The 144,179-nt window shown below is 39.8% G+C and overlaps 3 protein-coding genes and 2 non-coding genes across 5 annotated transcripts in view; 1 reads left to right on the plus strand and 4 right to left on the minus strand.

Moving 5' to 3' along the window:
* VWA2 (von Willebrand factor A domain containing 2) overlaps window positions 1-1,003 on the minus strand; it is a 57,432-nt gene extending 56,429 nt beyond the window's left edge. The window contains 1 exon segment of the mRNA XM_033842344.2: window positions 781-1,003. Coding sequence (XP_033698235.1) covers window positions 781-1,003 — 223 coding nt within the window.
* A 6,696-nt stretch (window positions 1,004-7,699) lies between these two features.
* Window positions 7,700-54,185, minus strand: TDRD1 (tudor domain containing 1). The gene is made up of 28 exons (XM_073793740.1): window positions 54,166-54,185; window positions 53,512-53,779; window positions 45,666-45,996; window positions 43,456-43,514; window positions 38,907-39,051; window positions 36,138-36,243; window positions 35,579-35,642; window positions 34,305-34,409; window positions 33,898-34,080; window positions 33,242-33,385; window positions 32,516-32,684; window positions 30,680-30,766; window positions 29,738-29,905; window positions 29,511-29,618; window positions 28,490-28,660; window positions 25,156-25,398; window positions 24,660-24,797; window positions 21,811-21,921; window positions 20,898-21,068; window positions 18,037-18,312; window positions 17,213-17,332; window positions 17,115-17,117; window positions 15,590-15,703; window positions 12,941-13,108; window positions 11,511-11,738; window positions 10,822-10,868; window positions 10,650-10,742; window positions 7,700-8,237 (listed from the first exon to the last, which is right to left on the minus strand). Exons 1-27 carry the CDS (start codon window positions 54,183-54,185, stop codon window positions 10,650-10,652), a joined length of 3,840 nt encoding a protein of 1,279 aa, XP_073649841.1. The 3' UTR covers window positions 7,700-8,237.
* Window positions 54,186-58,661: 4,476 nt separating this feature from the next.
* On the plus strand, window positions 58,662-107,225 carry CCDC186 (coiled-coil domain containing 186). The gene is made up of 16 exons (XM_019940039.2): window positions 58,662-58,865; window positions 67,753-68,448; window positions 72,859-72,985; window positions 79,595-79,723; window positions 85,036-85,248; window positions 86,154-86,273; window positions 89,828-89,932; window positions 90,399-90,497; window positions 90,664-90,750; window positions 92,321-92,463; window positions 95,609-95,864; window positions 96,516-96,705; window positions 97,897-97,977; window positions 100,417-100,627; window positions 101,877-102,096; window positions 102,782-107,225. The coding sequence occupies exons 2-16, from the start codon at window positions 67,787-67,789 to the stop codon at window positions 102,863-102,865; spliced, it is 2,727 nt and encodes a 908-aa protein (XP_019795598.1). The 5' UTR covers window positions 58,662-58,865; window positions 67,753-67,786; the 3' UTR covers window positions 102,866-107,225.
* A 5,608-nt stretch (window positions 107,226-112,833) lies between these two features.
* On the minus strand, window positions 112,834-112,938 carry LOC117308570 (U6 spliceosomal RNA). Its single transcript, XR_004522668.1, has one exon. It is a non-coding gene; the product is annotated as a U6 spliceosomal RNA (small nuclear RNA).
* A 3,870-nt stretch (window positions 112,939-116,808) lies between these two features.
* On the minus strand, window positions 116,809-116,881 carry TRNAW-CCA (transfer RNA tryptophan (anticodon CCA)). Its single transcript has one exon. It is a non-coding gene; the product is annotated as a tRNA-Trp (tRNA).
* Window positions 116,882-144,179: the final 27,298 nt, after the last annotated feature.

The following is a 144,179-nucleotide window of genomic DNA, read 5'->3' on the forward strand; positions in this document are numbered from 1 at the left end:
TTTCTGACTCTTCTCTCAATAACTGCACAGTTCTTAATATAATGTCACACTGGAAGCAGAACAGACCTTCAATTTTTAGACCTCAATTTATAAAACACTCAGAGGTTCTCGGGGTTTTGTTTTTAAATTAATGGACCACATAATTTGAAAATTGTACAGGTTCTAATCATTCAGTTCCAAGACACCAAACACACTGCATAGCGTCACCATGGAAAGGTCCCTCTCAGCGGGAAAGCCACTGATTCCACAATGAAAGGGCAGCAAGGTGCCCTCCTCCCTTCCCTTCCGCCTGGGTGTCCATCCTGTTTTTAAACCCATGCCCCCTGGCGAGTTTCTAAGGTGCAATTCTGAGACCCTCCCCTTTCCCATCCCAGAAGGTGGCCAAGAGCCGGACCTGAATTGGAGAAGTGCAGGAAGCAAGGCTGGTCCAGCTGGCCAGAGTGGGGTTGGGCCGGGGAGGGGGTCCCAGCAGGTGAAATCACCATGGAGGATAAATCCCTTGGACTTCCCACAGGCCAAGGGCGAGTCTCTCAGGGCAGCGGGCCCCTCTCAGGCTCTGCTTGCAGAGACCTCGCTGGGGCCACTGGGCTGCTTGATAAAACCAAGCGGGCACCTGCACCTGTTCTGTAAAATGGAGCGCGGGGGAGGCTTGGGCTTGTCCCCAAAGCCTTTATTCGAAAGGCGAGCCACGTCAGGGGGCTCCACGACCGCGCCAAGCCTGTCGGGTGTATTATAAGGTTCCCTCCTCCACCCACATTCACCGAGCCCCCATCCCCTTACCTGCGGTCCGCGCCCCTCCGCTCGGTGCTCCGCTGCCGGGGACCCATGAGAGGGGCCGTTCCCGGGCCCGCCGCGCGCTGCCTCCCAAGAACCCCGCCGGCTCGCCCGGGGCCGACAGCGGGGAGCCCGGAGGAGGCGCGCGCCAGGTGCGCTTTGCCCGGAACGCCGACTTCCCGGAGAGACGACCGGGCCCCACGACCGCACTCAGGTGGAGCGCAGACATTGCCGAACAAAACCCGCCGTCCCGACGCCGCGTTCGCGCGGGGCCAGTGGTCTCGGCACGCCGGGCTTGTTCGCCCGGGGGCCGGGCTTCTCCTCTCCTGCGAGCGCGAGGAAGGAAGCGGCGCCTCTCCGACGCAGCTAACCACGCCCCGGAACGCAGGCTCCTGCGGCGTGGAGACCACTCGGGGTGGGCTCTCGGCGAATCACGCTCGGGCCAGGGGCCGCTGCAGGCCCGGGGAGGGGCGCCCGGGTGGGAGTCATGTGGGACACCTGTGTTCCTCACGGAACAGAGGCGGCGAGCGCGGCGAGGAGCGCGCGGCGGGACACGCTCGGGCCAGGGGCCGCTGCAGGCCCGGGGAGGGGCGCCCGGGTGGGAGCCACGTGGGACACCTGTGCTCCTCACGGAGGAGAGGCGCGGCGTGCGGTGCCGGCTGAGCCCGCTCTCCCAAGGGCGGTGCATTGCGCTTATGGGAACACGGTCCGCAGCGCCTCTCGCGTTTTTAAACAACGCGTTGGCCAAGGCTGGCAAATAAAGGTACTTACTTCTGCTCTGGTCTCCCAGCCTCGGAGCGGTGCAGCAGGGTGTCATCTCCCTTCGACTCTGCAGAATTTATTGCTTCGACCCTCACGAAAATGTTGACTTTGGCATCGTTTCTATTTGTAATGGCAATTGCCCTTTGTTTACCTGTCTGTCCTGTTCTTGCAGTTGGGCGGTAGTAAGCGGGCCTTTTGGCCAGTATCCTCGTTTAAGTCTAGTAGGTGCCTTGATTTTTTAAAAAAATCAACCACCACAAAGCGAAAATAGCTCAATGCCTGGCACAATGCCTTGTGCGTAGTAAGCACTCAAAAAAAAGCTATTATTGCATAATCTGTAGTTTTCATACATCAAAAAAAGTGTCATTGCATAACGTGTGCTCATTACCAAAAAAAAATGGATAAGCAAAGCACACCTACCCCACCACCCAGAGATAGGCACTGTTAACATTATGGTGTTCCTTCTTCCAGCATCATTCTACTCACATTAAATTTTATTGTTAGCTCATTCCATGCATAGTGTATCATAACCAGCTTTTTTATGTCCCTTTTTGAACATCTTTCTGTGGCTTTTCTTCACTTCCACTGCATTTTATTTTTCAAGTCAGTCACAAAATAGTCCAATTTCGAGGAAAGGGGAAAAGATTCTGAGGGGGGGAGTAACAAGATTCTGTAAGGTATGGTACCAGAACTTCTGCAGTGACTATTTTTGGAAACACACTATGCCACAATTCTAGCAGTTTTTGGTAGATTCCTTACTATTGTCTAGATAAACATTCATGTTATCTGCAAGTGGAGATATTTTTTCATTAAAAAACTCTATTAAAAAAATTTTTTAACATCTTTATTGGAGTATAATTGCTTTACAATGGTGTGTTAGTTTCTGCTTCTTTCTGTGGCTTTTAGCCACTTTTAATGTTCTAGTGTACTTAACCAGTCCACTCTTTTAATTTTAATCATTAGATATTTGTGCTTTTGCCCAGTTACTCCCTTGGAGTGAACTGCAAGATGGTAAAGTTCTAGGCTATAGGCTATATATACAATTTAAGGCTTTTGATGTGTATTATTATCAAGTTGCCCTCCAGGAAGACTGACCTGTTTCCTTTCTTCCAAGCCCCTCCCCCATTTTTCTTATAAATGGCAATCTGATAGACTAATAACAATTCTGTTTTTACATCTTTCCTTTTCAAAAAATTCTAAAAATGTCACATTTCCCTCTGTGGTTCTCAGTTGGTTTCCAATCCCCCCAATATTGACCACTTCCAGTGAAAGTGGCCCATGGTAATGTCGATTGTTGCAAACTTCACTGAAGAGGGGAAAAAAAGAGGCCTCATTTTTTCACCTCGTTTCATTCCTCCCAATAATATTTACTGAGCACCCAAATGTAAAAACAGTCAACCAGAGCAGCATAAGTAATGCCTGAGCACCTGTGCAGGGGAACTTGTCTGCGGGTCTAAATGCTCAGTGGGGGAGGCATGGTCTCTGCCCCTAGATGGGCACTGTCCCATAGAAAGGCAGTGCACACCACACAGGTGATTTCAAATGGTCTAGTAGCCATATTAAAGTGAAAAAGAGCAGGTGAACTTAATTTACTAACCCAGTCGATCCCAAATACTATCTCAACATGTAATCAGAGTGAGATATTTTAAGCTAAGTCTTTGAAATTCAGTTGTATTTACACTTACAGCACATCTGCTTTTGGACTAGCTGTATTTTAAGTGTTCAATAGCCGCAAGTGTCGAGTTGCCCATGCCGCTCTAGATAGAGCCGGGGTTTGAGAAGAGCAGACCAAGTCCTGGTCAAAGTGGGAACTTCACAGGTGGCAACCCTCTCCCCAACCTGTTCTGATTGGTTGTTGACAGTGAACCAGCACACCTTTGCCTAAGCAGGTTTACCTGAGAGAAGCTACATTTCAATTCTGGATGCTCCTGACAGTTTTACTTCTGTAGTTGGGGGCATTTCACATTTTCATTCCATGATTAAGAAGTAAAAAGGCTGAAACTATAAATACTGGTGGAGATATTGAAATGGAGTAGGACCCTATATGGTCCTTGCCCCCCCCCACCCCCATGTCCTCAGCCTGCCTTCTGTCTGTGAAAAAACCTTAGCCAAAGAATAAGTTTAATCAGAGAAGTGAGAAAATGCATAAACAGGAAGACAGTCCAACAAAATAATAATAGTTTAGTCATTACGCAAATCAAGGACCTCTAGATCCTTTTTCAAGGGCTATACATAATACTCTGAGCCACATCCTGCGAGCTGTCTTATACTGAAACCCCCGCCAGGTGGAAGAAGTGAACTAATGATGACAAGGCTGTAGTCACGACATAAGCTGCCACAATTCCGAGGGCTGGCCTCAAAGAAATGGGAACAAACCAACCCTGGAACTAAAGATTAACTGTACTTAAAAACAATCAAGATGAAGCTGATCAGACCACCGCATAACCAAATTCAAGATGACAGAGCTGACTGTGCTGTTTCTGCATGTAGCCCCCTCCCTCCGCCTATAAAAGCTCTTGCCCTCTGTCAGCTCTGGAGGGTTGGCCTTTGGACAGGTGTCCGCCCTCCCCCCAGGTTGCCAGCCTCCAAAATAAAGCAAACTTTCCTTTCCACCAACCTTGCTTCTTTATTGGCTTTAGAGTGGCAAGTAGATGGACCCCTTCTTTTGGTAACAGCATCAGTTGCTCCAAACTCCCTCACATCAAAAGTTAATCACCTGTGGCTTTCTTCCATGTATGCGTGGGCGGGGAAAGCAGGTGGCCCAGGCTATGCCGTGTGCTGAGTGGTTGACTAGCAGCGGTAGAGGATTTTAATACAGGGAGAAGCTGGGCAACTACTTTTGTCATCCATGGCAACCCCTCCCTTGTGAGATTTGTGGAAATTTTAAAAATAGGCACTATGAAGGACCTTCATCCCAAAGGGCTTGTGAGCCCCTTGCTTCCAAGGACTTGCCATATTCATCTTTGTGGCCCCAATGCCCTGTAACTCTACATAGTAAGTGCCCTTTTAAAATGAGTTAATTCATGAATTGCCCTATACAGCATGTCTCAGTTGTAAACACACAAGATATAAAGACAACTTTGAATTCCACGAAGAGATAAAGGGGGACCTTGGCTCCCAGCAATGTGCAGAGGCAGACACCCAGCGTAGTGGAATGACCACCGCTTTGGAGATGAGGTGGTTTGGGGTTCCCCACCCAGCTCTCTTCCCTACTGGCTTTCTGACAAGAGATAAGATGCTTAATATCTGACTGTTCAGTTTGCTGGACTATAAAAGTGGATGGGTACAGTGGTTCCCAAACCTATGGAAGCCCAATTCAAATTCTTTGCATCCACTCCCCCACATGATGAAGCAAGGTGAAGCACATATTAAAAAACCCAGAGAAGGATTCATAATAGAGCCACAAAAGTTGTAGATTTCCCAGAACCCTCCGTTGAAAAATGAAAGAACAGGAAACAACGCATGTTTAACGGCGAAGAAACCACCCCAGAGGAAACAAAGGGCCTGGCTCTCAAGTACTCCACAGGCAACAAATTAAGCCAGAGCAAAAACTGTGGCGCTAACAGCAGCAAGAGAGAATAAAGGCGTGGCAGGGGGACATAAGGAACAGAAATACCGCCATCTTGAAGCTAATGACCCTTAGGTTTGGGGCAGGCACCAATCGTTCTAAGGGTTAAAGCATCTCAACTCCTTAAAACAGTGAGAAAAATTATGTACAAGGTTTTACTGGATTTGCTTTTAGGAAACGTGATGCTTTCTGGCTACATGAGTAAGCGTGGAATGTCGGCAAAGGCAAAGGCTTGGGTAACATTCAGTCATTCAATCAACATCCAAAACCACATATGCACTCGACTTCAAACTGTCAATAGTTCCAAATTTTGTGTCTTTAGTTTTCACATATACGTGCATGCCTTAATGTAAGTATTCACTGAGTGCATTTTGAGAGGAATCTGGGCACACCCTTGGAGGCAGCAGACTAGGCTCTGCCTGATGTACGATCAACCTCACAGTCAGTCTCATTTCCTGGAAGGCTCACGTAACAGCAGGTGGGCACCTGATCTTCAAAAGGTTATCACAAGTCTTTAAATACGGCATCACCTCAGGGTCTCAAGGAAAGCATAGGAAAATGGCTGAGGCTGGGCAGCTAAAGCCTTAAGTGAAACCAATGTTAGGTTATCTGAAAGCTACTGCCAAGATTTGAGAACCTTCCTAGGGAAGTTAGACCACAGTGCCTGAACGGTAACTTGAACAATGTTCAGGCATAGAGGAAGTGTTAGCAGTTCCCTGGGTGAGCCTTCCACAACTCCTGCCCCATACAAATAGGCAGAAGTCTTAGCGTATCTGAACCTCTCTTTAATTTCAGCAAACAAAACCATCCTACGACTCCTAACTGCACGTTTGGAACCACAGGTTGCCCTCTAATTCATCTGGAAAAACAGAGCAAACAAAAAGCACCCTTGCGATTCTTCTGTTTAACAAGTAAAGCACTCCTTGGGTGCAAGTCTGGCTACAGAAACACCCACAGCGGTGAGGAGCCCAGGTGTCACTCTTTGGCTAATCCCAGAAGAGCTCGATTGGCCCAATCCAGGCAGCAGTCATGTTGGTGATGAGCCCACTAGTTACTCTACTGGTTTACTGCTCTGGTCTGGCAGACTCAGAGTGGTGGGCATCACAATGACTTTATTCCTCACCTAGAATTCGGCAGTTTAAGGCCCTGCTGAGAAGGATCCTCAGGTTTTCTGGAGCAAGAGAGCTCGAATTCAGATTATCACTCACCCTTGTTCACAATTTTGAAACTTTTTCATTTCTAGCGGCCCTAGCAAACAACATTCTACCAAAAGAAAAAGGCACATCAAATATGTCCTCTTCCCACACTGCCCCCCACCACCCCTGTTCATTGCTTAACCCATGGTTAAGAATCCCTTGCACGATGGATCTGATTTGTCTCAATATTTGCATGCCCTATGCCAAGGAATATAACTGTTTGATTATATGGTCTCAGGTGTTAAGTACTTATCTATGACTGAACTAAGTATTTTGAGGGAACCCCAAGACTGGGATTGGCAGGTGTTGACGGACCACACGTGGCCCTACTGAACAAAAAATACGTCACTTACCTCAGTGTCAGGAACACAGCTGGAGCTCAGTAAATATGTGAATTAATGTGAAAGATCAAAAATAAGATCTGGTGGTCCAGTACGAGAATATGAGAATATGCTGCATTAATCCAGAAGATATTTAACCCATCTCTCTACTTGTGAGACTAGCACTATAGATTACGTTAGTTTCTCTTTGGGAACAAGGCAAATAGCTCAACCACCAACTATTATTAAACTCCATTTAATTTAAACGGTTTCTATTCAAACTTCCAGTATGTACCATACGATAAAACCTTGGAATCCGATGAACTTAGATTTTTTTTAATGTGTTCCATGACTTGCTTCCCTAATTTTCCTTAATAAAAAGGACAATTCTGCGATTCCAGTTTTCATTTGCATTTTCATTGTGATTGGAATTGAACAGAGTATGAACAAACTAAACGTCCAGTGCTCCTAGTATGTGCCAACAAGAAAAGGAAATTAGCAAAATGCTGCTGGCAATAAGGACACAAGGGAAATCTGGCTGTGAAGGAAAAGGACTTTACTGGGCAGCTTAAATTTTTATCTAATAGAAGCACATCAATGTTTGAACAACTTTTAACATGAGGAAAAACTCCACTTAATCTAAGCTGACACACATTACCAGTAAAAGCAAAAAAAAAAAAAAAAAAAGTCGAGTTTCTTCTTTGAGTTGGTGACAACATCTTCTTAGGCTGTCACAGTCTGATACTTAAATCATGGAAAAATTCCCAAATAGAAACTTACAGGCTGGCAGGAAAGTCAGCTGGCCCATAATTCTGTATATGTGAGTTTACAGTTTAAGATGACTGTATGTGCTTCCAGAAAAATATATACTCTAACTTAGCTTTTTAACTTAAATTGTTAACTATATTTGTGCTTCAGAAAATGTAAATTCTATCTACATTAACAATCTAAGTGGCTACAGATTGGAAAGGTACCTGTGGATGGCAGGAACAGAGAGAAGAATCTGTGCCTTCCGCCCACCCAGTGGGTGAGAGCCCAAGGGCAGACTGTGCCCAAGGGCAGAGGAAACGCCATCCGAATCAACATGGAGAGAAAGAAGCTGATGACCTCAGAGAGAACAAGATAAGAAGGGCAGAGACCCAAGCAACAACAAACCAAAGAACATTTATTACGTGGAAGAGGCAGACTGCGACAGGGAGAGCAGGGCATATTTTACTATGAAATATATCAAACATACAGAAAAATCCAAAAAATAAAACTCATGTGTCTATCAACTAAATTGATCCAATACTAACCCAGAGCCATATTTTCTTCAGTACCTTTAAGTAATAAAAAGTTACATGTACACTAGACAGCCCCTATGTATCCCTTCCCATATTCCCACGCACTTGGTATGACTCTTTTATGCAAGACTTATTTGGGGGGGAAGAACATCGAGGGAAAAAAATAAAACTACCCCGCCTAGACAGAAGAGTGGTAAGCAAACAAAAATTAAGGCATAAAATGTCATTAAAGAAAAAGTTTCCAAGAAACAAAAACACAAGATGCTGTACTTTCTCTCCTCAGTCAAGCCTTCACTGTTTCCTTTCTCCTAAGTGTTGATCTCTGAGAGTGTTTCTGCAAGAGAAAAATCAGTTATCATTACGCCTTATATAGAAACTCAATTACCATGGTTCTTAGTTTCTATCTTAAGTAAAAGTAAACCAAATATTCATTTTTAACTGAAATTACTTTAAGTCAAATCTGCCAATTAAAAAAAATTCACCACCACAGTAACAGTGCTTTATGTCCAATACAGCTGTCTGTACTCCCCTTCACAGATATAAAATATAGCTGTTTGCTCTCCCTCCAAATATAAAAAATATTTTATTAACTTGTATGCTGAAATACTTACCACTTTTGAGTAACAGATTACAGGGAGTTTTATGTTCTCATCACCACATCACTCCTAGTTTAGCAATTTTACAATAAAATTACGAACAAATTTCTCCAGAGATGATGAAACACTGAAACTTTAAGCACATTTTATCCTTCTCTAAGAAGAGTAATTTAAACAATTATCCAGGGCCTCCCTGGTGGCGCAGTGGTTGACAGTCCGCCTGCCGATGCAGGGGACAGGGGTTCGTGCCCCGGTCCAGAAAGATCCCATATGCCGCGGAGCGGGTGGGCCCGTGAGCCATGGCCGCTGAGCCTGCGCGTCGGGAGCCTGTGCTCCACAATGGGAGAGGAGGCCACAACAGTGAGAGGCCCGCGTACCAGAAAAAAACAAAACAAAACCAACTATATTTTCACCACAATGAAGGAAGTATGCTTAAGGAACCATGTATGTAATTTTTTCTAGTAATATAACCCCTTAGTTTCTTGCCATCCAGAACTGATCTAATCTAAAATGATATTGTAGCACAGCTACAGGTAAGCAGCAAACGGTGGTACGGAGAACTCAGCTTGCATCATAAGACCTACTTTCCAGTCTGTGTGTGTGGTTTTTTGGGCAGCCACTTAACCTCCTTGAGCCTTCACCTCCTCATCTATAAAATGAGGCCTACCTTCTTTTAATCTTCTGAGCACTGTGAAGATTAAATACATGACTATTACGCCATTGTAAAGCAATTATACTCCAATAAAGATGTAAAAAAAAAATGTGACTATTAGATAATGCACTACTCAAATATAAGGTATTCAAAGGTAGACAACCTATATTTATTTCTGCAGTAGGGGTAAAGCCAGTTCAACCACTATGCTTTAAATCAAGTGTTTTGTTTTTTTTTAAGTAATATCTTCAATCTATTTAGAAACAATAGAAAATACAGGTTTCATCTGAAGTTGTGTACCCAAACACACTCAATATTCTTACGGGAAAAAAAAAAAGCTTATTGCACAGATATAAAGATTAAAGCACATACAGTTAATCAACTTGATTAGAAATATGATGATTTGGTATCATTAAATTTTAAACTCAAGTATGGTACACATAACAGCAGTCAGTATTAAAACTTAATATATTAGAAAGGACTGAAAGTTGTAACTGCAAGTCAGCATTTATTAAAAATAACCCAAAACTTGTGAAGTAAAATAAATCATCTCAAAATAAATCATGAGAATCAAAACTCTTGATCTTGCATGAATGATATTTAGCTTAGAACTTAGCCATACTTTCTTAGAAACAGAAACAAAACAACTGTCCATTATCATGTAGAGAATAGGTCTGACCCCAGTAGGTACCTCCTTGAGAGCTGCTACACCCACTGAGCCCCAGAGGGCAGGAGGACCTCGGGAGCTACTTGCAAATGGTCAGATATGAACTGCAGGTTAGCCAGCAAGAGTGCACATACTGAGTAAGTCAAAGATCCTTTGCTTTTAGCTAGAATTCTATCAATTCAAAGTGGTGAGAAGGACAACTTCATTTTGATGAGAAGTTCTAACTGGCTACTGATCACAAAACAATTTCCGAGGGCCACCTTAGAACAAAGGATCCCAGGCAATATAGAAAAGCAGGGGAACCACTATTCAAAATCCACCAATGTAGTCTTGAACCACTAGAGTCACCGCAGCCAAAAAAGGAAGAGTATGTTTTGTTTTGAAATGAAATATACTATCAGTACAGCCCATTTTCTGTTCCTGGCCTCTTAGAACCTCCTCACAAAAAGTGCTAAATGTTTTTATAGAAGTACTACAAGGGAGAGTTAATTTCACTCTAGACACAAAGAAGTTCAGGCTAAGCTTGACCTCATGACAATTTTTACAAGTCCCTGCAAATATCATCAAGAGCTGTCTCTATGTCAAACACAGTAAAGGACGCTGCAATCCGGACAGCCTTGGACTCAGTCCCACTAGCAGTGTCAAAGGGAGCTTACCAAACAAAACCTACAAAGACAGCAGAAACACTACAGCCAGACCTCAGATCATTACACCGCAGAATAAAGTACAGCCTCAAAACGGGTGTCAACCCCATTAGCTCTGTCATGACAACATGACTGGAGATGTCCTGCTGGGGGTTACACAAGTGCAAAAACATCAAATTTAACTTACTTAACTTTTTAACAATTTTTTCATTTCAGTAAATTTGTTTTGATTGGTTGGACTGTTTAAGAGGAAGAGAAGAATCTGTTCATGTTTTTCAACCTGAGGGTGAGAAGAAATGGTGTTATTTCATTCCTAAAAATGGTGGGAGTATAATTTCACTTAAGGAAATTTTACCCACTTGTTTCTGTAGCTCTGTGCAGCAGCAATTCATCCTGTTCACCTTTTCTAAAAGCAAATGCAAAAAGCCATTAGACAACTAGCACTATAAATAACAGAAATAATATAACAAAACAAAACCTGCAGTCCGAACATATACAGATCTGCCCCTCAGGGCAGATCCTTTCCAACTACAAAGGACTTGATCAATTAATTTTTCATTTGGGCTTTATGTTATCTACTCCTGTCCTGGGTTTTACCAAATGAGTGCCCTTACCTCCGAGGTTTCAGGTCTTTTGCCTGTCATACACGGGATATCTCTTTTCGGTTGAGGGCAGGCCTGCCAAAGCATCATCTTATGCAATAACTAGTAAGATCCATTCTCAAATATGTGAGTTCTTCTCACTTTGATCAGGATCAAAAGGAAGTTGGAAGCTACTCTGAATGCTTGACATTTCTAAAGCTCTCAGCATCAATTCTATCAACAGTGTTGCTGAGCCTGATCTAAGGAAAATCTGGACTGGGAGGCCTGCTTCCTTCCAGGTGGCTCCTCTAAGGTGGCAACATGAGTCAGCACCCTGCCGCTGGATTTGTAAAGGATGACGACAGAGGGAACGTGGCCACGGAGAATAAGGAAGGATCAGGTCAACTAAATTGATCACATCTGTTCTTGGCTACACTTACACCTGCTATTAAACTTGAAAAGAATACCTTTATTTAAAGCACTTTGCTTTTCAGATGTGATGTTTTTCGCCAGACCATACATCACCAGCTTATCAGCTATATTGATAGTACCATTCTCAGAACACTTCTCAACTGACACTGTGTGGACATTCTTGATAAATCCTTTTACAGAAAGCATTACATTCTGATTCAACATTAAATTTTTCAGTAGCTCTATTATTAATTGAGAACAGCTTCCATTCAATTCCATTGGTCCTGGAAAAAAATTGAATATTAGAGTTAATCGTCAAGTTCCTGAAAAATGATATTTAGATAAATTATCTAAGGATAATAAGCAAAAGGCTCACTGATTTTAGCTAGGTTTAGGTATGCTTTGATGTACTACTGCTGTTGCATTCAAAAAAATCAAACTTAATAAATATTCCTCAATCCCTACTATGTCAAGCACTAATTTAGGTCTAGAAGCCACAAAACAGACAAATGTCTGCCTTTGTGGACTTACATTCTAATGGTAGAAGCAAACAATAATAAAGATAATTTTCCAACTCTCTGAGTCAAAACCAAAGCAGACTGTGAGGAAATCAGTGTGTTATTATCTGCTGGGACCTCTGGGTAAAGAAACCAGGAGTAAGAATAAAACGCTACTTTAGCATTTTAGTTCCGTTTATTCAAATTCCAACTGAAGGGCTGAATAAATACGCAGATATGGTATGAATAGGAAGGTAGCCCCAAACGGTGCCATTTGAATGTCTCTAGCCTCTGTGACGAAGCAGAAAGACCCCCGCACAAGACGTCAGATGACTGACCCCAGTTCACCCTGGCCCTGCCACTTAACTAGCTTTGCAACCTGAGGCAAACCAGAATCTCTGAGCCTTGACTCTCTGAAACTAATCTGTAAAACAAAGATGGAACAAATGAACATAATTTTTGTGAGAATGAAATAATAATAAAAGGTATGAGATTTTTTGGTAAACTCTGCTCGATATTTAGAAATCTGGGCTGTTGCTTAAAATACGCTTTTTTAAAAATTTTTAATTTTATTTTTGGCTGCGTTGGGTCTTCATTGCTGCATGCGGGCTTTCTCTAGTTGCGGTGAGCGGGGGCTACTCTTCGTTGCGGTGTACGGGCTTCTCATTGCGGTGGCTTCTCTTGCTGTGGAGGAGGGGCTCTAGGCGTTGAGGGCTTCAGTAGTTGTGGCACGTGGGTTCAGTAGTTGTGGCTCGCAGGCTCTAGAGCGCAGGCTCCGTAGTTGTGGCGCACGGGCTTAGCTGCTCCGCGGCACGTGGGATCTTCCCGGACCAGGGCTCGAACCCGTGTCCCCTGCATTGGCAGGCGGATTCTTAACCACCACGCCACCAGGGAAGTCCTAAAATACTCATTTGTTTCAGACTCCGTGCTATAAAAGGAAGAAAAACATCCCACAGACACCCAAATTGGAAAGTGACTTAATTGTGTACCTTCAAGGGAACATTTAATAATTTGGAAAGGAAGCTCCAGGTGGCTGGCAGAGATTGGCTGCACTCTGCAAAGAGGCAGAGTTTCAATGTTTCCATAGTCTGCATAGAGCACTTTCACATCAGCAGCTGATGTCCCCAGAACAACGGCACGGTACCAGAAATCATCACCTGAAAATACAGAGGAATCTCAGGTGAGAAGTTACATTCAATGATGCCCTCCTCCTTTAAGATGGTTATTCACAGTTACATTTACCTCACTTAGAAATTCACACCAAGATTTCTGACTTCACGCCAAGGAGTTTAGATTAAATAGGAGCATCACATATACTCCTTGCAGATTCTACTCAAAAGACAGTTATAGAACTAAATAGAAAAAGGCCTAAAACCACAAGGATAGAGAACAAGAGGGAAGACAATGTAATAGTGGAAGGTGGAAAGCAAATATGTGAGTGGAAATGATTTAGCAGAGCTCAACTAAAGCTGGGTGTAAAGAAGCCAAGAAACATCTCAGTTTGCATCTCAAATCCCCAAGCAATCAAGGCTCAATAATTGATGCTACTCATTCAAAAGTTGGAGCAAAGGTGGAGATGAAATGGGGATTGGATAACAGAAGCAGAGTTGCTTCCCCAAGGCACGTGAATAAACTTTAGTTTATAAACACATTTACACATAATATCTATTTTTAAAGTTGCTAAAGAGAATGCTCAGTTTTATGTTTACGTGTTTTAATAACGCTTAGAAAATTCCCCCTTTTCAGGTAACTGCTCCTACCCATGGGCAGAAGACGACTGTCCTCCCCAGAGAGGACGAACCAGAAAGACTACGGACTGGGGAACGTGAGGCAGAGCAGAGGAGGGAGTTTACAAGAACCCTGCCAGGCAAGCTATGCACTCCAGGGAGGAGACGACCGTCTCAAGCAAAAGCATTTCAAGACACAGGCATCAGGAGTTCCCAGTGAAACGGCAGAGCCAGGTCATCCTACAGGAAAGTCCACTAAGCAGACAAGCTCTGCCTGTGCACAAAGGAACCTCCAATTAGCTTCTCAGTGCTTCACCTTACATAAATGAACAGCAAAAGATGACCAGATAGTAGAAGAAAGTCTCTGACATGAAAGAGAAGACTGAAACAAACAGGAACTCAAGGAAACAGAGACCCAAAGACGGAGAAGACCATGAAAATTAAAAAATGATATTAACATCCTCGGAGAAATGACCTTCCATCCTTGAAGCAAGTACAAGACAGTTATTAAGAAACAAAAAAAGCTTGAGAAACAAAAAAAGCTACTGAAACCAAAAATGTGATATTAAAAATGAAATACGGAAGGCTGGAAGAGAAAACTGAGGAAATCTCTTGGGAAAAAAAAAAAGAAAAAAAAACAGCAAACGAAATTCAGCAGTAGAGTTTAAGTCCAACATGAGAATACTTGGAGTTCATAAAGGAGCAGAAAATAAAAGAAAGGAATAAAAAAATTCAGGAAAAATTTTCAAAACTGAAGCTCATGAATTTCTAAAGGGCCCACTCACTGGGTGCTCAGTACAAAGGTGAAAAGAAAACCAGTGCTGAGTCACATCATAAAATTCAGGGGCTTCCCTGGTGGTGCAGTGGTTGAGAGTCCGCCTGACGATGCAGGGGACATGGGTTCGTGTCCCGGTCTGGGAGGATCCCACATGCCGCAGAGAGGCTGGGCCCGTGAGCCATGGCCGCTGAGCCTGCGCGTCCGGAGCCTGTGCCCCGCAGCAGGAGAGGCCACAACAGTGAGAGCCCACGTACCGCAAAAAAAAAGAAAAATTCAAAACTTGAGATGAAAAGATTACCAAAAGTTCCAGAAAGGAGGAAAAAAATACGTACAAAGTTTGGAGAACCTGAATGACATCTACCTCTCCACCAGCAACATCCACGATGCCTTCAAAGTTTTAAGAGAAAGATGATTTCCAACCTAGAATTTTATCTACAGGTAAGCTATCAAGTAACTATTAGGGTAGAATAAAGACTTTTTCAAACATGAAAGATAACAAAATTTATCTTACATGTACCTTTTCTCAGCTTCTAGAGGATGAGATAGATATACCAAAATATTAAATCAAAAGTAAAGGATCCAGAAAACAAGTTGAGATGAGGGAGGGAGAAATCTAGCCAACAAGGTGGGGTGGGAGAGAAATCCAAGAAACATAGGGGGTTCGTGCTGAAACAATCTCCAGTATGATGGTGAAAGGAAAATTTCAGGATGACAGCTCAGGTCTGGAGGACAAGCAGTCTGGATAGGAGTGTGTCAGAAGGCTGGAGCTGCCTACAATATGATAAAAGTTGATAAAGTACAGGCAGTATTCATGGAGAGAATTTATACCAATGCAGAGAACTGGAGATCATTAGTGAAAGTATATAGGACACTAGTAACAAAAAAGGCTGCAAAAGAAAAATGTAATTATAGTAACTACGTGGGTAGGCTGTGAATACTGTTTATGCAAAACTAATAACGTAATACAGAATACTTATCTAAACAAAAATTATGACACATTTCTACTGGGAAGAAAGAGAGGGAAATTGTAGATCTAGTTGTCATACAAAAGAAGAGGGAAACGAAATACATTTTTAAACTGTAAATCTAAATTTTAAAGTGAACTCTGTTTGGGGAATAGAAAAGAATCTTACCTGTGTATCTGGCACAGCACGCATCTCCAAGTTTTGGTCTATAGGCCGATCGACTTTTCTGAGCACTGCAGTATTCTAACAATTCGGCTGTCAATACACACAGTTTTTCCTGATCTAAAATATATATAGAAAATGTTTTGTGAAGAAATTTTCAATGCTACTATTTATAATAAAGTATTTATATAAAAAGGAAAGTCAAATCTAACCACTCAAAAAAGAACCCATATATATTAAAATATACATTTATATTTTTAAAATAGATAAAGCCAAAAAAAGATTAAACCACTACTGGTTACCTTGTGGGGAAGGGATGCAAGACTGGGAGGGGGCAAGAAGGAAGCCACTGGGGGGCTAATTTCTTGATCAGGGTGGCTATTCTAGTGTGTTCATTCTACAAAAACTTGTTCTATTAAGCTGCAGTTTTACGACTGTTCAGTATACTTTTCAGTAAGTGTGTTATAGTTAATTAAATGAAGCAAAGTACTTCCAATTCATCATACCATATGTTATTGTCAGGATGCAATAATCCTAAGACGCTGCTCTCCACTATACAGTTTAAAGTTGATTATTCCTAATACTGGAGGATAAATTTAAGAGCAGTTATTGTTATCACCACAATTCTTGGTTTGACCATTTGAAAAAACTTTTTTTTTCATTTTTTTCAGCTTTCAAATACCTGCAAATTATTTTGAATAGCAAACTTGCACTAACTCAGCCTCTGATACTGCAAGAATAAAGTTAAATACGCTGGGGCTTCCCTGGTGGCACAGTGGTTAAGAATCCGCCTGCTAATGCAGGGGACATGGGTTCGAGCCCTGGTCCAGGAAGATCCCACATGCCACAGAGCAACAAAGCCCATGCACCACAACTAGAGCCTGCGCTCTAGAGCCCGCGAGCCACAACTACTGAAGCCCGCGGGCCTAGAGCCCATGCTCCGCAACAAGAGAAGCCACCGCAATGAGAAGCCCGCGCACCTGAACGAAAAGTAGCCCTCGCTCACCGCAACTAGAGAAAGCCCGCACGCAGCAACGAAGACCCAATGCAGCCAAAAATAAGTAAATAAAATAATTTAAAAAAAAAAACTAAAATACACTGAAGAGATGCCTTAATTGTAATCTTTCACGAAATAAAAAAGGAAAGTCAATAGTTACATGCTACTTTTCTTCATGATTAGGGCCAGTGTAAAAGATTTCTCCAAGTTTCTAAGATACAGTAACATTGTGATTATAGACTGATTAGGAAGTACTTTTCCAACGTATCTAAACTGTTTTGGTTCAAATTCTCGTAATGCTTGTAGAAGGTTAGCTTAGTAATAAGTACAATTCAATACAGACAGTACCTATTTTTAAACAAGAAATTATACAGTAATTAAGGATGCTGCTTTGTTATAAAAAGCTGTAGATGATCAAGACCAGGTGGAGTAGGTGCTGAATGCACGGCATGTTCACATTCATGTTTTTATAATTAAATTTTCCTGAAGTGTTATTATGATCAATTAAAACATGAGTGAAACAGAAATCATCACCTTCTTCTCCCCATCACTTCCTAAGGAATTCAGGTAAGTTCATTCTACAGTTTAAAAGACCAGCATAAATGTGTCTCAAACTCTGTTTGGTTTCTTACCTGGCATTTCATTTGGTAGAGCATAAAACAAGTTTGGGTTTACGATTTCTAATACGCTTGCCTGTACAGTTTTATTAACTGGCAATTCTATTGTCCTCCACTGCTCAGCTGAAGAGGTGGCTGAAAACATACGAAATACAGGTCTCTCATGAAAAAGATAACATTTAGTATTCTACTGAATACCAACATTCCCAAATTCCCAAAACGAAAATCTGTGTTTACATAAAACAATCTGTTTAATTTGAGGGATTTTGGTGTGCATTACAAAAAAGTTCAATCTATAATAAGAATCCTTAAACTATTATGCTCCTATAGTATATTTCCATTTCTGTAGTATATTTAATTCTTAAAATTTACTCAAACTTTAAAGGATACATAGCTGTATGATACACGTCTGCCTGACAAGTAATTACATTAAAAATGAGTACAGGGCTTCCCTGGTGGCGCAGTGGTTGAGAGTCCGCCTGCCGATGCGGGGGACACGGGTCCGTGCCCCGGTCCGGGAAGATCCCACATGCCGCAGAGCGGCTGGGCCCATGAGCCATGGCCGCTGAGCCTGCGTGTCCGGAGCCTGTGCTCCACCACAGGAGAGGCCACAACAGTCAGAGGCCCGCGTACCGCAAAAAAAAAAAAAAAAAAAAAGAGTACAGTGTTTAATAAAAAAGCCATGTTTCAATAAATATTGAACTAACTTTACTTATTACTAATCTATTTCCACAAAGCCTATTTCTACAGGAAAATCATGTCACTTGGAATAGAAAAATTTTCACAGCCTATAAAAGCAAAGGATAACATAAATTTAAATAGCAGTTTAAAAATGTTACCTTGAAGCCATGGGGCATCAATTTGAAGACCATGTTTATTAACAGGACTGTTTTTCACTAAGTCTTTACATGGTGAACTAGCTTTTAAAACCAGATGTTCTTCAATCAGAACATCAGTAATTATCCTGGGATAAGAAGTGGAAAGATCGGTGAGTTCAACTCCCACTCCATTTTCAGTGATTTCAACCACTCGGGCTTGGAGTTTTATCCCTGTGACACACGTCTGAAATCTTGCTATGGCTTCTCTGGTCCAGTGTTTGTTTCTAGGCTGTATATCTAACAAATAAAACAGCATTAAGAAGAATTCTGCCCTTAATATGTTTTCTTTGTATTTAATTTTTGATAGTTTGATTAATATGTGCCTTGGCATGTTTCTCCTTGGATTTATCCTGTATGGGACTCTCTGTGCTTCCTGGACTTGATTAACTATTTCCTTTCCCACATTAGGGAAGCTTTCAACCATAATTCAAAAAGAGTCATGTACCAAAATGTTCATTGCAGCTCTATTTACAATAGCCAGGACATGGAAGCAACCTAAGTGTCCATCATCGGATGAATGGATAAAGAAGATGTGGCACATATATACAATGGAATACTATTCAGCCATAAAAAGAAACGAAATTGAGCTATTTGTAATGAGGTGGATAGACCTAGAGTCTGTCATACACAGTGAAGTAAGTCAGAAAGAGAAAAACAAATACTGTATGCTAACACATATATATGGAATCTAAGAAAAAAAAAAAAAAAAGGTCATGAAGAACCTAAGGGTAAGATGGGAATAAAGACACAGACCTACTAGAAAATGGACTTGAGGATACGGGGAGGGGGAAGGGTAAGCTGTGACAAAGCGAGAGAGTGGCATGGACATATATACACTACCAAACATAAAATAGCTAGCTAGTGGGAAGCAGCCACATAGCACAGGGAGATCAGCTCGGTGGTTTGTGACCACCTAGATGGGTGGGATAGGGAGGGTGGGAGGGAGGGAGACGCAAGAGGGAAGAGATATGGGAACATATGTATATGTATAACTGATTCACTTTGTTATAAAGCAGAAACTAACAGACCATTGTAAAGCAATTATACTCCAATAAAGATGTGGAGCATAAAAAATAATAAAAATAAATAAAGATGTGGAGTATAAAAATAAAAAAAGTAAGAATTCTGTGCCCCAAAGCTGCACTTTTTGCCTCAATAATACCCAGGACTGGACCCTTCCCAAGTTTACCATTCAGGTCAGTGATTTTGAATATCTTTTCTCAATAATCAATTATATATCTACATCCTCAGTGCCTGAGTTGCAGATAATGCATCTACAAATATACTACTGTTTTAGGAGGCTCAGGATCCGTCTTTACTTTCCTCACTAACTTATCTTCACCTGGCATTTTTCCCAATAGGCAAAAATAGAATTATTATTTCTTTTAGAAGCCACTATGGTTACATACACAATGATGAGTTATCAACTATTCTAGTAAAAGATGTTAAACCTACACTTGTACCTTTGTGAAGAGTCTTCCAATGATAATTTCAAAGTATCATATTTAATTATTTAACCAAAAATTATCTTTCTGGGATAACTTTGGCTTATACCCTTATTTTCATAACAGTGGTTCTCAAATGTGAGTGTGCATATGTATTATGTACAGGGCTTGTGAAAACAGATTTTGGGGCCCCACCCTAGAGTTTCCAATTTAGTAGTAGGTCTTGGATGGGGACTAAGAATCTACATTTTTAACAAGTTCTCACGTTGATACTACTGGCTGTGGGGTGGAGGGGTCATATTTTAAGAAACACTGACATAAAACATGGTGATTAAAAACAATAATCCAGAACATAGTTAGTGTAAAATAAGTAGAAATTAAACAGGCAAAAGGAAACATAAAAAGCATCTAATGCTTCTAGACATGACCACTATTAACATTTTGGTATCCAACCTTTCATAATCTTTATGTGCATATGGAAATACACACATGCACATACATACTCATAATGCTTTTATAAAGAAATTTTTATAATAATAAAAATAGTTGTAATGTTAGCCACTATTCAGTGCTTTATGCCTTGTATCTCTTTTATCCTTAATGCCTTTTTGAGGAAGTACCGTTATTTTCCAGATGAGGAAAAGGAAGCATAGAGTTTAAACAGTTTACCTAAGGTTTCACAGCTAGTAGGCAGCAGAGCTGCTTCTAATCTGTCCTCTTAATCACAATGCCATCCTGCCATCTCTTTCATAACTTGCTTCCTTCACTTAAATCATGAACTAGTCTTCACATCAACACATACTTAACATTTTAATGACTGTGTAATAAGAACGAACACTTAATAGAACTCTGAGTGCCAGACAGACCCTGATCTAAACATTAATTTAATCATCTTCACAACAAACCTATGAAATAGGTACTACCACTACCCATTATGTGGATCCTCATTTAACCAAGCCTCTACTATTGGCTATTTAGGTTGTTTTGCTATTATTAACAGCAGTGTAATGAATTTCCATGTAGGTGAACTTTGTGAAATAACATGATTATTTCTTTAGGATGAATTATTAGAAGTAAACTTGCTAACACAAAAGGTAAGAATATTTGAGGCTCTTAAGGAATCCTGCAAAATGTCTCCAAAAGAAAGCATCAGTTTTCACTCCTATCATAAGTATAGAAAAGCAGCTGCTTCCTTACTTTGACATCAACACTGAACATTTTGGCCAGTATCTTTAAATATATGTTTCTAAATTTTATAATATGAAACAGAAAATAACTTACACAAAATATTAAAATTATAAATATATTAATACTGAGAAATTTATGTACTCTAAGTATTAGAAGACAGTTGAGAAAATTTCTTACTCTGCACCATACCTACTAGCCAGCACTGTATCCCCTGAAATGGAAGTTTTAAAAATTTGGATGGGATCATTTGGAGTTCATCTGCAGTAACTTCTTCAATGTTTCCATAATCCACAAACTGTACTTTAACATTTCCATTTGATAAGATTTCCTTGACTAAAGCACGATACCAATTACCATCACCTAGATTTAACACAGAATTTGTAACATGGAATATTTCCCTTCTATTAAGGTTTGAAATTTTTATCTTGAAAAAGACCATTCTTTGTCTAAAGTAGCTAATATATTTCTCTTCCCAGACAACACCTTTAGTTTTTAATTCAGAAATCCCTAGAAGGAGGATTCTCAAAATTCATTCTTAGAATATCACCGAAGTCTTTATAGCATCACACTTTTACATCAACTATAAAGATTTCATTCATAACCTAACCAATATGCAGAATATTAAGTGAAGTAAAGACTTAATAAACTTGATATTTGTCAAACTGGAAGACTTATAATAGTCTCACCACTAATGAGATTGTTTCACTTGTTACTTGGTAAATAATAGAAAAAATAAACAGAAAAACATGCAATGAAATTAAGGTGTTTCATCAAACATATTTTCAAAATAAACATGCACAGGGTGACCAGAAGAAACAATGAATCTGCAGTGAACAGGTTTCCCACTCTCTAGCTTTTAATATTATCAGAAATTCTGGAAAGAAAAGCATTTGACAAAGTTAGGTAAGAATGTATCATTTGGAGGCTCCTTGTTACAAAGAGAGAAGAACAAAAAAACCCACAGTATTTTAAGCATTCACTTAATTTTGATTATGAAAAATATCTGCTTAAACATCAGGAAGAAAATACACTAAAAATGAGGTTTGAAAGTCAAGAAATAAAAGATTCTAATATAGTCAATATTGTGCCAACTGCAACTTACCTACAAAAAAAGCACAACAAGGTTGCCCTACTTCTGCCTTAAAATTTTTAGGCAACTTCTGCTGGCAATATTCTGCTACCAATTTGTTCAAGTCACTGAGTTTCTTTAGAGCTGAAAACACAATACACATAGTGTTTAATATTTTAAAAACATGCAGAGTAACAGATTTTCATTTAAAGTTGGAAAGTGTTTTGATCATAAAAACCCAGGCATATCCCCAAGCAACTATAAAGTACACCAAATACCTCTCCCTTCTCCTTATTAAGAAATTGGGCAAATAAGTCATTATTTAGTTAATACTCTCAGTAAACCCCATGCCAACAATTTACTGGGCACAGAGCCATGACGATGGCATTGTTGTCAGTATGCTAGAGCATGAGCTTTGCATGTGGACCAGGAAACAGTGCACAAGCCTGCACAAAAAGGAAGTTACATATAAGCTGTCCTGAAGGAGTATATGTAATTACTAAATGGTTGGCACAGACAGTGTCTGCTAAGGACTTTCAGAGAGGTGAGCTCTGTGCACTAAAGGCTTCATAGAGAAATCTGAAGTATGACTTGTTTGCTAGAAAAGGAGAGGGTAATTCCAGAAAAAGAAACGGCTCTGAGGCAAAGTACCAAATTAAGCAGCCAAAAAAACACTTGCTGGGAGCAGTCTGGCAGAGAAGAGGAATGGAAAGGTGAATCACTGAAGAAGAACACCAGAGATGTGCTTGGAAATATACAGACCGTGGAGAGCTTTAAAATGCCAAGTAAAGGGATCTGAACACTATAGAAGTAAAAGAAAAATATCTTTTAAATATGTGGCAAAGACCCATCCACAGAAATGGAAATTAAGTTGTATCGAGTTAGAATTGTCACCGTTCAGGTTAGTCAAAATAAGAAAGTTTAAGGACACACTGCAGGAAATGGTGTGGGAGAGGGCACTTTCATACACTGATGGTGGACATCAGCCTGGATGGCCTCTTGAGGGCACTCTCTCAAGAGCACAAGCGCACATATCTTTTGACTTAATAACTATTGTACAATTTTAGGAATTTGTCTCAAGGATATAGTCTCAGAATAAAATCACAGATTACAAGAATTGTTTTTAGTGATAAATGCTTGTACACAGGAATCCTTTAGCTGTAGCTGCACCTAGGTTAACTAAATTAGGGTAAACCCACCCAGAGGAATACCATGTAACCATGAAAAGGAATGAGGACGTACAGTGATGTGGTACCCTGGAACAGAAAAAGGCCATTACCAGAAATGGAAAAGACACCTAGCGAAACCCAGATAAAGTCTGGAGGTTAGTTCACAGACATTTACCAATGTGGGTCTCTTAAGTTGTAACAAATGTTAACATCTTACGTAATTGTGGTACTATAGAGAAAACTAGGGGTATACAGGAACTCTCTGTACTACCTTGGCAACTTTTCTGTAAATCTAAAATTATTCCAAAGTTAAAAGTATATTTTAAAAAGAACGGAGGAAACACTATGTGAACTGATATCCAAGACAGAGTGGGAGAAAAAGGCAAAGTGCAAATATTATTTATTTTACCATTTATGCCTACATAAAAAGGAATATATATATTCATACAAGCATATGTATAGAGCAACTTTGGAAAAATATTGAGAACATTGAGAAAAGGAACTGGAAGGATATTTAGAAATCTGAGAAGAGGAACTGGGAAACTTAACTTTTCACTATATTCTCTTTTGTAACTTTAAAATTTGTACCATATGCTTGTACAATCACTTATGAAAATAAGTGGCAAATATTTTAAAATAGTAGCCTATCTACCAGATGATTCTGTATGAAGGGATGACAAACCTCACAAGTTGGGAGCCAGTCAGGAACTTAGTTATCTAGGGTAACATCCTTATTTGACAGAGAGAAAACCCAAAACTTAGAAAGGTTAAAATCAATGATGCTCACCAGAATGGCTCAAGGGAAAAAGACGGAAAATACAAAGTGTTTGTGAGGATGTGGAACAACTAGAATTCTCCAACCAACAACTGCCATGATCACTTTGGAAACTTTTTAGCATTCATCGATCAGAGCTGAAAACACACATACCCTTTAAGATTTGGCCAGTAATTTCATTCCTAGGTACATGTTCAATGGAAATGCATGTGCGCTAAATCTGTATGAGAATATTCTTACCAACATTTTATAGCTCAGAACTAGAAATAACCCAAATGTCCAAGAGTAGAAAGGAACAGTAAACTGCAGTACATTCACACAACGGATCACTATGCAGCAACAAAAAACGAGCTACAGTCACACGTGAAAATGATGGTCCAAACTCACAAATGTGAAAAAAAAAAAGCAACAAGGCACAGAATAGTACATATTGTATGATTCCATTTATATAAAGTTCATAAATGGGAAAAACTAATCTATGCTATTATTAGAAGGCACGATCATATTTACTTCTGAAAGAAAGAAGTGGCAGTGATTGTCAGCAGACATGAAGGAAACTTCCGGGTTACTGGTAACCAGAGGTTGCTTATACAAGGTTTTGACTTTGTGAGAATTTGTTATGCTGCACTCGTATTTGTGCACTTATCTGTATGTATGTCATACGTCAATGAGATCAACAATTAAAATTTTTCAAAAATGAATTTAGGAGACATTCTGTGAACTCTAAGCTGGTTTAAACAGAGACTATTGAAAACAGAAAATAATGTCTTACAATGGAATAAAAGGCAACGAAGTAAAACCAAATCTTTCTTGAAAGTACAAATACCCACTTGGCCTTTACTGGAAAGAGAACAGTTTCACCACCCAATAACAAACTTATCTTGACCTATTATCTATGCCAGTGTACTGTAAAAAGAAATAAGTAAGAGTCAACTTACCATCCTCTTTAAGCACATGGCAGTAAAATTCTCCAGGACTATACATCACACAGACCACAACATCTACTGTCTGATCAACAGCAAGTTCAACCCACGTCCACTCCAACTGACTGATTTCTGCTTCTACACCCGAGGGAACTGTGAAAATAAACGGACGATTTGCAAAACAAATGGCCAGAGCGGGGAGCTGGAAGCAGGGCTGCTAAAGATAAAGAGTCTGCTTTTGAAGAACTGAATGTCCAATAACTTTCTTAGTGACTTTGCAGGAAAGTTAATTAGTATGAGAATTAACCATTACTACCTCACTGAATTCCAAATTCACATTTCTGATCGACCTTCAGCTGCCAGTGACCCAAACACACTCTTTAGATGAATGCTTGATTTAAAAGGACAAAAAGTACTCAACATCAATTCTTGTTTAAAGTATGAGAACCCATACATTCACAAAGCCACCTGAATTCCAGCACGGACATTATCTGGTGGACAATTTACTTACCACTGGCTTCTTTCATGACACTGGGCTTAACTGTCACTACCCCCTTGTCCCCCACGGCAAAGCCTGCATCGATGAGCACTCTGGTGACACTGATGTGGGGCATCACAGACCTATCCGTAAGTTCCACCAGGGAACTGTTTTCCAACTTGTCCACCACTTTCACTGTGATCATTTTATTCTGTACAATTTTTCTCATCAGATAAATAGCTTCTGGAGTCCAAATTCCTAATGATGGCTTTACTCCTAACAAAGAATTTTTAAAAGAATGTTAAAATATTTCTTATTGCAAGCCTTTACAAATTTAGCTCCTAATTTCCACAAACTTAAGGACTCTATGACAAACACTGGAACCAGAAAGTCCCATCTGAGAAGGATTTTCTAAACATGAAAATGAAGGCAAAATTATAAAGAAAACGTCTGTAAAACGCTTCTATATTTCTATGTAAACAAACCATCATAAATCCATTGATACGAAATGTCCAAAGAGGCAAATCTAGAAGACCGAAAGTAGATTAATGGTTGCCTAGGAAGCTAGGATTAACTATATATAAATGGGCACAAGAGATCTCAGTGGGGTGATGGAAATATTCCAAAAGTGGATTATGGTGATGGCTGTACAACTCGGTAAATTACTAAAAATCACTGAATTGTATACCTAAAACACTGTTTTTTTTTTTTTTTTTTTTTTGGCTGTGCGGCTTGCAGGATCTTAGTTCCCCAACCAGGGATCAAACCCACGTCCTTGGCAGTGAAAGAGCGGAGTCTTAACCACTGGACTGCCAGAGAATTCCCTAAAACAGTGACTTTTATGGTATATAAATTATATGTCAATAAGGTTGTTAACAAAATCACAAACAAAAGTATAAAACAATCCAGGAAGAAACACCGGTCACTAATACTGACGTCTGAAACATCTGTAGCATTTACTGAAAGGGCACTTACAAATCAACAACCCCAAAGTTATACCAAGTCATTTCATAAAATTAAGAGCCAAGTAACTTATGAAAAAACATCCAGTCTCACTGGTAATGAAGCAAATTAAAATGATTTAGTTTTTAGCTTATCAAAATTGGCCAAGATGAAACAATCCAGAAATATCTATTGGGCAGGACAAAAGTACCTTCAGTTTTTAAAATAAAAGACATTTTTCATTTTCACTTAAGACCTTTATTGAACAACATATTCACCCTTTTGTTCCACACCTTCTGTCATTTTTCAGACAACTTCATAATTCCATCTTCCCAAAACTTTTTATCTTTTTGAGCAAAGAACTGTTCCAGGTACCTTTTACAGTCTTCCAGGGAACTGACATTTTTTCCATTAAGAGAATTTTGTAAATACCGAAATAAATGGAAATCTGAAGGTGCAATATCTGGTGAATACAGCAGATGAATCAGAACTTCCCAGGTAAGCTGTAACAGTTTTTAACTGGTCATCAAAGAAACATGTGGTCTTGCGTTATCCTGATGGAAGATTATGCGTTTTCCGTTGAGTAATTCTGGATGCTGTTCGTTGAGTGCTGCTTTCAGTTGGTCTAACTGGCAGCAGTACTTGTTGGAATTAATCCTTTGGTTTTCCAGAAGGAGCTCCTGATACAGGACTCCCTTCCAATCCCACCACGTACACAACATCACCTTCTTTGGATGAAGACTGGCCTTTGGTGTGGTTAGTGGTGGTTCATTTCGCTTGCCCCATGATCTCTTCCGTTCCACATTATTGTACAGTAACCACTTTTCATCACCCGTCACAATTTGTTTTAAAAACGGAACGTTTTCATTACGTTTCAGTGAAGAATCGAATGCGGAAACATGGTCAAGAAGGTTTTTTTCGCTTAACTTATGTGGAACCCAAACATCAAAGCGATTCACATAACCAAGCTGGTGCAAATGATTTTCAGCACTCAATTGGGGTATTTTGAGTATGTCAGCTCTCTCCCGCGTGGTATAACGTTGATTGTCCTCAATTATTGTTTTTTGATTTGACCGCTATCAACTTCAACTGGTCTACCCAACCGTGGAGCATCGTCCAGAGAGAACTCTCCAGCACGAAACTTCACTAACCACTTTTGACACATTTAATCAGTCACAGCACCTTCTCCACAAATCTTTTTGTGCATTTCAGTTGCATTTTTACCTTTCTTGAAAGAATAAAGCATAATATGCCAAAAAAGTTGTTTTTCTTCCACCTTCAATATTAAAATGGCTACACAAAAATTCACCAATTTTGATAAGTCTTTTTTTAAATGCACGCTGGTATGACAGCTGTCACATACAAGCTAACAAAATTGTTTCGAGTGAAGTTAAAGAAAACTAAGTGCTACTGGAGCCATCTTACGGAAAAAACGAAACGAACCTTCTGGCCCAGCCAATATTTGGTGCACCAATGTGTCGAGGAACTGACTCCCTACTACGTTTCTGGTAGGTGTGTAAACTAGTTCTACCTTTTCTAGGGAACAATCATAATGTGTATCACAAACATGAAAAGCATACCCACTGACACCTCCATTCCACCTAAGGCGGTATTTTTGCAAATGTAAGTGCGTTTTGCAACCTATCCCAAGGAAATGATCTGTTTTCAAAAATTAGTTTTTTAAAAAAGATCATTAATTTTTAATTGAAGTATATTTGATTTACAATACTGTATTAGTTTCAGGTGTACAATGCAGTGATTCAGTATTTTTGTAGATTACAGATTATGCTCCACTTAAAGTTATTATAAAATATTGGTTATATTCCCTGTGCTGTACTATACATCCCTATAGCTTACTTATTTTATACACAGTAGTTTGTACCTCTTCCTAAGGATATGATCTTGGATAGGCTAAAAAATGTAGTTAAAAGAACACTGCTAGTAGCAGAAACTTGGAAATACCCTTCTGATAACTGGATACTAGTTAAATTCTGGTGCATGTGAATGAAAAGTTGTAGAAGCTAATCTTTTACACTGGAAAGAAGCTCCTGCTCCAAGCGGGACATGTTACATATACAGTGATTTCTAAGCATATGATCGTTAATGTTCTTGCTTTCAAAAGCAGTTTCCCCCTAATTCATGCAATTGACAGGCTTCTGTGATATGTATTGATAATGCAGGATCTATAAATAACAAAAAAGAATACTCAACTTCATAAACACAGGTACATTCAACTTCATTTTATTACCGATAGCAAAATAGTCATCTGTATTTCCTAAATGTTCCATTAAGGATTGTTTTTGTACTGAGGTAAGTTATAGCTAAACACATTCCCTGATCTACTCACTAGTTTAATTTCAATTCTAATGCTCTTAACTTTAGGTTTCAATATTTTAAGAATACAGGAACTATAAAAATTACATACCTGCCAGCACACACTTAATAGCTTGCATTGGCAATTCCAACAACTTCGGAGTTATGGGGCAAAGTCTTGTCAAACTAAGGATTTCAAAGTTTCCATAGTCTACATATCCGACCAGTACAGATTCCTCAGAAGCATAAGCCAAAACAGAGGCACGGTACCACTGGTCATCCTCTAAAAATAGGAGAGACTCAATCTGAAATGCTTTTCCAATGTAGATATACACGAAAATTTTTCCTCCTCAATTTAGATGGTCATTTATAGATTCTATTTTCATGTAACATCAAGCTTTACTGAACTATGCATGCTTATTCACCATTCCTACTTTTCCTTATCAGAAGCTTTCAACTCCTGAAATGTCACCTTTATTCATCCCTTTCTAGGTAACTCATGTTGTATGCTTGTCATTATTTATTTATTAAGTGCTTAATCCCTCTAGTGGACAGTTAACTCATTAGGACAAGGGAACATGTCCTGGTCATGTGAGTGAATCCATTAGGTCTTGATCAATTTTAGAATACCTGGCAGTATGAGTCAACCAGACTCCACTAACCAAGCCATAGATTTACCGGAGGCCTACCTGTCTCTCCCCTCCTGTGAGGCCACTGGTCCTCCCTTCAGCAGAGAACTGAACCCGGTCATCACAGGGTCATCATCTGTGCAGCTACAGAGGCCGGGCCACAACAGCTATGTGCCTCCAGACACTCTTGCTGTTCCAAAGAAAACTGGCCAAGACATGACCCTGGGAGGTTCCACATTCCCACACTGATATAAACAAATGTCTGTATCAGTCTCCAGAACTAAAGGGCTGATAAAATAAAAACCTCCATCACCCCCACCCCCGCAGCATTTACAGGTCCTCCTCCTCCCTTACACACTTGGATTCAGTTTAATTGGATATACTTAAAAACATAATTGGTGCACTACTCAAACTTCAAATGCAGCCATCAACGCAAAACGAAGATTGGTTCATTTCTTGGTACTTAATTGTAAGTAAAAAATTCAATAATACTCTTTTCCTTACCAGAGAACTGAGCACAGCAGATATCACCAATGGTTGGATAAAAATCAGAGCGTGGAGACACTTGACTGCAGTACGTGGTAAGTGACGCCTGAAGTTCAGCGAGCTTATCTGTGGATACAGATCACATCTTAAACTAAAGAAATACAAGTTTACACATTATCTGCATATCTGCATGCTGAGTCTCTTGATGTATGTTATATTGATAACACAAATCAAGATTTACTTACGCCCACTTTGTAGTCGTTGACAAAAGAAGTCTTCTGGAGTCTGAATGTGGGCGACCACACCGCAAAACTCATCACCTACGTTCAAAGTCAACACTTTGGGGATTAGGCCACTTCTGTCTATAACAATTTTGTTTTCAGCTGTGATTTTCCTGACATCTTCAAGATCACCTTATCAAAAAGCAGAAATATAAGCCTTTTTGGTTTCATTAATCCAATTTTCCAGTTTCTCAGGCCTAACTGTGCTCTTTCACACTTCTAGGCCTTAATACATACATGCTGGTCTTTTTTCCCAGAACATATTCCCAAATCTCCCAGCAACTTGGGTATTTCCTGCTCAGTATGATGTCACTGTGAAAGGCTTTCCTCCAAATCTGGGTCAGGTGCCCTTCCCAGGGCCCCCACTGCACTCTGCGATCCTGCCACCGTTTTATAATCTCTTCTCTATGTGGGCGTATAACTGCCCACAGAATACCCTCCCTGAAGGCACCTCCACAGTGCCTTAGTGAAGCAGATACTGCTGGGAGGATTTTGTTCCTTCCACTGGACCCCTTTGCAGCATTTATTATTGCTGATGACTCCTTCCCAGAACATTTACTCTTCTGTTATTCTGGCAACATTTTCCCTGTTCTCTTTCCACCTCTCCCAACACAGCTTCTCCCTTGGTACTGTAAGCTCAGGTTCACTTCTCTCACTTTACAGTCTCCCTAGGACACCACCATCATTTACAATTTCAACCGTGATAACTTTTAGACCAGTAAGTATTGAGTTTTCTCCTCCAGATGGCCAAAAAAACTCCTGAGAACTGTTCAGCAGAGCTGTCTCACCCAAGATTGATGTTTCAGGGATTTCATATAGGCAGTACTCTAGGAATACAGACAAGAGACAATAACTTCTTCAATAACTAAAATCACTACACCGTTCAATATTAATCTGTATACTCACTTGAATCCACACTTGGCTTCTTAGAATTTTGTCCCTTGGGTTTCAAGCCATATCCCATTTCTATGAGCACATGGTCTAAGAATTTTCCTAAAAGTAATTAAGAGAACATATTTCCATTGAGATATTATACTATTAGAGGAAAAGAATAAATACAAAAGAAATGAATCACATGATTTAAAGATTATAGCTATTCGCACACCAGCATATTTTTTACTAGTTCAGTTTCTATGTGCAAAATATAGTTTATTAATTTTCAGCTTTAAAAAGAGTCAAAGGGCTTCCCCGGTGGTGCAGTGGTTAAGAATCTGCCTGCCAATGCAGGGGACACGGGTTTGTGCCCTGGTCCAGAAAGATCCCACATGCCGCGGAGCAACTAAGCCTGTGCACCACAACTACTCAGCATGTACTCTAGAGCCCACAAGCCACAACTACTGAGCCCGTGTGCCACAACTACTGAAGCCCGCGCACCTAGAGCCTGTGCTCTGCAACGAGAAGACACCGCAATGAGAAGCCCATGCACCGCCACAAAGAGTAGCCCCCACTCGCTGCAACTAGAGGAAGCCCACCTGCAGCAACAAAGACCCAATGCAGCCAAAAATAAATAAATTTATTAGAAAAAATTGAGTCAAAATCCCCATCATCACTTAACAAAAAATTTAATAAAAATATTTCACTTAAAAATTATGAATAACATGGAAGATTTAGTTACCACCTCACTGGCATGCTTAGAATGACCACCATTTATAAGAAAAAATAAATTTAAGACATAAGACTACTTCATCTCAGACATAGAGTATGGCTGAATCAAGTGTCAACCAGCAGCCATATAAACTTCAAGTTCCCTCAAACAGTATCCAAAAGCTCAAGTCACAACATGGAACATACATAGCAAAGAAACAAAACACAGAGATTTTATACTCAATTTCACAACAGGATTAACTGAATTTTCTACCAAGTAATCAACCAATGATGGGTCTCAAGCAATAGAAGAGTAATAATACCTTGGAAACCAAGAGGCAATTATAAGCACACTGTCAGAAGTCTCTTTTTAAATATGTACAAAGCCATAAAGGAAGAACAGGATTCCAAACTGCTTCCATTTCCACAACTTAAATACTATGTGCTTATGGGCTTAATGCTAACCAAATGCAGTTCTGTGAAGGTTGTTCAAAGAAAAAGCACTGATGGTAAGGATGGACAAATTCACAGAAAAATTCCTGAATTTTCCCAGTAAATGAGTAGAAATCAGGGATATTATAATGGCTGTATTAAAAAGATACTAGAGTTTTCCCATAATAAGTCTAGATCTAGCCTTTTAATGTACCAAATTCTATAAACTTGTGCCTTGTCTTTGATAAACTGCCAACTGCAAGAGCAGAGCCAAGGCCATATTTCCTGTCACAATCTGAATGACTCCAGAGTGGGGCTTACTTGGTCTCACTTCATGTTTCTATTTCTTCTCTGAGTAACAGGTGGGCACTAAATAACATATTAAGTGCTCCATTTAAAAAGAAATATTCAGGGCTTCCCTGGTGGCGCAGTGGCTGAGAATCTGCCTGCCAATGCAGGGGACAAGGTTCGAGCCCTGGTCTGGGAGGATCCCACATGCCGCGGAGCAACGGGGCCCGCGAGCCACAATTACTGAGCCTGTGGGTCTGGAGCCTGTGCTCTGCAACAAGAGAGGCCGCAACAGTGAGAGGCCCGCACACGGCGATGAAGAGTGGCCCCCACTCGCCACAACTAGAGAAAGCCTGCGCACAGAAACGAAGACCAACACAGTCATAAATAAATAAATAAAATTTAAAAAAAAAAAAAAAAGAAAGATTCAGATCTTACCTGAACTTGTCAGCATAACATCCACAGCAAAGGAAATCACTTCTTTTAAGATGTCCACAATCTTTAGAGAGCAGTACTGCTGCATTAACAGTGATTTAATAGTTTTGATACAATCATTGCTCCAATTCCCCTCTGCTGGGATAACATTGGCTACAAAGCATTTTATGGCCTGAAAGATTTTACACAAGTTACTAAAAATTAGTATTTGAAAGTGACTTTTTTCTAATTAATTATGCAAAGATTTTTTTTAAAGACAAGGTATTTCATGCTGAATATTCATCAAAAATCTTCAAGTACTAATCCGATAAACAATTTTATGAATAATTATTTGTCTCTCTTGATATTCTATCCACAATGCTTTTCCTTTTGGGACTTTAAGCTTGAGAAATCAACCAAAGGATGGTTATTATCCTTCAATTACACATAAATTCAAGTTGCTTCCAAATAATGTAATAAATATAAAAATGATTGTTTTTAAAGAGCAGATTGATAAGATGTCCCTAAAAATGCTAAGTTTCCTACCTGAGGCAGTACTTAACTAAGGAATGCCTAATAAAATGGAGCCAAGAAAGTCCATGATTGTTTCTCTACATAGTAAAAGATACACCAATAGGTCCTTTCTCATAATAACCATGGCAACAAACACGCAAATATTATGTCCATCAAAACATTAAAAACAGCTCCTTTGGGATGCTATTAGGAATTCAAAAAGTAAAAGAGACTTACACAAGGAGGAAACAAGTCAATTTTTCTGTTTAGTTGGTGAATTCTGTTTACTGGAATTATTTCTTCATTTCCATAATCAATATATAAGACTTGTGCCTTCTTCTGCAGTACATCAACATCTTGTATTATTACTCTGTTCCAGGTCTGAAAGTGAAATATAACGGTATTCTGCTTCTAAACAGCATTTCACAATCTTAGGTTTAAAAACTCTCAATCTACAGAACATGCAAAGGAAAAGTTACTGTTCTGTTCTGAGATACTCTATGAACAAGTTACCTTAATTTCCTAAGAATCTGGCTCAGAAATCCCCAAATTTGTCCATTTTAGATGCTTTAATATACACAACAATTCCCAGGCTATTCTAGCCCAGCGGACTCTGTGACACACTAATGCCTCAGCTACACAAATAAACACAAGCTCTAGGACTAGCAATCACTCTGTACCCAGCAACTGAGGAGCCTACATGCAGAGCTGGAGTGGCCTCAGGCAGGGAGGAAGTAAGCAAACAGATGTGGACTCCTGACTGAGGAAGAGAAACAGCAGTGTGACCAGAGTCTCACCTCAAGCCATCTAATGCATCATTAAAAGCTCTGGTGTCAAGCTGATAGGACCAAAGTAAATTAAAATGTCTTGTTAAATATTTCATTAGGGGTTACCTGATCGACAGTGTACTTGGCAACACAAACTTCCCCCTTTACAGGAATATAATCTTCTTCATGTGCCTTATTTGCATATGTTTCCTTTAAGCTCGCAGACAGTTGGTTCATGTATTCTAAAACTTCTGAAGAATGTAACTGCACATAAAAGTCACCTGGGTGTTTGAATTCAGTAACTATACCCTTTCAAAGACAAAAAAGTTGCAATAACTCACTGAGAACAAAGCAAATGTTAATTTTGTAAAGCTTTATAACAAGATACAAAAAGTACTGTAGACAAGTTTTTGCAATCTTTATCAATTTCAGTTGTATTTTGGAGCTGTCTTATAAACTCAAACACAGGAAACAAGGAAATAAAAATCTACAGTTCTTTGGATCTCTGTCTATGGAAATTAAACAACAAATACCTTTATTTCCATGCTTTTCCTGAGTTGTAGGCTTCTCAAATCCGAAAACATTATTTTATCAGCACAAGTGGCTATTTCTTTAGTAACTCCAACAGGACAGTCACTCTGGTTTGAAAAAACACATTAAGTGAGTTACTTACAAGCACATGTTTAAATGATACCATGGCCGGACTTCCCTGGTTGCACAGTGGTTAAGAATCCACCTGCCAATGCAGGGGACACAGGTTTGATCCCTGGTCTGGGAAGATCCCACCTGCTGCAGAGCAACTAAGCCCGTGGGCCACAACTACTGAGACTGCGCTCTAGAGCCTGTGAGCCACAACTACTGAGCCTGTGCATCTACAGCCCATGCTCTGCAACAAGAGAAGCCACTGCAATGAGAAGCCCGTGCACCGCAACCAAGAGTAGCCCACAATCGCCACAACTAGAGAAAGCCCACGTGTAGCAAAGAAAAGCCAATGCAGTCACAAATAAATAAATAAAAAATAAATAATTAAAAATAACATAAAATAAAATAAATGATACCATGGCCACTATTTGCTAGAACCGAGGTCAAAACAGCCTGACTCCCAGGTTTGAATGAGGGTGTAGAGAAATAACATACGTCTTCTAGAGTCACTAAAACGTACCGTCCATAGGCAGTGTGCATAGCACTGGGATCACCCGAGAATCAGGCCATGATGGTGATGGCAATGTTGAGTTTATTTTTTAAAAAAGGGGGCGGGGAGGGTCGTGTTTTAAGTTTTCACTTGTTAACATTTTTATAGGAATGGATTTTTTTTTTTAAAGTAGAAGCTAGGACCAGCTAGAGAAAGCTAAAATTTACCTATAAAATATGAGTTGGACATCACTGATACTTTCCAGATTGCAAATGATTTACCCTATACAGTTAGCTACATGGAAGAAAGGTATTAACAGGAAAAAGTGCTCCTTAGATAACAGGGCCCTATTAGAATCCAGTACACAAAGCTAGAGAGCATGTGCACGCAGGGACTACAAAGAGACAACTTTCTCAGTAGTCCACCTACAGCGAGACACGGCCATCTCAAGTCCTTTTTGGAAAAAGCTGGGCATAAACAGTTCTCATAGACCCCCAGCGCTCACCAAATCTATCACTAGGGTGTGCAGATTTATTCAACAGGAATAAACAAACACTGGTGAAATGGAGAAATAAGTCATAAATATTTTATTTAGCTTTAGGTCCTCTTACTTCAAAATAAAGGGAGTCATTAAAAATTCACTCTAAAGGCAAAGAGAAAGTAAGTATATCATACCTCTTTTTTCACCTCCATGTTCTTTGTTTCAAAAGGTGATTTATTATCTTCAAGTTTGTGGAAACTGAAATAAAGCAACCAATTATAATACTTACAGCACAGAACCAATTAAAAGTAAGGGCCACAATAATGTTAAATTCTCAACAAAATCCAGAAAGAACAAAACAGCTTCTTCCAGAAAGAATCACAGTAGTAACAAAGTAAAACAACCCCATGCTGGCTATGCAAGGGTCTGCCCTGTGCACAGGTGTGCTTCTTCCAAAAGCCACCTAATGAAAGGGAGATAGCCACAATCTCCAAGCCTCAGTTTCCCTATCTGCAAAATGGAGAAAATACCTACATTACTTAAAACAGAGTTTTGGGGATCAAAAATTGTAGAGCTGTTCACTTCAGATTTGTATACTTTATGTTATACTTAAATAAAAAAGTAAAAAGCAGCAACTTTTACATAGTTATGGCCTGCTTACCTGATTTGATCCTTATACTACCAAAAAAAAAAAAAAAAACCCGTATTTTAAAATATTCTCTAATGAATGTAAAAAAAAAAAATCACACTTACTTCTGCTGAACAGGTTTGCACACGATGCTGTGGGCTGCCCAGTCCCTTCTCTGGCATGCGACAGAGCAGTAGTACGTCTGCTTGCACTGTGAGCACCTCAGCGGCCCTACAGAACACAGCCCATGACACCACCAATGTTTTATTGCAAATATTTGTTGGCAGGAACGAGACCGTTTCAAAGACGTCATTCTATTAATCATATCAAGGAGAATATGTGAAGAGGATTATGCTGTTTATGATTAGGTGTTAAAACTGAATTTATAGGGCTTCCCTGGTGGCGCAGTGGTTGAGAGTCCGCCTGCCAATGCAGAGGACACGGGTTCGTGCCCTGGTCCGGGAGGATCCCACATGCCACGGAGCGGCTGGGCCCATGAGCCATGGCCGCTGAGCCTGCACATCCGGAGCCTGTGCTCCGCAACGGGAGAGGCCACAACAGGGAGAGGCCTGCGTACCGCAAAAATAAACAAACAAACAAACAAACTGAATTTATAAAGCTCCGTTGAACTGCAGAGAAAGGGGGCCAAGATGAAAAAGAGAAGGAGGACACGAGACAGGCTGGGACCTGCGACCCTTTGCCGCAGTGCTTGCACCTGGACACACCTCTCCTCGAGCCACAAAATACAAAGAAACCATATGGGGCTAAAGATAACTGCGTGCATGTGCAGTTGGGGCAAATTCTGGACAAAACATACCAAGAGACCAGAAAAACCCAACTGCCACTTTTGACGAGCCAGGAGCGAAACCAGGAGGTCGGGAGGAAAAGCAGGGTACTGCGCATGCCCCCTGCACACCATATCATCTTAGGTGGGCAAACCGCCTAAAGCCACCCCGCCGGCCTGACCCCTGGACACACTCCTACCCTCACCCCATATAAGCAACAAGCTCACCCCCTACTCAGGGAGTGAGCAAGCAAGAGAACCTGCTGTTTGTTCGCACTCCCCCTACTGCCCCAATAAAGCCTTGCCTGAATTTCTTGCCTGTCCTCTGATCAATTTCTATTGATTGGGGAAGGCCAAGAACCCTGGCTGTTATCAGACAGACTGGAAACACAACTGACTTTCCTAAAGCAGAACCCAGAACACACGCTATAAAAGGAACAATCAAAGGGAACAGAAAATCCGCGGTGGTGAAAACAGACATGTGCAAACACAGTCTGATGAGGTTCACCTCGTGCCATTTAAAAATAACAAGACAAAAACCAACAAGGAGAATCACACCTAGAAAAACCCAGTAAGTTTTTGAAATGAAGTTTAAAAAAAAACCTATCAGTTTCCAGGCAGAGGAAAACAAGTTATCTGAAAAACAAAACAAAAAACACATAAAGAAACAACGAAATCAGGCTGGCCTCAAATGCCTCCACTCTAAAAGAAATTGGAAAAAAGAAGCGAAATATCCAAATAGCCAGTGAGCACAGGAAAACTGCTCAAGATCATTGATCATGAGGGACATGCAAATTAAAACCACAGGGAGGGGCTTCCCTGGTGGTGCAGTGGTTGAGAGTCCGCCTGCCGATGCAGGGGACGCGGGATCGTGCCCCGGTCTGGGAAGATCCCACATGCCGTGGAGCGGCTGGGCCCGTGAGCCATGGCCGCTGAGCCTGCGCGTCCAGAGCCTGTGCTCCGCAACGGGAGAGGCCACAACAGTGAGAGGCCCGCGTACCGCAAAAAACAAAACAAAACAAAAAAACCACAGGGAGATACCACTACACATCCATGAGAAAGGCTAAAATTAAAAGGACTGAAAACACCAAATGTTGACAAAGATGTGGAGCAACCAGAACTCACTCCCAGTGGGAATACAAAATGGGACAACTACTTTGGAAAATGGTTTGGCTTTTTCTTATAAAGTTAAGCATACACTTACCTTTTGACTCAGCAATCCTACCCCTAGGTTTGTACCCAAAAGAAACGAGAACATACGTCCACACAAAGACTTATGCAAAAACGTGTAGAGAGCTCTATTCATAATAGCCAAAAGCTGGACACAAGCGAAATGTTCAACAGAACAGATATACACACTGTGATATCATGTAATGAAATGCTACTCAGCAACAAACAAAAAAATTAATGTACACGCAAAAACATGGATTAAACTCAGAAATATTTTCTGAACAGGAAAAGCTTCCCACAGAGTCTATACTGTATGATTCCATTTACAAGAAATTCTGTAACTGGTAAAATTAATTTATGGTGAAACAACAACAGTGGTTGCCTCTGGGGGGTATAGTGACTGGGAAGGGACATGAGGGAACTTTCTGAGAAGATGGAAGTATTCTTCATCTTGATTGGGCTATGAGTTTGTGCCTTTCAGTGCTATGAGTTTGTGCCTTTCAGTGCAAGTATGTTTTATCTCAAAAAAAGTATAAAAAATAATCAAATAAAGAAGCATGGGGCTTCCCTGGTGGCTCAGTGGTTGAGAGTCCGCCTGCTGATGCAGGGGACATGGGCTCGTGCCCTGGTCCAGGAAGATCCCACATGCTGCGGAGCAGCTAGGCCCGTGAGCCATGGCTGCTGAGCCTGCTCATCCGGAGCCTGAGCTCTGCAACGGGAGAGGCCACAACAGTGAGAGGCCCGCGTACTGCAAAAAAAAAAAAAAAAAAAAAGGCATGGATGAACAAGAATGGTAGGATGTTGGCAGCTGTTGAAGCTGGGAAATGGGTATATGATTTATATATACTCTTCTGTTTATATGTAATGTTTTACATAATAAAAATATTTTTCAAATGTGTAAAGGAATAATCCAACAGGCATCTGAGAGCAATATGCTTACCAAACAGACCGCAGCAATGGCAAGTTGTCGACCGAAGAGGAGGTCCTAATGAGCTGAAGAGTGCTGGATCATTTATGGACAAGGAACTCTCAACCAACTTGTGTACTTTTTTTGATTTTGCAGGAGACACATTATTGCTAGTCTTCTATTAAGAAAAGAGCAATAGCAGTATTAAAACTTGGTAATAATGTATTGTTTGTTAAATATTAGACTTGGGATTTCCTCTGCCGAGAAGACAAGATAGATGTACTTTCCCTTACTCCTACCATTAAGTACAACTAAAAACCTTGGACTTATATATAAAATAAACATACAGTGACACTGAAGGAAGGCAGCAGACAGGCTAGGAACTTGGCACCCAGAGAAGGACATGGCAGTGAGTCCCCAGAGTTTTTATTCTGCCTCATATATCTCAGATGCGGTGCTGGAGAAGTCAGAAACACCCAAAGGCACAGACGATAAAAGCCCCAACAAAAAGCCTGCTCGCTTGCTCTCTTTAGCCAAAAGACCAGGAAAGGGATGGCCCAGCCAGACAGAAAAACTTTATCAGTAACTGCTCTACTCCAGACAGTTGCCGCAGAAAAAACTGTGGCCCCATCCCACCAGCAAAGGTAGACTGGGGAGCCTAGACCTCCACCTTCACCAGGCTACAGTGAGGTGCCCCTCTCTCCCACTTGGGTGGTATCAGAGAAGGCCAACAGAGTAGAGAGCCAGCACTTCATCCTCGTGGGGTCTCCCTGTGGAAACTGCATGGGGAGCATGGACTTCTGCCTGGCAGTAAAGAGTGTCCCCCATGCCCCCCAACTACCAGCACCACTGGGGTGGTGTTAAGAGGAAACCTAGTGGACAGTCAGGATTTTCCACCACCATTCAATAGTAATGAGTGGAGTGTCTCCAAACCCTTCCACCTCCAATCCTCCCTCCACCTCGTGTTAAGTAGAGAGGATATGGGGGCGGGGGGAGCAGTAAGGATGCTGGGAAGCTGAACTCCCACCCTTGTCCAGCCAAGAACATCCTGGGCTATAGAACAAACTTCAACCAATTTAAAAGAATTTAAATCATACAGACGGTGTTATTCAACCACAATGGACTTACACTAGAAATCAGTAACAGAATGAGAACAGATAATCTCCAAACATTTGGAAACTAGACAATACACTTTTAAATAATGCATGAGTCAAAGAGGATGTCTCAGGGAAATGTTTTAAAAATACACTGAACTAAAAGAAAATAAAAATACAACATATCAAATTTGTGGGACACAAAGTATCACCAAGACAGAAATTTATAGCTCTAAAGTCACATACTAGAAAAGAGGTAAAGTCTCAAATTAATAATGTAAGTTCTCATCTCAAGAACCTAAACAATAAGAACAAAACATGCCCAAAGCAAGCAGAGGAAGGAAACGATAAAGATAAAAGCAGAAATCAATGTAATTAAAAATAAAAACTTGGAGGAAAAAAATCAGTGAAACAAGACCTGGTCCTTTGAAAAGATGAACAAAATTGATAAATCTCTAGCAAGACTAACAATGAAGAAATCAGAGGCAGAAATTACCGATATCAGGAATGAAATAAGGGATATATTACTACAGACCATGAAGATATAAAAATGATAATGGAATACTTCGAACAACTCTATGTAGACTTCACAATGTAAGCAAAATGGACCAATTCCTGAAAAATCACAAATTATCACAATATGAAATAGATAATTTGAATAGCCTTATAAATATTAAGGAAACTGAATCATAATTTTAAAACTCCCCCCAAAATAAATCCCCAAGCCCATATGGTTTTTACCACCGGAGAATACTACCAAATGTTTAAAGAAGAATTATTTAACACCAACTCTATACAATCTCTATTCCAGAAAACTAATATTACCTTGATACCCAAACTATACAAAGACAATAAAAAAGAGAAAATCACAGACCAACCTCTCTCATGAAAATGGATGTAAAACATCGAAACATGTAAAACATCGAAACAATATCAGATATAATTCAGCAACATATAAAAAATAATTATACACCATGACCAACTGGGGCTTATTCCAGGGATGCAAGACTGGTTAAATTAAAAAAATATATATCAATGCAATCCACCAAACTAACAGGCTAAAGGAGGAAAAAAAATCACAACAATATCAATGGATGAAGAAAAAGCATCTTAAAAATTTCAATACCTATTCATGATATAAACTCTCAGAAAAGTAGGAATAGAGAAAACTTCATCAACTTGATAAAGATCGTCTGCAAAAATTCTATAGCTAACATTATACTCAACAGTGAAAAGACTCAGTGCTTTCCCCCTAGGTTTGGAAACAAATATGTCCACTGTCACCACTCTTAACATAATGCTAGAAGTTCTAGTCAGTGCAATAAAGCAAGAAAGGGAAATTAAAACCATATATTTTAAAAAGGAAGAAATAAAACTGTCCTTTATTGGCAGATGATATAATTGTCTATGTAGAAAATTGCAAGCAGTCTACAAAAAAATTCCTAGAATAAGTGACTCCTGGAAGGTCACAGGATATAAGATAAACATGTGAAATCAACCATATTTTTATATATTAGCAATGAACGTGAGGACACATGAAATAAAATATATAACAGCATTTACAATCACTCAAAAAACAATACTTAGGTGTAAATCTAACAAAACGTGCACCGCTGGTAAACTGCAAACCACAAAGTGAAAGAAATAAAAGAATATCTAGATAAATTGGGAGACAGATTGTGTTAATTGGAAGATTCACCACAGCAAAGATGTCAACAATTTTCAAATTGATATACAGGCTTAATACAATTCCTATCAAAATTCCAGCAAGATTTTTTGTAGATACAAACAAGATTGTTCTAAAATGTATACTGGAAAGGAAAGAAACTAGATTAAATGATTTTGAAAAAAGAAACGGAAAGTGGGAGGAATCACTGTACCCAACTTCAAGACTGACCATCATAGCTCCAGTACTGTGTGGTATTGGTGGAGGGAAAGACCCATAGATCAGTGGAAAAGAAAAGAGAATCCAGAATAGACCCACACAAATTAGCCCAGCTAATTTCCGACAAAAGTGCAAAAGCAATTCAGTGGAGGAAAGATAACATTTTCAACAAATGGTGCTGCAGCAATTGGACATCCCTAGCCAAAAAAAAATTAACCTCAACCTAAGTCTCACAACATAATTAACTCAAAATGGACCACAAGTTTAAATATAAAACTACAAACTTTGGGGGGAAAAACCCCCAAAACTTTCTGCATCTATAGCAGCAAAAAGTTCTTAGACTTGACACCAAAAGTATAATCCATAAAAGGAAAAATTGACCAGGACCTAGCTAAAAACTTTTGCTCTGCTAAACATCTTGTTAAGAGAATAAAAAGACAAGTCGGAAACTGGGAGAAAATATTTGTAAATCACATATTTGACAAAGCACTAGAATCTGTAATATATAAAGAACTTTCAAAACTTGGCAGTAAAAAAATAAACAATCCAAATTAGAAAATGGACAAAGACATGGAGAACATTTCACCAAAAAGGATACACAGATGGCAAATAAGCACATGAAAAGATGTTTATCATTAGCCATTAGTCAAACAAAACCACAATGAGCTATCACTACACAAATGTGACAATAGGGAAACTAAAAATAGTAACACCACCAAATGCTGGTGAGGATGCTGGGTGCAGAGAATCTGGATCACTCATACATTCTCAATGGGAATGTAAAACGGTATAGCCACTCTGGAAAACACTTTGGCAGCTTCTTAAAAAACTAAATATGCAACTACTATATGACCCAAAAATGCACTCCTGGGCATTTATCCTAGAGCAAAAACAAAAATTAAAAACTCATGTTCACATAAAACCTTACACATGAATGTTTACAGCAGTTTTAGTTATAATAGCCAGAAACTGGGAACAATCCAGATGTATTTCAATGGGAGAATATTTAAATAAGCCACAGAATACTACTCAGCAATAAAAAGCACTGAACTATTGATACATACAGCAATCTAGGTGAATCTCCAGAGAATTATGCTGAATGAAAAAAATCCAATCCCAAAAGGTACATACTCTATGGTTTCATTTATATAACATCCTTGAAATGACAACATTTTGGAAATATGGATTAGGTTAATGGTTGCCAGGGCTTAAGAAGGGGGTAGGGGCAGGAGGGAAGTGGATGTGACCATAAAAAGGTGCAGAAGAGATCCTTCGAGTGATGGAAATGTTCTGTATCTTGCCTGTATTATGTCAATAGCCTGACTGTAATATTACACTATAGCTCTTCAGCTTATTACCATAGGAAACAACTGGGTAAAAGCTACAAAGAATCTCTATTATTTCTTCCAACTGTAGGTCAATCTATAATTACCCAAATAGAAAAAGTTGAATTTTATTTTTAAAAAGATACTAGGCTAGAGATAAGACAGTCTGACCTTGAACAATACCCGCAAATTGAGTAATTCTTCATTAACACGATATAAAAACATGTTTAGAATTTTTTACCCAAAAACACAAAATAGAAAAAAAATAAATAACTTACACTATTTACTTCTTTGGGTGGTGAATTATTTCCAACATTTAATGGTGACACAGAGTTACCTGGGATGTAAAACATAATGCCTAATAAAGGTCAAATATTACTTTATTCCTGAAACTGTACAGCAACATAATTATGCAACATTCAGATAATAAAGCTATACCATAATAACCTTAAAGCTACACATAAATAAGTAACATCCTACTTTTCCTAATGAAAAAAAAGGATTTCTTTGAAATTTCCTTGACTACTATATACCTCACTGTGAACTTTTCTCCATTCACGAAGGCAACAAGTTACCAAGCTTTTTGAACTCCAGACTCTATACCCTTAGAAATTACTGAGGACCTCAAAGAGCTTTTGTTTACATAGCTTGTAACTATCAATATTTAGCATTATTAGAAATTAAAACTAAGTATTAGAAATTTCAAATACTAGTAGTTGAAATTAAAACTAAACATTTAAATATATTTACTTAAAAATAATAACTGCATTACATGTTGACATGGTTTTTTAAAAACTATTTTCCAAAGCAAAAAAAAAAAAATTGTGTGAAGAGTGGCACTGTTTTACATTTTTGCACATCTCTTTAATGTTTGGCTTAACCAATGATAGTTGGATTCTCATATCTGCTTTTGAATCCAATTTGTTATGATATGTTGCTTTAACTGTGAAGTAAATCTGGCCTCACACACATACATGGTTGCAAATAGGAGTAGTATTTTATGGCTTTCTCAGGTAACTGTGGATATTCTCCTTTAATTCACCCCAAAACTCAAGTGGTAGTTTAAGGGTTAGCTGCAATGTGGAATCTAAAACCATTATCAATAAACTTTTCATACTGTTATATTAGAATCCATTGATTTATCTTGCACTTTAAATGGATTTTTACCCATGCAGGACTACAGAGCATCATGCATTGGTCTTCAGGAAAAGATTGAGAAACTCCTGAGTTATGCAGATCTTCCAAATGTTGACACATTTCATAAGACAGTACCGAAAAACCTTATGTGTTAATATCACCATGCATCTCACCAGAAAAGTCTTTTAAGTATTGGGAAGCTGTCAAGCTCAGAGTGGCAGATACACATTTCCTGAAATTCTCATTTTTGCTTGAAAGCTTGCACTTTATCATTAGCAACAAAACACTGTCAGCTGTTTTCTTTGACGAGACAGGCTCACTTTGTCCATTTTTGAGAAAATGACTGCCAGATATCTAAGCCCGAATGACCACAGTGTGTCATTCTTTTCAATTAAAAATGACGTTCCAAGGAAAAAAAGTTTCCATTCAGCTCACAACTCAATCACACACATGCTTTTCATACTTCAGTAAGCAGCAAAAGTTAGGAGCAATTCCCATTTTGTTAAACAAAACACTAAAAATACCTGTACACAAGGCTCAAGACTTACTAATAAATTTGTACTGCTTTATCAAGGGCATTCTTAAGTAAAACTGACCCTTCTGGGTTGTTTTGTCTTAACTGCAAGGGCATGAAAATGAAAAACAATGACCACTAGCCCAAGCTGGTACCTCTGCTAAAGGCAAGTTAACAAGGTGCCAGAGTCTACTCACCTTTGCTTTTGCACCACCAGCATAAAGTCAGCACAGTGAAAAAGAGCAAATAATGTTTTAATATTATTAGGAAAATAGTTGTGACTCCAGAGGCCCAAGGGCCATACTCTGAGAACTACATCACCATAATATTAAAAGATCACATCTCATACACATTCACAGAGGCTAATTCCACCAGGCCCCAGTCTCCTTAAACAGCAGATTTTTAGAATTAAGACTAAAGGAATGATTTAAAAAATCAAATGAAACAAGTTAATGTCTTAGACATACCTTTGTGAGCTATTACATGCATAAAATCTGCATAGTATTTTTAGAATACGGCCAATCTTTAGAACATCCATAAAAAGCCAGAGTGTTTGGTTTCTACATTCCCAGTATGTCTCTGGATTGGGGCAGGTGGGGAGGAGGGAGGCTTGTCTGTAGACACTTTCTCCTCAGGAATCCTTCTGTGATTAATGTAGCCAAAGGTAGCTACTTGGCATCTGGTTTTTCCTTCTAAATTAATATGTATATGCAAATCCTGTAAGTTAGCCATTTGGCTGTTCTGTTAATAGCACACTGGTGTATAGTTACACATACTTTCGATAAGTCGAAGAAACCATCAGAATCAAGTAGTATTAAGCCTACAGGTTTTACTCACCTGTTGGCAGCATCGTCCTGTCTCCTTTGGATCCAGCCACTTCTCCACTGATGCCATTAGAGTTTGAAGATTCTGAATTGTCTTCCTGACTAGCCAGATATTGTTTGGTTTGCTCACAAAGCAAAAAATTTTTCTTTTTATTTCCATTCTCTGGGCTTTTCAACCTGAAATTAGGATGGTTAGGATGTCCTCCGGCACTTCTTAAAGACTCATGCGGTGGAAGCTTGCTTTCATTTTTCTCAAAATTAAATGGCTCTGTCATTTTACAGCTAGATGCCTCCAAATTACTTCTTGACATCATATTAAGCGGCAATTTAACATTCACAGAAGTCTAAGGGAAGAAATGTATTTAAAAGGCAACTTTTAATTCCAAAAGTAGAAGCACTGCAGGGCCAGGTGATTTCTCTTTATGTAACAGCTCTTTCTCATCAATGATTCCAAAGCAGATGTAACTGTAACCATGATATCAAAGCCTGTTCTACAGGCAAAAGAAAAGAACGATTCTTTAAGTACAAACTAACAGAATTCGACAACGGGCAAATCAAGAGACATCAAAAGAGTTATCTCTGGATTCGACACCATTCCTTACTTTAAAAAGCTTCTGGAAACAACATGAATAGAAAAGAACCATCAAGTTTTAAACGAAGTACTTCGACCTAAAGCCTACAACTTAATGGTGAAATACAATAGAGGGTAGTGTTTAGATCAGGTCATCCCCTACCTGTCTAGCCTCTCAGAATCCCTCTATCCTCCCCTACTTGTTGCTCTGCTATGTCTTTGACTATGCTGAACCAGGTCCCCAGAATGCCCTCACTCTCTCATCCACCTGGTCAACCCTTTCCTTCCTAGTCATCCTTCACAATTTGCCTCAGCTGATTCCGGTTTGGTCTGTTTTTCCCAAGTCCTCTGTTTCATAATGTCCAGCTGGGCTTCCATAAATTGTAACTTGTATCTACTGCTTTTAAGGACTTACCTGTGTGTGCCCTTCACTGAAAATAAGGTACACATACTGTTGCAAAGCGCTTCTGAGAAACCTCTAATCAGACATTATGTGGGCTTGTTGTTTCCCTATTACTCCTTGAAAATACTAAGTGTTTGCACAGAGGAAGTAATATAAGTAGACAAACAACTCTTATTTTTAAGTAGTGACCTATCGCTTTGTCTTTAGCCTGAACACAAAACTTCTGCCTATCTTCCCCAAACTGCTCAGGAAAAAAAAAGGCAACAGATAGCTGAAACTGGTATGAGTAATAGCTAAATATTATTTGACCTTATTTTAAATAGAAGATAAAGAGCAGAAAAATCCTCCCTCGTGGTGTCCTAAAACTTCTATCTCTGCTCTAAATCAGGCCCAGCCTAATTCAATGACAGTACAGAAAAGATAATGAAATTTACAAAAAGAAAGAAAAAAGAAATACACAAGCAGACTTACAGGTGGGAAGATCCCTAATAGAAGGCCGGCAGATGGGCAGCTGTGGCGGGAGATACTGTAGCTGTCAGGGAAAGCATACCTGTAGCAGATATGTTCAGGTATACCTAAACTGAAGGATCAGATTGAGAACTACTATGAAGGATGCAGTAAGACAGAAATACTGTGAAATTACAAAAGGAAAATAACTTCCAGGGGATGCTGGGTGGCGATGTGAATATTGAGTAACGCTAGACTCTGTACAAGAAATATAAAGAACATGCATTTAAATTATTAGGACAGGCTTCCCTGGTGGCACAGTGGTTGAGAATCCGACTGCTAATGCAGGGGACACGGGTTTGATCCCTGGTCTGGAAGGATCCCACATGCCGTGGAGCAACTAAGCCCGTGTGCCACATCTACTGAGCCTGTGCTCTAGAGCCCACGTGCCCCAACTGCTGAACCCCGCACGCCTAGAGCCTGTGCTCTGCAACAAGAGAGGCCACTGCAGTGAGAGACCCATGCACCGCAATGAAGAGTGGCCCCCGCGCTTCCCTGGTGGCGCAGTGGTTGAGAGTCCACCTGCCGATGCAGGGGACACGGGTTCGTGCCCCGGTCCAGGAGGATCCTACATGCTGTGGAGTGGCTGGGCCGGTGAGCCATGGCTGCTGGGCCTGCGCGTCCAGAGCCTGTGCTCATCGCAACTAGGGAAAGGCCACGTGCAGCAACGAGGACCCAACGCAGCCATAAATAAATACATACATAAAATTAAAAAAAAAATATTAGGGCAACTACCACAAGGACAAAAACAAAGCATAACTTTAAAATCACAATCTAACAGGGAAAAAAAAATTCAAGTATGGTAAACAGAAAATATCAAATAAGATGACAGACCCCAGCCCAAGTAATCTACATATCAATGATTCAGTCTCAAAATAGAAAAAGAGAGATGGACCCAGGGAGGAAAATATCCAGATACGTACTGTGCACAAAAGGCACACATTAAACAAAATACACGGTAAGCTTGAAAATAAAAGGACTAAAATATGTGCTATGCAAATAACCAAAATAAAGTTGGGCTGCTAATATTAATAGCATTAACAGCAGATAAAATAGAACTCAAGGTAGAAAATATTGGGATAAAGAGAGATATTTTACATTGGTAAAAGAAACCCTCCCAGGAGAGAGAGGGGCCAGAAATCTCTGACTCACAATGACATTGCCTTGAGATGTATAAAGTAAAAACTGATTAGAAGAGAAATGCAGTCACAATGAGGACACACCTGCTTTAGACACATAATAGTCAACAGATAGAAAACAAGCAGTGATATATATTTTACTAACACAATAAACCTGATCTAACAGGGACTAATACAACCAAGAACATTCATTTTTCCAACGCTGAGACATAATGGACTACGAAGTCCACTTCAACTAACTCCAAAAGAAACTAGTTCCAAACGGGCCATGTTCACTCATCACACTACACAAACCTCCATCTCAGATTTTGCTTCCCAGAGAAGCAGTGTGCAACACCCACACTGGAGGATGAGGAGTTTGGGTTTTATTTATTTTTTTATTTCTGGGGATCTTAGTTCCCCGACCAGGGATCAAACCCGTGCCCCTTGCATTGGGAGCTCTGAGCCTTAACCACTGGACCACCAGGGAAGTCCCTGTTTTATTAAAGTGGTAAAATACCATAAACGAAATGATAGCAAACATGATTAAATGAACAATTAAAAACTTACAAAAAACAGCAAAGAGGTCGGAAAAATAAGTACTAACACAAAGATGAGAAATTTGATACCTTTTAAAAAGTGGGATAAATAGGAAAAACATCCAGACACTGTAGCAGACACTGTGGGTAACCGACCCAAACATCACCTTCTACTTCTGATTTGCCAGCTTGAGTTAAATACTGGCCATAATCAGAGTTCTGAGTGGAGCTTCTCAGAAAGCTCTCTCCTTTCCTGATGGACAGGGACAGATTCGGCTAGCAGGGTCTTTCACTTCTTTCTTCCTGCAACACGGACCTGAGGCCTGAAAATATATCACCCACAATGCAATGAGAAAGCAATAAGCATGAGAAAGCAGCACACCCTCAGGACAGTGGAGAGGAGAAGGCAGAGTCTGGTGTCCCTGGCAGAAGCCCTGACTCCAGCCCTGATCTGCCTAGGCACAGCCTTGCTGTGGCATCAGAAAAATACACCTTTGGATTTTCTGCTATTTGAAGCCCAATGGACACAGATACCAATAAAAAAAGGCATGAGCAAAAGGCATGAAAGGATACATAGAGGATGAAGATTCATTGATGAACATAAGGGGGAAAACATTCAACCTCATTTGTGACAAAAAAATTCAAATTGAAATAACTATATATTATTTTCTATACAGCATAGGTGCAAGTAAAACACTCATTACTGAAGGGAATATAAATTAATATGTTCTGCCTGAGAAATAAGTTGGAGATTTATATATGTACATGTGTATTATACATAATATAGTTATATGATATATATGTGCATATTATACATATATAGCATATAATATATATTCTTAAAAATATCCATAGCCACTCACCTGACAAGTCTATTCTAGAAATCATCCCACTGAAATAATCTTAAATATCAAAAAATACGGCATGTATAAATATCCATTTAAAATAGAAAAAAAAGGAAAAAAGTTAACAGTGATGCTTCTACTACACAGAATATTACACTACCATTCAAAATCACAGCTTTCAAAAACCTTGTAAAATGTCTATTAGAATGGCAAATGAAAAATCAGAAAAACACTGTATATTCAGTATAATAACTGCAAAATAAAAAAGAACAAAACTCCATGTAAAAAGAGATGAGTGAGATACATTAAATTTTAAATAACAGTGTTCTGGGGTAGGTAAGTTGAGGAAATCTTTTTCTTTTTCAATCTTTTTCATTTTCCAAGTTATATTTTAGGATTATTTACTTTTATATAAAAAAGCATGTTAAAGATTAAAATATCATTGCATGTTCAAACTTTTTTTTCGTAAACTGTGGTTAATTTTAAACCAAATAAAAGATCACAGTAATATTTAAACCACAAAACCAGGGTACAGACACTGTTTCAAGGCACCATTGGGACCCTCAATACACAGCCTTTAACTTCTGAAATAGCTTTTCTAACTTTGTCCTTATTAATAAGGCTGACAGTCAATCCTTAACTCCTCACTACCCTGTAGAGTTACCTATAGACAATTATTTTAAGTTGCTTGAGTGCAGGAACCATGTCTTACTAAAACAACTTACAAAAAACCCTCTGATTTCCCACAGTGCCTACCACCGCGTCTGGTACAATGCAGCATTCAAAAGATACTCGTATGGGCTTCCCTGGTGGCGCAGTAGTTGACAGTCCATCTGCCCATGCAGGGGACACGAGTTCGTGCCCCGGTCCGGGAAGATCCCACATGCTGCGGAGCTGCTGGGCCCGTGAGCCATGGCCGCTGAGCCTGCGCATCCGGAGCCTGTGCTCCGCAACGGGAGAGGCCACAACAGTGAGAGGCCCGCTTACCACACACACACAAAAAAAAGATACTCGTATGATAAAACTATCTAAAATGCACTATTGCACTGTTTTCCTGACAACCTAGACAGGGAAAGTTAAATTCACTGTCTGAAATTTCATCTAGCAATCTTAAAGGGAGAATTACACCATGCTATGAGGTTTACTGAAATTTAATAGCAATACTTCATGTCTTACCTCAACTCTTCCAAAGTCCAAAAATTAATAAAGTTATTTGACTTTAGGAAGGATAACAATCAGTTTTAGACCCAATGTAAAGTGTAAGCAGCAAACAAAAAGGATTTAAGCTTAAAAGAAGCTCCACCTATGGTGGAATATTTAGGTTAGAATTTAGGTTATCTCACTTGCCTCACCCAATTTAGGAATTTTCATTACAACACCCAGGGCAAATAGACATCTAGCCCTGTCCTATAACTAGAAGCTTCTAACTTCCTTTCATTTTGGACGGCCAATTGTACTGCATGCTTCTTTATAAAATGGTTCTCTTCCCAAGTGACTCCTGCTGCTGCCCCGTGACCCCAACCGTTCAAAGATCTGAAATGGCCACCATGTCCACTTTCCTCCAGGTCCTTAATCTTCTAGACTTCTCACAATTCAGCACTTTCTCTAGTTCATCCGAAACCCTCATACAGAAAGGACTCTCCTAACAACACAGGATTCTAGATGTGGGCCGACAAAGGGTCAACAGGAGAATCACACTATCCCTGACTCTGAAAGTTACTTCTTCCTATGCACTAGCTTTTGGAGGGAAGCCTGGACTACTGGGAGTACCCATAAAACTTGCACTCATCTAAAATCTTTTGGAATTTAATTTTTTTTAAATGTGTAATTATCATACCATGCAATTGTCTTTTTTCTTTTAATTTACAGTTCTGTGAATTTTAACACATATATAGATTTATGTAACCACCACAACTGGGATACAAAATACACTTTTAAAGCTGAATTTGAACATTAAAAAAAACTAAGAATGTGCGTTTATCCTTACTTGGCTTCATCGTGTGTCAATCACTGGGGCATATTTGAATCTGGAGAGGACAGGCCTTATACCATAGTTCTATGTTTCCCAATCTTGGGTTGCAAACTTCTGGAATATACAGATACAGAGGTGTGATAGATATTGCTTTGGGGGTCATACCTTGAGGACAGGCTTACCTCACACAGTTTTAAAATAAGCAGTTCCCCCATATACAATCCACTATTTTTTACACGCTACTAGTGACGAATAAAATATATTTATGATAATCCTCAAATCTACAGTAATTAGTTTTGTTTCCTTAACCAACACTAGAGATTAATTAGAAGGGTTCCCAAATTTCTTTAAGGAATCACTGATGTAATAAAAGAGCAGTGGAATGAAAGTAACTAACTTCTGCAGTTCTACAGGCAAAAATAAGGCCTTGGTTTTGTGTTGTCCTTTTGTTCTGTACTTCATGAATTGATCTCAGTAAGACTTGATGCTCCCCAAGGGGCAAAACCTTTCTTTTACTCCCTTGAAATCCAGCTACCCTTCCCCTAGGAAGCCCAGAGCATCCCAGGATACACTGTAAACAGTGACATAAGGCCTCTCCTGTCTTTCCAAGAGACCACAACCTAGAGGCTAGAGTAAACCCCCAGTGAGTTAATTCCTTTAATACCAAAAGTGCATGCAGCAGATACTTAACTAATACTTTTTCTTCTCTGTTTGCTTTTGTCCTCCTGGTAACCCCCTGCATTCAGAGAGAATGGCTATTCAAAGGAAACAGTTTTAAAGCTATGAAACTCAATGGTTCCACAGAACACGAGCTTTAAAGTCGGTCAGACCCAAGTCTGAGCAGTCTCATCTTCCTCATTTAGCTATGCTACCTCAGGCAAATCACTTCATCTTTCTAGGATTCAGTGGCTGTTAAGTGTGGCCAGAAGTAGTAACTTCCTCACAACACCTAATCATGAGGATTCAATGTGACACTGCATGTAAACTACCCAGCACAGTGGCAGGACCTTACTAAATCCTTAAAATGCAGCCGTTATTTTTACTTTACTTCTATACCACTCCCACACACAAAGAATTTCTTCCACTCAGGTGGAATTAGTTTGCACACTGAAAACGAAACTAATTTGAGGATTAAAGTATTACTATTTCTTTATTCCTACAGACAAGGAAGGGAGACCTGAGAAGGTTTAGCAACTCGCCAAAACCACGAGGACCAGCGCCATTACACAGCTAAGATGAAAACTCACGTCACATTCCTAGGCCGTGCAATTGCACATTCAATAACCGGACGGCTCAATAAGGGAACCAGAGGCCAACAGAGCAAGCATATTTATAGCAGGGGCTGAGTGCCAAGAAAAGCGACTAGTACACAGCAGACATGCTATAAATACGTGTTAAATGAACCAGTGTTGCCTCACCTATATGTAAGCGAACGCTGCGATGTATCTTCCTTTCTACAGTAGATAAGTAGGGGGAAGAAGTCTAAAAAGTATTGTCTGCACTGTAGCTTTGAGTTAAATGAAGACATTGAATCCACGAACCAAATTGTTTTAGAGTGAAGGGGAAAGAGGTCCTCCAATGGGATGCAAGCGGATGTTCACACTTTGGAGAGTCATGCCTGGAAGTATTAACTATTTTCCAAATCTGCTGCAAGGCCCGCATTTGCCCAAAGCTCAACTCCCACGTCTCTCGCCCCTCCTCCCAATACGCCCCTCCTCCCAAAACCTCCCACCCCAGACCTGCCTTCCCAGCCAAAGCTCCTAGGGCTTCTCTCAACCTTCCGTACTCATACCCGCTCAACGTACGACCTAAACGTTCAGCGCCCAACATCCGGCCCCAACGACTGAAGCTCCGTAACCCTCACGCAGTCCCTTTCGCTTCCCCATGCGCCTGGGAATCCTGACCTGGAAAGAGGCAAAAGGGCCGCTGACCCCGACCAGCCTCTGAAACCTGGCGGTGGTGGCACCTGCCCGTGTCCCGGAGCCCCGGCCGCCGGAGGCGCTCCCCGCGCTTACCTCGCTCCTGACGCCCAGGCCGCTCTCCCGCGGCAACGCGCGCCTGCGCAGTCCGCATCCACGTGCTGCCGCTGCGGCGACGTGAGCTCTCTGCGCGTTGGGAGCTGCGCCCTGGGCCTGACGGCGCCATTTTTGTGCTCTAACGTTGGTACAAAAGCTGCAGGGTCAGAGGGAGGTCCACTGCGGAAACTTAAGATAGTCGTTTTTGCTTTTTCTAGAAAGGAGTCCCTGGAAACTCCAAGGGCAAAAATGCAGACCTTGTCTCCGCAAGGGTCACTTGAGTTATATTAATCACTTAAAGTCTTAAGAAGTTTTCTCAAATCAATCCACTGCTTCTGCCTGCACGTGGAAACCAGGTACACGTGATCACAGTTTGCCCTGAGAGCACGTGATTATAGGTTGATGTTGCTCAAAGAAAAAATATTTTTAGCTATTTTTTGAACTATGACCTTTAAAAAAATTCAGAAGAAAAAGGGTACCCTTATGTAATCATCACCCAGTTCAATATTATCAATTTACGGTCAATCTTGTCTGCATCTGTACCCCACATACTCTCCATCCATTGTTTTGAGGCAAATTCCAACTTGTATATTGTTTTCTTTTTAATAGATTTTATTTTTAGAACAGTTTTAGAAATACAAATAGACTGAGAAGACAGTATGGAGAATTCCCACATAAGCCACACCCAGTTTTCCTTATTAGTAACATTATATTAGTAGGATATGTTTGTTACAATTAAGGAACCAATATTGATACATTATTACTAAAGTCCATATTTTATTTAGATTTTCGTAGTGTTTACTTATTGTCCTTCTTCTGAGCCAGGATCCCATTCAGGATAACACACTTATTTAGTTGTCATGTCTCCTTAGGCTCTTGGCTGTGGCAGTTTTTCAGACTATCCGTGTTTTGATGGCCTTCCCAGCTTCCAGGAGTAATGGTGAGGCATTTTTGTACGATGCCCCATTGATGGAATTGGTCTGATATTTTTCTCATGTTAAGAGAGTAGTTATGGGTTATTAGCAGGAAGACTACAGAGGTAAAGTGTCATTCCTATAGCATCATATGAAGGGTACATTCTATGAGCATGATTTATGACAGTTGATATTTTCCATGATCACCTGGCTAGTACTTGTCAGGTTTCCCTACTATAAAGTTACTTTTTTTCCCCCTCCCTTTACATACTATACACTTTGGAAGAAGTCATTATGTGCAGTCTACACCTAAAGAAAGAGGGTTATGCTTCACTTCCTTAAGGGCAGAGTACTTACAGAAATTATTTAGAATTTTTTAAATATAAATTTATTTATTTTTAGCTGCATTGGGTCTGCGTTGCTGTGTGAGGGCTATCTCTAGTTGCGGTGAGCAGGGGCTACTCTTCGTTGTGGTGTGTGGGCTTCTCATTGTGGTGGCTTCTCTTGTTGCGGAGCACAGGCTCTAGACATGCAGGCTTCAGTAGTTGTGACACATGGGCTCAGTAGTTGTGGCTAGCGGGCTCTAGAGCGCAGGCTCAGTAGGTGGGCTGCATGGGCTTAGTTGTTCTGCGGCACGTGGGACGTTCCCAGAGCAGGGCTCGAACCCGTGTTCCCTGCATTGGCAGGCGGATTCTTAACCACTGTGCCACCAGGGAAGTCCCTATTTAAAATTCTTTTGCATGGGAGATTTGTCTCGCCTCTTCTATTTATTAGTATATTCAATCATCTCTATCAGTAGGAACTCATAGATATTTATTTTATACTTTGGGTTATAATCCAATACTACTTTATTTCCTTGCTCAAATTCCAACTAGGGCCATTGGAAGCTCCTTCAGTCCTTTTTTTATAAATTTATTTATTTTATTTATTTATTTTTGGCTGCATTGGGTCTTTGTGCTGCGCATGGGCTTTCTCTAGTTGCGGCGAGTGGGGGATACTCTTTGTTGTGGTGCGTGGGCTTCTCATTGCAGTGGCTTCTCTTGTTGCGGAGCACGGGCTCTAGGCACTCGGGCTTCAGTAGTTGTGGTACGCAGGCTCAGTAGTTGTGGCTCGTGGGCTCTAGAGAGCAGGCTCAGGAGTTGTGGCCCATGGGCTTAGTTGCTCCGTGGCATGTGGGATCTTCCTAGACCAGGGATTGAACCTGTGTCCGCTGCATTGGCAGGTGGATTCTTAACCACTGCGCCACCAGGGAAGTCCCTTCAGTTCTTTTTTGTTCTCCTTTGACATACTCCCATCAATGTGGGGTTGTTTTTATTTTTTTGAGCACGTTCTTACTTTCTGGGACATTGTATCTTTACATCCATATATATTTAACAATGTATTTTTAAAAGATTATGACTGTTAAAAAAATCACCAAAATTTATCCCACCTTTAAAAATAGTTTCCTAATGTCATCAAATTAGTATTGAAAATTTCCAGATAGTCTCAAAGGATTTTTAACAGTTGGTATGGTCAAATCAGATCCTACATTTGCATTCAGTGATGTATTTTAAAAAGAGATTTCTTGCAGCTTATGTATTGAAGTAACTGCAGTTTTTCTCACAATTTTGTTGATTACATCCTCTCTAGCAAGAATACTTCACAGGTGGTGTGTTCCTCTATTGCTCCACATCAGAAGACACTTAATATCTAGTCCTTTCTCTTTGGGGGATATTAAAATTAACTTAGCAGGTTCTAATGTTGTCAGACCTATCCATGCACTGTAAAGTTTCCAGTCAGCTTTTCATCTAATGATTCTGGATTCACTGATGATCATTACCTGGATACATTATTTCACTAGGGTTTCCAAAATGGTGATAGTCTATCTTTTCCTCTGCATTTATTACCTGAAATTCTATAAAGAACTTTCTCACATCAACTACTTGACTGAGACTCAGTTTGTAACAGAAAAGGTAGGATGCTTTATTCTTTTATCAGTTTTCAGAATGTGATGATTCCTTGGCATCCTCCAAAGGTGACCAATGACATTTTAAAAAATCAACGCTCATTGATTTTTAACCTGGTAGATGTATCTCTATTGCTGTTATTTTTGAATGCTAAAATTGTCCTATCTTTGACCAGTGGGAACACCTTTGAATTGCCTCCTGAATCTTTTTGACACAACTCCTATGATCTTTGCTTTCTTCTTTGCTTTCTGATACAACCAAAATGTCCTAGGCTTTCTTGTACATTTCTTGCCCCAGATGTAGATTTAGCCCTTGAGCTTCAAGGATCCCAGGTGACTTTTAGAGGTAAATTATATTTAGAGATGATAGGAGAATAGGGGTGTGCATTGGGTTGATCATTGTTCTAGGCCTTTCCAGTGGACAGCCTTTTTTTTAAATGGAAATGAAATGTGCCATGAGTTCATACTGATATTTCTAAATTCAAATTTAGGATTGTAGTATTTTTACTTAATTTCTTTGATTTTTATATGTGTATTTCCTTTCTCCAATACTGAAAATCTTGGTTCCCAAGGATTACATATACGCTTTATACTAATATATTTCAGAAATAACAGTATGAATGTTATTACTGACAATATGCACACTGAAAAAGCTTAAAGTTTCTTTTTTAATTTTCCCCCTTGGAATAACATCTCAGTAGGAATATTTGGTCAATTTATTGTTTAAAAGTCAAATCATTTCTTGGGACTTCCCTGGTGGCTCAGTGGTTAAGAATCCCTCTGCCAATGCAGGGGACACAGGTTCGAGCCCTGCTCCAGGAAGATCCCACATAGCCTGTGTGCTGCAACCACTGGGCCTGTGCTCTAGAGCCTGCAAGCCACAACTACTGAGCCCACGGGTCACAACTACTGAAGCCTGCACGCCTAGAGACTGTTCTTCACAACAAGAGAAGCCACCGTAATGAGAAGTCCACGCGTGGCAAGGAAGAGTAGCCCCCGCTCTCAGCAACTAAAGAAAGCCCGCGCACAGCAGCGAAGACCCAACCAGCCAACAACAACAAAAAAAGCCAAATAATTTCTTTACTGTCACACTTTCACTGCATAATGTGCTTTAATCAGTATCTTCATTTAAGGAGGGAGGTGCCATTTCCTGTTGAAAGGAAAGAGGAACAGAGTTACAAAATGTTGAATTTTTTAAAGTGGGGTTTGTTTTTTGGTTTTGTTTTTTAGGTTTTTGTTTTTGTTTTGCCAGCAGTTAGTATCAAAGAAGTTTAACCGAAAAAGAAGTTTTTCTTTATAAACTCTTGAATTGACTTGTCAGAATCAACTATATTCACGCAGGAGTTGTATGTAAGATATCTTAAAGAACAGCACTTAACTGGACAGAGTAGGTTTGCAAACCCTCCAGACTGAAACTGCTCTCACCTTACTTCTCAGGACGCGATTAGGCAACTATATTGAATACACATCCTCCACCCACCCCGGCCCCCAGTACACTTTTTAAAGTTTTTTGCTAATTATTGAGCTGCTCCAGCATGTCAACCCCGACGCTGCGTGCGGGGATGAGGACACTTCCAGCGCTCAAGGCTCACAGTGCAGTACAGGCGACGAACGCACCAACAGTTTATTATTAAACAATGGCAGTAGGGGCCGCGTGGTGGACTCGAACGCGGTGTTCTGGAAACCCCCAGAACCTCTCCCAGAGATGAACTGTCTGACGGGCAGGTAGGCTGCTCTTGCTGACGCCGCCCACGTCAGGTGCAAGACACGCATCAAAGCTTGCAAGTCACAATTTTGAATTCTCATTTTTATAACTTTATGTCCCTGACTATAATGAGTAAGGGCCAAAGGGTTCAGAGGGAACATCTCCAAGGAGCACGCTCTACAGGAAGCAATAACCTGCTTGGGCCGGGGAGGGGCGTGAGAGATAGGACGGAACTAGAGGCGGGGGAACCGGTTCGCCGGGTCGACCGGGGATGCGGGGTGGTGGTGGGGTGCCCAGCAAGTCTAACTCTGGTGCCTGGCGCTCCCGGGGTAGGAGACAGCGCTGCGCCGGCCCCGCCCACTGCAGACAGGTTACCCAGGCACCAAGGGGCGTCGCGTCACGCCGCCCGCGCCGTGCTGATTGGCTCCTCCAGGGAGCCCCGCCCCCTCAGCTGTAGTGGGGCCGGCTTCAGCGTCGCCGCCATCTTTGTTGATGTGTCAGCTCTGCGGGGGCTTGGGGAAGTCGCGGCGGAGGGAGCTTGGTGTCGGCCCTGTTACTCATCGCTGCCCCCCGCCCCTGCACTTCCTGTTCTTCTGGACCCCGTTATGGAGAAGTTGGCCCCTACGCGGGAATTCCAATGGCCTCTTTAGGGGTGTGGCCTAAGGCTCGAAGAAGTGGGGTAAGTGCCTGAGGGATGCCAGGGGCGGGCCGGGGAGTCGCGGTGGCGGCGCGGCGGGCTGCTCACCTTACGCTCCGTCGTGCCCACCTTCCGCGCCGTCGTGCCCACCTTCCGCTCCGTCCTGCAGGTCCCGGGGCGGCTCCCTGCCTGGCTTCTCTAGGGGGCGAGGCGAGCGCTGGGGGAAGGAGTTCGGAATCCCTTCCTCTCCCTGCCTCCCTTCCTCAGTCCCGGGCGCCGGGGCAGGAGGCGGCCGAGGGGTCGCCGGGGGCCGTGAGGGCCGCGCCTCCAGAGTGGTGCCTAGAGAGCGGCGGAACTTGGGCCGCTTGCCCGGTCTCCTAATGCGAACTGTAGCTAAGCCCTACCTGCTCGGCCATCCCTCATAGACTCAGTCGCCTATTTCTCCTTTCCTCTCCAAGTTCACTGTGTATGTGTTTTATGTTGACTGTTAGCGACTTTTTAAACTCTCTTCCAAACACTTCCATTACTGTGATTTTAAGTAATTTAGAGACGATTCTTTGGGATTGTGGATATGAGAGAAATCGTTCTTGGTGTTTATGTTGCCTTTTTTCCAAGGACATCAAGGCATTTGATAAACCTTGGTTGGTAAGGATCATGTTTCAAATTTGAGCCTCTCTCAAACTTGTAAAATGGTAAAACCCCTTCTACATGTTCCCTAGTAGCAGTCTTGGGGAACAGGTGTAATTATTGCTTGGCTGTTAACAGTTTAATAACTTGAGCTAATATTTACATTTTGATATTGTTTTGAGGAAAGAGGCCTGGATTTGGAACATTTGGATTACCTTTGACATGATAATCTTGTTACTTAGGAGCGTTGTTTAGAAGGCCATGCAGCCCCAGGCGTTTGGCAGTTTTCTCCGTGTATGCGTGTGTAACGTACCTTTGATGCCTAGCTTTGTTATTTTTTCCGAAATGATAGGTCGGGAGTTTTTCTAAGGAAATTGTGCGGCAAATTAGTGGAAGTGTTTCAAGAGGTGTGCTGGTAGTCACTCAAAAAGAAAAATCTATTAAGTGTTTAGGTATGGTAGTTGTGGGTGCAGCCTTCCCAACTACTAACTACACTGTCATATTTGCAGTGTGTGGGAAAGGTTAAGGTTCAAGAGATATTGATAGTAAAACTGAACTATCTGCTTGTGTATAACGTCTGCTCGTCTCTGTACAGCTACTTTCCAATTCTTTACCCATCATTACACAAATAGAAAACAGTGATGATTGGCCTCTTTTTTTTTTTCTTCCTTTTTGGTCTTTTATTTTAAATTCAGTGACAGTATTGAGTGATTAACAAATTTTGCAGTATAAAGAATTAAAACTCCTTATTACATTGTAATAAGCAAGCATGTATAATTACTGAAGATTCTACCTGGAAATGCCTGGATTGTGTTTATATTGGTTTTATTCTTTTTAAGACCTTGTCTAATTCCTGATACCTGGATATAAACTCAGAGGTTTCTTTAAACAGCGGAGATTCCTTAGAGTTTCATTGGTATTTCAGAGGCTTGTTCGCTGCTAACAGGAAAGGAGTGGTGTAGCACAGTAACCACTCTTTAACCTTTTAGTTCCTTCAACCATAAACTAAAGAGTTGTTCTTTGATGCTGTACAGTAACAGCATAGCTGATAATGATTACTTATTCACTTTAAAACCATCTATTTACAGCTACATGCTGACATCCTGGAATGAAGGTAAAACAGTGAAGTATACTCACTCTTTAGGAAGAGATGATAGGTTGAAGCAGCTTTTATTTAGAGATTTAGAAAAATCATCTTTCCCTTTGAGGGGAATCATCTTTCCCTAATTTGTGCTAGTTTTTCAAATTCATTTAACAGTTTCATGTTAAAGTAAGACTGCTTAACCTGAAGTTCTGTTTCTTTTCTTTCAGTAAAATTTAGGTCTTTCTTTTATCCCTTATCTCTAGCTTTAAATAATTAAAGCTGATTCTTGAGTTTCTCATAAACATGTCACGCTGCTTGCAGTGTTGGGAATGTTATGCTCAGTGTCGTTTCAGGGCAACCTTGGGAGCATAGATAATTTAAATTTGCAAATTAACCCTGTAATCTTATCATATTATTGCAAGTGTCACCTTTGAAATTTATTTCTCAGCTACTGAGATTTTAAAAATCTATTTGGGCTAAGAAGTAAACAAAAGAAAAAGTATTGGCATGAAGGGGCAATAGACACAAAGTGGAAATCAAACCCAGCAAAGTATTGATTGGATTGTGAGTATAGTTGTCAGTCATTAAGGCACATGAACTGTTAAGTCTATTTCAGGGATGATTATGTAGTAGCTAATGAATAATTTATTTTTTTGGTAAACTACATTGTACCAAATTAACCAAGCCCAGGCCAAAGGTGGCTTCAAAATTTAAACATTAACCAGAACTTCTTAATATAATATAAGGCAGACTTAAAACTTAATTTTTTTTTTTAAGTTATTAGCCTTCCTTTTTGAAAAGGGAGCTATAGGCCAATTACCGCCCCCTCTTTTTTTTTAAGCTTTCAGATTTGGGGGGGAAATTAGCTGAAAATACTTTTCATGTCTTCTTAGACTTATTAAAGTTCATTTGGTGAACTCTGTACAAGTAGCTTCAAACTGAGATTTCTGTATTAAAATTTTTTCTATTTTAAAACTTACTATTAGAGATACATAAAATTGCATGGATCTAAGATACCAAACTGATAATATGACATATACTTGATAATGTGATGTATGATGTGGCTACTTACTCTCTTTTTCCTGGAATCTTGATGGACTGTAATGTCTTCTGTTTTCATGTCACAGGATTTGGTACTGTTTGGGGTGGGGGTGGGGTATCCTGCTGCATCTATTGCCCTGAGTCTTTTCAACATCTTTTTTTTTTTTTTGGTGATATAGTGTACACACTGTAAAATTCACAATGCCCTAACCCTTGTTTGCAAAACTAAACAAATCCCTACAGGGATAATTGACCTTGGCCTCATATGATATGCTTTTTAACCTAGTGGACTAAAGACAACTTTTAAGAGCAAGTAATAATGTTTCACGTAAAGGAAACTCGGTATATTAAATTTTACCCAAAAGCTTAGTTACAATGTGACTACTTTATAAATATATCTTACTTTTGGTAAAACTAGAGTTCTTTGAAATAACCAGTTTTTAATTGCTTCTGAGTTTAATTGCCGTTTTAGAACCTTGTTACAACTGGTCGGAAAGACAGGTCATTATTTTGCTTATGCTGCTTTCAGAGTGTATTCGGGGAGTGTGTAAAAGACCTTTGGATGTACTTACTTTTCCTTCAAAGGAGAGTAAACCATTATATTGAAGAACAGGAGTGCCCTCACAGGCTCAACTTGCTTATCTTAATGGACATTATTTGAGAAGCTATAGCTGGTATTATTTGAGACTTTTTAAAATTTAAAATTTTTAAAGTTTAAAATTTTTAGTTTGTTGTAAGTAACACTTATGCTGAACTGAGTCACATGTTTCTGTGGGACTTAAACACTCATGCATTTGGACTTAGACACTCATGCATATCTTATACAGCTTCTGATGGAACGCTGACAGACCTTCACTGTAAACACAAGAGCAAAAGATTTAACATAGATTTTATATGTTGGTCCACTACACCAGAGTGTAAACTCCAGAAGAGATATCTGTTTTATTCACTGCTGTGTTCCCAACACATAGAACAGTGCCTGAACATAATTACATGCTCAATACATATTTGGTGAATGAATGAATTAATATCTAGTTTAGAAATGTATTTCTGGCTTGGTACTTTTGTATGAGGCTTGTATGTTTGATAATCTATTACCAAATATCTGTGGATTGGATTCATTTGTATTTGCATTTATTGAATAAGCTTAAGTTCTTTTGTTGTTGTTGTTTATACTGCTGTTTACTGAGAAACAAGAAATAGTACTAAAAGCTGTTAAAGACAGTGTTTTCGTTTATAAGGCTTTTTGCTTGGAAATAATTTTGTAGAATTGCTAGTTCTTTGATTAAGAAATAAAATCCAAGGTGGATAATGGTTGGCTTTAAGGCAAGTAAATGTTTCTCGACCAGTTGCCTACAGCTGACGAGCTCCAGTAAGAGCGAAACCACTTCTCACTCCACTGAAACAATTTTGAAGTGTGAATTGGTCCTGTAGTACTGTGTCAGAAACAGAAACAACTCTCAGGGGGGAAAATAGTGCTTGAATTAAGAGGAATTTTGTGACTGCTAAATTTAAATACAGTATTTTCCCCTAATGAGTAAGAGTTACTAAAAAGTCAAATAACCTGTGTTACTTCTTACCTCAAAAAAGCAACAGATATTGTAATCTGTAATTGTAGTCGCTATATCTATATACATGAGTGTGAATTTGATTTATACAAGCACTTCTTAATTAAAACAATCTTGTAAACAAATGTCTAGTTTTACATCCTACACCTTTAATCTACTTCTAGGCTATTCAGTCCTCAGTAGCTTTAATGATAACTACCCCCACCCCTAAGAAAAAACTTGGACAGCAGCCAAATTGGCCTATATCACCATTGCCAACTGGAGGCCCACAAGAGGAGTCAGCTGACTCTTTTTTCCCCTGGTTAATGGTGGACAATCAAGCTCATCATGGCTCTCTTCCCCGCACCATTCTTGTACAGTTATTTACTCTTTAGTGATGGCTTTTTACATATATACACATAAATCTTCTTTAACTTCTCTCCTTTTTCTTTTGCCTCCAATCAGTATTCATTTGAGCATCAGAAAACTATGTTTGCAAGTTAAGTGATTCTCAGATGCCAGTTCATCTGAAGAGTTTTTTCAAAGGTCATGGGCATATTACTGAGCAACAGTATAGAAAGTGCTTGTCTTTTTTTTTTTTTTTTTTTTGCGGTACGCGGGTCTCTCACTGCTGTGGACTCTCCCGTTGCGGAGCACAGGCTCCGGACGCACAGGCTCAGTGGCCATGGCTCACGGGCCCAGCCGCTCCGTGGCACGTGGGATCCTCCTGGACCGGGGCACGAACCCATGTCCCCTGCATCGGCAGGTGGACTCTCAACCACTGCGCCACCAGGGAAGCCCAGTGCTTGTCTTTTGAGGTTGAACTAAGCCTTTAATTTACAGGAGGATAATACGTAAAACAGTCCAAGCTGAGGTAATTATAAAAAGTGTTTTTTTTTTTTTTTTACCTAGATGAATATCCAGCAGAATGAGACCTTTTTGTTGTTCTGTACTGTCTTACACATGACAAGTCTTCTTACAACCTGGTTCCCACCTTCTAAATGTCCTTCAACCCCCCCCCCCAAGCTCATTGTGTAAACCCAATCCCACCCTCACTGAGAACCACTGAACAGCCTTTGCAAGAATGACTGTAAAGGTAGTAGAGAATATATTTGTTAGATTTATTTATCTATTTATTATTACTATTATATTGCTTGAGATTTAAGAAGTTTGATTCAGTTCAGAGCGTGGTTCCTCTTCTTTGCAAGAGATCATTTAAAAGGCTGTTCAGAAATGTCACAAGGAAAAACAAAACAAAACAAAAAAATAAACAAAAAAAGAAACGTCACAAGGAAGGCTGCCACTATGTACCTGATGAGTATAAATGAAGTATGTTTTCATTTACATGAGAGATTATTTTTGTACTTCTCATGAGGGAAAATTTGAAGGAAAATGTGGCCTTAGAATACGTCCTTTAAATATAATTAGGCTCTGGATAGACTGAAGGGAAGAATGTTCTAGATTAGAGCAAAGCCATGGAAATGTTAATGAGCACACTGTTTGGAGGAATCTTGAATAGACTGGTCAGGGACTGGCAAAGTATAATACTATAGTGAAGTACTAGGATTTTAGGAATGTGTTGAGAGATAAGATTGGAAAAATACTACAACTGGTTTATTGAGGAATTGCAACTCTGAGGTATAAACATGAAATGCTCACATCCCCTCCACTTCCCTCTGAGGTGCAATCCTTCAATAATGTCTTGGTTTGATGTCATAACTCTTTTGCTGCCACTTTTGATAACCAGAAAAAACTTATTCCAGAAATTAAGACAGGTTTCAATCGCTTACAAAACAAAAGCAACAAAAAATGTTAATCATAAACTCTATCATCTCCCTAAAGAAGTGTTGAAGCTGTTAGTTCCCAGCTGCTTGGATTAAAGAAGAAGAGGTGTAATTTGGCTCTAAAATATGTTCCCTCTCCTTTCTCTAACTAGCCCTTTTGGAGTTGGGGGAAGAAAACCAGCCAGTGGAGGCAGAGTTCTCACTCTCTGAAACTTTAAAGAGGGAAGAGATAGCTCTGGCCTTACTCTGGTCCATCTGGTTGTATTTGATGGTGGTCTCTGGAGGTGGTATGTGTGGATTTCTGGGGGGCAGTGTTGTAGCTCCGTGGACCCTTGTGCCATTGAGGACTTGCTTCATAGGGCAGCTCCTGTTCCCCTTTGGCAGAGCCAATGTAGTATATTCTTCAACCCCTTCTCTGGATTGGGTGACGCAGGAGGGAGGAATGGAGTGAGACTGAGAAACCAACAATTCAGTGTTCCGGGTAGGAAGTTATCAGGCCTGGGTTGGGTTGCAGGTTGGGGACAGTGACAGTAGAAAGGAGGGTATAATTGCAGGAGACATGAAGTTAGTAAAAGAATATGAGGCTAAAGGAAAGGAAGGAGTCATGACTAAGAAAAATGATACCATTGACAGAAATAAAAAAAAGATTATCTGGGGGTACTCAATTTTAGGAGCTATTGTTATGATTTTGGATTTAACCATTTTTGAGTTGAGCCATTGGAAATGCCTGTATTCATTTGAGATTTTATTTTATGTAGAGATAGAGTGAAGACAAAGAGATAATTCATTATCTGTAACTCAAGAGCACAGGAATGAAAATAATTAAAGTGGGCATCAACTGTGAGTTTTTGGTTTAAGTTATCAAAGTGGATGAATTCTGGGAAGGAAAATAAAGTTGAGGACTGAACCCTGGGGAATATGAAAGCTGGATGAGAAGATAACGATTGTTTGCGTAATGCTTTTCTGTTCGCAAAGCATGGTGCACAGGCAAGAGCCTTAAGAGTTCTCAAATGAGAGGTTTTTTTTCACTTGCTATCTATGCTGGAGAGTCACAATGCCTTGGTAGACTCATTCTCTTTTAAATAGATTCTTTATCTGCTTTCCATTACATTTGGTCAGCTCTGAATTTGACTTAAGTAGATATCACATAGCATTGACTAGTTATGATGTTTCTAAATTAAGATTTCAAATTCAGCAGCAACACGTTCACAAGTTGTATCTTGAAATTAGTTACTTTGAGGAAGGTAATGTAGGCGGCTAATGTCCCTGTTTGAGAATTATTTTACTTTGTCCTAGATTTGGAATACAGCATACTCACAAGGCTTTTTGTTACTGCATTTATTTGTATTGCCTAAACCAAACCTTTATTGCTAGTGTGGACTTTGTCTTAGTATGCAATATATGCAGCAAGATAATAATGATAATTTGTTTCATTGTTTGGAAATATGTTTTACAGGTAGGTAATTTATAGTATTAAGGCCAACGTCTGTATTAGTCGACGCCAGAGTATTTAACAAACAAGCTGGTTTTCTTTCCTTTCTTAGAATTATTCTTCCCATTTTCTGCATTCCTAGTCCTCAAATACTGCTTTTCTCATATTACTTCTTGCTTTAATTCCACAAATATTTGAAAACCTAGTATGTGCTAGAAATTCTATGGTATATCAAGTATACAAGTCTGTCATGATTTATCGTCCTTCTTAACAACCTTCACTCCTGCATATCATTCTGAGGATTCTACCTGACCATCTTCTCTTACCCTTTTTCACCATCCTCTGACCACCACCTTCACCACAGACCAACGTAAACATGTATCTTTCTTTTATTCAAATATTAGTCTTTCTGTTTTCCATTTATACCTTACATCTGGAAGTATTTTTTCCCTAGTTTCTTTCAAAACTATGATCTGCCCACATTTTTATCCAACCTCACATGACTCCAGTACATGCTTGGTTGATGTCTGACAAAAGAAGTTGACAATTCTTCTTCATCAAGATTGCTGGAATGTTTTTATTTTTCTGTCTCAGGATAATTTTTAAAGTTGACTAATTTTCAGAAAATAGCTAGATTAGTAACGCTCATAAACAGCATAAAATATATTTTAACATTGTTGAATTAGTTTTGTAAATGTTTCTTTTATGACCTAAGCAATGTATATGAGGTCCGTTTGAGTTGTACTGAACATTGTGTGTTCTTGACGAGAATGTTTGGAAATCGCCATGATACTTCCTGCAACCCTGGGTGAAAAATGAATTCCTGTCAGGGATCCTTTACACCCTGACTTCTTTCAGCTCAGCTCTAGGTGTCTGGGCTATAGGTAGCTGTGTTTTGTTATTGTTTAGTTTTCCTTTTGCAGTAAATATTTATCATTGTTAATGTACATTGTTTTATTATCTTGATTTGTAATTTCTTGCCTAGTGTTTTCATTGCTATCTTCTTTCCCCAATAGTTTCTTACAAATTCTTTAGGTAGTCTTTTTCCCTTTGTGGAGCTGAAGGAATTCTAAACAATTCTTGGGCGCTAATCTTCCTGTTATTAGTATCATTCCATACCCAACATCTTATGGGGGTGATTGGGGAATGCCAAACTGCAACTGAAGTGAAGTTGTAGGACTGGACTGAAGGAGAAAAGAGAATGAGCCTATGTAGCACCTGACTGGTTGTGGCTCACGTGGGTCAGCTGTTCTATTCTTCCCCCCACCCCCACCCAAGGAAAGAATTTTTAAAGAATTATTAGTGGTAAAATGTGCGGCCTTAGATTTTCCACATCATGGAATGTGTGCAAATATATATGGGGTCTTGGTTTAAAAAACCTTTTTAAAAAAAATTTATGTTTTGACTTTCTCAGATGTAAAACGAAGATCAGGAACAGCTTTGAAGAGATGCAAAGTGAATTGGTGCCAGTCAGCATGTCAGAAACAGAGCACATAGCCTCCATTTCCTCTGATCAAAATATTGAGAAAACATCTGAAATAAAGGAAGACTCATGCAATTCGTTTTCTGGTGATGAAAACAGCAGCTTAGAAAATGAGTCCAAACTGTTGTCATTAAAGTTTGATAAAACTTTATGTCAGCCCAGTGAACACAATAATCAAACTGAAACACAGGAAAATTATATTCCAGATCATGGTGGAGGTGAGGATTCCTGTGCTAAAACAGACATATGCCCAGAAAATTCTGAACAAATAGCTAATTTTCCTGGTGGAGATTTTACAAAGCAAGTTTTGAAAACAAATGAAGCAGAACAAACAGTAACACAAATATTGGCGGAATTAAGGTCATCTACATTTACAGAAGCAGCTAATCAAAAGACCTATTCAGAAAGTCCTTATGATACAGACTGCACCAAGAAACTTATTTCAAAAATGAAGAATGTTTCAACATCAGAGGATTTGTTGGAAGAAATAGAATCTGAGCTCTTATCTACTGAGTTTGCAAAAGAACACCGACTACCAAATGGAATGAATAAGGGAGAAAATGCATTAGTTATGTTTGAAAAGTGTGTGCAAGATAAGCATTTGCAGCAGGAGCATACCATAAAGAAGTAAGTTTTATTCTTTCAGGTTATTTTTTTCCACAGGGATTAAAGATTGAATTCTTTAAAGGAAGGTATCATTTTATCTACTTTTATTTCCACAATAGAGCCATGCACATGGTAGTTGAGCAGATGTTAAGTTTGCCTAGTTATTTAATATATAACTCTGTTTTTTCTTAGAATGTGGTATTGTATTTTCATTATTTTAGAAATAATAGGTAAACAGTGTTTTTATGAGAGTTATATATAATATACCTATGTCAAATACATTAGCATATATAGAAACATGTATCTATGTATAAAGGCACTGTTTTGAATATGATTCAAAATTTCTGTTTTACATATGTCTTAGTGTATAAGTTTAAAAGAATAAATGTTTTATTAAAGTGTTAGTTTATTAAAGATCTAGAAAGATTTATAAAGAGAAATAAATTTATATTCTTTCAAATTTTCCAGTTTTGAAAGAATGTAAAACATAATGTCAGAATTAAGATAAATTCAAGAGGAATGACAAGTCATAAAATTCAAAAAATTTTCTTAAAATTCCCACTGTAAATTCATTGGTTTAAAAAATTAAAATTAGAACAGAAGAATTGGTCTAGTGTCATTCAATAAATAAGAACATAGTTGTTTTTAGACTTCTCTTGGACTTATGGAGTTAATTTCTATTTTAACAACAGTTTAATTTCATTTTATCTTTTCCTAATAATATTATATCACTCTTTGTTTTAAATTTATATATGTGAGTGATGCATATGTTTAGGTACTCCTATAACCTTTAATAAAGGAAAATAAAACTTGCTAGCCTTCACTAAAATACAGACGGATTCTCTTTTTAAAAAAGTGATACTTTAAAAAAATTTTTGGAATGGTAAAAAAATTTTTGGAATGGGAGGGGTGTGTGTAGAGAAAGGGGAGAAGGAAATCTACACGCTAGAGGAGGATGACAGAGGAAAATATACCATAATCCAAATATTGCTTGATATGCAATTGACTTTTAATGATCTCCTTGCTTCTAGTTTACTCTTCCAGATTATCAGTAGATCAGTCTTCCCCAAGCCAGCTCACCCTTCATTGGTTTACCCAATGAATTTTAATCTCAGCATCCAGAGCCCTTCTTTTTTCTATTTTTTTATTTTTCAATTGTGATAAAATACACATAACATAAAATTTACCATCTTAAACATTTTTAAATGTGTGCAGTTTGGTAGTGTTAAGTATATTCACATTATTGTACAACCGATCTCCATAGCTTTTTCATCTTACAAATCTGAAATTCTATACCTATTAAACAACAGCTCCCTGTTTCCCCCTGCCCCAGCCCCTGGTAACCACCATTCTACTTTGTTTCTAAGAGTTTAACTGCTTTTGATACTATTTGCCGTTTTGTGACTGGCTTATTTCACTTAGCAGATGTCCTCAAGGTTCATCCATACTGTAGCCTGTGTCAGAGCTTCCTTCCTTTTTAGGGTTGAATAATATTCCATTGTATGTATACATACCACATTTTGTTATCTGTTCATCCATCAGTGGACATTTGGGTTGCTTCTACCTTTTGGCTAGTGTGAATAACGTTGCTGTTAACATGAGTGTACAAATATCTCTTGAGAATCTAATACCTTTCTTAATACTATGCAAAAACCAATGTCAGCTACTCCTGCTCATAACTTTACTGGAATGCTGCTATTATTGAAAAAACTGTGATTTTATACTTGAACCATCAGTATTTCTGCCATTCTTGCTTTTTAGGGTAACTTCCTCATTTTCCTGTTACCTGTGCTTATCTCTTAGACCTTCCCTTTGAGATCATCCTTGATGCCTCTACTTTCCTTAGATTTGGAGACTTAACCACTTTCAAGCTTCTCTTGTAAATTATAAGATGTTACAGATTTAATAATAATATCAGGAACACTTAAATGCTGTTAATTATGTGCCTGGCACTTTACATGTATTAACTCATGGAATCCTCACAACAACCCTATGTGGTATGAACTATTATTATTCCCATTTTACAGATGAGGTACTTGAAGCACAGAGAGGTTAAGTAACTTGCTTCAGGTCACATGCTAGTAAATGGCAAAGTTAAACCCAATTAGTCTGGCTTCAGTGGATTTTTTTAATGTGGTTATCTGAAATGAACAAGTTACATGTTATTAAATTTATCTAAAAACATTAGGAATACAGTAGAAAATTAATTCCTCTTTTGTTCCGTCATGTCAGAACAGTGGCCACATGGTAGACTGGGGTGAGCACAGGTCTGGTCAGAAGCCCAGAGTTGGAAGATTCCCACTACCACTTGCACGCTCTGTTTCCTTAGTTAAATCAACCTCTCCAAGACGAAGATTTTTTCATCTTTATGAGGGGACAATACTTACCTGATGGGATTGTTTTGAGGACATTAAAGCATTATAAAAATGTCAAATATTATTTTAAATCTAAGTTAATTTTTTGTTATACATGTAATTTTTTTTTTTTTTTTTTTTTTTGCGGTGCGCGGGCCTCTCACGGTTGTGGCCTCTCCCATTGCGGAGCACAGGCTCCGGATGCGCAGGCTCAGCGGCCATGGCTCACGGGCCCAGCCGCTCCGCGGCACGTGGGATCCTCCCGGACCGGGGCACGAACCTGTGTCCCCTGCATCGGCAGGCGGACTCTCAACCACTGTGCCACCAGGGAAACCCATACATGTAATATTTTAAATTTCAAATAAAATGCTTTGTGATTAAGGTTAGCTCTAAAACAACTCATTTTTTTTCTTTTGCCTTCATTTAATTTTCTGTAAAGAAAACTACCTTTCAGTTCCTTTGGCTTAAATTTTCATGAATGCATGTATTTTCAAATGGCTTTGTTTATACATCCATTCCTCTATTTTCTAACGTCAATATTATTGTCCAAGGTCCCAACCAGAATTCTTAATTAAGAACAGTTATTTGTGTACAGGATATGCATTTGGCATGTAAGAATAACAATTTCAGGGCTTGCTGTTCTTCACTTCTCCCTCCCTAAATTGTTTACTTTCGAGGTATAGTCAGGATTTTTGTGTTTCAGGTTGTTTTTCGCAACAAATTCAGTGTACACCTTAATCATGTACATAAACAAAGTTAACCCCCTGTGTCATGAAAGGCTTGAAGAAACTTGCATGCTACACATTTTTTTCTTTTCCCAAACATTTTCATGACTTTCCTCCTCACTGCATTACTGTCCTCCTCAGAGAGGTCTGTCCTGGTTACCTTATGTACAATCACAGCTCAAGTCACTCTCCCTGTCCTCTTGCCCTCCTTTAGTTTTCTTAATAGAACTTAATCACAACTTGGTATTTCATTATATATCTATTTATTGTTTAATTTCTCTGTTAGAATGTAAGCATCATGAGGGCAGGGACAGTTTGCTGATGTACCCCCAACATATAGACTAATATAGGTACATAGTAGGTACCCAGTGAGCATTTGTTGAGTAAATGAGGGATCTTCAAAGGAGAAGATGGCAAGGAATTAGACCTGGGTCCAAATCTCAGTTCAACCGCTTACTAGCTATATAACCTGGAATAAGTTCTAGGCTTCAGTTTTGGTTTGTTTTCAAATTCATAAAGCATAATAATAATTTCATAGACTTATTAATTTATAGACCTGAGTGTTAAATAATGCATTTAAAGCTAAACTTAGTAAATAGTAATTGTGCCAATAAATGTCAAATAATAGCTGTTGCTAGTAATCCTAAAATATTAGCTGTTAACCCTCTTAGGTATCTTACTTTATAGTACTTTTACAGGTAATTTTTAAGGTTTTATTTATATTTTTCTAGGGAACTCAAAATGAAATTTCTGCTCAAACTTTATTATTTTACATTGACTACTTTTGTAACTATAAGAATATCATTAAAATATTTTAGAAATCTAAAGCAAGATTTCTCAACCACAGCACTATTGACATATGGGGGCAGATCATTTTTTGTTGATGCTGGGGCTATCCTGTGCATTGTAGGATGTTTAGCAGCATCCCTGCCTCTGTGCACAAGAAGCCAGTAGCAAGCCTCACCACTGTAGTGGCTACCAAAAAGTTTCTCCAGACACATGCCTGGAGGGGAACAATTGCCTCTGGTTGCCACTGACTGACCTGAAGGAATTCCAGTGCTGAAGGGATGAACTACATAATTCATATGCCTGTAGACATAAACTTAAAAGTGTGTGGTTTTCTTTATCTGATTATTTTTCTCTTAATTTGAAATAATACAAATTTCTAGGAAAAAGTTAATAGCCTGACTGGCCAGAGAATGTTTTGTAAAGTATAATATATCATTACAAAAGGACTACTTGGGAATTTTCATTTCTTAATCATAGGTATCTACACCCTAGTCTGCAAACAGATTATATTACACATTGTCATTTTTAATTATGTTTTACTGATACTGCCTTTTTATATTTAGGTTAATTAAAGAAAATAAGAAGCATCAGGAACTTATCTTAGACATTTGTTCAGAAAAAGACAATTTAAGAGAAGAACTAAAAAAAAGAACAGAAACAGAGAAGCAGCATATGAACACAATTAAACAGGTAAAAAGACAAAAATCTTTAAAGTCTGTTCTTCAATATATAAAATAAATACATTCCTGAATATTTGTGTGTAAATTGAAGTTCTGTAAGTTAAATCATACTTTAAATGCAGAAGATTGCTTGGTATGTGAAGCATTGTCTTTTATGAACTGGGAATCATAGTTGATCTTTTTGTTTTATATAAATTAATATTTCTATGTGATATGTGTGACTATTCTATATATAATAGAAATCTGAGCGGGAAAGACTATTTGTTTGGCAGTCAAATAGATTGTTTTGGAAGAAGCAGTATATACTTAAAAGTTTATATCTGGCATTAGAATGTTTTCAAGCTTATAGTTTAATATGTTTCCATTCTCAGTACTTTGTGAACTATACTGAAGACTGGCTCTCTTCAGACTTTATCTGGTGAGCTAGCTTCCCTAGCCTTTCCTTTTCTTTCTTTGTTTCTTTCTTTTCTTTCTTTCTTTTCTTTTTTTTAAATGTACTGTGATGCTTGGATTGACAAAGTTCATCTTTGTTTTCTTTGTTTCTTTTTTTTTTTTTAATGTACTGTGATGCTTGGATTGACAAAGTACATATTCAAGACTGGTAGCAAAGCTCAGCTGCTCTTTATCTTTCTGAGCTGCTTTTTCTTCTGTGGGAAGGATTAGAAACATTGTAGCCTTAAAAGTCTTTCTTTTTGCCTCATCTTTCACAGAAAGCTATATAATGAAAATAAAAGTAAACAGCTGGTAGTAATATAATAAAAAACCAAGTTTCACTTATCTATGCCTTGGTATACTTCATGAACCTTTACATAGTTGGAAGGTGACCATATTTGTAAAATTTTACATATTTAATCCTGATTTTTGTGTGGAAAGGGCTACTGCATGCAGACCAAACTTAGAATTTTAAAGTGTGAAGGTGCCTTAATAGTAGCCTGAATCTGTATTTTGGTAGGCAGGTCACTGCTGATGACCAGAAGCTTCAGACTAAATAGATGGAGGTGAACCAGAGCTGTTCTTTTCATGAGCTTGTTAGTGGTTGTGCCTTTTTAAAAGAGAAAATTCGATTCACCATTCTTTTGCTAGCCAGTATAGCAGAGTTTTCTTTCCTAATTTTATCTGTGAATCTGCACCACTTAATATGGCAGCCACTAGCCATAGTGCTATTGAGCACTAAAAGGTGGCTAGTCCAAATTAAGAGGTGATGTAAGTGTGAAATACACACTTAATTTCAAAGACTTAGTACAAAAAAAGATAAAATGGCTCAGTTTTTCATGTTGATTACACGTTGATATGATATTTATAGGATTTAATAAAACATTTATTTCACCTGTTTCTTTTTGCTTTTTAAAATGTGGCTACTAAAAAATTGTGGCTTAGGGGCTTCCCTGGTGGTGCAGTGGTTGAGAGTCCGCCTGCCGATGCAGGGGACACGGGTTCGTGCCCCGGTCTGGCAGGATCCCACATGCCGCGGAGCGGCTGGGCCCGTGAGCCATGGCTGCTGAGCCTGCGCATCCGGAGCCTGTGCTCCACAACGGGAGAGGCCACAACAGTGAGAGGCCCGCGTACCGCAAAAATGAAAAGAAAAAAAATTGTGGCTTATATTTCTATTGGACAGTGTTGCTCTAAATAATTTTGTCATAAGGATAATTAGTACACATGTACTATATGTAAACTAATATTTAGGGTTTTTTATAACAGCTTTATTGAGGTATAATTCACATACCATATAATTCACTTATTTCAGTATACAGTTCAGTGGTTTTTAGTTGTGCAGGGTTTGTCACAATTTTAGAAAATTTTATCATACAAAAAACTCTGAATCCATTAGTAGTCACTCCTCATTTCCCTCCAACCCCTCGCAGCTGTCTCCCCCCAGCCCTAGGGAACAACTAATCTACTTTCTGTCTCTCTGTATATTTGCCAATTCTGAACACTTCATATAAATGGAATCCTATAATATGTGTCCTTTTCCTTCGTATAAATGGAATCATATAATATCTGGCTTCTTTCACTTAGTGTAATGTTTTCAAGGTTTCAATCAAATTGTAGCTTGTATCAGTACTTAAATTAATGGCCAAGTGATATTCTGTTGTATAGGTATACAACATTTTATTTATCCTTTCATCATCTGATGGATATTTGGGTTGTTTGCACTTTCTGGCTATTATTAATAATGCTGCGATGTAGAAGTTTTTGTGTGGACATATGCTTTCATTTCTTTTGGGTGTCTACCTAGGAGTGGAATTGTTGGGTCAAATGATAACTCTATGTTTAACTTACTGAGGAGCTGGCAGACTGTTTTCCAAAGTGGCTGCACCATTTTATATTCCTACCAGCAGTGTATGAGGGTTTCATTTTCTCCACATCCTTGCCAATGCTTGTTATTATTGGACTTCTTTATTATAGCCATCCTAATGGTTGTGAAATGGTATCTCGTGATTTTGATATGCATTTCCTTAATCACCAATGAAATTACACATCTTTTCCTGTGCTTCTTGGCCATTTGTATATCTTAAATAGATACTTCTAGGGAAGTATTTTCTCTACCCATTTTTAAACTTTTTTATTGTTGAGTAGTGATAGTTCTTTTTATATTCTGGATTATAAACCTTTATCAGATATATGATTTGCAAATATTTCCTCCCATTCTGTGGATTTGTTTTCACTTTCTTGATAGTGTACTTGGACAAAAGTTTTAAATTTTGATGATGTCCAGTTTTATCTATTTTTTCTTTTAATTGCTTGTGCAGTTGGTGTCATATGTAAGACTCCATTGCCAAATCCACGATCATGAAGATTTACTCCTATGTTTTCCTCTAAGAGTTTTATAATTAGGCTTTTATATTTAGGTCTTGATTCTTTTTGAATTAATTTTTTTTATATTGTATGATATACAACTTCATTCTTTTGTATATGGCTATCCAGTTGTCCCAGAACCATTTATTAAAAAGAGTATTCTTCCTCTATTGAATGGTCTTGGCATCCCTGTTGAAAACCAATTGATACATCAACTTATTTCTAGACTCTCAGTTCTGTTTCATTGATCTATTTGTCTTTCATTATGCTAATACCACACTATCTTGATTTCTGTTGTTTTGCAGTAAGTTTTGACATTGGGAAGTGTGAGTTCTCAAATTTTGTTCTTCTTTTCCAAGATAGTCCATTCTCAGTTTCTTGTATTTCCATATGAATCTTACTATCAACTTGTCATTCTACAGTGAAGCCAACTGGGTTTGTTAGGGATTGCATTGAATCTGTAGACTTCATTTGGAGAGTATTGCCATTTTAACAATATTATGTTTTTCAATTCACAAACAAGGGATATCCGCCCATTTATTTAGATCTTTAATTTCTTTCTAAAGTGCTCTGTAGTTTTCGGAGTAATTTTTGCAATTCCTTCATTAAATTTATTCCTAGGTGGTTTATTCTTTTTGATGCTATTGTAAATGGAGTTGTTTTCTTAATTTCATTTTTAGATTGTTAATTACAAGTGTATATAAAACTTTATTTATTTATTTATTTTGCTGCATTGACTCTTCGTTGCTGCATGCAGGCTTTCTCTAGTTGTGGCAAGCGGGGGCTACTCTTCGTTGTGGTGCGTGGGCTTCTCATTGCGGTGGCTTCTCTTGTTGTGGAGCATGGGCTCTAGGTGTGCAGGCTTCAGTAGTTGTGGGTCGTGGGCTCTAGAGCACAGGCTCAGAAGTTGTGGCGCATGGCTTAGTTGTTCCGCAGCATGTGGGATCTTCCCGGACCCGGGCTTGAACCCGTGTCCCCTGCATTGGCAGGTGGATTCTTAACCACTGCGCCACCAGGGAAGTCCCAACAATTTTTTTATATTATATTCTGTAACTTGGCTGTACTTGTTTATTAGTTCTAAAATTTTTTGGCAGATTTCTTAGGATTTTCCATATATAAAATCATGTCATCTGCATGTAGAGAGTTTTACTTCTTCCTTTCTCATCTGAGTGCTTTTTATTTCATCTCCTGCCTGATTTCCCTGGCTGGACCCTCCAATACAATGTTGAGTAGAAGTGGCAAGAGTAGATATCCTTCTCTCATTTCTGAAGCATTGTCTTTCACCACTAAGTACGGTGTTAGCTGTCGGCTTTTCATAGATGCTATCAGGTTGAAGAAGTTCCTTTTTATTCCTAGTTTGTTGAGTATTTTTATCATGAAAGAGTGTTGAATTTTACCAAATGCTTTTTCTACATCTGTTGAGATGATTATGTGTTTTTTGTTCTGTCGATATGGTGTATTACATTAACTGATTTTTGGATATTAAACCAACATAGTTTTACTGTGATAAATCCCTTTTGGTCATGGAGTATAATTCTTATATATTGCAGAAGTTTTTGCTAGTATTTTGTTGAGAATTTTTCTGCCTATATTCATAAGAGCTATTGCTCTTGTAGCTTTCTTTTCTTGTGATGTCTTTGGTTTTGGTGCAGCATAGTACTGACTTCATAGATTGAGTTGGGAAGTGTTCCTTTTTTTTGGGGGGGTGACAATTTGTGAAGAATTAGTATTAATTATTTAAATGTTTGGTAGAATATACCTATGTAGTCACCTGGACCTGAATTTTTCTTTGTGGGTAGTTAAAAATTTTTTTTTTTTTACTAATTTAATCTCTTATTACAAGCATGCCTTTTTTAAAATTGCACTTCACCATATTGCACTTCATAAGATATTGTGGTTTTTACAAATTGAAGATTTGTGGCAACCTGTGTTGTCAGATGGTGGTTAGCATTTTTTAGCAATAAAGTATTTTTTAATTATGTACAGTTTTTTTAGACATAATGCTGTTGCACACTTAAAAGACTACAATATAGTGTATACATAAATTTAATATGCACTGGGAAACCAAAAAATTTGTGTGACTTGCTTTATTGCAGTACTTGCTTTATTACAGTGGTCTGGACTAAACCCGCAGTATCTCTTGAGATATGCCTGTGTAGGTCTATACAGATTTTCTATTTCTTCTTGAGCCAGTTTTGGTAGTTTGTGTCTTTCTAAGAATTGTGCATTTAATCTAAGTTAAATTGTTCATAATATTCATTCATAATTAGTTATTTCTGTAAATTTCATTTATTTCTGTAAGGTCAGTATGTCCCTCTTTCATTTTGATTCTTGTGATCAGTCTAGCTAAAGGTTTGTCAGTTTTGTTGATCATTTCAAAGAAGCATTTTTTGTTTTGTTGATTTTTCTCCATTTTCCTATTCTCTATTTCATTACTTTCCTCTCTAATCTTTATTATTTCCTTTTTCTTACCGGCTTTAGATTTAGTTTGCTCTTTTTTTTTTTTTCCCCAGTGTCTTAAGATGAAAGTTTAGTTTTGATTTGAGACCTTTCTTGTTTTTCAATAGTGATGTTTATAACTACAAATTTCCCTCTAAACACTGCTTTAGCTGCATCCCATAAATATGTTGTATCTTTATTTGTCACCTTATTTTCTACTTTCTCTTTGATTTCTCCCTTGGTTATTTAGATGTTGTTTAATTTTTACATATTTATGAATTGTCAAGTTTCTCTCTGTGTTACTGAGTTCTAATTTCATTCCATTATGGTTGTCAAAGGAAGATACTTTGTGCGATTTCAGTGTTTTAAATTTATTGAGATTTGCTTTAAGACCTAGCATAGGTTCTGTCCTGAAGAATATTTCATGTTCACTTGAGGAGTAGGTGTATTCTGCTGTTGCTGAGTGGAATGTTGTATAGATGTGTTAGATTTAGTTGTTATATAGTTGTGTTCAAGTCTCCTATTTCCTTGTTAATCTTCTTTCTAGTTCTGTTCATTACTAAAAGTGAGGTATTGAAGTCTCCAACTATTATTATTGAATTGTCCACTTCCTTCTTCATTTCTGTCAGTTATTGATTCATGTATTTTGGTGCTATATTACTAGGTGCATGTATATTTATAATTACCATACCTTTCTGCTGGATTGACCCTTTTATCAATATGAGATGAATCTAAAGTGCCTTATTTTTTTTTTTTTGGCTGTGCCGCATGGCTTGTGGGATCTTAGTTCTCCAACCAGGGATTGAACCCGCGCCCTCAGCAGTGAAAGCACAGAGTCCTAACCACTGGACTGACAGGGAATTCCCTAAAGTACCTTTGTAAACAGCATTTTGTTTTTTATTCCAGTCTAGATCTTGTTTTCTATTTCAGTCTGAAGATCTCTGCCTTTTGATATGATTATTTACTCTCATTTAATGTTACTGTTGACAGTTCGATTTTTGTCTACCATTTTAAAATTTTGTGTCTGTGTTTTCTGTATGTCTTTCTGTATGTTTCTGTTTTGTTTCCCTGTGTCTCATTTACTGCTTTATTTTGCATTAAGTAAATATGTAACATTAAAATTTTTTTCATGATATTTTCTGAATTATTTCATTGGTAATTACTCTAGAGCTTATCATCCATCTTACCAGAATCTGCTTCAGATTTATTCTGACTTAATTCTATTGATATATCAGAACATTGCTAACATTTACTTTTGATTTCTATGGCTGAAGTATATTCATTGCCATCTTTATGCTTGTTTACATTGTTTATATTTATTTGAAATATTGGGGGTCTGTTTGTTATAACTATAAAAATAATCTGGAAATAATTTTCTTTACAGTTAGAATCAAGAATAGAGGAACTTAATAAAGAAGTTCAAGCTTCCAAAGATAAAGTACTAGCTCAAGACATTGCAACTAAAAATGCAGTTCAGCAATTACACAAAGAGATGGCCCATCGGATGGAACAGGTATTTTTCAAGGCATTATTATTATTAACTTTCTGATGATTCTTTGTATATTAAGTAACCTTTTAGACAGTTTTGGACATTAGTGTGTATTAGGATTAGGATTTAAAAAATGCTAAAGCAGGGGGCTTCCCTGGTGGCGCGCAGTGGTTGAGAGTCTGCCTGCCGATGCAGGGGACACGGGTTCATGCCCCGGTCTGGGAAGATCCCACATGCTGCGGAGCGGTTGGGCGCATGAGTCATGGCCGCTGGGCCTGCACGTCCGGAGCCTTTGCTCTGCAACGGGAGAGGCCACAACAGTGAGAGGCCCGCGTACTGCAAAAAAAAAGAAAAAAAAAACGCTAAAGCAATACATAAATGCATGCTAACAACAAAAAACTTCAACCTTTATTCCTGTGATTCTTTACAATATGCTTACCCTGAGCATTAGGAATGTTATATATTTAAAATTTACACTATCAGTTCTCAAACCTTTTATACTAATTAAAGAGAAATGTAGAAGATAAGACATTAAGAAGTTGTTGGTTTTAGTGGACCCAAACATAGCTTCATTAGAATAACTTAGTGAGCTTTAAAAATATATATATTCTTGGGGACTTCCCTGGTGGTGCAGTGGTTAAGAATCCGCCTGCCAACGCAGGGGACACGGGTTTGATCCCTGGTCCGGGAAGATTCCCCCATGCCGTGGAGCAAATAAGCCCATACACCACAACTACTGAGCCTGTGCTCTAGAGCCTCCGAGCCACAACTGCTGAAGCCTGTGTACCTAGATCCCGTGCTCTGCAACAAGAGAAACCACCACAATGAGAAGCCCAGGCACTGCAACAAAGAGTAGCCCCCGCTCTCCGCAACTAGAGAAAAGCCCGCACACAGCAACAAAGATCCAGTGCAGCCAAAAATAAATAAATTTATAAGAGAAGAAGTGTGTGTGTGTGTGTGTGTGTGTGTGTGTGTGTGTGTGTGTGTGTGTATATTCTTGGGGACTTCCCTGGTGGCGCAGTGGTTAAGAATCCACTTGCCAGTGCAGGGGACACAGTTTCGAGCCCTGGTCCGGGAAGATCCCACATGCCACAGAGCAACTAAGCCCATGCGCCACAACTACTGAGCCTGAGCTCTAGAGCCCATGAGCCACAACTACTGAGCCCATGTGCCACAACTACTGAAGCCCACGCAGCTAGAGCCTGTGCTCCGCAGCAAGAGAAGCCACCGCAATGAGAAGCCCGCGCACCGCAACGAAGAGTAGCCCCCGTTCGTCGCGTCTAAAGTCTGCACGCAACAATAAAGACCCAACGCAGCCATAAATAAATAAATAAATTTAAATATTTATATATATTCTTTGGAATTATATTTTAAAATAGAAACAAAATGATAGTAAAATGTGCACAATAACAATTCAAACAGTAAAACATGTCTTCTTCCAAACTTTTTCTCCCACTCCGCACCCTTCCCAGAGGCAACCATTGATGCCAGTTTCCTGTATATCCTTCTCAGAATATTTGTTGCATGGACAAGCATGTATATATTTCCTTTATTCCTCCCATCCTCCTCCCTGTTTTTAAACAAATGGCAACATACTACACTCAGTACTCTGTATCTGTTTCCTCTCTAATGATGAGTGTAGGTGAGGTTAATAACGGTTTACAAGTATTCACTTATTTAATATTCAGGATAACCCTAAGAGGTGGGTATTCTTATGTAGATTTTGGAGATTGTTCCATTCAGTTGTTTCTAGATTGGCTTCATTCCTTTTCTCCCATAACTTTTCCTCTCAACTTTTTGATTTGAGAATTTTTAAGCCTGTAGAAAAGGTAAAAGAATAGTAAAATGAACATTTGTTTACCCTTCACCTAGAGTCACCAAACCTGGTGAGTTTTATTTAGAAATAGCTTCCTAGCATGAGTGTGTACATGTTGCTGCACACACATGTGTACACTCCCCAGTTTAATTTTCCAGTTTGAGGTTTCTCCATTTCTCAGAACAGATACGTAGAATGTATCTGAACCTCAAATTTACAGGAGGGTAGAGTTAGTTATAAATTCTTAGGGACTTTGTAGCATGTCTCCCTCAGCCCCACATGACCTCATATTGGTAAGTATTCAGCCCTAACAAAGCATTCTGGATTCCTGCTGCTAATTAGATTTTTTGGCCCTGAAATTTCCCATACTTTTTTTTTTTTTTTTTTTTTTTTTTTGCGGTATGCGGGCCTCTCACTGTTGTGGCCTCTCCCGTTGCGGAGCACAGGCTCAGCGGCCATGGCTCATGGGCACAGCTGCTCTGTGGCATGTGGGATCTTCCCGGACCGGGGCATGAACCCGTGTCCCCTGCATCGGCAGGCGGACTCTCAACCACTGCGCCACCAGGGAAGCCCTCCCATACTTTCTTGTGAACTCAACTGTGCATTAAAAAAACATTTGTTGTACTTTATCTAAAATTTTAGGTGTTTTGAATGGGGAGGGTTCATCTGCCATACTTGGAGAAGCAGAACTACTTCTACAGTTTATCTTAATTTTAGTTGACTATTGAATCCTATCAATTATGTTATTCATATCTTCATCCAAGTCAATGGTAAACATCTTAAAACTAGTCAAATCCGAAGACTTTTACTGACTCCTCTTTATCTGTGCCATAATGGACTGACTTTCAATAGAAGCTTAAAGAGTAGTCAATTATCTCATTTAATACTCCCAACAATCTATGAAGTAGGTGCTGCTATTATCTGGGGTGGGATATAGAAATGTGAACTTTTAGCACCCCAGGTTATTCTTTTTTTTTTAATAAATCCATTTGTTTTATTTATTTATTTAAATTTTAATTTATTTATTTATTTTTGGCTGTGTCGTGTCTTAGTTGCGACACGTGGGCTCTTCATTGCACTGCGCGGGCTCCTCTCTAGTTGTGGTACGCAGGCTTCTCTAGTTGTGGCACGAGGGCTCCAGAGCGCATGGGCTGTGTAGTTTGCAGCACGCGGGTTCTCTAGTTGAGGTATGCGGACTCAGTAGTTGTGGCGCACGGGCTTAGTTGCTCTGTGGCATGTGGGATCTTAGTTCCCCAACCAGGGATCGAACCTGCATCACCTGCATTGGAAGGCAGATTCTTTACCACTGGATCACCAGGGAAGTCCCACCCCAGGTTATTCTTTTGCAGCTGATTCAGGGATGACTCTGGGTAACAGGACATTCTGGTGCATATCCCCTCCTGTAGTTAAGAACCTTGTAATATGTTATCTCGTGTATTATAATTATCTGTTTTCTGCTTCTTATCTCTTAACTTCAGTGAAGTTTCCATGTTGCTACCAGGTATCTTTTTAAAACACAATTTAATTTAATAAAATTTAAAACACCTTTTATTAAATCCGTCTTTGGCTTCTCTTTGCCTGTAGGATAAAATCTCAAATCATTAGCATGACAAGAAGAGAAGTCCTTCTTCCTTTCAGGATCTGATCTCTACCTCCTTTTCTGTTTTATAACTACTTCCTCTCCACTGCAATCAACACACCAAATTTAATCACTACAGAATAATTTAATGTCCTCTAAATATATCATGCTATTTTATACTTTTAGGCATTTGAGCCTAAAATAACCACATGATAACCACTCTAGCTTGAATTCCTTTCCTTGACTGATCACTTTACTGAGTCCTTCAATGCCTAGCTCAAGTATAGCACCTAGTTCAAGTACAAATAGCATCTTTCACCCTTCATGCCAACCCTTCCCAGGGACTGTTAGTATTTTTGTATTTTCAAAGAACTTTGTACATTCATCCACTAGAAATTGTTTCATAATCTTCGTTTATGTGTTGTTCTTACTAGGTAGTGAGCTCTTCCAGGACTTACCATGGCTTATTCTTCATTGTGTTCCCAAAAGCTAATCCATTATCTAAGCATTAAGTTATCATGGAACTGGACTTCTTTTAAAGTTGACATTACCATTAGTTGACTTTTTCTAAGTACAGTTATTCAATTATCTAAAAATCTAGCTAATTCTGTCAGCCAATTCCATCACGGTTTTGTCAATCATTTGTCCACAAGCATGTCATCATCAAAGCCTCAGGGATCTCTGCCATCCCTATTCCAGTGTTTTCTTTAATTTCTTGAAAATTAGTAGGCTATTTCAATGGGGGAAAAATCCCAATTGGATGATTTTTAAAAATACTTATATGTATAGTATTTTGAGTGGTTACTAGATGTGCTTATCAGCTGTAGCAGAACTTCATGAAACATTTTTTGTCAGTCACTTTCATCAGAGCATAGGAGGTTTCCCCACATTATCCTAACGCTAAACCTACTTCAATTCAGTTATAGTATTAGTTGGAGTTTACCACTAGATGCCATTGAAGATCCTTAAAGTTTAAGGATCCATCTTCTGTAAAATAAGTATGTGCTTCATCATATTTGCAAACTATGAATATACTTAAATGAAGGGCTATCTGTAGAAGTTTTCATTGTATGAAATTTCACAGTATGGAGTACCAGCTTATAGTTACAGAGAATTTTAAGTTAGTATATAGGTAGATGTCACACCTAATCCAATTAGGTATTTCTTGTTAAAATGCCAAATACTTTTCATACAGAGGAACCCAGCGATCACTAATTAGCATATTACTTACTTTTTTGTGAGGGAGCTAAGATTATAGATTTTAGAAATTGTCAGCCATAGACTCAGGATCCTGACAGAAAACAGAAACTGGTGATTTGGGGAGAATTTCATAAAAGGACTCTTTACAAAGGTATGGGTGAGATTTAGGGAGTCCAACCTGGGAAAATGCAGGATCCTGGGGCTGCTGGAGGAGCCATTATCACTCTTTGGGCTAAAGGAATAAGGAGACGGTGCAGGTAGTACAACCCAGAGAAGGTAGTTGCATAGAGAGGTCACCTGACAGGAACAGTGTATGATTCTGGAGGAGCCAGATCTCATTCTCTGCCTACCGTCCTAATCTTCTGCTTAGTGCCTCCTGTTGGCCAAACCCAACTGGAAGTATGAGGGCAAAGAAACTTGTTGATATGGTCCCTGATGGTCACTTTCCCAGAGCACAGAGTGGGCTAGGAAAGAGTGGAAAAGTGATCTGAAGGAGTAAACAGAAAATAGCAACCATATTAGCTAAAGGAAAAGGAATAGGAAAGGGAAGAAGCAAATATTAATGATATTAATTTGTTCATTGTATCATTTCTCTTTTTTAAAATTTCATGACACAGGTCCTGAAAATCTTGTGTAAAAGACCAAAAAATACATTGGTGATATTATAGGAAAATATTATTTGTTTTAATTAATTTTTATTTGAAAAATATGTTTTATTAATGCTAGATATTATTTTCAAAGGCCAACAAGAAATGTGAAGAAGCACGCCAGGAAAAAGAAGCAATGGTAATGAAGTATGTAAGAGGCGAGAAGGAATCTTTAGACCTTCGAAAGGAAAAAGAGATACTTGAAAAAAAACTTAGAGATGCAAATAAAGAATATGAGAAAAACACTAACAAAATTAAGCAACTTTCTCAGGAGAAAGGACGGCTGCACCAGCTGTACGAAACAAAGGTATAACTTTTGATATTGTATCTTATTTGAAACTTACTCTCTTTGCTTTTCCTTATTTAATCAAATAATCGTAACTTAACATGGTTAAACCACTGTTAAACATAAAGTTGTTTTTCTTAGTTTACCTTCAAAGAATGCTTTAATAATTCCAATATCTTGTTACTTAGCTCCAAAAAGTTTTTCCTATGAAAAGATGAGAAACTGACATGTTGTTTATTAGACAGATCTTTTTAAAAACTTCCTTTTAAAATCTGCATGTTGAAGAAATGACTTTGTGCTTCACAGGAAGATTTTATTTTGGTAAAAGATATACATGGTGTGTCAAAATGTGAGTAGTTTTTCAGCCAGAAGTATACTTTGACCAGAATCTTAATGTAACACTTACTTACACATCATAGAATTTATATTTTACTTGTAGAAAAACATGTTCTTACATGCTGTCCAAGGAGATTTAATTACTGTGCTATTTAGAATCCTTGCTATTAACTAGCATCCTCATGGCGTAGTCTTGTGTCCAGTAGGTTATCATTTCTTGGTAATCAATGATATTTTTTATTAATTAACTTTTAGTTCAGGAATGTTGTCATTGTCTCAAGAATTCTGGCAAAACCAATTTAATTCATATTTCACCTTAATGTCAGCCAGTTGAGAAGAATCAGAAAGGTACGCTTATACTCACAGTGTACTAGTTGGTTAAAATATAAATATTAATCATCTTATGTCTGTTAATTGGTTTTAGGCTTTTACTGTCCTCTTATGAATTGAACTTTAAGTCAGTTTATAGGCTGTAATGTGCTAGCCCTGAATTATAGTGTTATTGCATTAATTATCTTGAGATATAAAAGATACACAAATGATTGGTTGGTTGTTTAAATGAAAAATATGACCTGGTGATATTATTTTAGGAAGGTGAAACTACTAGACTCGTCAGAGAAATAGACAAATTAAAGGAAGATATCAACTCTCAAATCATTAAAGTAAAATGGGCACAAAACAAATTAAAAGCAGAAATGGATTCACACAAGGTGAGTACTGTAATACAGTGGAAAAATTATTAGAATCAGTTTTAAGAGCACATGCAGTAATAGTTATTAATGAGGCATAAAGCTTAGTGACTCCTGTAGGATAGCTTGGGCCTGAATATTTGGTGATCATAAAAAGATACTTCCTTGCATGATTTACATATTAAATTGGATAGAATGTTGTTTTAGCATTCATTGTTTTTAACCCCCCAATGACTTTGTTCTTTAAGCATTTTTAGTGTTCTATATTTTATATTAAACATTGTCAGGTTCGGGGGAAGAGGAGAATATGTAGGTTATCAAAATTGAAAGTAAACTCTGGAAATTCTTAAAAAAATGTTAGTGATGATACAATTCTTATAATCAAGAAATATGAATTTTTATTTAAATATAAACATAACAAAGAAAGTTTCCTTATCTGTTTATTATGAATATAATTCTATTTGTATTGTGTATAATGAATATCATATTATTAAACAATATAATAAAAAGTGGTGATAAAGGCTGGTACCTGATGCCATAATTTTAAGCAGTAACTGAACTGGTATAAGCAGTAATAAAAATCTGAAGATGATAGAATGTGAAGTAAAAAAAACTTTGAAATATGATTTAAACAAAAGAGCCATGTTATTTATAACAGTTACCACATTTTCAAAAATAGGCTTAATGATATTGTTTAAATTATCATTGGCATCTCTTTAAATAATCCTAAGTTGGTAGAACTGTTAACCTTTGGATATTTGTATATTATAATATCAGAGAAAACTGTAGGGAGAAGTGTCTGTTGACAGTGGTCAAAGATAGGTTAGAGAATGGTAGGTTTCTGAGCTAATTGCTGATCAGCAAATGAGTGTTAGGAAACTATATGGGCAGAGAAAGAACTGCCAGAAGGAGTAGGGGCAACAATCCTTAGGGCTCACACAGGGCTACAAACCATTTGAAATTGTATTTGACACAGGAGTCTCTCAATTGCTGTGTTTTGAATAAATGAAGTGAGTACCTACTATGTATCAGGCTCTGTTTTAGTTATTGATGATATAGAAGTGGGGGGGTAAAACAGATAAAGTTCTGTTCTCTATCTCTCTCCTTCTTCTTGTTGAGCTAATATTCTCATATTTTAAAAAACAATATTTGAAAAAGCCTTCAAATGTTTAAATTTTAAAAGTAACACAGTTTTAATATAAGTGAAATTATTTTTAAAAGACCTGCAACTGAAAGTATGTAAGTAGGCACTTAATTGTATGGTAGGTTTATCCAAAAACAAAATGATGTATAAGAAGCCGTGTGTGAAGGATAGATGCAATTTACATTAAGAGATGACAGGAAAGGCATTCCAAGTGGAGGAACAGCAAGATAAGAGAGAAAAGGGAGATGAATATTTGGTGTTTGAGAAAACCAACCTAACTAGAACAGAAGGTTTATGTTAGGTATTCCTTCGTTAATTCAACACTTATTACATGAACAATTAATATGTGGCAACTACTGAGCTAGGTGTTATCCAGAAGCTGTATCCTCAGTGGGGGAAGCATGTAAGCTGCTGTACAATGTATCAAGTGTTACAATCTAGGGATTCCCTGGATTCTATCTATGGGAAGGCAGAATAGCAACTTCTACCCCTTTCTGAAGGGAAGCTACTAGGAGGAGATGATACCTAAACTCTCATTTGAAATCCACATAATAGCCCAAATTATGGGACTGGATGGGTACTCTGAAGGAGAACGTTGGAGCTACAGGGTAGGGCTGTACTGGGACAGTCACCACAGGAAGTCTAGCTAGTCAAGGAGACAGCGAAGGCAATGATGAAGTGGGCAAAAACAGGAGTATGTTGTCTTGTAAACAGAGGAAGGCTATTCAGAGTCTGGAGTGATCAGAACTGGAACAGGTAAGTCAAGAAGAAGAAATGAGAAAAAGCAATTGGATTTGATGAGGAAGTAGTCCCTGCAGACCTTCAGAATTGTTATTTTAGGAGAGTAGTTAGGAACAGAAACCAAATTGCAGCATGAATCTGTAAAAAAGTTTTGAATAGATACCTTGGCCATAAACCAAACAATTGACTTTTTATGGATCTACAAAGAACTGCTTAAACACTTTGCTCTTTTTGTCTTTTCAGGTTAGTAACTTCTAGTGATTTGATGAAAACTCTGTCAAATTTAACTTTATTTAATGACTATCAATTAACTGTTCAGGCCACATTTAGTTTTTTGTCAGAAGCATAAAATGTTATTACTAAAATAGTATCTGACTCCAGTGGCAGTGCTACGACAAGAGCTTTCTCTACTGTCTGGTCATTGTTCTCACCATTCATCACATCACTATGCCAACCTTGTTACTGTCTGTAAAGGAAAAACCCAGTTTTCCTTCAGTGTAGGGAAAAATCCAGTTCTCCCTACTGTGGGTTTCTTCCCTTTGTGTCTCTTTTACTTTTACACAGAACACTTCACTTCTGTCACTTCTGGTTACCAATGTGAGAAGGCTTTTCCCCACAACAAGCAATTCTCTGTGATACCAGCTGAGTGGCCTACAACTTAACTCAGTTTTGACACTGTCGATCCAGAGATAGTGTCAGATCCCCCAGGTTAAAGGCTCAGTCCCACAAGACTTCCCCCACCTCCCACTTCAGGCACCAGTCCCAAGCCCAGGTTATGACCTGTTCTTCTGATCAACTGGCTATAGATTGGAGGTTCTAACAACCCCCCCGCCTTGGGTTCAATAATTTGCTACAGGGCTTCCCTGGTGGCACAGTGGTTGAGAGTCCGCCTGCCGATGCAGGGGACACGGGTTTGTGCCCTGGTCCGGGATGATCCCACGTGCCGCGGAGCGGCTGGGCCCGTGAGCCATGGCCGCTGCGCCTGCGCGTCCGGAGCCTGTGCTCCGCAGCGGGAGAGGCCACAGCAGTGAGAGGCCCGCGTACTGCAAAAAAAAAAAAAAAAAAAAATTTGCTACAGTACCACACAGAACTCAGGGAATGAGTACAGTTATTTACCTTTACCAGTTTATTAAAGGACATTATAAAGGGTCAGATGAACAGTGAGATAAAGAGATACATAAGGTGAGGTCTGGGAAGGTCCCAAGTGCAGGAGCTTCTGTCCCTCTGGAGTTAGGGTTTGTCACCTTCCCGATATTGGATGTGTGCACCATCTGGAAGCTCCCCAAGCCTCATACTTTTGTTTTTTTGTGGAGGCTTCATCACATAGGCTTGAGATTGATCATTAACTCCATTTTTACCCTTCTGCCTTCTCAAGGGAATGGGGGACAGGGTTGAAAATTCCAAGCTTCTAACCATGACTTGGTCTTTCTGGGGACCAGCTGTCATCCAGAAGTCCAGTCAGAGTCACCTCAGTAGAACAAAAGACACTCCTATCACTTGGGAAATTATGAGGATTTCAGGAGCTCTGTGGCAGGAACAGAGGTTAAAGACCAGTATTAGAACAAGAGATGCTCCTGATGTTTTTATCACTTAAAAAATTACAAGGGTTTTAGGAGCTCTGTGCCAGGAACTGGGGACAGAGACCAATATATATTTTCTATCATCTCACATTGTCTTTTTGTCAATGCAGGAAACCAAAGATAAACTCAAAGAGACAACAACAAAATTAACTCAAGCAAAGGAAGAAGCAGATCAAATTCGGAAAAATTGTCAGGATATGATAAAAACATATCAGGTATGCTTAAATTTTTGAATAGATTAGTAACAAATTATGCCAGATATCAGTAATCTTGTTTCATAAATTTTTGTATCTACAATATTCGAAGTGTGGAATAGATTTGGTAGGGCAGCTAAATTAAATACAGGCTATTTCCTATGTTAAAGTACTTGCAGGTTAAATAGAGATCTTACTAGAGAAGTTTTTAACCAAATAAAAACACTAGAAAACGTTAGAAGAATGAAGAGTACAAGAAAATGTATAACTTAAAAAAAGAGCCCATTCTATTATGTTATATATGTTAAGTATGCTCTTCTAGTTGGTGCAAAATTGACGTATTTAAAATCTTTGAATACAGTCATCAATTTTGCATACATGAGCTATATATTTCACGATGAGGAAACTTAATTGCAAAAGCCTTCTTCACATTTCAAAGCATAAAACTTTAAAAATTGTCATACTTTTGTCATTTCTTTCCCATTAGGAATCAGAAGAAATTAAATCAAATGAACTTGATGCCAAGCTTAGAGTCACAAAAGGAGAACTTGAAAAACAAATGCAAGAAAAATCTAACCAGCTAGAAGTGAGTAGCTTTGTTCTTTGTATACCTTGGATGGTATAATATAGAGGAGAGAAAGAACAAGTACTTATTGTCAGCTACTTTAAGGCCTTCTGGAAGGAGCAGGTAATAAATTTTAGATCTGGTTTAGTATATAATGATTTGTGGTTTCTTTTAAACGTTTTTAAAGATGCATCATGCCAAAATAAAGGAACTAGAAGATCTGAAGAGGACATTTAAGGAGGGCATGGATGAGCTACGAACACTGAGAACAAAGGTAATTCAGTCTTTAGTCATGACTCCAGAGGAAGGATAACTATCTTTAATTTTGTACTCATTCTGATTTTTAAATCTTGGGGAAAGGATATTTATATAGAAATATTCCAAAATCAAATAGTAGCATGTCAATTCCCTAGCAACAAAATTGACTCTTAGAGAAATAAAAGTGTCTTCCATTTCAGTCCCTTTAAAGTGTTTGCCAAACATTCCTGTTTCACAGCACATTTGCTTTATCTATAAGTTATCCTTGGTCCTCTGTTACATGGGCTTTAGAGCTGTGTCAGAAAATAATAGAAAGGGACTGCCCTGGTGGCGCAGTGGTTAAGAATCTGCCTGCCAATGCAGGGGACACAGAGTCGAGCCCTGGACTGGGAAGATCCCACATGCCACGGAGCAACTAAGCCCGTGCGCCACAACTGCTGAGCCTGTGCTCTACAGCCCGTGAGCCACAACTACTGAGCCTGCGTGCCTAGAGCCTGTGTTCCGCAACAAAGAGAAGCCGCCACAATGAGAAGCCTGCGCACCGCAACGAAGAGTAGCCCCGCTTGCTGCAACTAGAGAAAGCCTGCACGCAGCAATGAAGACCCAACGCAGCCAAAAATAAATAAATAAAATTAATTAATGAGAAAAGAAAAGAAGAAAGAAAATAATAGAAAACCTTTACATTTCTCCTAGGTATATTTAATAGTCTTGTATACAGTTTTTTAAAAAAAATGTTTGCTTGCTTGCTTGTTTATTTATTTATTTATTTGACTGCGTTGGGTCTTAGTTGCAGCACACAGGATCTTCGTTGCATCATGTGGGGTCTTTCGTTGTGGCATGTGGGCTCTTCATTGCAGCACGCAGGCTTCTCTCTAGCTGTGGCACGCGGGCTCAGTAGTTGCAACATGCGGGCTCTCTTAGTTGCGGGCTCTCATGTGGGCTCTAGAGCACACAGGCTAAGTAGTTGCGGTGCATGGGCTTAGTTGCCCTGCAGCATGGGGGATCTTAGTTCCCTGACCAGGGATTGAACCCACATCCCCTGCATTGGAAGGCAGATTCTTAACCACTGGACCACCAAGGAAGTCCCTTGTATACAGTTTTAATTTCTAACAACCTCTTAAATCTTTTCCAGTGTTATGGTTCTCATTTTAAGAATATTTGCCCTTTTAATATAAGTGTGAAATATGTTATCATTATATATCTTTCATTTATTTAGAAATAGGCTTTTAGGTAACCACCTTGAATTTGCGATCACTTAATAATTTTTAAAGTGTCTTTCATGTACCTTTCTATTTGTTCTTCATGCCAGTACTTTGAGGCAGATAGGGAAGGTACATCCTCTTTTCAGATGAGAAAATGGAGATTCAGCCAGAATGAAGTGGCATGTTAAAAATCCCATGACTAAATCATGAGAAATCTGAGACTGAAACCCAAGACTGTTAACTTCCTATTATATTTTCTTCATGTTAATTAATATTGCTTCAGAATTTAGCTTAGATTATTAATATATAACCACTGTCTGAAATAGCTAATAAAGAACAAGAAAATATTGTTTGTAGTTTAACTCAATTATGATTATTTGATAGGTAAAATGTCTAGAAGATGAACGATTGAGAACAGAAGATGAACTATCAAAATATAAAGAAATTATTAATCGCCAAAAAGCTGAAATTCAGAATTTATTGGACAAAGTGAAAATTGCAGGTCAGATACAGGAGCAGCATCAAAGGTATAAAATGAGCAACTTCTGTTTATGCTAATCAACAGGCTTTTTGATTCTATCTTGTTTCTGTTTTTAAATGCAATTGTTGCATTAAATAAGAGTAATTTTATATTTTACTAGATAAAAAAAACTTTAATTCCTGTCTTCATTTGAACTTATTTTGGGTTTTCTTTGTAGTTCCCATCACGGCTTCTAAAAAATCAAAGTTTATATTCCCTAAATATTGGCAGTAGTTTGTTTTTTTTTTTTGGCAGTAACTATTTATAAGACAGAATGGATTTGTAGTTTTTTATCCATTCCTTAGCTTTCAAATTCTATTACTTATACACAGTAGGTTTTCTTCTAAAAGATAGATATGTATCTATGTCTATATTTTTGCATGTATGTAGCTCAAGGTCAGGAGGTAACATTATTCCTTGGCTTCTTTTCTTTTTTTTTATAAATTTATTTTATTTATTTTTGGGGGCTGCTTTGGGTCTTTGTTGCTACACACGGGCTTTCTCTAGTTGCGGTGAGTGGGAGCTACTCTTTGTTGTGGTGTGCGTGCTTCTCATTGTGGTGGCTTCTCGTTGCAGAGCACGGGCTCTAGGCATGTGGACTTCAGTAGTTGTGGTGCGTGGACTCAGTGGCTCTAGAGCGCAGGCTCAGTAGTTGTGGCTCACGGGCTTAGTTGCTCCGCAGCAGGTGGGATCTTCCTGGAGCAGGGCTCGAACCTGTGTCCCCTGCATTGGCAGGCGGATTCTTAACCACTGCACCACAAGGGAAGTCCTATTCCTTGGCTTCTTATAAAGCCATTTAGCTAAATTCTACTTACGACATTACCTGAGAGAGCCGGGATTCAGGCTGGATCCAGATACCTTCTTCTTCATACCCTACCAACACCCAGGCTGCTGAGTGTTGCTGAAGAAATCCTCAAGATCATCCAGATTGATGCTGCTATAAATTCATGGTTAGCAACCAACCTCAACTGGGAATCCTAATGCACCTCCAGTCCTACCATATGTCCTTAGTCAGAGCCTTCTCCCCATCTTCTTAGCATTATTCCAAACCTTACTGCTTTCTTCACACTTCTGATCTTCCCTCTCACCTTGCTCTTTACTCTTGTCAGGCGATTACCTCTTACTTCACAGAAAAAAAGGGAGCTGTCAGGTGACAGTTCTCTCAACCTCTTGCTATCAGTCCTATGAACTTGCCTGCATCTGCAGTCATTTCTCTTTTCCTTCTGTTATTATGGAAGAAATGTTCCTATTCTTTCTGAATCAAATTGTGGTCCCTACTCCTACTGTGGATCCCATGCTCTTCTGCCTTCTCAGGGTCTTCCTTGATTATTCCTTCTTTATTCTTTATCTCTTACCTCCCTCTTTTTACTGACTTTTCTTCTTTCTACATTTAAATATTATATCTTAAAAACATCAAAACTCCTATGATCTCCTTTCTCCCTTTCTTCACAACCAAAAATGTCTTTATAGAATCATCTGTGCTTGTTCTCCATTTCTTCACATGCTTTGTTCTTCTGTTCCTCTCCATTTATTTTAATGCCCCAGCATTCCATTACAGACTGCTAATGCATCCTTAAATATAGTAGATATTTCCCAGATTAAGCCTTGCTTGAATTTTCAGTATGGACACACTAAGCCCATTACCTTTCTTGATATGCTCTGTTCTTTTGGCTTCATTTCCTTGTACTTTCCTGGTGTTCCTCCCCACTTTCTGGCCAATCTTTTCTGTCTCCTTGGCAGCCTTCTCTTTATGTCATAAAGCTGTTTTTTGTTCTTATTTTATTATAACCCTGGGTGATCCTAACTCTTCCAGTAGTGTGCTGCAGGACCTTCAAGTTAATTATCATCAACCCTTTTTGCTGAGCTCCAGGTACACAAGTATCAAAGACACCTCAAACTTATAATATGTCCAATACTGATTCATGTATCTTGTCCACAAATATGCTTCTCTGATGTTCCTGAGATGAATGATGAGTGTGACATCCACATGATTTTCCAACCCAGGAACCTGGGAGTTACCCTTGGCTCTTCTTTCCTTTCCCTCACACATGTAACCAGTCACAAAATATTTTTGATGCTAACTCTTTAATATCTTTCAAATCCATTTACTGTTTACATCCCCACTGCTGCTACCATTGTCCAAGCCATTATCAGCTCTCCCGGCAAACTGCCAGGGCTTCTAAACTGTTTTGTTTTGTTTTTTTGCTTCCCTTTTAGTCTGTTTCCTACACTGTGGTTAGGATAATCTTTTTTACAAAGGAAATCTCAAACCTCTCAATGATTTCCCATTGCCTCAAGGATTGCCTAGTGAGTTCAGATGGCTTAACATGGCTTGGAAGATCATTAGTAACCTTGCTTCTCCCTCTGTGCCTTCTCCTTCTTTATTCTGTATTTCAGCAATAGTTGGTTAACAAATGTTAATTAATTGTCTCCTAGGTGCCGAGCCCTGTGTTAAGTGCTAGGATATAGTACTGTCCTTATCCTCATCAGTATTGAACATCTGTTTGTTAGTACCAACAAGAAGTCATTCTCTTGTTCCCTTCCCAGCTTTGCACATACTGTTTCCTCTACCTGGAACATATTTTGTTTTCCCACTCACTGTTACTTTCCCTTTAGCTCAGGAATTAGCAAACTATGGCCCAGAAGCCAAATCCAGCTCACTGCCTCTTTCTGTCAATAAACTTTTTTTTGGGAACACAGCCACTCTCATTCCTTTATGTATTATGTGTGGCTGCTTTCACACTACAGTGGCAGAGTTATAAACAGTTGTAACAAAGGCCATATGCTCCAGAAGCCTACATTGTTTACTGTGTGGGCCTTTTATAGGAAAAGTTTGCTAACCCTTTAAATATTACTTTACTCATCACTTACACTAGCTTAGGTGACCCACTCTGTGCTTTCATCATCAAAAATGTTTTTTCACACTACTTGACTAAAAGCTCTTTGAAAGCAGGGGCCATGTCAGTCTTGCTTATGTATATTCCCAGCTCTTAGTTCCTAGCATATGTTAGGCATTCATAGTAATCCAAATAAATACTTGGATGAATGAATAAGAGTACCTTCATAAAGAATTTCATTTGATGAAAATTCTCAAACCATTAATGTCTTTTAATAGTTTAATTTTTTTCTTAATTGTAAACCTTGTTTTCTAGAGGTAAACAAGAAATTGAAAATTTGAAGGAAGAAGTGGAAAGTCTTAATTCTTTGATTAATGACCTACAAAAAGACATCGAAGGCAGTAGGAAAAGAGAATCTGAGCTACTACTGTTTACAGAAAAGCTCACTAGTAAGAATGCACAACTTCAATCTGAATCCAATTCTTTGCAGTCACAGTTTGATAAACTTTCCTGTAGTGAAAGTCAGTTACAAAGCCAATGTGAACACATGAAACAGACAAATATTAATTTGGTAAGTATAAGTGTACATTTAACTTTTAAAGCAACATAGCAAGTAGCACAAATTAAATTTCCCTAAAAGCATAAACTTAATGGTAGTTGATTAAACTCTTTTTTTTTTTTTTTTGGCACTGACTTTCTGATAATTTCAAATGCTATGAGAAATGTCAGTTTTTCCTTTCAACTTATGTAATTTATAATAAAAATTTTTCCCTAACATCGTTAGGAAGAAATATTTCACTTTTGAAAGTAAGAAAACCAGGGTTTTTGTTATTCCTAACTGGATTTATTATATATTTCTTAAAAACTTTAAATTTCTATATTTTTATAACTTAAAAATGGTTTAATATTTCCAAGTAGTGAGAGTATCTTCAGGTTACTCATAGAAATAATTTGAGACTTTAAACCAGAAATAGAGACATGAAAAAAAAAAATACAGAGACCTGTATCACATGTTGTTTTACATGTATAGAATGGCAGATGCATTAATATATCCCCCTGCATTACTGTATAAAGAATTTGAGGAGCTCATAAACAAAACCTGATAATGAGTGATGACAGAAGAATTTACTATGAAAGACCTTGTATTTTTGAGGTTTTAAACTGTGAACAGTAATTGAAACAGATATTAAAGTTGGTATTTTTTATCTTATTTAATATTTAGGAAAGTAGATTGTTAAAAGAAGAAGAACTGCGAAAAGAGGAAGTCCAGACTCTGCAAGCTGAACTCACTTGTAGACAAACCGAAGTTAAAACACTGAGTACCCAGGTGGAAGAATTAAAAGATGAATTAGTAACTCAAAGACGTAAACATGCCTCTAGTGTCAAGGATCTTACCAAACAACTTCAGCAAGGTATAAAATTTTTCTACACTTAGACCTTGAATGTTTTTGTTTCTTTTCATTGTTAAGGATTTATAGAAAAAGTATATTTTACATCAGTTTCTCCCACATTGATTAGAGCTGTATGTTCTTTTTAATGTATTAATGTTAATAAACCACATGGCTGACCTTCTTGTAGTTCCGTGAATAGTTTATAGCATGTTCTATGTTAAAAGACATTTATTCACAGAACCACAAAATATAAGAATTGAGAAAGTACCTTACCAAGGCAGTAGTGTCTAGACTTTGTTGATCACATACTGCTGTCAATAAAAAAGTATTTAAGTATTTGTTCTCCAATTTGTATCTAGTTATTTGTAAATTTTAAACATGTATTACTCTAGTTTATGCACATTAGAAAAACATGAAAAATACAAATTTAAAAAGATTAGATTAAATATAAGTATAAATAGAGTTCTGATATTTTCTCCCTACCCTTGTCTGTGAGTTGTTTTGTGCAGCATCTAGGGTACCTGCCCCCACCTTGTAGACCTCTCACTTAGAGATCATTGAACCCTAACCCTTATTCTTAGGGGAAACTGAGACCCACAAAGGTTATAAATTACCTGGACACAACAATTAACATCTAGAACTGGAACCCAGATTTCTCACATTTAAAAATTCATACAAATTGGGGGTCTGTGCTATGTGATTGGATACAAAGATGAATAAGAGATGTATTCTGACATCCTATTCTCCACTATTCCCCACTGCTTTATTTGTATTAAAATAGGGTGAAATATAGTAATATGGTAAAAGAGACTTAGCATTTACTTAATATAAATATATTCAGATATTTGCCATAAGAATTTAGTTTGTTTTCATAGATGTGATTAAAGGGAAATTTGGGGGAAATTTGTGGTAGTGTGGAGCTCTTCGAAATCTTTCAGGACTCCAAAAGTTAGGTTCTGTGTACCTAAGTGATGCCTGTATCAGTTGTTATCATAATGTTGTTTCCATATATTTTGTATATGACCTGTACATTTCTAGATGTCATTTTATATGAATGACCCTACAGCCCTCCTTTCGAAAGTACATGTTCAAGAAGTTTCTCTTGTTGTTTATGCCATTTTGGCCTAAGTGATTTTAGCAATTAAAATCAGAGATAGTGGGGGCCAATGGTCATGACAGTTGTCACAAGTAATCCATTTCTTTTTCCTGCAGCACGAAGAAAGTTAGATCAGGTTGAGAATGGAAGCTATGATAAAGAAGTCAGCAGCATGGGAAGTCGTTCTAGTTCATCAGGTGAAAAACTAATGTTTTTACAGTTGTTTTTTAGTGATTGATTATAAAAAGAAATAGCATTTTTCGGGAATTCCCTGGTGGTCCAGTGGTTAGGGCTCTGTGCTTTCACTGCCGAGGGTGTGGGTTCAATCCCTGGTCAGGGAACTAAGATCCCATTAGCTGCGGCATGGTCAAAAAAAAAAAGGAGAAGAAATAGGATTTTTTGTTTAAAAAGTATCGATATGCTTTTCTTTAATTTTGAATTATAAAAAGCAGTAGTTGTACATGATTATGTTGTAAAAAATATTTCCAGTTAAATGTTTAATCATTAGACAGGGTTTCAAGTTTGTCATGGGTTTCTATACCATCTGTCTTCCTACCTCCTTTTCCATACCTGCTTCTTTATTCTGTGCAACAGTTTACTCTTCCATTTTTAAATTCAGATTTGTATCCATCTATAGAGAGATTTGGTGTAGTATGCGCTTTCGTTTTCTTTTAATTTTATATTACTTTTAACACCTGAGAGCTAATGAAATGGTCATCATTATATATCAGCTTTTATATATATATATTTATGCCTGTGTATTTTTAAATCTTTTTGCTTTTCTCATGGTAAATATACCTATAGTCTAAAGCAAAAATTGAATCTATAAAATTATGATCAGTAGCACTGTGAAAATTATAATTGGCAAAATATCAGCATATTTACCATTTTTGGAATGCCAGGAACCGTGCTAAACGTTTTAAACATATCATTTACTCACAGAACAGCCATGTGAAATAAGTGTTGTATTCCCATTTTACAGATGGGGAAACTTAAGATTCATAGTGGTTGCATGACTTTCCCAAAATCCACAGTAACAGAACTCTCAGGCTCTGGAGTCTGCACGCCACTACATACACTGCCTCCCAGGAGTTGCACATTAGGGGAAAAAACATCATCAACTGTTACAATAGTGGGAAAATTGTGTAGTAGAGAGAACATGGGTTTGAGATTACACATTGGGTATTTAGATCCCAGCTCTACCATTTATTTGTGCATGACCTTGGATAAGGTATATTACTTGTCTTAAATCTACATAATAGGGTTAGGAAAAAAATGTGTCTTTGTAGAATAAAAAGGATTAGAAATTCTTCTCAAATGATATTGGTAAAAATAATAGCTAACATGCACTTAGTGCATACTATGTATGCTGTTCATGCACTTCAGACATGTTAACTAATTTAAATGAGGATAACAGTCCTACGAGGCAAATCATATTATGATTCACATTTTGAAACGAAGTGACCTTGATACAGAGAGTTAACTTGTCCAAAGTCACACAGCTAGAAAGTGGAGAAGTAAGATTTGAACCTAGGAAGACTGGCTCCAGAGCTTAACCCACTGGCTATATTCTGTCTTCTGTCTTTATCTGTGTCTGTCTCAGTTTAATTTTGGTGTCACTTCAGACTTGTTTTTCTGACTTCTCTGGAATTTCTCGTTTCTCTATTGCACTTACTCATTCTGTTCCTGAGAGACATACTAGACCCTTCTTCCTTCCTCCCTCCCTCCCTCCCTCCCTCCCTTCCTTCCTTATTTATGGCTGCCTTGGGCCTTCATTGTTGTGCACAGGCTCTCTCTAGTTGCCGTGAGTAGGGGCTACTCATTGTTGTGGTGCACGGGCTTCTCATTGTGGTGGCTTCTCTTGTTGCGGAGCATAGGCTCTAGGCACGTGGGCTTCAGTAGTTTTTTTTTTTACATCTTTATTGGAGTATAATTGCTTTACAATCGTGTGTTAGTTTCTGCTTTATAATAAAGTGAATCAGTTATACATATGTTCCCATATCTCTTCTCTCTTGCGTCTCCCTCCCTCCCACCCTCCCTATCCCACCCCTCTAGGTGGTCACAAACCACCACCGAGCTGATCTCCCTGTGCTATGCGGCTGCTTCCCACTAGCTATCTATTTCACGTTTGGTAGTGTATATATGTCCATGCCACTCTCTCACTTTGTCACAGCTTACCCTTCCCCCTCCCCATATCCTCAAGTCCATTCTCTAGTAGGTCTGTGTCTTTATTCCTGTCTTACCCCTAGGTTCTTCATGACATTTTTTTTTCTTAAATTCCATATATATGTGTTAGCATAAGGTATTTGTCTTTCTCTTTCTGACTTACTTCAGTAGTTTTGGCGCACGGGCTTAGTTGCTCTGTGGCATGTGGGATCTTCCCGGACCAGGGATTGAACCCGTGTCCCCTGCATTGGCAGGCAGAGTCTTAACCACTGTGCCACCAGGGAAGCCCTAGACCCTTTTTTCTATCATCAGTGTATTCAGAAACAAGAACTCAGGTCACGTATGACTTGTGTTCTGGACCCAACTCTGTTAAATTGAATATGTGAAAATGATACTAGAAGAAATAATATATGAGATTAGAGTTGACTCCAGACTAAGTACAATAAGTGGATTTTTTTTTTTGTCTTCAGGGTCCCTCAATGCTCGAAGCAGTGCAGAAGATCGATCTCCAGAAAATACTGGGTCGTCAGTAGCTGTGGATAACTTTCCAGAAGTAGACAAGGCTATGCTGATTGAGAGGATAGTAAGGCTGCAGAAGGCACATGCTCGGAAAAATGAAAAGATAGAATTTATGGAGGATCACATCAAACAATTGGTGGAAGAAATTAGGAAAAAAACAAAGTATGTATTATTATGGTACTGTAATGTGTGTTCAAAATACCATTATTCACATGGTAAAGTTATTGTGTTCAAAATTAGTCATATCAAGAGCTTTTCTTTCAAAAAATAGTTCTTAAAACTATAGTCACTCAGTTCCCAATCTTTTACTGATAACTTATTTATGTTCTAGGTTTTGGGACTACAGACATTAAAGAAAACACAGGTCTTTCCTTTAAGGTGATACAGAGTTCAGTAGACACTAATTTTTTAAGAGACTAAAATACCTTTGGACTTAAAAACAGATAGTACTCTACTTAGCTTTTTATTTTCAAGATGGTGGTTTTAAGAGATACTGGGGTTGTGGATTATCATTCCTGTTGGGCAGGACATAGTGAGTTATTATTGGGCATCTACTAAATATAGTAGAGAAATATAAATATAAGGCACTGTGCCTGTGACTTAACAGTATCTCATTGATTTCTTAAAACTACCCAGGGAGAGAATGAGTCCTCTAGTTCAGGGGTCCCCAACTCCCGGCAATGCAGGCTCCCCATTGCTCGCATTACTGCCTGAAGTAGCCCACCCCACACCCCAGGCCGTGGAAGAATTGCCTTCCACGAAACTGGTCCCTGGTGCCAGAAAGGTTGGGGACCACTGTGTCTAATTTGATAGGTTAATTAATTGGGGCTCAGGTCAAATTACTAAATGTTCCAGAGTCACCACTCATCCTGTAAGTGACAGACCGAGAGTTGGAAATCCAAACCCAGCTCTGACTGGCTCCAGAGCCTGTGCTGGGCCAAATTCCTCTCACAGATACCATATTCATTTAAGTAATATTGTGGGTCTTTACCCATGACTTAAAAATTTTTATTTTGAAATAAGTTTAGACTTAGAGAAAAATTTGCCCATGACTTTTAAACGAAAAAGAGTAAAACACAGTTTTAAGTTTAATGGCAGGAAAATAGAAAATATTAACTGAAACTGGAACAATAAATTGCTCACATATTTTGATTTAAAGTAATAAGGAAAAAATAGAAAAGCAATGTTTATGTATCTTTAATCTAAATACCATGTTAGAACAAAAATGGGATTGTTTAAGAAACCATCTGAATAAGGAAAACCCCTTTATTTTCTAATATAGTTCTGTTATTAACTAATAGATAATTACTTTATGCTAATCACCTTTAAGCTTATGATTAGTTGACTCTTGCAAATTACAGTGTTTGTAATTCTGCAAGGCCATAACTGATAGTGTCGTTTTATTTTGCAGAATAATTCAGAGTTACGTTTTACGAGAAGAATCAGGCACACTTTCTTCAGAGGCATCTGATTTTAACAAAGTCCATTTAAGTAGACGGGGTGGCATCATGGCATCTTTATACACATCCCATCCAGCTGATAGTGGATTAACATTGGAACTCTCTTTGGAGATCAACCGAAAACTACAGGCTGTTTTGGAGGATACGTTATTGAAAAATATTACTTTGAAGGTATTTGTATTTCTCATTCACTTACCAACCAATAAACATGACAAAAATGGTGCCTCTTTCATAGTTCAATCCAACACATGGATGGACTATTTCTGTAATGCAGGGTAGCCGTTTTTTCCATATATAAAATTTTGTGTTTTTCTCTTTTTGAAAAGTACAATTTTTTAAATTAGCAGGAAAGAAAGAAATAGCAAAAAAAATCAGTTTAGCTGTTGGATAGACGCTAAGATGAGTCATTTACCGAGTAATTTACTTTGCAATGGGTGGCCTTTGACATATATTACAATTAGTTATAATTGATTACTGAGACTTTAAGATTGAGGCATTTATTTTCTAATGTATTCCAGCTTTATTTTATTTTTTGCAGCTGTTATCTGACCCAGCTATTCTATCTGTGCTGTTTGGGCCTTGATGGTTAGTAATGGATTTAAAAAATAATTTTTTTAATCTGGTAATATTTTTAGGCACTAAAATTTGCTATAGCTTCAGTAAAAAGAGTTTCTGACTCTGAAGTGTACAGGCTTACTTTACTGAAAACAGCCGTGTTCCTAGTTTATCTTGCATGGCATTTAAGACTGTCACTGTTTCAGTTCAGAATTTAGGCAAAAATAGTTCAAACTGAATCTTTTTACTTATTATACTTAGTAGTTCTGTTTTCTTTTCCCTCTTTTTCCAATTGTTAAAGGAAAATCTGCAAACACTTGGAACAGAAATAGAACGTCTTATTAAACACCAGCACGACCTAGAACAGAGGACGAAGAAAACCTAACACAAAGTTCTTCCTCAGTAAACAGACAAAAGCTACACAAGGAGCAGGTGCCATTGCCCAGTATTGTTGGAAACTTTTCCCTGCTTTGTGTGTCAGCCAGTAAAAAATTTGTTTTGCTTCATCTGTATAAAAAAGTACCTTTTTACAATACAAGTGCATTGCTGTGTATACTGTAAGAATGTAAGCTTTGATGAAACTTGTTTTTGTGTGGTGACAGCCTGTCATTGAATCAGAACAACTTATTTAATTTGCTGATAGTCATATGAAGTGCTGAACATTATGACAAGGGCTTTTGAAAACCCCTTCTCCATATTTCTTCCCTTTAAAATATATAATCTCAAAAATGATTTCACTTTTTAAAATTATGCATGAAAGGACAGGTGTTAATCATTCAGTAATATGCTATTTCTCCAACATGAAGAAAACTAAAGAAGTGATAAAAACTTGTTTTGACATTCTAATATAACATTTGCTTGTGTGTTAGGGATGCCAATGAGTTCTTAAACCATTTGATTTTAATGGAAGCTAATAGGAAAGCTAGCTTTTGGTAACTAGCAATGATCAGGCATTGTATGCCCCTGTCGGGTTTCCTTATTTGTGCTAGGTACATTTTTTTCAGATTCGAATTGAGTTAATAGTTGAGTTTTTTAAATCTCCAGTTACATAAAATATGATTTTAAATAATCTGCTCATTTAGAGAATTCCTGTGGACTTCAGTTATATTTTAAAATGTGAAATGGATTAGTCTCATTAGAACAGAGAGATGAATAATGAATTCTTTGAAACTGAAGTACTTTAGTTTTACTGACATCAAGTATAAAGATAAATTTAAGATATTTATAAAGAACCAGTTCCCAAGAAAATCCAGCATATGGCACTGTTAACCATTTTATCTGTGCACCATTCTTTACTATTGGTATAATTATATATTATAGTGGGGTGATCTTACAGTCCCCAGATATGATATGTTTGGTATATTTATTTAAAATACAAAATAATTACATCTCCGTAACCAAAGGAATTTTAGAACCAAATTTATGTATCCTGTTGGAGTTTTACAATATTTATGATGTACACTTAAATGTTGACAGTCATAGTATCAGTATTTCTGTCATTGAATTTTTTTCTCACCTCTTGTAATTTCTCACTTATTTTAATTTTTGTGTGTGGTTTTTCACATTTCATTATATTCAGATAATTTCTATACTAGATACCTTGGCACATACACAGATGTTGCAGCAAGCCTCATTTTCGTTTTGGATTTTCGCCAACTTCTTTCTCCCCTTAACAGAAGTAAGCTTTGCGGTGGATTAAAAGCCATTAAAGAATTGTGTGGCAGGGCTTCCCTGGTGGCACAGTGGTTGAGAGTCCGCCTGCCGAAGCAGGGAACACGGGTTCGTCCCCCGGTCCGGGAGGATCCCACGTGCCGCGGAGCAGCTGGGCCCGTGAGCCATGGCCTCTGGGCCTGCGCGTCCGGAGCCTGTGTTCCGCAATGGGAGAGGCCACAACAGTGAGAGGCCCACGTAGCGCAAAAAAAACCCAAAAAAACAAGAATTGTGTGGCTTTAAAAGTTGGGCTGGGCTTATGGTGGCAATTTCCCTTTAATGTGTTTCAACTTTTTTTTTTAAATGAACATTGCTTAAAAAGATCAGTTACTAAGGATTAGATAATTCAATGTAGCATTTTTTCTGTCTATTGAGTTATATGTTGTCATCTAAAAACAAAATCTTTTCACTTCAGAATGGAAATACAAGTTCAGAAACATTTTATATTTAAAATAGCTATAAAACGTTTAGCCTTACCATAACGTATCTTGTTCTTTTTACCAGTAATAATTTATCAAAATAAAGAAATAAGAGGGTAAGTGCAATCACATCTGAATTATTTTCCTAGTTGTTTTTGACAATACTGTCGATACTCCCAAAGACTATTTAGAGTAGTCAACATAACTAAATTTATATAGCTTCTTATGTGATATAGATTCATACACTACAATATTTGTTTTTTTCCTCCCAAGACACAAAATATATTAATGGAGACCAAATAGTGGTCAGAACCATAGTATTCTATGTCTATACACCTTAAAAATATATATACATTTTTTTGCATACATATATTACATATGAAAATGAAACATTCCAATATTAACATTTGTGCCAGCATTCACTCAGAGAAGTTTAATGGTTAAACAATTTTAGAAGAATGTAATTATAAACCATATTTTGACTTATTATTACTTTTCCCACCCATAAATGTATGGAACTGTGGAAAACTTGAAGAAAATGCTTTATTTTCCTTTTGCTCCTTAGTTTCTACTATATCCTTTTGTATATGGATCAGGACTGAGCAAAATGTGTACAAAAATGTGCATTTATCAGCTCCCTGTCTCTAAACTGATTCACAGACAGATTCTGATGTAAACATTTAGAGGACCTTCTACCCTTACTGTACTGAATATATGGAGAGAAGAATGGGGTGTCTAGAAAAGGAAAATGGTCCAGATAAACTTGAGATCTAGGAGAAATTTTGTTTTATGTGTTTATTATTAATTGAACACATCAAATGCTGTTTTTGTTAGCAGTATTTTGGTTTCTTTGAGCAGGAAATGATTTTTGTGTGTGTGTATATATATGTATACACTTCGCTAGGTTCACTTTTAAAGTGCATACTTGCTGTGACTCCCTTTTTCCCATACCACTTCAAACGTTAGCCTGATAAGTTTTAAGGATTGAAAATGGTGGGTTTGGGCAGAAGAATGAGTTTAAACTTTAGTGTTGTTTTTTTTTTTTAAACTTTCTATCCATAACCATTTAAAGCAGATTATCTTGAAATTAAATTTTGTCAGGCTACCAACATGTTATTTATTCATGTAATAAACATAGTTATTAGAAACCTCTTATTGCCAGGCACCATACAGGGTATCATCATTATACTGGTAGACAGACCAGACAGGGCAATTCCTGTCCTTACGGAGCTTATGGTCTAGTGAAAACAGCTGGGAAGCAGTAGGAGCGGCTCTTTAAGCCTCTGCAGCTCACAACCAGCCCCTGTTGGAAGAGGGTTAATTCACTTGTGCAAGTAGGTGACCCAGAAGTCTCACTCTGGCGTGAAGCTGTGGGAAATGAATCCTTGCTGAGGTACGCTGAGAGCAGATTGCTGTTTTCATGGTGGTTCTGCACATTCCTAACTTTTTCACAGCTTGATGTTTATTCTTTAAGAAGAAGGAAAAAAAATCCAAAGACTATAAAATGGTATTTGATTTTTGCCATTTTAGTAAATTATTAATGTCTACTTGATGCTTATAAAGATGAATCTAATCACATTGTCATGCATATTACCAAACTTTGTTTTGCAGTATACTCTAAAGACTTTTACATACAATTTTAGACCAAGATTTACCAGTAGAAGGAAAAAAGCACTAGAAACCATTAATATTGTAAATGTTATATATGCTACCGTGGTGAAAATATTTTTATCAATCATGTTATTCCATATCATTAATTTGCCTTATGGATGCTGAGTCCAGTGGTCTATCTTCCAGTAACCTTTTTAAAACAAAACAATTCTTTTTTGACACTAAGATTGTTAATTTTTAACACCAGTTGGTGGCACTAGAAACCTGAAAATTTTCAAGGCTGAACAAGAGAAGATAATCCAAACAAAGAATTTTCAGGAAAATAAATGAACAATATAATTGTATATTAAAGATGTATTTTTCTTCTGGAATGAAATTCTTTTTTAAAATGCATATGGCTGTCCATTTTGACTATGATGAAACTTGTTTACCTTCCAAAGTTCATATATATATATGTGTGTGCATTGTACAGATAATCTTTAGTTTGATTATACTGTTCATTTTGTAAATATGTTTCTGTATAAAATGAAGCTTTTCAAGAGAATTTTATGTATATATTGTACTTATTAAATAGGTAATGCCTATTTACCAAGTTGTATTTTACTGGCATCTTTGTTTATTTATTTACGCACACCACTTGCTAACAGACTGATTCTCCAGACTTGGCAAAACCTGATACAGATTGCTTGAATTTTCTTTTTTAAAACCAGATTGAGAATGTTTGCTTTCCATTTTTGTCTTTACTGATTACCATTAAAAGTCAGTGAACAATAGTAAGCAAACTGAATGCTACATTGTATTTTAAATTTTTGTTTAAATTATTGATAGCAAAATTCAGCCTTTATAAAAGGCCTTTTATACATGCCTATGTGAAAATTTCTCATTGAACTTGACAAGCCAGTAATAAATTCAGATTTTCCACAAAATTATGGAACTTACTTGCCCGAATTATCCAGCTTAACAATAAAGATCTAATACGTTCAATAAAAATATATTGAAATGGCATTAATTTCATGAAGGTAATGTGTATGGTGGATATTTCACATCACAATGTGTTGTTTTCCATTTCTCTTAACAGTTCAAGTACACAGATTATGCAACGTTCCTTAAAGAGTTTACTATTGGAAAGAATCCCCTGAAATCAGGATCCTTGGAATAAAGGTAAAAGTGATAGAATAGAGGAAGCTTTCCTGACATCCTTAATAGTCTGCGTTCAGCAACTTGTAGATTTGTTTGCAAGAGAAAGGAATATATGAAAGAAGAGGGTGAGTTATTGGAAGAGTATTGGCTTACGGTTCTTCAGTGTGACCCACAGTCGTAAAAGACCGTTCCAACAAACTTAAATCCAAGTCTGTTTTTTCTTAATAAAGTCTACTTCAATCAATGAGTGTAGAATGAATGCACACTTCTTCAGGACCAGCAACTTGGGAGGATGCCTCTGGCTGACCAATGCTAATGCTCTTTTAATGATTCTGAGAACAGTGTGACTAGACTTGATGTCCCTGCCCCTGCAGAGATGCACCATTAATTCCTAAGTTACATTTAAGAGACTTGATTCTTATTTTTTAAAAGAAGCATCCACTTAAGTAGTTTTCTATTTCTGAAGAATTTTCAGCCTTTAAATTGTCCAAAGGCCATGCTTCTTGCCAGTCAGACTTGCGAGTCTGCCCCCTAATTGTACTTCAAAAAAAAGGATAGGATGTTAGACCTGAGAGGAAAATCTCTACCATTTAACCCAGTGTAAAAAGAGTTCTATTGAAAGTTTAGGATTCACTGAAATAAGAAAACTTAGCTTGTTGAGAGTCAACTTCTAGTTACATTTACTTGGGAACTATATTAAATACTAGAATGGCTTTCCACATCATCCATTTCACTGTGTAGTTTTTGCTTTTAATGACTAATTAAAGGCCCAAGGACAGGAAATTGTGTGTATGTGTTTTCAGCATCCTTATGCTTTACTTGTCCCAAGAAATAGCAGTTAAACCTGCCACAGTAGCTATCGTTTCTTTGGCAGTTTCTTCTTTATGAAGTCTGACCAGGGAAGATACCCCCAAATGCCCACTACCTCTGATGCCCTTGATCTAGTCTGCCTGCCCACATGAAACACTTTCAGCTCTATTCCCACCGGAGCCCCCATAGATCCCATCTCCCCCCAAAAAACAGGTCCCTAGGAGTCCATGCTAAAGGAGGCTTGCTTTGGGCTCTGAACTGGCTTCTTCCTGGATTTTGTGTTTTGTTTTGGGGTTAATTTGGGGCAAGCCTGGAGGGATTGGAGGGAGACCCTGCTGGGACTTGCCGGCCAAAAAGTCTGTTCCTGGCTTTCCTAATTGAAGTTCAGAACCCACTTTCTTATAGAAATCATATTTTGAAACAGTGACTGACTAAGTCTTATCAAAATTTATGAGTAAAAAGGCTTTGTGTGCTTGCCTGTAACATTTATTACCTTTTTTCTTTATGTGGTTAAATGCCTTCTAAGCTCCAAGGCACCAGCTTTCAAAAAAAGTTAAAGCAGAGGCTTGGAAGCATAACTTCATGGCAGAATGGTGCTCCACATGCTCAAGCCCCAGGTGCCTTCTGAGATTGGATGATCCAATATCACAGTCTCACAAAGGTGTTGTGAAGTTTAAGCAGTCTGAGTAACTTGTTTGCAAAGTGCATACTCTGAAGCACAAACGTTGCTGGTGGTTTTTAAAGATCGCACTCTACCTGCAGGCATGACGTCGTTCCATTTCAGTAACAGCTTTGGGATAAAGCGGAAGAGGACCTTTCCTTTTGTCTTTGCCCACACTCACTGCCTCCCCCATCACACAACTTATCACACCCAAAACAACAACCAGAACTCTACCTGTGCAGAGCTGGTTTGGCTGTCTCTGAGTTTCCAGCCTTCATCGATTCCTTCAGCATCCTGCTTGGATGGGCTTTTATTTACCAAGTCAGTCAAGTGAGGAAGAGATTAAAGGGAAAAGAGAAAGTTCAGCGACATTCCTTGTCACGTTCAGTTCCTTGTCAAATTACTATTTCGCTGGTGGAAGTGCTCCATGTCATAGACGGGCTTGCCTGTGCTGTAGACGATATACCGCAGGAGGCGAGACCCATGTAATGTGGCTGTTTAGAGAGAATGGTCCATGGTGATTCCTGATCTCACTTTGTACCTTTTTGAAATTATAAGTCGAACTAGAGATGTACCAGCTTATCATATGTGTATGTTTTTTTTTTTTTGAAGGAGGGAATTCCAGAGAGTTAAACACTGAAGTCCTAGTAGAAATTAACCTTGTGTGATTGTGTGTTGGGGGCATGGTGTAGGGGTGCAGGGTTAAAGGACTGTTTCAGTTTTTAAAAGAATGTATTCATATATTATGTAATTTAAAGTTGACTTCTATTAAAGCTTCCAGAAAAAGAAAAAAAGCCAGTCAATCCTAGGAAACAGAGTATACTGAAATGTTTTTCTAGATTAACCTCTGTCTTAAATGCTCATTAACAGGTAAATAGGTGTCATATTGTATTGCAGGCTGTGGAGATGAGAGGCAGAGACCTTAACAGGTTTGGGGGGATGGGTAGAGTTGGGGTAAGGACTAAGTTCAAGTAAAGGTGAGGTCTGCGGTGATGGCCTGAGGGCCATGGAGCTCATGGTCTGATACAGCTGGCTACATGATCCATCCCCCAATGAAGTTAAAAGGCCCTCTGATTGGTTCTGGACACTTGTCAGTATAAGAAAAGTAGCTACATATATGAACATGGTTTGTCCTGCGAGGTGCTCTAATGTGTTTTAGGAGTTTACCCAATGCTGTATTTACTTAACAGTAGCATTTAGAACCTAGTCTCTCTGGTCAGAAATAAATCAAATACAATGTACTGTATTGCTTTTGCATTTTAAGAACGTTTGTTTTCCCTTTGAAATGATAAGGAACACAGTTAAAGGACAAACATCACGGCAGGGGCAGGGAACAAATACTAATGAACTGCTTTGAGGGAGGCTCTGACAACCGTATGAGTTAGGAAACAGGTGCACAGTAGTTCTGAGGATCTTCTTGCTAGGGATTTGTTGAGGTGGAATTTGAACACGGTTTGGGGGTGCCTTTCACTATCCTCTGCTGCCTCCCAAAAGTCAAAAGTACTAATACTTCAGTGAGTGGGTTGAAGTCATATTTAGATTCTTTTTCTTTGCACTAATATGGTTTAAACAAAAGACCAATAATCTATTAAAGAAGATGGATGTGCAAGTTTGTGTGATTTAGCAGACTCTTAGTTGGAGACTTGGTGCCCCTCTTTTCTTCCTCTTTCTGATTGTCTTTTGACTAAGCTCTTCCTCTAACTGCAATCAGAGAAGAACAGAAATAAAATCAGTCATTTTGTTCCCTTTTAAACTCAGTAGAGATTTGCCGGGGACTCACAGTTGATAGATGATATTATAATTTTCTTGACAGTCTGGGCAATGAATAGGTGTTCCTTAAGCTTCTGAATTACCTATGGGTATACCTTTTCATGCTGCCCTGTTGGTGACTGTAATGGAGCCTCCCTTTCCTGCCCCATCTCCATCTAAGGAACCGGAGAACGCTGAGGGCTGTGAAATGATCTGGACATGGACTTGGACAACCCTGCCCCGCCACTGATGGTAAAACCTTAAACACGTCACTTTACCACTTTGAGCTTCAGTTTTCTCACCTGTAAAATCGGGATGATAAAACCTATTTTTCTGAGGACTAAATAGGATACTGAATGTGGAAGAACTTTGTAAACTGCAAAGCTCTGAGATGTGGACATATAAGCTAAGTCTTTAAAAATAAAGGGCTAATTCCTGTTTTTTTTTAAAAAACTATTATTCAAAATGTTGAAGGATGCATATATATGTGTATTATAAAAATTGTTGCTTTAATAGAATAACCTTTACAACAAAGTGAAAAAATACTGTTATATATACAACTATGTGTATATGTAAAGGAGAAGTTCTGATTGGATACATAGACTCAACAGTGGCTTCCCCTGAGGAGTGGTATACTTTCATATTTCACTTTAAATTCTTGTTTCCAAAACATTTTTCAATGAATATGTACTCTTTTTTGCTATAGTTGACTTTTTTTTTTGCGGTATGCGGGCCTCTCACTGTCGTGGCCTCTCCCATTGCAGAGCACAGGCTCCGGACGCGCAGGCTCAGTGGCCATGGCTCACGGGCCTAGCCGCTCCGCGGCATGCGGGATCTTCCCGGCCCGGGGCACGAACCCGTGTCCCCTGCATCGGCAGGCGGACTCTCAACCACTGCGCCACCAGGGAAGCCCACTATAGTTGACTTTTAAAATTGTATTCTAAGAATCATATCACATGCTGGTACCGTAGGAGTGCATAGTAAGAGAAAGGGAGGAGTGAGGGGTGGAGATTATACACACACGCACACACACATAGTTACTATCTGGAAAGATCCTATTGTTCAGTTTCCTTATTCTCTTGAAAAAGATTGAGTTTGGAAAGAGGTAGGAGAAGGTGATGTATTGCCAATGTTCATTTGAGCAGCATTCCCTGAGAAGGTCTATAATTCAATTCTTGCTTCAGACCTTTGTGCAACCTAGAGACACCTGCAGCCTGATGCCATTTCTGAAGGTGGGATGGCGGGTTCGGCGGCTGCATGATGAAAATAAGTAACGAGAAGAATGCAAGTTACTCATTTTCGAGCCAACCCTATCCTCTTGTGCACAGCCACTGAGGTGTCAGCAGGGGGAGTGTTTAGATGGCTGGAGCTTTAAAATTAATACTTGTTTGACATTGTCACATAGACTTTGTCCTGAGGGCCTGGTTCTAACTGTGAACATACTGTGAGTGTTTCACCCTTTTGTAGGAAGGAGGAAGGAAAGGGAAAAAAAGCACTATGGGGCTTAGAATTTTACTAATACCAGCCAAAGGGAGGTGTTCACATGACTTGCCTCCTGTAGCCTCTGGAGGTCAGGAGGTCTAACCCGGGTTCCAATTCCAGCCACCCCCTAGCTAACACACAAGCACTGGTGGGCTGTTGAAGATAGGAAGGCAGACGGTTAGCTGGCACCTAGCCACGTGCCACCCCTGCCACGTGGTTGTCGCTCATTTTCTTAGTTTAAGAAAGCTCCACTGTCAATATTTCCTTTAGGTTCTGTGGTGCTTTCAAAGCAATATAGATAACTCAAGCACTGCTCCTGACTCAGTGTGTGTTTTGATAGAACTCAGGCTCTGTTTGCTGCCACTAAGACTCAGTCATTATGCTAAGCAAGATACATGTGTAAAATAAATTTTCCATCCTTTTCTAGAATTTCTGCCTGCTTTTGGATTAATTCGTTTGTATGATTCAATTATATCTCCAGTACTGGCTTAGGAGTTAACCCTTTTTTAAAAAATGTCTTGGGGGCTTCCCTGGTGGCGCAGTGGTTGAGAGTCCGCCTGCCGATGCAGGGGACACGGGTTCGTGCCCCGGTCTGGGAGGATCCCACATGCTGCGGAGCGGCTGGGCCCATGAGCCATGGCCACTGAGCCTGCGCGTCCGGAGCCTGTGCTCTGGCAATGGGAGAGGCCACAACAGTGAGAGACCCGCGTACTGTAGGAAAAAAAAAAAAAAAAAGTCTTGATGGTTGCCCTGGGGTTTACAAAATATCTTAAAAATATGAAATGCTTCACTTATTGGTGAGTCATCACTGTGCAGGGGCCATGTGGATCTCTGTGATGGGTGCAAATTTACAACAGGTGCTGCTGAAGCAAGCGCCTTTTCTAGATTTTCTTCTGCCTGCTTTACAGTTGGATGATGAGAAGCAAAGACCACAGGGCTCTGTGGAACCGCAGGTCTGAGAGATGAAGGAAGGCTCGAGAGAGAGCATCTAGGCTCAAGTCCAGACTTGCAGGTCCTACAGGCTAGTAAAATTTCAAAAACAAAATTCTGAGCTTGCAGACTTTTATTTTGCTAAGTGAGAATCAAAAAGAACTGCAGTTTATCACCATAATTTCATGAAAGACAGGATGTTTTAACACTTTTCAAAAAAGGCTGAAAGATTCCACTTTTCAACTGCATGAGTTTAGTTCTGCAAAACGCTCTGTTTTCTTCCTTCAGTGGAGCCTGGTATTTGAAAAACCACTGATTCACTTCAGTCGCTCATTATAAGATGAGGGAAAAGGCTCATGGGAGGAAGTGATCTGCCTGAGGTCACACCTCATCAGGCTTTTCTTTGCTCCAGAGGCACCGATGACCCTGATAGTGCCCGAAACAGTTAATACCAATACCTTATGGTTCTACAGGTCCTTGGAACCAAAGGAGTTAAGGAAGCTCTGAAGATGGAAGTTGTGTGGGTTATTGACTTATTGCCTCTCAGGTCCAAATTCATTCCGAAATATCTGCCCAGTGATCAACAAGAGAATTCCTTTAACCATCTCTCCTTTAAAGTAAGCATGGTGTTAACCTTCCTCGGCAGAGAGCAGTAGAAGCAACTTACAGGAGGAAGAAGTTTCTGGAAGTTGCTGGCAGGGGCTGGGTGTCAGCCTTGTGCATGAGAGGACATCCAGTGGAGCCTGCCCCAGGCATCCCTCTGCAACTTTGCAGCACTTTATGGTAACCGTTCCATGGCCTTCTCAACATGGAAACCAAAGCCCCTGCATGGCTACACAAAGTTACATGTGGTCCAGAGAGTTACACACAAAATAGCCTGTGCAGGTCCACACCACTGGTTGCTGACCACCTGCTCCCCAGCTGGCACTCCTACCTATTGTTGGCCAAGCAGCTCCAGACCAGCTCCATCCTGGCCAAACCTGCTAACACCTCTGCTACCCAATGGGCTGAACCACACCTTCTCCAGCACAGTCTGAACCCCTTCCAAGTTTGTGCTTCCTTGGGTCCTCTCCCTCAGCCAAAGGTATCGTACAGAATTTCCTTATATCTTATAGTAACTCTTTATCACAGTAATTCTTTGTATTAAGCTTTTGTTTAGCATACTGTATTGTTTCTGTGTCCTGACGACCCAGACTGCTTCTGAAAGTGAGAGTGAAATACGTTGTATGACCTTCTGAAAAGGATCTCCTTTTTTAAGGCTGAATAATATCCCGTTGAATATATATACTACATTCTCTTTATCCATTTGTCTAGTGATGGATATTTAGGTTATTTCCATATCTTGGCTTTGTGAATAATGATGCAATGAACATGGGATGCCGATTTCATCTCCTTTGGATATATACTCAGAAATGGGATTGCTGGATTCTATGGTAGGTCTATTTTTAATTTTTTGAGGAACCTCCATACTGTTTTCCATAGTAGCTGCACCAACTTACATTCCCACCAACAGTGCACAAGTGTTCCCCTTCATCCAATCCTTGCTAGTACTTATCTTTTGTCCTTTTATTTTTTTTAATTTTTTTAAAAGATTTATTTATTATTTTATTTTTGGCTGCATCGGGTCTTGTGGCACCCGGGATCTTCGTTGAGTCATGCGGGATCTTTTTGTTGCGGCGTGTGGGCTCTTTGTTGTGGTCTACGGGCTTCTCTCTAGTTGTCATGTGTGGATTTTCTCTCTCTAGTTGTGGCTTGCAGGCTCCAGAGCACGTGGGCTCTGTAGTTTGCGGCATGCAGCTCTCTACTGAGGCATGTGAGCTCAGTAGTTGTGGCGCGAGGGCTTAGTTGGTCCGCAGCATGGGATCTTAGTTCCCTGACCAGGGATTAGCCCAGTCCCTGCACTGTAAAGTGGATTATTTACCACTGGACCACCAGGGAAGTCCCTTTTGTCCTTTGAATAAAAGCCATTCTAACAAGTGTGAGTTGATAGCTCATTGTGGTTTTGATTTGCATTTCCCTGATGATCAGTGATGTTCAGCACATTTTCATGTACCCATTGGCCTTTTGCATGGCTTCTCAAAGCCCATGTTCTTTCAGCACACCTGGTTCCTAAAAATCTGGAGGAGGTACCTAACACACTACATATGCTTTAGCTAATAAACATTTCAGTTAGAAAAATAAGTCTGGAAATTGTTATAAATTACTGTAGAGGAAACTGGTGGTATTCAGAAGGCAGTGTGGCACCTCGGCAAGGACTCTGGAGTCCATTTATTCACCCATCAAACAAATATTTCCCCAGTGCCCATAAATGCCTGGCCTGATCTAGACACAGGGATAGTACAATGAAGGAGCAGGTTTTGTCTGCCGATGCATAGAGCTTACAAACTACTTGCGAGTAGGAGTGAGGAAGAAAGAGGGCAGAAAGTAAATAAGGGAAAAAGATGATTTCCAAATATGCAAAAATTTTGAATTCAGAGCTGGGTTCAAATTCTTAACATTGTAACTTTGGGTTTTGGACCTATATCTGCTCTCTCTGAGCCTCAGTTTTTATACCTGTAAGAACACTTACAACATACATTTGTTGTGAGGATGAAAGGGGTTTATTTTATAAAGCATATAACATGGGCCTTTTAGAATAAGTAATAAGGTGTTATTACTATGAAAAAATCTTACACATTTCTTGCAAAATATCCATAGAAATCTATGCACCTCTTTTTGTTCAGACTCTATTTCTAGGATCTGATTATTCAGCCCTATAGAGAGGAAATATTAGCTAAATTAATTACTGTGTATAAATCACTTATAATAGTGCCTGGCAAATACTAAGTACCATATATATTTATTAAATGAATAAATGAATAAATTCTACTCTGGATATAGTTCACTGAATCCTCTTCATATCATGAGATCCATCATATAATTTTCCAAACAATCTTATATTGATAATCATGCCCATCGTACTTCAATTCATTCAGCAAAATTTACAAAGCACATGTCCAGCGCTGTTTTAGGTGCTGAGAATACCAGCAGTAAACATTTTTAGTAAAGATTAAAATATTAGCAAAAAGCAAGTAACTTCAGATTAAGGGTAACTTCAAAATAGTTTGAGAAATTATTTCAAAATATTTTGCCCTGAAGAGAGGAGCTTTTTTCTTTTAAATTTAGTTGGCAAACTAGTTGTCATCCTATGTCAAGTGGAGTGCTTCCTTGAGCTGCTTTCAGTTGCTAATGGCGGTACCAAGAAACTGTGAGCTGTAAATACTCAGTGCTTTTCTACAATTTAAGTGGCACATAGTTGGAAGTGGGGATGAGGAAAAACGAGGACAGAATATAAATAAACTAACAAACAAGATGACAACACATTGGCTCCAGCCTGTGCTGCAGGGACCTACAGAGCGGTAAGAGACTCACCAGGGCCTGGTTAGCACATCCAAGCTCTTCTGGCAATCTCTCTGAGCATCATTTGGTCTCATAGTTTTCTCAGAACCGTGAGAGCCAATGATGAGAATTCAGGTAATTCCAGGAAGCAAGCAAGTTAATTGGAGACCTGTTTTGAGAGATTACGGCGGTGAGCAATTGCTGTGTCTCAAAGACACTGCAAGGAGTGGGGGTAAGATAGGACAAGGAGCATTTCATGGCTTTTTTTTTTTTTTAGAATTTTGGGAACACAAGAGCTTTAATTGTTCTGCTTTGTCTTTGTGGGAGAGGATTTGAATATTTATTTATTTATTTGGCTGCGCCGGGTCTTAGTTGTGGCGGCATGTGGGATCTTCGTTGTAGCATGCAGGCTCTTTAGTTGCGACATGCGGGATCTAGTTCCCTGACCAGGGATCGAACCTGGGCCCCCTGCATTGGCAGCATGGAGTCTTAACCACTGGACCACCAGGGAAGTGGTGGTCCTTCATGGCATTTTGAGAAGACACCTATTATATCAGGCAGAGCAAACAATGGTCGATTTAATGGATGCATCACACCAGGGCACATGGACTATTCTGAGATCAGAGTTTCAGTGGTATGGATTGTGGCCTCGAGCAGGTAAATTTTAATAAAATCAATAAATCTGACAACACTAGCAAACAAATGCCTCCCTGACAAGGACTGGGAGCAACTTCACACCTAACTTTTCTGGAATGCCTCCTCTCTGCCTGTGCTAATCCATTGCTGTATTAATTAAAATGGCAGATGCCTACTATAAACCAGGTACTGTTTTGTTAACTCGTTTGATTCTTGCAAAAAAATAAATTTTAGAGATGAATAAGCTAAGTAAGTTTAAGCAGCATGCTTGAGGTCACCTGGCTAGTAAGTAGCTGAGTCAACATCTGCACCCAGGCCAGCTGACTGTAGAGCTTTTGCTCTCAGCAAGGACACCAAATTCCTAGTCACCCGAATCCTCAGCTCTAGCATAGTCCAGCACCTAGAGAATGCACAATCACCACTTATCAAATAAGTGAATGAATTATAAATTATTCAGTGTTCTCTTAACTACTATTTACCTAAGCAGTTGCAAGACCAAATTATACAATGCCAAGGAAAAATGAACACAGGCATATAAACAATATCACAATAGATCTCTGTACCGGGTAATTCAGATTAATTTGTGCAGCCCAAGGTACAATTTGCTCTACAGGTCACTGAAAAAGAATATACCATTCCTTGATTATTACAGTATACAAAAATGGCATGTATTTCTTGCTAGAGAAATGGTAGAGTCTCTAGGAAAGATTCTTGCTTTTTGCCCGTTTTTGCTCTAGCAGGATATGGGAGAAGGCATTGACTTCAACAAACACAAAGAGCTGTCCAGGCAGTGGACTGCCCTTTGGTATCCGGACACATTTTAGTTGAAAGGAAACAGAGCTTTGTCATTGCATTTTTTTTTTAACTACATTTTAAAAAAATATATTTATTTATTTGGTTGTGCAGGGTCTTAGTTGCAGCAGGCGGGCTCTTTATTTGTGGCTCACCGGCTCCTTAGTTGTGGCATGCGAACTCTTAGTTGCGGCATGCATGTGGGATCTGGTTCCCTGACCAGGGATCGAACCTGGGCCCCCTGCTTTGGGAGCACGGAGTCTTCTCCACTGCGCCACCAGGGAAGACCCTGTCATTACATTTTAATGGGTAATGGAAAACAATATTGTATTAGGACCGCTTCAAATTATATTTTAAAACATATCTTCTATTTACAAATATATTTTTATATTTTAAAAATATTTGTTTTCTGTACTGAAAAGCTCCTTTGGCAGACATTTTGCTAACAATCCAACAATATATTAAAAATTTTTTGCATTAACTACTTTGTTTGATTGATTTGCCAACAGCCAAGGTAAAAGCTCTTTGAGCTTCAACGTTTATTGGATGGGAAAGGATTACAACATGTAAAATTCCATCACATATTGTAAAATAAAGATATGGCCCAGATAGACCCAAGATTTCAAGGCCAAGTACAGTTAGTTTGCCAGTCGCTGACTTATTGACATTTCTTATTCTGATCTAATTAATCGACATGAATCAAACGTCTGTTGTAAAAGATATGGAGAAGATAGAGATATTCAAGTAGAGAGCTATAGAATTAATCATATGGGTGCAATCAATTACTGTTTGTACATTATTAAAAAGGAAAATTGAAAAAAAAACTTTAAGCAACCTCAAATGACATGAGTATAAGTTTTTGTGGAGTATGTTCCCTTTAATATTATTAATTTTGACCATTCTCATTACTCTATCCTCAGCAGAATGTCCTTTCTCTGACTGAAAACTAATTTTAAATGATTTAGGAGCACCCTGAGGTGACAAGAACATCTAACAGATTGAGCAACACTCGGCCTTAAAACCTCAAGTGGCTTTAAAAATTGAAAGGCACAGAACTGAATGATTTTATTCATGTCAAAGCACTAAAAGACCATGTTATGTTTGCCTGAAAATGTGTAAATTGGAGTATTTTTTATGCTGTCACATTTTGCTTAAGATTTTAAATTTCAATGTTTATTTTACTTTTTAGCTTTGTTGAAAGAATGATTTTTAGCGATTAATAAAATTAGTTTCCCAATTCATGTGACTGCATACGAGGGGCTCAGGTGCCCGACTTCGGATCTGGGCTCATTTCACTCCTTCACACCATCTATAAGTTCTTCCTTTGGAATGGTTCTGGGAAATATTCACTGAGATTTGCTAGTCTGAAATATGCTACAGATCTTTCACATGTGTAATTCACTTCCAGGCCTCTGCTTCTGTGCTAAGAAGTCCTCGACATAATTTGACATGCAATGCCAGTATGACACCCACCTCCTGGAATAAGGCTGGGTTTATTTATGCTGAGAGACCTTATATTTGTGCGTAGTGATGAGCTTGGACTATTAATCAAGCAATTTGATCAGCTTGAAAAATTCGATAAGTTTCATACCATCAAAAAGTCCAGTAGTGGGGATATGATACGAACTTGAAGGAAGCTGTGGCAAAATAGCTAAAGAGTATACATTCTGGAATCTGGCCACCTGGGTCTGATCACTTGATGAAACCTTTTTGTGCTTCAGTTTCTTCGTAGGTACAATGATGATGAGAGTAGGTACCTTGCTCGTAGTATTGTCTTGAGATTCAAATGAAATAACAAGCCTATACCATCTACTCTTTCATGCAGTTTGAGCACTGAATAAAAACAAGCTGTTGTCATGGTAGAGAGTTCAGAACACCAGCACTGAACATGGCTCTTCCAGGCAAGGAAGAACAGTGCAAGGTCATAGATACCAGGCAAAAGACTGCAGTCATGCAAATTGGCATGATGTCATTAAAGGCTGGCCTCATCCTTAGAAAAGAATCTCCAAAGCAGTACATACAGTAGAGGCCAGCCAGGGAGTTACGGTGGAACTCCTTGTGTCTAGTGATAAAGAGAGCAAGGACTGTGTGTGTGTGTGTGTGTGTGTGTGTGTAGTTTTTGTGCTGTGGATCACATTGTTATGAAGGAAAAAGCTGTTACCTGCTACAAGTTCTTAGGCAAAGTGTCCCTGTAAAGTGGTCATCGCCCCACACACCATGATAGACCCGAAGTCAGTTTTCATTGATCTCTCTGGTGAACCTCAGGAAGGATGTTTTGAAAAGCGTTTGTGTAAAACATAAAGTTAATTCTTAAAAGTTTTGTAGATAATCCTCCCTGACATAGGTACTCCTAGAAGGTTCTGTGGGACTTACGTGTAGGCTCTAACTGCCACTAGGTGGCAGAGGAACGTTATGAAACCAGCCAATCATCACACACTAGGAAGCATGCATCTCCCTTTCTTTCTCATCACCTGGCGGGAGCCCAGTCTGCAGGATCCTGAGAGATCTTTCCTGTAACTTGGGCTTTTAGTCCCCATCTTTGCGTATACTCAGCCCCCAGACAAGTCTGTGACCCTGGATGGCTGGTACTAGCATAACCTAGTGTGTGATTCTACTGTTGCCCAAATCCCTAAACAGAAAATATCAAAAGCTTTCCAACCTTTGAAGAATTTTCAAGTCTCCTAGAGCTGGACATTTGGAAGAAAGGCAACATTCCTGCAGCACTTTGCAGATGTTTGTTAGAGAGAATGAGCCCAATGCGCTGCAGAGCCGTCTCGTTTCCGGCTGGCAGATCCACTTCTCAAACTGCCCACTCCCAGGAGGGGCCAACAACACTACTGTTATCTAAATCTTTAACTTCTTAATCTAGTTTCTAACACTCCAAAATTTGGGAGGCTAATTTGGATTAAACTTGAGCAACTTAATCAATGGGTCTTACTTTTCTTTCTTTCCCTTTCTTTCTTTCTCTCTTTCTTTCTCTCTTTCTTTCTCCCTTTCTTCCTTCCTTCCTTCCTTCCTTCCTTTCTTTCTTTCTTTCTTTCTTTCTTTCTTCCTTCCTTTCTTCTAGAAAGCACTATTTTTATTTCTGAGCTCTGTCTCAGCTATCTCCTATCTGGAGAGAGTTTAGGATGGGATTGATCAAGCAGCATTGCAAGCAGAGAGGAAATGCCCTCCTGGAAAAAAGAGCTGCTTTAATGTCATATCACCACCACATGAAGAAGAAATCCAGCAGGCTCTGCTTTATGACTCTGAATTTTATTACATTCGCTATAGATTGCTAAAAATAACAAAACTTTCTCCTGTCGTTTATAACCATCCAATTAATTGTTCCAATTTCTGGAGAAAAACTAAAGGTAGCTAATGGAGGCCCTTGGTTTAAGAATCAAGTCCTCCTCTTCTATTTCCACATGACAGATGTGACTGAGGAATGGAACAGGGCCGGCTGAGATGACAGCAGGGCATGCAATTCATATAAAAAGGATGAGGACCTTACAGTCTGAAAAGACACCTTATCGAGGTGACAGGAAGCTGGGTTCAGAGCAGGCAACTGCGAGTGTGTCCTCTGGTGCAGTCCCCTGTCTCCTACCAGTGCCCTAAGTCACTGTCAGTTAAAGCCTCAGTGTGTCTGGGATCCGTTCAGAGCCTCCATCTCCGGCATGGGCAGTGCTCTCTTACTGATGAGCTACTAGCCTTTGGTGTCAACTGAGATGTTGCCAGACCATTTTTCTGTCCATCCAGCCCTCCCTTCTGCAAGTGACAGTGGCCATATGCTCCCTCTGGAGCTGGAGCTTTCCAGCTAAGGATCTGTTTCTCAGGTTAGGAAGAAAGTGGGAGAGAAAATCCAGCTTTCAAATTAAGGGCACATGAAATTCGGGGCTTCCAAATTAAGTCAACACAATCATTTCCTTCTTTGAAGGAACCCTAGGCCCCCGAAAGCCTGGGCTGGAGGTTCAGCCCCTCCTGCTTCCTATAGGGTTGTTGGAAACGCAGCCATCTATGAATCAAAGGAAGCCTGCGAGCGGCCCGCCTGCCCGCGGTCGGGGGCGGGGCGGAGGTGGAGAGGAAGGCAGACGAGGAGTTTCTGAGCCGGCTAATCTCTTTGTCCGGGTGTCTAGGCAGGGCTTTGAAAGGTGCCCTGGGAGTGGGGAGCGAGCTGGGAACCGCTCCCCTTAGGAACTTCCAGCCACTTTACTCGACCCGCGGCTGTGAGTCCCTTTTCACTTCCTAAATCATCGCTTGAGGATTTCCCACGGCTTGAACCACGGCTCTGCCCTTCTTTTCCTTCAAGAGCCTCACCTCCATCTGCGCCCCTGCCGTCCCCCGCCTCCCTGGGTGTAGAGCCCCGTCTCATCTCCTCCTTTGGCCCAGGGCCCGTCGCAGCCCACGGGGACACTTATCAGGCTTCCCTGCCGGGAACCTGGTCTCCTCTAAGTGGTTTTCTCTCTGGAAAGGAAAACCTCACTCATTTCTGTCTTTCTCATTCTAGACGGTTTAACCCTGGCTTGACATGTAGGGAATTTTTCTCAGGGAGCCGTTTCCATTTAATGTAGGATAATATTTGCTTTAGTAGCTGGGTATGTTGCTGGAGCTTTGGTATTAAAACTGAGGTGTATCTAGAAATTTGCAAACTTGCTTTAGTGGGGAGTGAAAAATATGGTTTTCCTTAATAAAATCTTTAGTAAAGGACTTGTGCTGCATTGGGAATGCATCAGTAGTGCGTCCTCTGTGGTGGCTGTTTAGATGGGCAATCAGCCACTGCCCCGGGGTCCTTACACCTCATTTTATGATGTTTGGGGATCAGCAGACTTAAATTTGCCTTTACTTCAAAGGCCGCTGGAAGAGAGGGAAGAGCTGCATTACTTAGAGCTTAACATGTCTAAGATTCACACACCTCCCAAGCCGCCGTATCGCCCCCATGTCACAGTCTGGGTGGGATGACAACTTCCCCACTCTGCATGAAGGTCAGAGACTTTGAGATTGTTCTTTAGTGGCATGATTGGAATCTTTGCCAGTTGTGCATATATTGATAAAAATCTAATGATCATCCTGAAAACTGCAAAGATGATGATAATGAAGACACAGAGGCATATTTTTAAGGAATCCAGTTAAAGTACAGTACTTACATTAGTAGACAGGAATGCAAATTCCCAAAACACTTAGGTTTTGGTCCTGGAGCTGGGCAGGGTACAAAAGCACTCAGGTTGGTCTTCAGCCAGAGCATGGCTGGAGAACCCCGATTGTGACTGCTGCACACATGGCTTATGTCGCTGTCACTTTCAGCAGTTACTATTTTAACCAGGTCAGTGCCTGATCTCTGCCTGCTGGGAAAGTCAGCTGTGTCCTTCCTCCAGCCTCCTTCCCACCCCAGTGGTAACAAAGGCATCTCTAGCCGGTTCAGCAGGGGGAGGGCTCTGCGCAGAATACAGCTTGGCTCCTGGGCCACCTGTTCCAGAGCTGTCTTTGGGACCGAGGGGCCTTCTCTCTGCTTCAAGAAGGCAGACCCCAGGCGTCAGGCCCACTTGGGACTTAGTGAGCGTCCCTGGGGAAGCAGAGAGGAAAAGGGGAAATGGGCTCATAATGCAAATCATTGCTCACGCCCCCAAGTTTCAGTTCTGCCTCGGAATGCAAATGAGCTCTGCCGCCACCTCCCAGACAGTAAACTGGCAGGGAAAGCCTAGACTTAGAAGTAAAGCGGTGACCCCTTCGCAGTGCCTGGTCACTTTTGGCCTGAGTGGGGGAGCAGTGCACTGCAGTTTTCCCCAAAGGAGACAAGTCAGGATCCAAGGGCTGTTTTAATTGGAATTATGTCTGCCTGAAGAAGTCTAATTTTTCTCAGGATCTTTGTCATTCTCTGCGTGTTGCTCAAATAAGAAATGTGAGTATTAGACAAATAAGGGCAGATAAGAAGGGCCGTTTTAGCTTTTCTTTGGGGAAATAGGGGGTGTGGACCCTGAATTATTTTCCAGCGCTGCCCTGCCTAGGATCAAATGAACATTTTGCTCTAAGTACTAATTGAACTAAAAGTCACCTGAAATGAAAGGAACGTTGGAATTTGTGTTTGTGTGTGTATAGCCCTAGGGCAATTAAACAGTGAGGAAGCAGTAAGTAAATCAGAGATCCATTACAGGTTAACAGCCACAAAGCAGGGCGTTTTCGCCTAAGTCAATTGTTTTATTTGATAAAGAAGTTTCAAATTGGGGCATGTGGACTAAAGTTCACTCTATTTCTTACAGGGTGTTAACATCTTTGAGCCTGTTGCTAGGCTCTTAGGGCCGCCATAGCAAAAGACCACAGACTGGGTGGCTTAAACGACAGACATTTATTTTCTCACATTTCTGGAGGCTAGAAGTCAGAGATCAAGGTGTTGGTAGGATTTTTGTTTTGTTTTGTTTTGCTTTTTTCCTGAGGCCTCTCTCCTTGGCTTGCAGAGGGCTGCCTCCTTGCTGTGTTCTCCCTTGGTCATCTCTCTGTGCTCCCACAGATGATGTTCTGATGTCCTCTCTGTGTCCTAATATCCTTTTCTTATGAGGACACCAATCACATTGGATTAGGGCCACCCTAATGACCCCATTTTAGCCTAATTACCTCTTTAATGACACTATCTCCAATAGAGTCACATTCTGAGGAGCTGGGGGGGTAAGGCTTCCACACATGAGTTTGGGGGGATGCAGTTCAGCCCATAACACAGCCCCAGTTTCCTCACTGGGAAAACTGGAATAAAACTTCCTGTCCTTTCTTATGTTTAGGCTCAAATGAGATAGGGGTGGGATAGGCAGCTGAGGACAATGTGTCTTATGGGCCAATGTGAAAGTTGCATCCTCAGTATACACCCAAGGTTTGGAGGCCAAGTTTGCCATGAAAAGATGAATTTGCAAAGGTGCTACTAAATATCACGCTTTCTTAGCTATTTGAGCTTAAATGCAAATCATGTTTTCATTTATTTATTCATCACCATTGATTTCAGACCTACTCTGCTGGGCACTGGGTCAGTGTAATCCATTATCTACAGATGATGCAGAATGGCGAGTTGGCTGGATGAATTTTGTAGGAAATTTCATTAAGCAGGAGAAGACTTCTAATTTGTCTTCCTGTGCAGCTTACGGGGAGCTTCACAGAAAATATCTCTTGCCTTCAACAACTTCCCCTGACTCTTCCTTCGTCAATCACAGGAGGCTACTCAGGGTCTGGAGATTCAGAAGAGCTTGGAGGTCACCCTGGGTTGGGGGCTGGAACCACACAGGTTAAATTCAGGGTGGAAAAATTCAGATTCTGTCACTCTTAGAGACTGAATATCTGATATAGTGAGGCAAAGCTGGGTTCTATGAAAAACAAGGGTCAGTTACACACACATACACACACACACACACACACACACACACACACGGAGGAGTGTACAGAGGCCAGAAGAGTTTGCACTTGTCCTTGAGTAAAGTACGTAGCACTGGTATTTTTAACTGTTAGGGAGTCCCAAGCTGTGCTGAAGTGTACCCCAAGTTCACAGAGGGTAAAACGACTTCATTATGCACCCTCGATCTCTCTCTCAAATTTTGAAACTTCAGAGCTGAATGAGGAGCATAAAATCCAAGCTCTGATGTCAGCTATGGGAACTCCTTCTCTGTTGGGTTCTAGTCATGTGACAGGGTGTGGGCAAGACGGGAAATTTAGCCACACTGTCCTTGGGAATCCAAGGGCAAAGTGGTGACACCTTGATTTCTTTCTTTCTGGTGCCCAGTCCTGAGTCTGAAGTCTCGCTGTCCAGGAGGAGTCCCAAGAAGAGATAAGAAGTCCACAGCCCCGAAATAGATTCTGTGATAAACGGAGGCGGAAAAGAGCCTGCAGTAAGTACTAAGGAGGAAGGAACTAAAGAGTATTGGAAAGTCCACTTACTACATGACAAAAGCAACCTGGAAAAAATGGGAAGAGGGACCTCAGAATTTAACTTTTTACCTTGGGCCAACAGACCATTTTGTAGTTCTGAAACTCCTTTGGACTTCAATATTGCTTTATTTCCAAAACGGGACTGGAAATGGGAATGACAAAGCCAAAAATATCAAACAGCCTTGGCTCCTTGGTAAAAAAACACTAGCAGCAACACATGGCAGAGCTCACCTCCCCCATGCTTCACATTTCATTGTAGGAGGAAAACCACAAGCTGAACCCTGCAAAGGCTATTGTAATTAACTCACAAGGCCTCCTGTGCTTCCTAGTGGTTTGAGTCTCTGAGGTGCTGAAGTAATGTGAGATGGGGTTACTTAATATGTGTTATGGGAGGAGGAAACAAAAACGCATTTTTAGTCTTGTTTGCTGAAAGAGTCCATTATGTCCATTTAATTTACTGTTTCCAGGTTCAAGGGAATCATCTCCACGTGACATTTATCTACGTTAATTTGGGATAAGAGGAGTTAACATGTGTCAATCAAGGTTTTAATGGCAAATAACAGAGACCAAGTCTGGCCCCTTGAAGCAGAAAAAACATTTATTTAAGTGTATTAGATGCTGTCCTAGAACCCAGGAGGGTGGAGAATAAAGCTTGGAGGCTGTATAATCAGCCACAATCCCTGACCTCAATTCTGAGGCTGTCCTGAGTGACACTCCACTGCCTTTGCTTCGGGCAAGAGACCACAGCTTGTCCTGGACCACGTCTCACACTGAACAAACTTCTGCCCTCTATAAACTGGCTATAGTGGCCACCATCCCAGCACACCCCCGAATCCTAAGCAGGGTCCTCCGGGTCCTTGCTCTCCAACGATCTTTATGAGGCTCTCCCCCTGCCTCTTTTGGGAAACCCAACCTGAGCCGATGGAAGGGGGCTCATGCTCTGGAATTATGCCTCCCCCTTGCGGTACCCCCGTTGCTTTTGCTCAGGTTGGAGTTGTTCTGTCTGGAGTGACACTTGGGGCTTCAGCTTGATGGTCAGTGATGTTTGAAGAGGTGGTCCAGACCCCTTGGTAACTGAGCCCTCTAGGCTGGGTCCCCTTGTTCTGCTATGGGCATGGGAGGCACTCCTGATTCTTTGAGCACTTGGTCTGTTAGAGCAGGCTCATGCATGTCTGAAGGAGGGACAAGTATGAAGCCTCAAGGGGCAGTATAATCTAGACTCATATCAGGAAAGAAAATTCTCCCATACACTGCAAGGCTCTTTTTCTGCAGGGACAGCCGGATTTATTTTTTATGCAGAGTGGTCACCTTGGAGGCCCACCAGATAGTAAAGGACCCCCATACTACCCTCTAGTGGCTACTCCTGTTGACAACTCTCCACAAATGCTCCTGGCACTCTTCCATCCTTTCGTTTTTCTCCGTCTCCCTCTGGGGGGTGGAAGGTGGTACAGGGCCTGGTGCTACTTCTTCCCATGACTGGGTCATGTGTCACCCTCTACAGGTTGGTGGTACGAGGCCATATGTTGAACTTTTTTTGTTGTTTTTTTTTGCGGTACGCGGGCCTCTCACTGTTGTGGCCTCTCCCACTGCGGAGCACAGGCTCCGGACGCGCAGGCCCAGCAGCCATGGCTCACGGGCCCAGCCGCTCCGCGGCATGTGGGATCTTCCCGGACCGGGGCACGAACCCGCGTCCCCTGCATCGGCAGGCGGACTCTAAACCACTGCGCCACCAGGGAAGCCCCATGTGTTGAACATTTAATGTGGTGAAATAACCAGCTTGAGAATTAACTATGCCTATTTTTTTCTCAGCTGTAAGCTCATCAGGAAAAAATGAGAGGTATTTTTTCCTTCTTCTTCCAAAAGAGGAGCCAGGTTCCGTGTCCTGGATGTCTGGACTTCTCCTGTCTCAGGCGAGCTTTAGATGCCTGTGTTTTCAACAGTCTAGGTTCCTGCAGGAGATAGGACTTAACCCACTGCAAGGACAAGGGCTCTGTGGGTTGAAGGGGAGGGTGCAAGGGGTGGAGCCCCAAGGCTGGCCAGATGCAAGGAGTGAGGTTCTGAATGAAGACCCACCTTAGCTTGCAGGCAATACCTTGTGAAAGGGGACACCTTGGACAAGGGCTGGTTACCTGCAGGCCAGTGAAGGATCAGGTGCTGATCCCTGAGGCTCTGACAGCCAAGGCAAGTGTCCCCAGGTACCCAGCCTGGCAGGTGAAGAGTAGAGCACTCACCATTAACTGCCTGCCAGCACCTGGACCAGGCTGGCCTGGGCTCACGGAGCTAGTGAGGCTGGCATCCGATGGATCCACAGCACCGAACAGGTGGCCGCGGGCTGCACCCATAAGGGGATGTAAGGTGAACCAGCTGAGCACTGACCCCACGCTTAGAGGGGCCCTACTAAGTTCCCAGGGTTCCTTATAGCCCAAGACTGGAGGTGGGAGCCCCAAAGAATAAAATGGGTACTGGACTTCTCCCTGACCCTTAAGAAACCTTATTTTGGAAGAATTTAAATTTACAGAAATGTTACAGAGATAGTACAGTGAGTTCATGTCTACTGCTCACTCAATTTGCCCCAAACTGAGGCAAATTGAGTGAGGGGTAGACATTGGGAACAAGTTACTTTTCCATGGTATGTTGTCAAAAGTCAGAACCATCACTGGTACTCTATATTAACTAAACCCCAACTTTATTTTGATGTAACTAGTTTTTCCACTAATGTCCTCTTTCTATTCTAGGGTCTAATCCAGGGTACCGTGTTGTACTTAATCACCACGTCTCCTCAGTCTCCTCTGATCTGTGACAGTTTCTCAGTCTTCTGTTTTTCATGACCTTGACAGTCTTAAGGAGGGCTGGCCAGCTATCCTGTAGAATGTCTCCCAGATTGGGTTTGTCAGATATTTTTCTCATATTAGACTGGAGCTATGGGACCTGGGGACTTGCCCTTCTCATCACATCACGTCACATCAGAGGGTACGTGCATGACACCCACATGACATCACTGATCAGGTCAGCCCTTGTCACTCGGTGAAGGAGGTATCTGCAAGGTTTCGCTGCTGTTACGTCACTATTCCCTATTCCTATTCTTTATAAGCCATCCGGCCCTGTTTTATTTGCAATAGAAAAATAAAGAAATGAGATGCTCCGTGCAACTGAGTGTTGTGGAACAAGTCTTGCCTGGTATATGTATATTTGAACAAGGGTTTTCTTGAAGCCCTCTGCCTCAACCAAAAGTAGCAACTCTAATGGTAGGAATTTCAGGCTCTGTGACAGTTGGGTGTGGGCGTGTGGGCTTGGGTGATAAATGTAAGCAGCGTTCTCAATCCTACCACTCAGGCAGTACCCTGCTCCTCTGCCTATATATAGGGCCAGAGCATGGAGTATTCTGTTCATAAAATCTTAGTACAGATTTGAAAACTTAGCATGCCTACATACATATCAGGGACTGTCCTTCCACTTATTTTCTAACACAGGGTGTGGGTGCAGATTTAGAAGGGGTGATGATTGTTGACCCAGGACAAATGAAGCATCTTTGGTTGAGGATGTAATTAGAGAGGAACATGGCTCCCCTTCTATTTCTAGCCCAAAGTGTTCCCAATGAGACAGTCATTCCATTTCAAAAGCAAGACCTTCCCCACATCTTTGAAATTGGAAGCTACATAAGGATGAAAACAGGTCTACAACCGTCACCTGTGTTCCCGTTCATCAAGTAGAAAGGTGCTGCTTTCAAAGTCTTGTGGCCACTTTCAGCTCCAGGTATCACTTTCAGCACCTCTTATTTTCCCAACTGTTCCAATGAACCTGAGAGTTATGGATTTTCAGGTTTAATGGCTTTAGACAGAAAGTACTTCTGTGGTTGGAATCAGCAGGAAGACTCTATGAATCATTCAGAATATCCGAAACGACAGTCAAGGTAGTTATTGGAACATTGCAGAAGTTGTTTATTGGGCTTCTGACTCGTAGAGAAGCAAGGAATTTAGCAACAGATTTAGAGCAATAAAGCATGGTAATGTTTATTCACACTTTGTGCTGCCAACATTAAAATTCAGCTCCAGAAGTCTCTGACTTAGGTCCTGAGCTGAAATCATCTCATAATATCCCTCCGACGTGGGTTGTGTGACAGCAGTTCTGCAGAAGGTTGGAGTGAGGCATAGATTTCAGAGAAGTCTTTTGAAGAGACTGGAGATCAGGAAGGGGCCTGGAGGGGGTTCTGAGATCAGGAAGACCCAGCTGAGCATCCTGAGGCCTCCTCAAGATCGAGGCTGAAGCTCACCTCACACATTCACCTCTACCCGGGTCTTATTTCGAGCTTTCCTTTTATGTAACACCTTTTGCCGGAAGCTGGACTGCTGGGCAGAGGAAGAGAGCAAGATTCTGCCTCTGCTGCTAAGCGGCTCACAGTTTAGTGGGGGTGGAGACAGGGGGAGTGTGACATGAGACAGACAGATGAACAATTGGGCAGTTAAACCAGTGGCCAGAGTTACCCAGGTGACGAGGTGGGGTGGGGGATGGGGAAGGGGTTCTCGGCAAAGACAGCAAGGCTGCGAGAGCTGCACATAACTAACCCAGCCAACCTCCATGGAAACAACAACATGTTGCTGCTCTTTAAAAAAATGACATAGTGGGCTTCCCTGGTGGTGCAGTGGTTAAGAGTCCGCCTGGCAACGCAGGGGACACGGTTCGAGCCCTGGTCCGGGAAGATCCCACATGCTGCGGAGCAACTAAGCCCATGCGCCACAACTACTGAGCCTGCGCTCTAGAGCCTGCGAGCCACATTACTGAGCCCGTGTGCTACAACTACTGAAGCCCGCGTGCCTAGAGCCCGTGCTCCGCAACAAGAGAAACCACCACAATGAGAAGCCCACGCCCTGCAACCAAGAGTAACCCCCACTCGCTGAAACTAGAGAAAGCCTGCGTGCAGCAACGAAGACCCAACACAGCCAAAAATAAATAAATAAATAAATTTATTTAAAAAAATCGCATGGTGATTAAACTTCGTTTGGAAAAATAAACATACCAGCAGAGTTAAGAAAGTTTTGGGAAAGCATAATGAGGAGAGGAGGAGCCTTAAATATTAAAGGAGATCTGAAAGCTACTTTGAAACACTATGCTCTAGGCATAAGAATTGATAAGTGGCTAGACAGGCAGAACAGTCAACCTAAGAGAGACCCCAAACATTTTAATACTTAGTAGTTCATAAAGGAACCAACGGAGAAAGATTTGGATTATTCAAAAAATGATGGAAAATTTAGTTATTTGTAAAAGATGAAAATTACAGCCTCACCCGATAGATTAAAATACATTACAGTGGATTAGCATAAAAATAAAACATGAAGCCTTTTAAAATCAGAAGAAAATATCAAAATTGAGCACTTTCTAAGGGCCACATCAATACAATTAATTATTATGAAAAAGAATGAGATTTTCCAACAACATAAAAGAAGTTCTTAAGTGTCTAAAGAAACAATAAGCACCCAAAAATGCAAATGACAAACTGGCAAAAGTATTTTAACACTGTGATAAAGAGTTAATATCCTTATTTTACAAGTAAAGCTTACAAAATACTAAGAAAAAAACTGCACCAGAAAAATAGACAAAAAGGATATGAGCAGAAGTGCAGACACCCAATAAACATGAAAGAATGTTGAATCTTAGAGATAAAGAAAGAATGCACAATAAAATTAAAAGATAGCATATTTTCACCTATCAAAATAGCAAAGATTTTAAAATAAGGGACTTAGGCAATAGGTACCATGAGCCTCGAGAATATGTTTATTACCTTTGACCCTAAATTCCGCCTTTAGGAATCTGTCTGAAAACTTGAATTTTGAAAATAACAGCCCCGTTTTTTAACTTAATTATTTTATTTTTTAAATTTATATATTTTAGTCATATTAATAATGTAAATTCACATGTATATTTTATTTGTTTTATTAAGTCCTATTTGTCAAGATAGAAAGCTATAATCTATTTTAGTTAATAGGTTAACAGTTTGATTTATAACTTTAAGTAGCTGGACATTACTAATTAGCTATGTTATTTATGAAATAGCTTTTCAATATTATCACATTAAATATTATATTTGCTATGCAAAGGAAGCACAAGGTGATCCCTTTGGAAAATTTTTAACTCATCAAGTATTGTAGAAATAACCCCATTTTTAAAAAAGCAAACTCTCCTTCCATAAATTTATGCTAACTGTGGCCAAAACCCACAAAATTATATCTGATTAGTCTCCTCTTTTACGTCATTTTACAATATTGTAAAGAGAAAGGGGTTTCAGTCAGCTTGTTGAGTTGCTAGTACTGTGACAACAGGCAAGTTATTTAACCTCTGTGAACCTCAGTTTCTTAAACTTAAAAAATTTTTTTAAGTTTTAATTTCTTAATTTTAATTGAAAAATTTTTAATTTTATATTGGAGTATAGTTGATTAACAATGTTGTGTTAATTTCAGGTGTATAGCAGAGTGATAAGTTATACATATACATGTATCTATTCTTTTTCAAACTCTTCTCCCATTTAGGTTATTACAGAGTATGGAGTAGAGTTTCCTGTGCTATGCAGTAGAACCTCAGTTTCTTAATCTTTGAAATGGGATTTTGCTGTTAGATTAATTCCCTAAAGTATCAGAGGGCAAATAATAATTGCTCAATAAATGGTAGTGTCATGGTTTCCATGTTTCCATGAGATCATTCTCTTCCAACTCCTCAACATGTGTTTGCTGATTTGATTTGAATTAACAGGCAAACCACCATTCCGTGTTTAGGAATCTGGTAGAGAATAGGAATCTGGTAGAGAGAAGGAAAGCATTTTAGAAACTTCTAAGGATCTTGGTGTTTGCAGATGAAAAGCCGGTGGGCACCATACAGAATAAACTAGTCCAAGCGCTCAGATGGAAGAAGGAAGCAGGGGCTCATGGGAAATGGTGAAGTGTCGATCAGCCTAGACAAAAAATTAAAAAAAAAAAAAAAAAGCAAGCAGTTGGCCACACCAGTTTTCAGGACGTATCTATCCTGAAGGAACTCACCAAAAATATTGCTCCACTTGAGCTTGAAAAAAACTGTCCTGAGGTTTTAGGCTGTACCTGTCATAGATACATGCCTTCCTGTGAGAGACACTCATCATTTGTATCAAGATAAACTTGCCCACTGGTGCTTCTGCGTGATGCAGGAGACTTAAAACTGGTGTGGAGACTCCGTTAACAGGACAGCTTCTAGGTGAGATGACCTCTAGCTGGCTTCCAGATTCCCACTAAAGAAAGTGGAACAGCCTGTCTTAGAGCTGGAAACTAAGGGTGACTGACTGACACGTGACAGGAACAGGGAGGGATTTCTGTCATCTACAGCTTAGACCCGACCTGATTCAAGGAAGGTGTGATCTAATCTGGGACTGACTCTGTAATGCAGACATCAGGCAAACTCCCTGCCCCCAGAGACCACAGCTCGTAAAACTTCAAAGCCCGACCCACCATATCTGTGAATTCCTGGGGCTTATATTCTCACGATCCCTTCTGCCTCTGGCCTCTCTGTTCCTCATGCAGCCCCTGCTTGGCCCTCTATCAGCCTGGCCAGGAACTCAAACCCTTCAACACTTTCCACAAAGAATTCACTCAGCCCAGGCACTTCATGAGTTTAGTTGTCTCAACTCAGTTGTTCTCCACTGGGGGCAATTTTGGTAGTGTCCAGAGACATCTCTGGCTGTCACCTCTGGAGGATGTGTGCTAGTGGCATCTACTGGGTAGAGGCCAGGGATGCTACAGGGCATAGGAACGCCCCCATGACAAAGAATTATCAAGCCTCCAATGTCAATAATGGTGACATTGAGAAACTCTACCTTAACTGAAGGTGTGCAGGTCATGGGGCTGGTGGCCTCGCGCAGTGCATGGGTTTCTGCCATCTCTGTGACTTCCTTTTCTCCTTTTCCTCTCTCTCCCTCTCTCTTTCTCTCTCTCTCTCTGTTGCTTCTCAGGAGCAAAACAAATTCCTCTCCCTGTCTCATGGTCTGCAATTCAGCAATCATCTTTAGTAGTAAAAATATGCCTTTGGAGTCTCATCCCCTCTACCAAGTAGCTGGTCAAGTTATTTCTTCCAAATACCACACTCTCCTTAAGAGGAATTCAGTAAATACGATTCTACTATCTTATTAAATACACATGTAAAGGGACTACCTACCTGGGAAGTGGAAGAGGCTTAGACCCTCACCAATATCCACCAAATTTGAGGGTGAGGGCTGGAGAGTGTGTGTGGGACAGTGGGGGCAGGGAAGGGAGGGAGAGAAACACCAAGCTTCAGCCAGCCCTTTAGAATCTTTGGGGAGCAGTCAAGTCCAGCTCCAGCTCTTGGAATGGACAGCGGTCTCAGGCAGAGTCAGGGAACGCGGTGCTGCTGGCTCAGAGCACAGCTGCATCAGACAGAGCGTGTATGTCGCTGTGAACGCGAGCAGGGGTCTCTGGCTTGTAGGTGAAACCCACTGCCCAAGGACCTATGGAGCTGCCTTTCTTCCTTCTTCTCTCCCAGCCCCCTCCATGCTCTCTGACGAAGCTGCTGGACCTTCGACCTAGCAAGGTGAAACTAGAGTCAATCTCTTCACTTGCGTAAAAAATTCAAACAGGTGACCCAATCATTTGGAATGATTGCACCTCAGCTCCCAACCCTCCTCTCTCTGTGGAAGGCTCAACTCAGACAGAATGCATGAAACACAGTGGGACCCCACACTTCTAAAGAAGGGAACCCATCCCAGGAATCAAGCAAATATGCAAAATAAACTATGAAATCAACTCAGTGCAAAAAAAAAAAAAAAAACTAATTTGCGTTCTCAGTAAGATCCAAGAGGACATGGCTGCTGGGAAAACATTCAAAGCAAATTCGAGGAGGAGATATCTGAGAGCAGAAGAGGCAGCCTGGAGATGAAAACTGTGATTTTGCCGTATTACAAACCCCAGTGGAGGCACTGGGTACCGTAGAAATGTAAACCAGGACAGGAGAAGATAAGGTTAGGAAAGTCTCCCAGAACCCAGAGGAAAAATAAAAAAGAGATTATGGGGCAAGTTTAAAAGCAATAAATGTTATTTCAAAAAATGATTGGGGAATAGAAGAAGGTGGAATGGAAGCAAAAGGGGGGGGGAATGATACTCTGAAAAGAGGGGACCAGAGAGAATGATCTTAGAAAGAGTGAATACAGATCTTACGAGGAAATATGACGTATCCCGAGAACAGGCAGAGGTAAGCCTTATAAAAGCAAGATTCAGTGAAGAGTGAGGCTTGTCTGGGCCCTGCCCACTCTGGCCACCAGCATCTTGACAGCAATATTTAGACAGTGTGTGCACAGCCCACGCATTCTCCTCTAACCTACAAGATTTCTCTAATCGCGAGCTTTAGGTAGACAATAATAAAGATCTGATAAGAATAACTAGAAACCACTGTTATTAAATGAGAATTGCAGTTTACTGCAATTAACTGAAGAATAATTTATATTGTGCATAAGCATTTCATGGACATATGTAACCTGCTCTTCTGATGTAGATGATTAGTGTATTAATTCCCTGGGCGTGGGGGTTTGGTAAAAACCCTGGGAAGGGGTGGCTGAGAAAACAGTGCTTATATCTCTCTGGTCTGGGTTCCTCTTCTGCCTGTGTCCAGGCACTGCTGAGCCTCTTCTGCAGGTCCCGTGCTGGCCTGAGAACCAGGGTTGTCATTACTAGTCTCGTTTCGCCGATGCTTTTGTTCACAGTTTTCTTCTGTGTTTTAAGTGTAGTCTTCTCACCAAGGCTGGGGCTGAGTCTGCCTGCCTGTTCTCGCTGCCTCTCGCCTGTGTGTGATCTCGGTGCTCTGTCGCTTGTCTGCCTGCTATAAGGTGCAATGTTTAGCTCTTTAGAGTGTGCGTACGCTATGCCAGTGCAAGGGGTTATCTGCTTTATTTGATGGGTAAAATCAATTGGTCGTTGGAATGTGAGATGAAGACGTACCCACAGAGAGCTGGACTCTGTGACACACCAGCATCCAAGGCTTGTCACCAGACCCTGGAGAATAAGCTCCAGGGTAGTGGAGGTGACCCCTAGCTCAACAGCTCTGAAGTTAACAAAGGTGAACTTAACAGCCAATCGGGAGAAATTGACCGGGAGATTGCATATCCTCTGCGGAGGCTGGGAAACCCACTCAATTCCTGCCCCCTTTGGCAGACCCAGAAAATTCCTGTGGCTTTGAAGTCCTGAGTGGGAAATGGGAGTCAGATAGTGCTGGAATGCCTTCAGAAGAACAATCGAGAAGAATAGATCATGGAGATAGGGTTGAAGGACTCCCACTTTTCATTTTTATTCTTATGTACTATTTAGTTTATTTTACCAGGTACATATTTTGTTTTACTACATATTTAAGCTAGTTAAAACAAAACAAAATAAAACAAAGAGGAATGGCTGGCCAGGATGGACGTGGTGGCAGGCTCAAAGCCTAGGAGGCGAGGTCTCTAAGTCATGTAGATTCCTGAGTGCACCAAAGCCTGACGTGAACGGTACGTTAACCAGGAAGTAGGAGATAGCCTGGAGCCTTGAGAAGCCCAAGAAGCCTTGACTGGGGTTTTGATGTCAACGCGCACAGCCCATGTCCTTACAAGACCAAGTGTGGTAGATTATCATGGCAGTTGTCCTTAGTGAATTCCACCTCCACACCCTTGGGAGACTCCTCCCACAGTGACTCTGGCTTTGGCCAAATGACTTGCTTTGGCCAATGGGATATCTGCAAACATGGTATGGGATGCTTAAAAAGTTTGTATGGAGGTTTGCCTTATCAGAACGTTGCCTGCCTGTTAGAGACACGTGACCCAGTTGACAGCCAACACCAACCACCAGACATGTGTGTGAGGCCATATTAGACCACCCAGCCCCAGGTAAGTTGCCAGATAGATGACTTCAACTGCACGAGGGCCTCTAGGCAAGACCAGCCCAAACTGCTGACCCACAGAATAAATAGAACGGTTGTTGTTTTAAGCCTCTAAGTTGTGGGTGGTTTGTTATGCATTAATATTTAACTGATATACCTGTCAAATGTCTCCTTACGTTTGCACCTAGTACCTTGCTCTACACATACTATATGATCAATAAATGAATCCTCCTACAGCTTTTATTTAAGGGGGTACAGAATAAGAGAATGAAAAATAGTATAGAATAGTGAGGGTTGGGCCTCGCATCTCCTGGTGACTCCAGTTTACCTCTAGATTAGAGATCTTGTCTTATATACCAGGTTTAGGTAAAACTAGATGATATTGATGAGTTCTGTTTTTCCTCTAATTGTATTAGGAGGTTAGAAATGTGTTTTCAACAATCGAAGGAGAGAAGTTTACCTGTTCCCTACCTGCATTCTCCCCTCCAATAAGATAGTCTGAGGGCTTTGGGGAGAAGCCTGGGTAAAGGGTCCATGGCACAGGATTCCCCCGGGCTACTGGGCTGAGTCCTTCCTTGGGAACACAGCAGGCAGTGCTGGTATGAGGCACTCAGGAGAGCACATGCCTAGATGCCACCGACGAACTCGCAGTGCTTTCCTCCCTTCCCAAGGAGAGGAAAGGAGGAAAATCATGCTTACTGCGTGGCACTGCAACTGAATTTCATGAGGAGAAACATGGCTTTGTAATTTCAAAGTGGAGTCTTTGGTACTCCCAAACAAGTAGTTTGTCTTTTGGCCCCGTGTCTGCATGGCCAATTATTTAAATAATTTGTTAATGATTACGTTCCTAATGATTGATAAGTATAATTGAAAAATGAAACAAGCAGACTCTATGTTAACTAGAGCCCTTTTTATCAGAATGATTTATTTAATGAATCATGTCTTTCTTATCTCTTCTCTGTGGAAAGGCCAACCTGGCTGCAATTCAGCTTCTCAAATATGGTTGCCCTATTTGCACCCAAAGAAATGCAATGCGTGCACAGACCTGTCTTAACCTCTGAGGAAGGTTAACCTTTTCTTCCTTCCTGCCTTGCCCACAGCGGAAGAAGCAGCAGTCACGTGAGGAAGTTTACTGTGCAGGTGCTACTTCTAAAAACCTTTCAATAGCCACTACGACCTCAGGGACAAACCCCAGGACAGTTTTTGCCCAAGTTACCATTGAATGGCATCCCAGATGGAGTACGTTCCTTTGGGGCATCCTAGGGCTGCCATCTGGGTTTATGTCCTTGGTTAGCTTGAGACTTTGGGGCACATCAGACTTTGCTGTGATTGGACATCAAAGACTTGAGCTTACAGCACCTTTGGATGTTCAGCTGAAAACCTCCTTAATAATGGGTATCTCTGATCGTTACACACAATTTCCAACCTTTTACTTATTCAGTAATGAATCAATCAGAAAACAACTGCCCATTTTGAATGATCCAGTTTGCTAGGTGTGGTAAGCTACCAAAGAAAAGTAAAGTTTCTGGTCAAGCACATGAGTGTTCTACATATTAGAAAAATAAAGTCGAATCAAGAAAGGTAAGAGGAAAAACACCCAAACTGAATGCAAACAGAATGCAAACAGAAACACATGAGCCCCAATGTATTGCAAAGGAATAACACAACCATGCTGAATAGGCGTGGGAGAGGGGAGAACAAATCCGGGTGATTTTGAACATGGTGACTGTGGACCCTCAGTCCGGGAGGAACAAAACCTGCCAATAGATCTTGAACTCTTTTCAGAAGGTTTGTTTTGTGAAGTGACATGGGTGTGGCAACAAGTGTCATAGAATTGAGCAAATGAGTAAATGTGCCAATATTGGGGTATCTGGAGTCCTTACTGTGGAGGAAGGGATGTGCAAATATCAAATGGAGGAAAGCAAGAAAGCACCCTATGAGACTGGTCTGGAATCAGGTGCCAGTGAAACTCATGATTTCTACTCTTCACTTCTGAGCTTGTTTTGAGTCCTTGATCTCTTGCCTCTGTATCTCGGTCGATCCCATTCCCATCACAGAGAACTGCCTTCCTATCACTGCAATGTATTCAAACCAGTCTCTTCTCCACCATGTCTTCTATCTTCTCTCTCCCTGGATGGGAGCGATTTCTTCTTCTCTGAACTTCCATGGTTCCATAACTGAAATTCCATAACTGAAATTCATGAAAAAGCACATTCATGTCTGTCTACCTCAGAATAAATTATTTGTGGGTGTATAATCTTACCTACTATAAGCACTTTTTGATGAAGGACCAATGTCTGATTCTTTTTTGCTTCTCACAGGTGCCAAGGAATTCAATAATGAATTAATGACAGAAGAAAGAAATTATTTTAAGGAGAATAAACGCAACGTTCTGCAAAAATCTGCAAATCTAATTGCACTTGGACTAGAGAGGGAAGATGTGCCCTGATGATAAATCTTGTTTTTAACAAGCTCATCGTGGGTCCGCAGTGTGATACAGCATTCAGAAAGCTAGTGAGGTTGCAGGACACAATGGCAAATGTGTGGTTTTAGAAGGGAGGTGATTGGGCCATTAGCAGACTATTTTCTGATGTTGGATTTTGTGGTGTTGTGTTCAAATATTTTCTAATCATAATTTAAGAGCACTGTGAACAGCGCTGTCAAAGCCATGTCACGGGCAGAATAGGATGAATAAATTGTTTGGACTGGAAGTGAGACTCCTGGGGAAGGGAGGTGGCCAAGGAAAGGGAAGATGCATGAAAATTGTCTTTAAATATCTAAAAAGAAGCTATATGGCAGAGGGATTCCATTTATTTTGGGTCATCCCGGGGAACAGCTGTAAGGTCAATTTTGGTGGAGATTGGTGGGAGATTTTTGTCTTGGCAAAAGGAAGGACTTTCTGACAAATAGGGTTATCTAGGAATGGGGTTAACTAGGGTTAACTAGGTTAACTAGGAATGGGCAGGTTGGGTCAGGTATTAATTTTCCCCCTCTAGGCAGTGGTTTGGGAGAGCTAGACAGCAATGGGGTACAGGTTGGGGTCAAACTGGATGACTTGTAGATACCTTCCACCTCTAATTTCCTATGACTCTATGATGCTAATGAAGAAGAAACCCAAGAAACACTGAATGAACAAGACAGTATGTGACTGAATGCTCAAACACGAGGTATAGCCAATGAGTAGGAGAGGAACCAGGAAAGGAGCAGTAGGGTCCTCGGGCTGGGTGTCATGGAGAAATTTGGTGGAATGGGTACAGGGAAGGAGGGATGGGACCTTCTGGCTGAAGGTCTGGCAGAAACAAAGGGGAAGGGCTGTGCACAGTGGTGAGGTGGAGCTGGGGACTCGGGGCCAAGAAATGATGTTCTATTAGAATGTGGGGTCGAACTGTGCTTTGAAAGTTTATCAGAGGAATTAAGGCAAAAAAGAAAAAAGAAAAAGAAAAAATACAACCATGCCTTGGATTTGGAGCTCTAGCTTCTTATTTCTGTCCATTACTAGCTGAGCAACCATGAGTCAGTCACCTTTTCTGGACCCTCACTTCACCACTTTGCAAATAAGGTGTCCAGATGAAATGGCTGGGATTCCTTCTGCTCTACAAGGTAGTGACTCTGAGATACATTATTGGCTGCCATTGTAGATTCATGACTAAAGGAGGGAAATGAGAGGAGTATTTTGGAAGATTAATGTAATATGCAGGGAAGATTGAAGGCGGAAGAGACTGAGGTGGAAAGAACAGCTGAGAGGCAATTCCAGTCACTGTTTCTCAAAATAATATCATTCAACTTTAATATTGTTTACTCAGTTTTATGTCAAAGTGCCAGGAAGCACGAAGTTTGGTTCCTCTATACAACCTGACAACTTGGTTTCTGGGTCAAATTAATTTCCTGTCCTCCTGAGGAATTAAAAAAAAAAATGCAATGCTGGTACGATGACTCTAAACACTGCATCAGGGACCTGAAAATTCTGCGAGTATCTCTTTTTCCTATTCTTTCAAGAGCACGGTTTCAACAATGGCTCACTTAGCAGAATGTTTCTCTGTTACCACATCCTGCAAAATATTCAGTACCATCCACAAAAGTATTGAGGCAGACAGAGGAATTTTAGCACGTCATTTTTTCTCAGCAGTTCAGCAGAGATGGCCTAATCCAGACCTGGCTGGCCATCAAGCTAAGAATACTGAATTCTTCTCCCTGTCCTTTTTCCAGCAGGCACTTTGGGGATGAAGTTTCATCCTGAGTTAGTGAAGAGTTATGGTCATGACACTTCGCTCTGGTTCTTAAAATAAAATGCTTTCCACAGGGAGCTGAATGCCCGGGGCATTCGGAGACGGAGACTCCTCTCAGGGTCGCTGGCTTGCAGTTGGACAGACTGAGAGGGAAGGAAAGCCACGGCCACCTTACAGTGACTGTGGCTGGCAGGGGGCGTGGGTGGGAAAGAAGGGGAGGAGAAGAGTCTTTGATTGCCGTGACTGGACGCTTCAGTGAGCTAGAAACACTAATGAGAGAACCATTAGGTTGTAGGTCAGTGGCTGGAATGTCTTCAGAGCGGGGCCTGACCATGATGTTACGTGATGGGTGCTGCCCAGGGACTCACCAGGGAGGTGTGGGAAGCCCAAGGTGACCTAATGAGCTGAAGAGGAGAGCCTGGGAAGGCCGCTGGGAGCACCCTCTGTCAACCACTCTGGATGGGGAGCAGCCATTCCAGTCTCACATCTGTCTTTCTTCCTTTTCCGTCTTGGTTTCTTCCCCCATCCAATGCTTGAACGGAAAACAGATTTGGGAGAAGGAGGATTTGGGAAACAGTCAAGTCCAGGTGGGGTTTGAGGTCTTTCTGATGGTTTCAATTTCTTACTTGCATCAAGCCCCAGACTTGGTGGGTGAAATCAGAGTGAATTGTGGGTTCATGCACTCTTATCATTTTAGGCACAAAGTATCCTTTTTTTTTTTTTTTTTTCCGGTACGCGGGCCTCTCACGGCTGCGGCCTCTCCCGCCGCGGAGCACAGGCTCCGGATGCGCAGGCTGAGCGGCCATGGCTCACGGGCCCAGCCGCTCCGCGGCATGTGGGATCTTCCCGGACCGGGGCACGAGCCCGTGTCCCCTGCATCGGCAGGCGGACTCTCAACCACTGCGCCACTAGGGAAGCCCCAGTATCCTCTTTTTAATTTTTCTCTTATTGACAAAGTGTGGTCCATGGACCAGTGCTGATCTGTGGGTGTTTTCGTTTTTTGTTTGTTATTTTACTACTCCACAATGAGATAACCACAGAACTTAGGATGAAGCTTCTAGAAATGTATACAACAATTTGGCATTGCTATGACACCTACACACACTTTTATTGTGTTCTACCAATGCATTGGCCACCAATGGATTGGAAACTTTAGGAAAGATCCCTCTACCGCAGATAATGTGAGGAGCACTGCTCGATGCTCTATGACTTCATCAATAAAATGTTTCCTTAGGGGGCTTCCCTGGTGGCGCAGTGGTTGAGAGTCCGCCTGCCGATGCAGGGGGACACGGGTTCGTGCCCCAGTCCGGGAAGATCCCACATGCCGCGGAGCGGCTGGGCCCGTGAGCCATGGCCGCTGAGCCTGCGCGTCCGGAGCCTGTGCTCCGCAACGAGAGAGGCCACAACAGTGAGACGCCCGCGTACCGCAAAAAAAAAAAAAAAAAAAAAGTTTCCTTAGGGCCTATTACATGCAGGTGTCAGTTCTAGGGGCACAAACCCCCGAGAAGTTCACAGTCCTGGCTTTGTATGGCTGGCTCATGATTTGAGGGTGATGGTCTAGTCCTTCCCTGTGTCATTCTGGAAGGAAATGTGCCATATCTTGATCTTCTTTGGTGTCTACCTAAGTCTCTGGCACAGTGCTGAGAACAGAGTAGACACACACATGTGCTTGTTGAATGAAGTTATTGCTCTGCATTCATGGGAAGAAAAATGAGATAAAAATTTCAGAGCAGTATTTGGCTACAGCAGGTAGGTGATCTCTTGCCTTTCTGCCTCCCTGCTCTTTCTTTTTTTTTCTTTTATTAAAAAATTTTTTTTTGGCTGCTCTGCACACCTTGCGTGGCTTGCACGATCTTCGTTCCCTGACCGGGGATCGAACCCAGAGCCCAGGCAGTGAGAGCGCTCAGTCCTAACCACTGGACCACCAGGGAATTCTCACCTCCCTGTTCTTCCTACACACCCATTCTGAGATAAACTTCAGGGCACACAAACAAACATGGACTGGAAGTGGCTCTACTGCTGACCTGAAATAAAAACCCAAATCTAAAAATGACTGGAATCTATAACGAGTCATCAAAGGAAGTTAAACTCTTGCTAGGCAAATCATATGGTCTTGTTTACCTGTTAATTATTTTAAAAAATTTTGGGGGGTGACTGGAGACAAGGGTTCCTAAATAGATATGTACACCTTTGGTGCCAAGAAATGGTACATGGATGATTTCATTGTGCTGCTGAATGTCAGGAGCACCCAACAGTCTCGATAGGGATCAAAGCACAGGAGAGCCTTAAAGAGGCCTTGGCAGTCAGCTGCCGCTCTGATTCTCTTATTTTATAGAAGAGGAACTGAGATGCTGAGAGAGTAAGTGGCTTGCCTTTTGGCAATAAATTGTTACAATTTTCAAGGATTTATGATGCAAACGTAACTTACTCTGAGCTAAAGTTTGATAATACAGAGTCTCACCATTAAAAGGAACTCAGACGCAAAGGAAAACCTCAATGATTTGACATTTATTTAGGTCAGAAGAAGGCCAAATATGTAAGTTAGCAAGAGTGTGCGTCTAAACTTGAGAGAGAACTTATCATGGGAAGTATCAAGCTGAGAGCATGAAGCTATGAACCCTAGGGCAAACTGAAAAAAAAGGGTTTAAGATTTAATGGAAATTGTTTCCTAAGTCCATTTTTATTAGTGTAAATGTAATATAGCATGAAGAGCTCCCCTAATCTTCAGGGTGGCCCGTGTTTGAATCTTTCTGACAACACTCTAGTGCAGTTTCTCAGCCTTGGCACCGTTGACATTTGGGGATGGATGACTCTTCGTTGTGGGTACTGTCTTGTGCATTGAAGGATGTCTAGCAGCATCCCTGGCCTCTACCCAGTAAATGCTACTAGCACTCCCCCGTTGGGACAACTGAAAACGTCTCCAGACGTTGCCAAATGTCCCCTGGGTGACAAAATTGCCCCCAGTTGAGAACCACTGCCTAGTGGTGTGGTTACTTATAGTTGTGGTAGAATTAAAACCTTTCCAGCTTAGCATCATTAGTCATTAGGGAAATGCAAACTAAAGCTACCGTGAGGTATCACCCCACACCTATAAGAATGGCTATGTTTAACAAAAAAGACAATACCAAGTACTGGCAGGGGTGCAGGAAAACTGGAAGTCTTATACACTGCCAGTGGGAATGCAAAATAGTGCAACCACTCTGGAAAACAGTTTGGCCATTCCTTATAAAACTAAATATGCTAAAAACTAATAAAACTAAAAACCTAGAGAAGACCTGAAGAGAAACATTGAGAAGTAAATGCTGAGCTGTTGTTATCACTTATTGTGTAACTTTACTGGCAAGAGCAAAAGAGCTCTTTAGCCATTTCCCCCCCAAACAATGTTAAATTATATACAAATATATG

The sequence above is a fragment of the Tursiops truncatus genome, chromosome 16, assembly GCF_011762595.2.
Source record: "Tursiops truncatus isolate mTurTru1 chromosome 16, mTurTru1.mat.Y, whole genome shotgun sequence".
NCBI classification, from domain to species: domain Eukaryota; kingdom Metazoa; phylum Chordata; class Mammalia; order Artiodactyla; family Delphinidae; genus Tursiops; species Tursiops truncatus.

Excerpts from the sequence above, each read along its gene's own strand:
- TDRD1 (XM_073793740.1), bottom strand. The coding sequence starts at position 54,185 with ATGGATGGAGAGTATGTGGG. Across the intron at positions 34,410-35,578 it reads ACATGGAGGTGAAAAAAGAG|AGTGACTGTCCTGTTGGAGT; the intron begins GTATGATATACT and ends TTTTCAAACCAG. Across the intron at positions 30,767-32,515 it reads TGTTATGCTGACAAGTTCAG|GAAAATTCTTAGACCATGTG; the intron begins GTAAGATCTGAA and ends AATTACTTTTAG.
- CCDC186 (XM_019940039.2), top strand. The coding sequence starts at position 67,787 with ATGCAAAGTGAATTGGTGCCAGTCAGCATGTCAGAAACAGAGCACATA. Across the intron at positions 85,249-86,153 it reads ACCAGCTGTACGAAACAAAG|GAAGGTGAAACTACTAGACT; the intron begins GTATAACTTTTG and ends ATATTATTTTAG. Across the intron at positions 97,978-100,416 it reads AAGTCGTTCTAGTTCATCAG|GGTCCCTCAATGCTCGAAGC; the intron begins GTGAAAAACTAA and ends TTTTGTCTTCAG.